Genomic DNA, 143,815 nt, shown 5'->3' with positions numbered 1-143,815 from the left:
AGCAGGAAAAAACCAGGCACAGTTGCCTCTTCCCAGATGGCCTGGCCTTCTCTTCACTGAGAAGGGAGACCAAAGGCTAAGGACATTTTTTCTGGGAGAAGATGGTGTTCCAGTCCCTTTAAATGCCTTTTCATCCTCAGTCACCACTCCTTTAGTGTTTTCCTTGCCCACCTCTTCCCTGAAAGGCCTGAGGAGCAGCTATTCCAGAGGCTTGTGGGGAAGCATGAGGCGGAGGGGTGCCTGGGAGGATGCTGCAGAGGCTGAGGCCTGTGAGGCTAGGGGACCTCTCAGCCAGGACTAGGTTCTCTCTGCCCAAGAATTTGTGGCTGGACTTCTCTGGTGATCCAGTGGTTAAAAACACGCTTGCCAGTGCGGGGGACATGGGTTCCATCCCTGATCCAGGAAGATTCTACCTGCCGTGGAGCAACTGAGCCCATGAGCCACAACTACTGAAGCCTGAGCACCCTACAGCCCATTCTCTGCAACAAGAGAAGCCACCGCAATGAGACACCTCACACTGCAACTAGAGAGTAGCCCCTGATCACTGCAACAAGAGAAAGGCTTACGCACAGCAACGAAGACTCAGGGGAGCCAAAAATATAAATAAAAAGCTTAAAAAAAATTTGTGGCCCTTCTGTGGACTGCAGCTCAGGATGCAGTGCCTTCATCCCGAAAATCCCCTCTGAGCAACCCCCTCCCCACGTCGGATCTCTGCAGAGCAGATGCCAGGGGTGGGAGGACGATACAATGGCTCTCTTTGTGGGGGGATCTGGGCCAGCAGGCAGGGGAGGAAATTAGACAGCGCTCCTGACAGCGGGCTCTGTCTGGGGTGTCTGTGAAATATGGGCCAGAGGGGCTCCTTCCCCGAGGCCAGTTCAAGGCTGCCGACCACCCCACCCCCACTTCGGGCAGAGGACACTGCCTGCTCAGAGAGAAAAGATATACGACACCCAGCTTCCTTCCCTCCGCCCCTGAGGGGTTTAAGGGAGCCCCGCGGTCTCTCCTGGGAGGTGTGGATGTGCATGTGTGTACACACGTGTATGCGTGTATATGTGTGCACGTGTGTAGGGGTGCATAAGTGTGTGCATTGTTTGTATGTTTTCTCTATATGTGTGTGTGTCTACTCACTCCATGGCCAGGGGAAAAAGAGTTCAAAATGCTGCCACCCATCCCCACCTCCAGGCCAAAAAAAACTAGCCAACCAAAATGCTGGCCAAGATGGCACCCTAATTTAGCATGCCTGCCTTTGCCAGAGGCCAGAATGAGAGCCCTTAGGAACAAGCTTTTTTCTTTTGGCTGAGCTGCAAGTCATGTGGGATTTTAGTTCCCCTACCAGGGATTGAACCTGTGACCCCTGCGAGGGGAAGGGCAGGCAGCTGGGCCCCTGCCCTCTGAGTTCATCCTCCAAGTAGCCACCTCACATATAGGAACTCTTTTCAGGATAAGCACAGTGCCCACCTCACGGGGGCTCCGGGGAGGCTCCCAAGGCAGCCATAGCTGACAGGGCCTCCATGGCCCCTGAGCCATTTGTCTTCACGGGGAGGAAATGGGAGGGTGTCCCCACCCACACACCTTCTTTGTGGCCAGCCAGGCCTCCACATCTGGGCCACAGCTGGCTGCCCTTACAGGTCCACTCTCCAGATGACAAGAAGACAGAGCGCTGTCAGCAGAGGGCTCTGAATGTCACTGCAACCCCTCAGCCAGCTGGGAGCCATAGAAGGGCAGCCCCGGTTTCCCCACCTGTAAACTGGGGCCAAGGGCAAAGGCAGCCCTGCCCTCTGAAAGGTCGGTTGGGAAAATTAAAGAAGTTAAGGTGTGGGGACTTCCCTGGCAGTCCAGAGATTAAGCCTCCGCACTCCCAATGCAGCGGGCATGGGTTTTGGGGAACTCATATCCCACGTGATGCATGGCATGGCCAAAAAATAAGTAAAATAAAGAATATAAGGTGTGGAAATATTCAGCAAACTCCAAACATTTTCCAAACAATGGTGACTCATTTCCACCCAAAAGATAACCTGCCAGGCTTGGGCTACAGGTGTCCTTGTGATGGGGGTTGTGAGAGAGGAAGAAAGATGGTATATTTTACATCAGAGCCACTGAGGTGGCTCTTTTCGTGATGCTGCCGGTGGAGGTGGGTGGGGGATCTTATGCCCACTATGCAGATGAGGAAACCAAAGTTCTGATTGTTGGAAGAATTCACCCCAGGTCGCATAGCTACTTTGTTGGGAAAGATGGTACCTGGCCTTGTGTCATTTGGGGTTGTTGTGTGGCACTCATTCTAGAGCCTTCTCTGGCAAGCCAAATTGGTCAGTGAAGCTGGCCATGACCTGAGATGGGGAATGAAACAGGTGTAAAGTCACATGTAGAGAGCCCGAGGCTCAAGTTCACCACTGTCACAGTCCCAGCTGTTTCTGAGACTTGAGCACATCCCTTCCCCTTCAACTGTGTGCCAGGGACTTAGGTCTTCAGAGCAAGGTGCCATGTCTGCCTGCTCTGCCATTCTGCCTCACTGTCCTCAAGGCACCTGGAACCTCACCCAGGAAGGACCCAGATGGCTAAGTGACACAAGGAGGTGTCATATGGGACTTCTCTGGTGGTCTAGTGGTTAAAAATCTGTCTGCCAATGCAGGGAACATGGGTTCTACTGCTGGTCCAGGAAGATTCCACATGCCCCGGGGCAACAGAGCTCGTACAGCCCTAGAGCCCATTCTCCCAGCAAGAGAAGCCACCACAATGAGAGACCCATGTACCTCAACAAAGAGTAGCTCCCACTCACCTCAGCTGGAGAAAGCCTGCATGCAGCAATAAAGACCCAGCACAGCCGAAAATAAATACATCTTTTAAAAAGAGAAAGAGTTGTATGGTGCAGTGGAGAGAATCTGGCCTTTTGCATCAAACACACCTGGTCTGAATCCTGGCTCCACCTCTTTCTGGGTGGGAGCTTGCCAAGTCATGGTTTCTTTTTTTTTTTTTTAATAGTTATTTTTGTTTATTTATTTGTCTGTGCCAGGTCTTGGTTGCAGTGCGCAGGATCTTCAATCTTCATTGCAGCATGTGGGATCTAGTTCCCTAACCAAGGATCAAACTCAGTCCCCCTGCAGTGGGAGCACTTAGTCTTAGCCACTGCATGACCAGGGAAATCCCCCAAGTCATAGTTTCTAAGCCTCGGTTTCCTCATCTGAAATGAGACTCATCCATGGCTCTGAGCTGCTGTGAAAATTAAATGAACTAATGTGTGAAAGAGCCCAGCCCAGCTTAGTCAGTGCTTAGGAAGAATGGATAGTGCTCTCTTTCCCCAGGGAAAAAGTGGCAAAAGAGAGACAAGACTCCTGAGTTCAGGGGAGGAGACAGGTGAGGCCTCATTAGTTCTGCTAAACAGAGGGAGAGGGCTAGAGAAAGGAAGAGGAGTGATGCTTCAGTGAAAAGGTGGCAGAGAAGGCTTCTGACTGACGGCGTGAGCCACTGGGAGAAACAGGGCGTGTGTTTCCTCTCTGTTGGAGGAATCATATGAACAAACAGCACCATATGGCAGGGTCGACAAGGACTCGGAGACTAGTTCTTCCAGCTCCTTTGATCCACAAGGAAACTGAGGTCCAGAGAGAAAGGACTAGTTCAGGGTCATGAGAACTTTTTGTAACAGACTCTGGACTCCCTCCGGTGCTCAGCTCACTTTCCAGGAGACCTGGGTGAGACCTGGGGAGAAACCTGCTGTTGTGAGTTGTCAGTCAAGAAGGATAGGAGGAAGCGTTAGACCAGAGACAAGAGCCAAAGCCTGGGCTCCTGCCTCTCTGTCCAGGGCCTGATGTCCTCTCCACGGGTCGGATCTGCCCATGGAACCTGGCTGGCCAACCCTGGAGGTCCCTATCTGTCTAGACTGCCTGCTGGCCCATCCTACTGAGAAACTTGACTCAAGGCAGGCTGGAGCGGGTGGGATGGCCTTGGAGGTCCCCGACAGCTCCGGAAGTCTGCACACAGAGTCTCTGGAAGACTGAGAGGTGTTGTCTCTGCAGAAAAGCCGTCGGACATTTCTGTGTGACGGTGACACAAACCATTCCTTCCTCCGTAATCACGCTCACTGCAGTGCTGGCTCAGGGCAGACAGCCTGCCGTGCACGGGCTTTATTTTCAAATCCCTCTTGCTTTTTTTTAAATCCCTGTGAATGCCTGAACGCCCAGGCAGAGGAAAGCACTCAAATCTGTCCTTGAGTGTGCTGGTGGTGATGTGATGGTTCAGACGGGACCCTCCGAGCTCTGCGGCAGGAACAAACCCCCTGCTGATGTAATTTAAAAGAATAACCTCCCAATTTTCTCATCTCCCTTGGCTGGATACACCTTATCAAATGACAAGAGAAGCCAATGTTTGGTTAAATGGTTCAGAGGTTAATACTCAACAGATGGAAGACTTTTTTTTTTCCTTTCTTTTCCCCCCTTCCAGGAGATCTGGTCTGCTCCTCTTGCTGGATATATGAGGCTGGGAGGGACCCAGGGGCATTCCTCCCATCATGCCCTTCAAGGGACCCCATCTCCTCCCAGCTGCTGCTTGTCCTCTGAGCATCAGTCTGTGTCCACAGCCTCCACAGGGTCTCACCCAGAGGCAGGGCCAGCCCGAAGCTGAACTGTCTACACTGAGAGGCAGCAAGATGGGACACAGGACAAGAAATAAACCCAGATCCCCACCATCATGGGAACACTGTTCTCCTTGTTTAACATAGATAAATAAAAAAGTCCAGGGTGGGTTGAAGCAGGCAGGGGAGAACATTTATCTCCTGCACTAGGTTCTGCTCTGGGCCTGCTGGGGGACTGTCGGCAAGCCTCAGGCCAGCTTTGCACCCCAACATCCCTTCTATGGAATGGGAAGAAAAGCACCTCCTTTCCTTCCTGGCTTCGCTAAAGTGGAGAATGAAAGAAGCCCCTGTCTGGGGCCTTGTCCTGCCAGAACCAGACCCTAGAACAAGGCTTTAAGGGCAAATGGTTTATTTGGGAAGTAAGGCCAGGAAGTACCAGTAGGGGAGAGAAGACTGAGCTAGGGAAGAGAAAGGGGTCCCTGAAGGATGTGTCACACACAATATGTTGCCCACTGGGGGCAACTGAGATCCACTCATACAAGGGACACAGGGAGGCTTGTTTAGATCATAGCAACAAAGTGGTGTAAAATGTGTTAGTCGCTCAGTCGTGTCCGATTCTTTGTGACCCCATAGACTGTAGCCCGCCAGGCTCCTCTGTCTGTGGAATTTTCCAGGCAAGAATAGTGGAGTGGGGTGTCATTCCCTTCTCCAGGGGGATCTCCCCTACCCAAGGATTAAATCCGGGTCTTCCGCATTGCAGGCAGATTCTTTACTTCTGAGCCACCAGGGAATCCCAGCAACAAAGCCATTCCTTTGGCCATTGTGACTACTGGGGACCTGAAACGTGGCTAGTCTGAATCAGGAGGTGCTGCATCAAATACACACCAATTCAGAGGCTAAGGAGAGAGAAAGGATACCTAATATCTTATTAATAATTTATTTTTTTGTTTACACATTGAAATAATAATACTTTAAATCTATTGGGTTCAATAAAATATCTTATTCAAATTAATTTCACCAGTTTAGTCTTACTTTTTTCATGTGGCTACTATAAAACTTACAATAGCCATTTGGCAAGCTGCTATTTCCCTGTCGGTTAGCACAGAAACAGTGATGGCTGAGTTGGGGGGGGGGGGTGGGCATTAGATAATAGGAAGTTTGTGATGCACTGGAGGTTTAGATGCCAAAAGCCTTACTTTCTAGAAAATTACCCATGCATAAGTGCTATCCTTTATCAGCTGAATCCTGAAAATGTGAGGGGCTTCCCTGGTGGCTCAGTCAGTAAAGAATCTGCCTGCAAGGCAGGAGACCTGGATTCAGCCCACTCCAGCATTCTTGACCTGGAGAATTCCCATGAACGGAGCAGCCTGGCGGGCTGCAGTCCATGGGGTTGCAAAGAGTTGGACATGACCAAGCGACTAATCACTACTTCTCTTGGTCAGAGCTGGTGCAGAACAGGCCTCAGAACATAACCTCAGAACAGGTTATCTCCCATGGACTCCAACTCAGAGCTCTGATTCTAAAAATAGTGATAAATCTAAAAATAAGAGTATGAAAATGTACCAGTTTATAACTAGAGTTAATACTGCTGTGTGATATTTTTGAATATTGCTGAGAGAACAGAGCCTAAAAGTTCTCATCACAAGGATTAAACAATTTTTCTTTTTTGTGGGGTGGGATATCTATACGAGATATGTGCTTGTGTTCAGTCACTTCAGTAGTGTCCAACTCTTTGCAACCCTATGGACCATAGCCCACCAGGCTCCTCTGTCCATGGGACTTCCCCAGACAAGAATACTGGAGTAGGTTGCCATGCCCTTCTCCATGGCCTGGATCTTCTTGACCCAGGGATGGAACCCACATCTCCTGCATGTCCTGCCTTGCAGGTGGCTTTTTTACCACTGAGCTACCTGGGAGGCCCAAAGTTAAACATACACTTACCATATGATCAGTCTGACAACTGCACCCTAGCTTCTACTCTAGGTTTCTACCCTAGAGAAAGGAAATCTTTCGTTCACAAGTAAACCTTTACAAGATGTTTCTAGCAGCTCCATTCCTGATTGCCAAACCCTAGAAACAACCCAAATATCCTTCAAGAGGTGAATGAATAAACAAAGTGTGGTACATCCATACAATGGAGGACTATTTAGCAATAAAAAGGAAAAAGCTATTGATATACTCAAACACTTGGATAAGCTCAAAGATATTATGCTGAGTGCCAGGAGCCAGTTTCAAAAAGTCACATAGTGCATGTTTCCATTGACACAATATTCTCAAAAAGACAAAACTGTATGGATGAATCAGTGACTGCCAGAGGTTATCAATGGAAGAAGGGGATATCTATTCAGGGGTAATGTGGGGGGGGGGGTGTTGAGGTGATGAAACTGTTGTGTATCCTGATTGCAATGTGGTTGCACAAATCAATATATGTGCTAAAACTCATAGAACTGTACACCAAAATTATTTAAAAATCTATCTAGCTATCTAGAGATGGGTTTCCCTGGTGGCTCAGTGGGAAAGAATCAGCCTCAATGCAGGAGACTCAGGTTCAATCCCTGCATCAGGAAGATCACCTGGAGAAGGAAATGGCAACCCAGTTCAGTATTCTTGCCTGGAGAATCCCAAAGACAGAGGAGCCTGGGAGATAACAGTCCATGGGGTCACAAAAGAGTTGGATACAACTTGGCAGCTCAAGAACAACAAGCCATCTAGAGAGAGAGAGAAAAAAGACAGTGAATGTGGCAAAATGCTGACTGCTGTCAGGTCCAAGTGGTGGGATACTAGTTGTATTGTACGAGTCTTTCCATTTTTCTGTACATTTGTTATTTTTGATGAAGCAGAGGAAGAAGAGGTGGAAAGTTCTCTCTGAAGAGCCAGGTTGGCTGGATCTGGCTCTCTGAAGCACTGTTTTCCTCTCCCCCTGGAACACAGGGGAGGCAGCCACTCTGCCCAGGACATGAGGTCTCACCCTCACCTCCCTAACCCCGACTCAGGGCATAGCCCACATTCGAGGTGAGAAAGCAAGCTTTTCTATCAAGGGCCAGATAGTAAATACTGTAGGCTTATGAGCCACAGAGTCTTTGGTGCAACTGCTCTGCCCTCCTAGCACAGAAAGCAGCTCTAGACAATTATATAAACAAATGACTGGTTGTGTGCCAGTAAAACTTTATTGATGAACATTAAAATTTGAATCCATGTAATTTTCGCATGTCAGGAAATCTTTTTTGACTTAAAGAAAAAACACTTTAAAATGTAAAAACCATTCTTAATAGGGACAGAAAGTAGACTAGTGATAGCTTAGGACTCGGGAAATGGGAGAGTTGGGGGGAAGGGAGTGACAGTCAAAGAGTATAAGGTTTCTTTTTATAATGACGCAAATATTCCAAAATCAACCGTGGTGATGGCTGCAAGTATCTGTGACTATACATACACTTCAAATTTGGTGAATTATATGGTATATGAATGATACCCCAATAAAGCTGCTAAAGTGTTAGTTGTTCAGTCTTGTTGGACTCTTTGCGACCCCACAAACTGTAGCCCATGAGGCTCCTCAGTCCATGGAATTCTCCAGGCAAGAATACTGGAGTAGGTAGCAATTCCCTTCTCCAACGGATCTTCCTGACCCAGGGAATGAACCCAGGTCTCCTGTATTGCAGGCAGATTATTTACTGTCTGAGCCACCCAGAAAGCCCCCTCCCCAAAAAAGCTGTTAAAATACACATCTATTTTTAGCTCCTAGACTGTACAGTAACAGACAGCAGGTTAGATTTGTCTCCTGATGTAGCTTGCTGATAGATAGGAAAAATTGAACCTAACAAGATTTAAATGCTGTGAATAATAAGAAAACACTTCAGGATGGGGTCCTGGGGGTAGGTGGAGAGGAGACGGGAGGAAAGGTCTGGAAGAGACAACTTGAAGACAGACCAATGTCTGCACCTGGAAGTAGTGAGGGAGGCAGGGAATGCTGATGTATGTCTAGGCCAGGGTCACAACCTGTGGTCCCTGAGCCAAACCTCACCTACCATCTGTATTTGTAAGGCTTGTGAGCTAAAACTGTTTTTCACGGATGCTCATTTGCAGTCAATTTGATGATAAGGAACGCTAACTTTGAACCAACTAAGCAAAATGTTATAGCTCCCAAAATAATTCCATTTGTTTCCTTGTGTGCGTGCGTGCTAAGTCGCTTCAGTCATGTCCCTTTGAGACCCTATGGACTGTAGTCCGCCAGGCTCCTTGGTCCATGGGATTCTCCATGGGCAAAAATACTGGAGTAGATTGCCATGCCCTCCTCTAGGTGATCTTCCTGACCCAGGGATCAAACCTGCATCTCTTTAAGTCTCCTGCATTGGCAGGCGGATGTTTTTACCACCAGCACCACCTGGGAAGCCCCTCTGTCTCCTTAGTAAAGCTGTATTACAAAGAAATGTATTCTATTATTACTACACTTTGAATTTCATTAGTGAAAAATTTATGGAACTTTGTTTCCTCTGTTGTTAATATAAGCATATATATAAAATATGCTTGAGTTTGCTTGTTGGTCCACAAGCCTCAAATATTTATTATTTGGCCCTTAACAGAGAAAGTTTGTTGACACCTGGTCTAGCAATAGATAATTTTCAATTTCAAGTGGCTACCTGTCTGGAAACCCCATGTTAACTAAAACCTGGAGTGAAAATCTGTAAAACACACACAAGCCTACATTAGGGGAGCTCTGATGACCGGCAACAAGTTGTACAAGGCTCCAAGTTCATGGAGGGCAAGTTCATGGAGGTAGAGCCAGGTAAAAGCTGAGACGGAAAGTACACAGAGAACTAAATGACCCAGGACCCAAAGGAGACAGCACTCTCTCCCTGAATATTCTAGAATATTCTAGAGGAAGGTGGTTCTGGAGAGAGGAGAGGAAAGGAAAGGGCTAGATCCTTCTGTTACCTGAATGAAAAAAGACAGTTAATTACTTTCCTACCAGGAGGTCAGTCCCCTGAGGGTAAGAACTGTGTCTTACTCATCTTTATTTCTACCCTACACCCAGACTAGCATTTAATAAACATTTGATAAATAAATGAATGATCAGACTTAGTTGGCCTGAGTAAAGAGGTTGCTTGAAGGGTGACTTGCACTAACCTCTGATATGCGCTCCTATCACCAACCAGTGGCACTCCATGACCTTCCTCAATCAATAGAAACTGGCTAGAGGCCAGACAGGAAATTCAAGCAAGGCTTTATGGGAGGCCCTGCTGCAGCAGGGGAGGAATGAAAACTGGCAACAAGACCTCTTGCTCACTCCCAGAAGGGATGTGGGGAGCTGGTTCCTTATATGGGGTGAGAGTAGGGTTGTATCAGCCTAGAGTGTGAAGTCAAGTGGGCCTTAGGAAGCATTCTTTACTATGAACAAAACTAATGGAGATGATGAAATTGCAGCTAAGCTATTTCAAATCCTAAAAGATGATGTTGATAAAGTGCTGCACTCAACATGCCAGCAAATTTGGGAAATTCAGCAGTGACCACAAGACTGAAAAATGTCCATTTTCATTCCAATCCCCAAAAAAGCAGTGCTGAAGAATGTTCAAACTACCGTACAATTGCACTCATTTCACATGCTAGCAAGGTAATGCTCAAAATCCTTCAAGATAGTTTTAGCAGTATGTGAATCAAGTACGTCTAGATGCACAAGCTGAATTTAGAAAAGGCAGAGGAACGAGGTATCAAATTGCCAATATCCATTGGATCATAGAGAAAAGCAAGAGAATTCCAGAAAAACATCTATTTCCGCTTCATTGACTATGCTAAAGCCTTTCACTCACAACAAACTGGAAAATTCTTAAAGAGATGGGAATACCAGACCACCTTACCTGCCTCCTGAGAAACCTGTGAGCAGGACAAGAAGCAAAAGTTAGAACTGGACATGGAACAACTGACTGGTTCAAAATTGGGAACGGAATATGACAAGACTGTGTATTGTCACCTTGCTTATTTAACTTATATGCAGAGTACCTCACGCAAAATGCTGGGCTGGAAGCACAGCTGGAATCAAGATTGCTGGGAGAAATTTCAACAACCTTAGATATGCAGATGATACCACTCTAATGGCAGAAAGTGAAAAGGAACTAAAAAGCCTCTTGTTGAGGGTGGAAGAGGAGAATAAAAAAGCTGGCTTAAAACTCAACATTCAAAAAACTAATATCATGGCATCTGGTCCCATCACTTCATGGCAAACAGATGGGGGAAAAGTGGAAACAGTGACAGATTTTCTTTTCTTGGGCTCCAAAATCACTGCAAATGGTGACTGCAGCCATGAAATCAAAAGATGCTTGCTCCTTGAAAGAAAAGCTGTGGCAAACCTAGACAGCATGTTAAAATGCAGAGACATCATTTTGCTGACAAAGATCCATATAAAAGCTATGGTTTTTCCAGTAGTCATGTACAGATGTGAAAGTTGGACCATAAAGAAGGCTGAGTGCCCAAGAATTGATGCTTTTGAACTGTATTGCTGGAGAAGACTCTTCAGAGTCCCTTAGATGGCAAGGAGATCAAACCCGTCAATTATAAAGGAAATCAGTCCTGAATATTTATTGGAAGGACTGATGCTGAAGCTGAAGCTCCAATACTTTGGCTACTTGATGCAAACAGCCAACACATTGGAAAAGACCCTGATACTGGGGAAGATTGAGGGCAGGAGGAGAAGGGGGTGACAGAGGATGAGATGGTTCGATGGCATTACTGACTCAACAGACATGAGTTTGAGCAAACTCCAGGAAATGGTGAAGGACAGGAAAGCCTGGCATGCCACAGTGCTAGGGTCATAAAGAGCGAGACATGACTTACTGACTGAACGACAACAAAAGTTGATATGTGTGTATTAATTTGCCTTTTTTTTTTCCTTTTCCCACATAGCCCAGCTTGAGGGATCTTAATTCCCTGACCAGGGGTCAAACTTGGGTCCTGATAATGAAAGCACCAAGTCCTAACCACTGGATCACCATGGAATTTCCTTGTTTGCCATCTTCAAAGAGAAGAAGAGAAGGGCTCTGCTGTAGGGTCATGTCAGGCAGCAAGAAAAGACAGTTCAGTTCAGTTCAGTCGCTCAGTCGTGTCCGACTCTTTGCAATCCCATGAATCGCAGCACGCCAGGCCTCCTTGTCCATCACCAACTCCCGGAGTTTACCCAAACTCACGTCCATCCAGTCGGTGATGCCATCCAGCCCTCTCATCCTCTGTCGTCTCCTTCTCCTGCCCCCAATCCCTCCCAGCCTCAGAGTCTTTTCCAATGAGACAACTCTTCGCATGAGGTGGCCAAAGTATTGGAGTTTCAGCTTCAGCATCACTCCCTCCAAAGAAATCCCAGGGCTGATCTCCTTCAGAATGGACTGGTTGGATCTCCTTGCAGTCCAAGGGACTCTCAAGAGTCTTCTCCAACACCACAGTTCAAAAGCATCAATTCTTCGGCGCTCAGCTTTCTTCACAGTCCAACTCTCACATCCATACGTGACTACTGGAAAAACCATAGCCTTGACTAGACAGACCTTTGTTGGCAAAGTAATGTCTCTGCTTTTGAATATGCTATCTAGGTTGGTCGCAGGTAAATGAGAGACAGGGTTTGGGAGTAGAGAACTTGCCTGGCTTCCTTGAATGAGAGGATAAGGCTGACTGGCCAAGGGCTTTGCTAGGGTCTGGGAAAGCAAAAACTTAAAAATACAGAGAAGATCCTTTCTTCAAGAGACTTAGTGAGTGAGAGGTAAGTAGATGACTTAAAAAAAGAAAAAGGTGGTAAGACACTGTGACAGCTGAGGCTGGAGAAGATTCAGGGGACAGGAGGTCTCTTTGTTAGTATCACTTGAGAGCTTGGGCTTTATCCTGGGAGTTATATGGAGCCTCTGAGGCTCACTTGGGCAGCTGACTGGAGGATGGACCCAAGGCAGACGGCACTGGAATCTGGGAGGCTACTCAAGCAGCTGTTGCAAAATCTAGTAAGGAAGGATGAGGCTCGTGCTCAGGCAGGGAGCAAGTTCGTGATGGATCGCTGGGGACAGAGTCAAGGAGGTGAACTCAGTGGCTCATGCGCTGGGGCGGAGGGAAGGGGAGGGTGACCTCCTGGAAGTCTCCCAGGTTTCCAGCTTTTGTTGGCAGCTGGGGGAGGGGATGAACTATCCCTTCCAGCTTCCCTCCCTCCTGCCCAAAGCCCAGAATGTTCCCCCCAGACCATGAAAAAAGTGTTGGCTCCCCTCCCTGCCCCACCTTCCCTCCCCCAACTGTTTGCCTGGAGTCCCCAGGGAGGAGAGAAAGAGAGGGAGATGAAATCATGGAACAAAGAGGATTAGAGACGCATTTCTTCCCTTCTCCACAATGGAAAACTCTCGGTGAGTTGGGAGAGGGGAGACTTTAGGGGGGCGGAGGGGGAGCCTGATGAGGTTATGGTTTTGAAATAGGAGCTGCCGGGGACCTGCCAATCTGACAGACAACAAGGTTCTCATTTTTCTTTCTTCTAAGTAGGCACTCCAGTTGCTTGACCCCAGTTTACAGCTTCCTCTGCTGGGGTGAGCCTGGAGCCTCCAAGTGCCCCCTTCCACCTGGCTCACCACGGCCTGGGCACCCACTGAGGAGCAAGACACAACCTCCTAAAGGAGAAGAGGCTCCCCATGGCAGGAAGGGGGTTCAGGGAGTAGGAAGAGCCAGACATGGGGTTGAGGGGTTTGATTTCATGTCTAGGTTCTGCCGCTTTCCAGCTATGCAGACTCAAGCCGGTGTCTTAGCTTCCTTGAGCCTCAGAGTCTTCATTTGGAAGTGAAAATGATCAGCCCCAGCTCACAGGCTAGGAGGGGACCAGAGGTGCTTTGGGAACCGGCCCCCCCACAGCTATGGTGGGGCCTGGGGCCACAGTACTGATGCTGGCTCATCTGCGTGTGTCTAAATCCTTGAGTTAAAAATCAAGTCTAACAAACTCTTAAAGGAAATATGTTTTATTGTCCAACCTTGACAAATATTTCATCCTAACATTTAATATAATATCGTAACCTGGAAAGCTGGGTCTGCATTCAAAGTTCTTGGACTCCTTGGAGTAGAACTTGGAACACCACAGCATGGGGAAGCCAGCCACAGTCCACAGCCCGCAGCCCCTTTCCTTTCCCACCAAGGCTCCATCCTCGGTGAAGCACAGTGAGAGCTTCATGAAGATGCTTGAGGACAGCCTAGTGCCAACCTCTAACCTACACACATACACAAACACACAAACACACACACACACAGACACACACACACACACACACACACACACAGCAAATAGCTAGGAACATAGAGGTTCACACTGAGAGAGTCTGGGGAGAATGGATTTGAGGAAGAAGCCTGTGCAGATCCTGGGAGAGTACCTTGGACTCAGGTCCCAGGTACACCCACCGTGGTGTAGAAGGGGAGCATTGACACCAATGGGCACATCCCCTTGGCCCTGCCCACTGCTCGCCCCCATGGAAAAGGGTGTGGCTGGAGGAAGCTGAGCACACAGATCAGGGGCCCCTTTTGCCTGATCTAAGGTGCTAGGTGCTTCTCTAAACTCTAAAGCAATCACAAGTTAGGAGAAATGATCTTTCCCCCAGGTCTTCCTCTGTCTCTGTCTGATTCCCAATACCTTGCTTTTCTATTGTCCTTGGGAAGAACTGGGGGATAATTTACACACCAGCTGGTCAGAGAAGTGGGAGAGTAGATGCCTTAGGCGACAGGTGAACCAGGATGCCAGGAACTCTTGGGTAAGGTCCAAAGCTTCCTCTGGCCTCGGTGTTGCTGAGTTTCTCCCTTCCCACATCTCTGGACGACTTAGACGCTTGTAATTTATTGTCTGAAAACAGAGAATCTTTAGAGCCTTAGAAAAGAGTATGGCCAAAAACCTGGGGGAGAAAAACTGCTCCAAGCACTCACCAAGCACCATAAAATATGGAGTGTTGAATGAGGACATTTGGAGAGACTCTCTGACGCCCACCTGGACAGGAGATCCAGCGGGGAGGCTGAAGCTCAAAGCCTTCCTGTCTCTGTTCTCACATTGGGTGAGCCGGTGCACCCAGGCCCTGGGGAGCCTGGAGAGGAAAAAGCCACAGGGAGCAACACAGGAAGAACTGGAATCTGGAACTAGAGTCAAGAGCCAGGTGCTGGGACTTGATGAAGGGTTGATAGGTGTTCTAGGGAAGAAGAACACGGACCCCCAAGACCCTAGACCTATAGCAGCCCTGCTAATCCCAATGACCAGCAAAGTCTCTTCCCTCTTTGAACCTCAAGTTCCTCATCTGTAAAATGGGGTTAAGGGTGTTTTCATCACAGAGTAGTAATGAGGATTTAATTAAAGCCTGAGATATGCTTAGCTCTGTGCTGGGAATGGAGAAAGGATCAGCACATGATAACCATGTGGTTGTTACTATGATCACGGTGCCTGGAAAACATCATTCAAAATGCTAGTTGAGAACTTCCCTGGTGGTTCAGGGGCTAAGACTCTGTGCTCCCAATGCAGGGGCCCCAGGTTCAAACTCTAGTCAAGGAAATAGATCAGACCCCACTTGTTGCAACTGGGATCCAATGCGGTCAAATAAATGAATATACACATTTTTCAAAAAATGCTAGTTGAACTGATGTGACTTTCAGCAGATCATGTCCCGTTTACAGGCCACAGTTTCCTCAACTGAAGAATTTCTTTTCTTCTCTAGAATCATTTCACTGTTAAAGCCCAGAGCCCCGTTGACACCAAGAATAGCTACACTTGCAGAGCACTTGCTGAGGGCCTGGCACTGTCTAAAGCTCTTCACACGTGTGACATCATTTCATTCCCACAATCCCCTTTGAGAGGGGTCTTCCATTATTTTCCATTTGGCAAATGAGGAATCCAGGACATAGGAGGGTTGGGGAATTTCACCCAGTAAGATCCAGGCTGACTGGCCATACGGTCAATCCTCTGGATGGCTCCCTGGCCAGATGGGGGCCGTGCCCCTGCTGGAGCCGTCAGACGGCGCATTTTGACTGATCCTGCCAGTCAATCCAGCCAGCTCACTGGTTTGGCTGGTCTTCCCCACACCGCGCTATGTATGAGGCCAAATTAGTCATGTTGGCCCTTGAGTCAGTGATCATGCTTCAGTGTGTTTAGACTTTCTGAGAGTGACATGGACCTCTGCCTCTGGGTTTAAGAGAAGCAGTGGAAGGAAATACAGATTTTGACTAAAAATGGGAAGATGGCCATAGGATCATTTACAGCCTATCCAAAGATAATGAGCCATTGTCTCTTGGGGGACTCCCATCATTTGGTGAGATACACAGGTTGGGACTGTCACCCCATCGCACTGGTGAGAAAACCCAGCTGGGGCAGAGGGGTGCAGTTGCCTGGTGCACAGCCTGCTGGCAGTGGAGGCAGATATGGGATTTGAACCCATGTCTCCTGATGCACCATCCAGCATATACCCTGCTGTCTGGACATTCCACTGGTAACACTCTCTGCAGGCTCCAGTGCCCCCAGCCATTTGCGGCATCACCCTGAAGGGTGGGAATGACCGCAGACCATTTGGCCGGGCCTCTCCCATTTGCTCTACCTTTTGGCAGTGATCTGTAGGGCTACATTAAGCATTCTTTTCTGAGTTGTTTGTGGGCAGGAGAAGCCTGGAAATTACAAGAAACGAAGGCACCTGGCTCTCTGGGGACGATTTTGGAGTCCATCTCCTCACCTTGTTTATTTGTAAAATGGGAATGCAGACACAACGGGTGTATGTTTTACATTAAACCTAAGAGGAGCTTGTGGCACTCCTCTCTGCACTTGAGACATGTTTATACTGCTGGGTCCATTATGAATCTGTTTAATATCCTCCAAATTCTCCGAGTCCTTCCATCCCTGCAGCCAGGAAGTGGGTATAATGTGCACATAGAGAAGAAATTTCCAGGTGCTCAGGCCTTTAGGTAAGGACTCTCTCTCTCTCTCTTTTTAAGGAGGAAAAGCCTGGTACAGAAGAATTAAATTCTTCCTGTTCAAAATGATTTTTCCAATGATCCTTTCCTTGTAGGAAATCACTGAGGTCCTGAAGACATGCCAGGGGAGCCACCGACTAGGGGAGTCTATGGCCCACGCTGGTTAGAGCAGCATGCTTTTGCCCTGGAGAGCCAGGGATGGGGACCCAGAGATAAACGACCTCCCCCAGGACCGAGAAAGATAGCAGGGATTTGCACCCAGAAGCTCAAGGTCGCCTGAGGGCTGCCTTACCTGCTGGGGGGCTCCTAGGACGCCAGCATCAGACTAATCCTGCCGGACTGGGAACAGGCTTCCCACAGGACTGCTGGCAGGAGCAGTTCCCTGCTTGCTGGCAGAACAGAGAGGTATTATTTTAGGGAGAAAAATGAGAATCCTGTTATTGCTTTATTCCTCCTGAAGAAATGTTGGTGTGGCTCATCCAGGGCCAACATGGGATGCAAGTCGGTGCCAACAAAAAGGTGAGCTCATCGCATGCGGGGATGCGAGGTGTTTCCAGCAAGGCACAGTGTGGAAAAAAAGGCTCCCTGCCTAGAATCCCAAGTCCCTTGTCAAAGCAGAACCCTTTGACCCTCCCATCACCTCCCTCCTCCATCATTAGCCTGTCACCTTCCCTCTCCATCAACTCCCTCCTCCACTGAGTCCACTCCCATTCTATTCCTCTATCTTTCTGCATATGTGATCGCATACCCCTCAACAGCCTTGAGCATCTGTGCACACTCTTGTTTGCTCCATGAGGGAAGAGCCCAGGCTTTGGAATCTGAGAGACCTCAGCTCAAATCCCATGGTGATGTGGTGCTGGACAAGGGCCTGTCTGGGCCTCCGTGATCTCATCTGTTACCATGCTACATGGGAACGTACCTAGCACACAGTAGGTGTTCATTTATTTCTTTCCTCCCTCCTTCCTGTGGATGCAAAGGATATTGTATAATTAAAGTAAGACTCTGGGGTTTACAAATGTCAAATTTCCACAACTCTGGGAAATAAGGGGTCACCAGCTATTTGTCATTTTCATCACCAGTCCTGGCATAGCCTAGGGTTGACACAAGTCACTCTGAACAAAACCAAGAATTAAGAAGAGGGGTTTCAAATGTTCAGAGCAGCACTATTTACAATAACCAAAACACTGAAGCAACTAAGTGTTCATTGACAGATGAGTGGATAAAAAAGATATGCTGAATATATAAAAGGGAATATTGCTCAGCCCTGAAAAAGAATGAAATAATGATATTTGCAATAGCATGGATGAATCTAGAGTTAACCATATTAGGTGAAGTAAGTCAGACCAAGGAAGTAAAATCTTTTGCGATATCACTTACATGTGGAATCTTAAAAAGACATATAAATGAACTAACAAACAGAAATAGACTCACAGACATAGAAAACAAAACTATCATTACCAAAGGGGATGGTAGGGAGGAATGAATTAGGAGTTTGGGATTAACATATACACACTACTATGTATAAAATAGATCATCTGGGGCGTCTCTGGTGGTCCAGTGGTTAAGAATCTGCCTTGCAATGCAGGGGACACGGGTTCAACCTCCGGTCCAGGAAAATCCCACATGCTGCAGGACAACTAAGCCTGTGTACCATAGCTACTTAGCCCATGCTCTAGAGCCCAAGAGCTGTAACTACTGAAGACCGGGAGCCCTAGAGCTTTGCTCCACAACAAGAGAAGCCACCACCATGAGAAGTCTGCACACCACAACTAGAGGGTAGCCCCCACTCGCCACAAGTAGAGGAAGCCTGAATGTAGCCACAAAGACCCAGCACACTCAAAAATAAAAATAAACAATTAAATAATTTTTACAAAAATAGATCATCAACAAGGACCCACTGCATAGCACAGGGAACTCTACTCAATATTCTGTGATAAACTTTTTTGGAAAAGAACCTGAAAAAGAATGGGGATATGTATATGTATAACTGAATCACTTTGCCATAGACCTGAAACTAACACAACATTATTAATTAACTATCCTTCCTTTTTTTTTAATGGTTAAGAGAAGAGAAGAAGAACAAGGATTTCAAGGGGCTAGAGGGAACTTTCCTGGTCTTAGACAAGAAAGAAACGATGTGGCCAGAAGCCAAGGCCAGAGAAGGCAGGAAAGATGATGCTGGCTGGATATAAGCAAACTGAAGGTTAGGGAATAATAGACTCCATAAAGTGGCCACAAAATTGTACTAGGTGGAAACTCTGAAAGGCAAGAGTGAAAAGGTACAGGGCCCATGGAGTGAGTCACCTCTGGTAGGACACAGAGCTCTAACTGGCATTTTGGCTGCTTCAGGCTAGGCCTAAAACACATAGTCAAGCCAGCTTTTATTTTCCATCTATGAATCACGAAGGGGGTGTCGTTAATAATGGGCCTCTAGAAGCTTCCTATTAAGAGTCAGATCCCTTTGTTTCTGTGTCACTGAAGAAGCACATGTGCTATCAGTATGTATATTTCACAACATTTAAAATTTTATCACCTTCTGGAACTATGGTGTTAAATTTCACATCCTCTAAATTTCCAGCCCCACAGGCAAAAACCTCAGTCACCCTGCCCTGGTCATGGCTGTGGTTGGGTCAGGTATCTCTTGTGATAGAAACTAGATTGGTTTATGCTTCGCTTCCTGGATTTTGTTTCTCCTTTAACTTCTCTTTATTTCATGAAATCCCTTTAAAAAAAAAAATCCATCCTGTCTCAGTTTGCCAAGGAAAATTAAGAAAAGGGATATGAGTTCATATTTTGGTGAATGAAGGACAAAGAGTAGACCAGAGGCCTTTAGAGGCCAAGTTGGGGGGTAGGGGGGAATTGATGGCAAGCAAGTGACCTTGCAGGGATTAAGGTACAGGCTGAGATTCTGGAGAAAACAAAAATATGGCATTTCATTCTTCTCCCTGCTGTGGACTCATAGTGGATTGGCTCAGATGGTAAACAATCTGCCCGCCAATGCAGAAGACCCAGGTTCAGGAGACCCAGGCAATGGAAACCCACTCCAGCATTCTTGCCTGGAGAATTCCATGGATAGAGGAGCCTGGCAGCTTACAGACCACAGGGTCGCAAAGACATGCTGTGGACCAGGGCTAGGCAGACAGACAGGGTCAACTCCTAAAGCTTACCTGGACATCCAGATTCCTTCTCTTGCGTTGCCCTGTCATTCCCTAGGGTGTTGTCATCCAGGTGAGCCTACCTTCCAGCCCAAGGCAGTGGGGAGACAGAAGGAGAGAGCAAGTAACATTCTCATACAGAAGATGCTTGTAGCCTTTCTGCTTCGTCACATTGGCCGTAGCTTAGTCACGCGACCATGTCTAGTTGCAAAGGAGGCTGGGAAATGTGGCCTCCTGTGGGTGCCATGTGTCCAACTAAAACCTGGGGCATCCTATTACTAAAAAAGAAGAAAGGGGCCGTGAATAATAGAGATAATTGTCACTTTCTGCCATAAGCCCCAAGGAAAGTGGTATCAGGGATACAGGTGGAACTCTGGGACCAGCAGGAACTCTTCTAGAGATTCTCTCCAAGGAATAAAGAAAGTTCAGGGCTTTGTTTTAAGCAAGGCTATGGTAGATTGTCCTTCAGCTCCTCATTCCCACCTACCTTGTGACCTTGGGTCAGGAGAATGGGCAAAATATATTTCTCCACCCTAATAGCATTGAGCTTGGCTATTTGACCAGTTTTAGCCAATGGGATGTGAGCAGAAATGGCAGTGTGCCAATTTCAAGCCAAAGTCTAAAGGGCACCATACATTTCTGCTCCTGCCATTTCACCATAGGGACATGTCCCAAACAGCAAGTTGCCCAGCAAAGTGAAGAAACACGTGGAGAGTACCTGAGTATAAGCCTGAAGCCAGAACAGCTGAGCCCAGCAGAGCCAGGCAACCCCAGGACTCGTGAGTAGGGAAACAGATGAACACTGGTTATTGGAAGCCAGTGTTTGGAGATACCCCATCATGGAGAGTTATTGCAACAAAACTGACCAACACAGAGGGCTATGGCACCTCTAATCCCTGGTTCTGTCCTTGTCCATCCGTCTCTACACTCTCACTTTTCCAGCTCATTAGCTAGCTTAGTCAACAGTCATTTATAAGTTGCCTGTGTTGTGCCAGGCACTGGTCCAAGTGCTGCGGCTACAGAAATCTTCAGGTACTTCCAGGCTAAGGAGAGGGACAGATGTATAAATAAATGATGACACTCTAACACAGTATGATAGTGTGATTTATAATTTAAAATATATATATATATATATATATATATATATGTATATTTGGTCTTTATCCGCTTCTTGGCATGGAGATCTTAAAACCCTTGGAATTTCCTAAGTGAGGAGAGTGGTCAATGTGTTTTTTGTTACATTAATGAAGTGATTTTTGAAAAGCCCCTGGGTCACCTAAGGATGAGGGCTGGTCCCCAGAGGAAGCAGTCTTTTGATTGGAGGACTGGAGCTTTCATCCCACTTCCCCTGACCTTTGGAAAGGGGAGAGGGGCTGGAGATTGAGTTCAATCACCAATGGCCAATGATGTAACCAATCATGCCCATGTAATAAAGCAGCCATAAAACATTAAAAAAGGACAGAATTTGGAGAGTTTCTGGGTTGGTGAACATGTAGAGATGCAGGGAGAGTGGGGCACACTCAACACCGAAGTTCCGCGCCCTTTCCCCACGCCTTGCCCTAGGCATCTCTTTCATCTGGCTGTTCTTGAGTTACATCCTCTTATGACAAACCAGTCATTGAGTAAGTGAAATGTTTCTGAGTTCTGTGAGCCACCCTGGCAAATTAATCAAACCCAAGGACAGGGTCGTTGAAACCTCTGATCTACGGCAAGTCCGTTGTCTACCTGTGACAACCAGGACTTTCAATCGGCATCTGGAGGTGGAGGGGTTGGCAGCCTTGTTGGACTGGGATCTGAACCTGTCTCCAGGTAGATAGCTTCAGAATCTAGTCAAATGTCCTCAGCAAATTATTTAACAGTTCGGGGTGGGGGGGGGGGGGGTGGTGGCGGGAAACATGTATTTCATAATGGTAAGTGCCATGGTCAGGGTTTCTGCAAGCTGCTGGGTGAGGGCGAAGCTCTGAGAATGGGAAAGCCAGATCCACCCTGCTTTGCTGCCTTTTGCTCCCAGCCCCAGCCCACAGCACTCCTGGCCATCCAGAAACTTGATGGTCCACAGCAAGTGCAAGACTCCAGGACGCGCTACAGAAACAGCTGTGAGTCACAGATGGTTATTGTCCTTTCACTACGGCCAATATTTATTGGGTACTCACTAGGTGCTTCAGTGCCAGAGGAGTCACGTACCCTGCTGTCAGATTCATCCGTTCCCCTGATGATGACCCTCAGCTGACAACTGGTCATAATCAGACACAACCTGAAAGTACATCTGTGGCTCGGGGGATAACTTACCTGCTCTGAGCTTCAGTTTCCTCATCTGTAAAAGAACATCCAACATCACAGGGCGTGGTGAAGATTTGGGAGCACAAATATAGGCTTGTCTGGCACAGATTCCAGCACAAAGCAAACCAGCAATCAACAGAAGGCATTCTTATTTACTGACTTACTTCGCTTAGTATGATAGTCTCCAGGCCCATCCATGTTGCTACAAATGGCATTCTTTCATTCTTTTTTATGGCTGAGTTATATGCCACTGGGGCCTCCCAGGCAGTGCTAGTGGTAAAGAACCTGCCTGCCAATGCAGGAGATGTGAGAGAGTTGAGTTTGATCCTGGAGTTCTGTCCTTGGGTAGAGAAGATCCCCTGGAGGAGGGCATGGCAACCCACTCCAGTATTCTTGCCTGGAGAATCCCATGGACACAGGAGCCTGGCAGGCTACAATCCACAGGGTTGCAAAGAGTCAGACACAACTAAAGTGACTTAGCACGCAATATTCCATTGTATATAATATGTATCACATCTTCTTTATCCATTCCTCTGTCAATGGACATGTAGGTTTAAGTAAGTCAGACAGAACAGGATAAATATCATATGATATCACTTATATGTGGAACCTAAAAAGATGATACAAATGAACTTATTTACAAAACAGAAACAGACTGACAGACTTAGAAAATAAATTTATGGTTACCAAAAGGGAAAGGTGGGGAGGAGGAGGGACAAATTAGGAGTTTGAAGCTAACACATACACACTACTATATATAAAATAGATTATCAACAAGGACCTACTGTATAGCACAGGAAACTCTACTCAGTATTCTGTAATAACCTATGTGGGAAAAGAATCTCAAAAAGAATGGATATATGCATAACTGAATCACTTTGCTATACACTTGAAACCAACACGACATTGTAAATGAACTCTTCTGCTTAGTCGCTTTAGTCATGTCCAGCTCTTTGCAACCCCATGGACCACAGCCCACCAAGTCCTCTGTCCATGGGATTCTTCAGGCAAGAATACTAGAGTGGGTTTCCATGCCCTCCTCCACAACATAAAATAAAAGTTCAATTTAAAAAGTAAATAAAATAAATTGGAAAAAAAGAAGGTATCCTTAGCTAACTATAGCGTAAGGCAAGTGGTAAGATGAGGCACCTACCTCACACATTGGGCTTCCTAGGTGGCTCAATGGTAAAGAATCCACCTGCCAATGCAGGAGACTCAGGCTTGATTCCTGGGTTGGGAAGAGCTCCTGGGGAAGGCAATGGCAACCCACTCCAGTATTCTTGCCTGGAAAATCCCAAGGACAGAGGACCCTGGCAGGCTAAAGTTAGACATGACTGAGCAACTGAACCACCGCACACAAGCATCTCACACACGAGGTAACCCTAAGGGATGCGCAGGGCACATGTTGACTATTCTCATCACTGGACTCTTGCAATACTGCTTCTTGATGTCACTACCATACCAATGAACACCTTCCTGACTGCAGTGTTTTTCTTCTTCTAAATTATTTCCTTGGGACAAATTCAAAATTCTTTCTCCAACTCTTTCTGCATTCGTCAGATCCAAAAGAAGCAGGTAGCAGTAAATCCTGCAGCAGCTGAGGCCTGGGACCAAGTCACGGCGGCTCCCCTGCTAGGAGCTGCCAGGAGCTCATGGCGGCTCCCCTGCTAGGAGCTGCCAGGAGCTCACGGCGGCTCCCCTGCTAGGAGCTGCCAGGAGCGGGTGACCCACGGCTGCTCATTCTCGATGAGGCTCCTGTGCCAGAGATGACGTCATCAAGGAAGAAGGGTTCTTCACGTGGGGGACGGAAGGGGTGAGGGGTTTTTTTGTCTCCTGGGATTGCTACCTCTTCCTGAGGGGGGAAGAAAACTGGTGCCAATGCAGGACACAGGCTTGCCCAGTAGTCCTTTGGGCATAGTCCAGAAAATTCCCATGGACGTGTAAGTGTCACGTCGGAGCGGAGTTACACGGAGCTGAGTGTTGGGGTTGGAGCCTCAGCTTTGGAATCTGCTGCACCAGAGGAAATCCATGAGTAAGTGTGGAGGAAAGAAATAAAATCCAGAAGAAGAGGCTGGGTCCAAGATGAGGGGGGATCTCTACTGGATGGGTTTCAGGGGAGCCTGCATCTTCAGAATTGTATGTGATATTGTGTGTGTGTGTGGTCCAGATGTCAGCTAAAACATGGGATCCTTTGAGTTCCAATAAAATCAGTACTGGACTTCCCCAGCAGTCCAGTGGTTAAGACTCTGCCTTCCAATACAGGGAATGTGGGTTCCATCCCTGGTCTGGAAACTAAGATCCCATATGCTGCAAGATGTGGCAAAAAAAAAAAAAAAGACAAAATATTTTTAAAAATAAATAAATAAATAAGGAAGAAAGAAATAATAAAATAAAATCAGTGCCTACCTTGTCCCACATACACCCCTCCCAGCCCCTCCAAGAATTCTGTAATCTGGATAATGACTTTTCTGTTTATCACTGGCTTTATGGTCTTCCAATTTAGTTCAGTCTGTGGAGTATCTCACCACCCTGCAGGCATTGCCCTTTTTGTACTCTGGATTGACGTGGACAGAGAAACCAGCCCCTCTCTGTGACTTTAGTACACACACAAAAGTCCCTCATACACAAGTATGGCATCATTTTGCTTTGATGGTGTTTGTGCATGTGTTGTGTGTTTTTTATCTGCCCAGTGTCTCTTTTACCATCTGGTAAAAACAGATAACTGCTTTTCCCCAATTCTTTGTTTCTGGTTGGTGATGGTTTGTTTAGGCGCTAAATCGCATCTGACTCTTTACAACACTGTGGACTGTAGCCTGCCGGGCTCCTCTGTCCATGGCATCTCCCCGGCAAGAACACTGGTGTGGGTTCCCATCTCCTTCTCCAGGGGATCTTCCCGGACCAGGCATCGAACCCGGGTCTCCTGCTTGGGAGGTGGATTCTTTACCACTGAGCTACCTGGGGAGCCCCCTGTATTTCCAGAGGTGTAGAAAATAGACAATATTCCAGCCCAACAGCCCCCAAACTGAGCACATGACCCAGGCCTTGCCCAATCCAATTAAGGGACCCCATCCCCAAGGTGACTGAGCTGGTTCAAGTGGGCCTGGGGCTTCTGGGGCCATTTTCCCAACTCTAAGGAAGAAGCTTCTCTACAGGAAAGAGAAGGAAGCCAAGACCAAAAGATGCCATGCCAAGAGAGACAGGGGGACAAGAAGGGAGGTGTCCTTTGAGTCCCTGGATTCACTTGAGCTGCCGCAACGTGAACAGTGCACCCTTGAGGTGTACCACTCAGTGGGGCCATGGCTCCACCCATCAACTTCCCAGCTAGGGAAGCCAACACATTTCATTTTTCTTGTTTTTTTTTCCTTAAGAAATTTGAGTTGAGGTTTAATCACTTGCTACCAAAAGTCTGAATATAGAAAGGGTTTCCATCTACCCTACCTTGCTGGTCCTCAAAACTTTGGCCAAGTCTACAATGCATTTTTTTGTATTGAAGTCATAGGGAGGGACTGATTTCCAGTCTGGGTCAACCCAGAGCAGTACCTTCAGGGCAGTGAGACTCTCTGCAAACAGAACCATTTTCTTATACAGCACAGTTAGTCATTCCTTTGTTAAGGGCACCCTTTTCATGCCCCTCTCTGGGATCTGTAGCACCATCAAGTCATTTTCCCAAAGAAAGACATTTTCTTTCCCCAAAGGCATCTGAATGCTTAAACAGTTATATTTTCATAGTGTACATGTATTTTTTTTCTATTTATATTTTTCCGGAGAGAAGTTTGGTCATTGTCATCCCATTCAGAGTTCCGTGACTCAGAAAATAAGATAGAAGAAAATAAAATGATGAGAGAGGGCATAGGGAGGGGTCCTCACACACTAGAGCACGACAGAGGAACTCGATGCCAGATGGATGCTGGAGTCAGACATCACCGTACAGATTGCACTCTTGAGATCAGAAGAGTCCTGAGAGGTTTTCAAACATTTTCAGCCTCAGCACCCTTTTTCCAAACAAAATCTTATCAGAAAACCCAGTCTGCAAAACAGACAAAAGGAGGTAAGGAAAAGGGGCGAAGGGAAGGGGCAGCCTTGACTGTCAAACACATGAAAGAGGCTCTGAGAAAGGTTCTGTGAGATCTTTAAATCTCCTCAATGGACAGTTTGGAAAATCCCTGAATCCAATCGACTCATTTTACAGATGGGGAAACTGAGGCCCGCTGGAAAAAGAATTGCTAGAGCATTCCAGCTCATTGTGACATTATTGGGACCAGAATCTAAGACTCTGAGGCTCTGGTGGCCAGGTCTGTGCTCTTCTCACTGCCTGGGAAAATGTGGAGAAGGCGCCTTCTGCCCCCGCAGCCCATGGTGCTCAGTCTTTCCCGAAACCCACACATGGGGCGTGCCTCTAGTCCTGTAAAGCACCCCCAATCCAGCCCCGTGGCCCTCCCAGCCTTTCTGGAAGGACAATGGAGACCTCCTTCATCCAGATGAGAGCTATGGGGCCCAGAAGACGACTCCTTGCTCAGCTGGCAACGCATGGGTCCAGGCTCTGTGTCATCTATCATGGTCCCCTGAGGAGGAGCCAGTGTGAACCCGGAGGCCTCGGGGAGCAAGATCTGCTTGCAGCAGGGTCCCAAGACATCTCACTTTACAAGGATGGAATTTCATGACTTGTGTATTTTAATTAAATTTTTATTTTTATGGAATTTTAGTTAAAGTTCCCCCACTCCTACAGCTTGCTCATTGTTATTAAAAACCACGACAAGAGAAGGGGATAAAAAAATTTTTTTTAAAAAATCAACACTGTCCAAGCGAAAATGAAGCCACCTTTTAGAAAAGATCTAACGGCGTTGCACATTTGAAACCCACTCCTGGCCTTCCGATGTGGATTCCGCCCCCGTAACTTCACAGATCAGATTTTAAGTCTGTGGCTTATTGCTTTCTGAGCCTCCTGGGGCTTATAGGATTATTCTGGATTTAATCCTTTAATAATTTTTCCTCCCTCCTGTCTAAGGCCTGGTTTTCCAGCTGAAATTGGCCTGGGTGAAACAGCTTGCTTCCAGTTCTGATGGATTCCCCTCTCAAACTGCCGTCCTCTGTCACTGTAAGAAAATGAAGGAGAGGATATGGGACTTACAAAGAGAAAGCTTCAGGGCCTTGTTCTGAAGCTCTGGCAGAGAAAAGGAGGCAGTTGTGCCAATGTCTGTGCCCGAAGCCTGACAGATGTTATCCTCTTTATTCCTTACCACAGCCTGGGAAGAGAGGGTTGTGCTGTGCTTAGCCATTCAGTCATGTCCAACTCTTTGTGACCCCATGAACTGTAGCTCACCAGGCTCCTCTGTCCATGGGGATTCTCCAGGCAAGAATACTGGAGTGGGTCACCATGCCCTCCTCCAGGGGATCTCCCCAACCCAGGGATCAAACCCAGGTCTCACACACTGCAGGCAGATTCTTCACCATCTGAGCCATCAGGGAAGCCCTGGGAAGGGAGGGTTATTATCCCCATTTTACAGAAGAAGAAACTGAGTGAGTGAATGCAAGTTGCTCAGTCGTGTCCGACTCTTTGCAACCTATGGATTATAGAGTCCATGGAATTCTCCAGGCCAGAATACCGGAGTGGGTAACTGTTCCCTTCTCCAGGGGATCTTCCCAATCCAGGAATCAAACTCAGGTTTCCCACTTTGCAGGCGGATTCTTTTCCAGCTGAGCTACCAGAGAAGCTGGAAGAAACTGAGGCTCAATGACAAAAATAACCTGCTTAAGCTGGCACAGGTGGGAAGAAGCAGAACGTCTTCTTTGAACTATCTGCCACTGGACTTGGGGGTTTCTGGGCACTATCCACTCAGTGCCAACCTATTGTTCCTTTCCGCCGAACTTGCGGCTAGACAGGTTCCTCCTTGGAGTGGGGAGTTGAAGGGAGGAGACCCCTTGCTCAGCCAAGCAGCCCTGGCACTTACATGGTCAGTGTTGCCCCAAGCTGGTCCTGCTCACCAGCACATCCTTGGAGATTAGCAAGTGTGACCCAGTTCAAAGATCCCCAACTGAAGTGACTTCCCTGGCAGTCCAGTGGCTAAGAATCCACACTCCCAATGCAGGGGGCCTGGATCCAAATCATGGTCAGGGAACTAGATCCCACATACTGCAGAGTTTACATCCCACAACTAAAGATCTCACGTGCTGCGCTAAGACCTGTCACAACCAAAAAAATAAACAAATATTTTTTAAAAGCAGGGGAGCCAACTGAGCACCCACTGTAAACCAGGAAGGTGCTAGAGGTGGGAGAAGAGAAGAGGAGGAACAAATACCCCATCTGGGGATGGAACCAAACTCACCTGAGCCCATATAACAGGTCATAATGTCACTATCAGGCTTCCCAGGTGGCTCAGTAGTGAAGAATCCACCTGCCAATGCAGGAGATGCAGGAGACGTGGGTTCAATCCCTGGGTGGGGAAGATCCCCTAGAGGAGGAAATGGCAACCAACTCCAGTATTCTTGCCTGGAAAATTCCACGGACAGAGGAGTCTGGAGGGCTACAGCCCATGAGGCGGCAGTGAGACACAACTGAGCATGCACATAATGCAAAAAAAAAATGCACACAAGGTCCCTAAAATAGTCAAATTCATAGGGTCAGAAGTACATTGGTAGATGTCAGGGGTGGGGGTGGGGGATGGGGAGTTAGTGTTTACTGGGTGCAGAGTTCCAGTTTAGGAAGATGAAAAACATCAGGAGATAGATGGTTAGACTAGTACAACAATGTAAATGTACTTAGTGCCACTGAACTGTGCATTTAAATATGGTTAAAATATTATGGTTTATATTATGTGACTTTTACCACAAAAATATAAAAAAAGAGTGAAATACAAATCACAGGTCTTGCTCCAGACCTATTGATTCAGAAACTGGGGGTGGATCTCGAAATCTGTATTGTTACAAATCCTCCAAGTGACTCAGAGGTGGGCTAGTGTTTGAGAATCAAGGAGCTATAGGAATAGAGTGGTGAGTGAGTGAAAGTCGCTCAATTGTGTCCAACTCTTTGCAACTCCATGGACTATGGACTATACAGTCTACAGAATTCTCCAGGCCAGAATACTGGAGTGAATAGCCTTTCCTTTCTCCAGGGGATCTTCCCAACCCAGGGTTCGAACCCAGGTCTCCCATATTGCAGGCGGATTCTTTACCAGCTGAGTCACAAGAGTAGGAATACAGAGGAGAGAATGGTAACTGACCCTGAATGGAGTGATGAGGAAGCCTTCCTGCAGGAAGAAACTCTTCTAGGGAATCTTTAAGAACAAGGAGCCATGGGACTTCCCTGGTGGCTCAGTGGTTAAGACTCCATGTTCCTAATGCTGGGGGCCTGGGGTTTGATCCCTGGTCAGGGAACTTGAGCCCACATGCTGCAACTAAGACTCAGCACAGCCAAATAAATTTTAAAAAAAGAGCAAGGAGCCAGATGAAGGAATAAAAATAAGTCACCAGGTGGATGAAGCTGTGCAAGAAAAAGCATAGACGATGAGCGGCTCTGAGTGTTTTCAAAGAATAGCAGGGACAGTGGGGTTGGTTGTCAATAAGCTGGAGGGGCTGGGGAAAGAGAAAGAAAAAAAACTCAGAGTTTCTGAGAAAAGGAAGGTGAGAAAGAGAGTTCGGGTGTGCAGGTGGACCCTGTGCATAGACAGCCCAGTGTAGCCATGCAGGACAGACATCCCCAGGGACTTGGAAGCCCGCCCACCTCACCCCCGAAACTCCTCCAGTTAACCAAAACGGCATGACCTCATGTGTTATGGCTGCAGAGGTACGGGGGAGGCCAGATCCGGTGTTTGTATTGAAATTAATTGGGGGCTCCGTGGATGATGGAGGCTCTGAGGAATGCGTCGCCCCCCTGAAGTGAGCCCGCGAACAATGGTGTCGCTTTCGACCACCGTGGCCCCCAGCGGTTCACATCTGCACTTCCAAAGCCCTTCTCCGATGAAATCATAATCACAGACAGATATGAATATTTAAAATCCAAAGCGGATACCTACAGGGATTTGGGATGGGGAGGACTCAGGCCCGCACCCCAGAGCTATTTTTAGGCTAGGAAATGAGGCTCCCATTTTACCAGAGTAGCGGCTTGTCAATCAGGAAAATCCCATCACTCACCCCCAGCCCAGATTTATGGTGATTCAGAGGGGAGATGCTGCCAGGAACAGGGCTGGGGCCAGGAAAATTTCATCTGTCTGGAATCCGACAGGAAAAAAGAGGCCTGGAAATTTCAGAGGAAGCTGGGACCGGTGCCGGCACAGCGCCTCTGTTTGTGTTCACTCAGCTGGCTCCTGTTAGCAAGTTAAGGGTCCGCTGAGGAAAAGCGTCAGGCCAGGTTTTTCCATCACTCCAGAACCTTGAGCTTGATCCCCAGGCAGCGGCTGCTCCCGTGACCTCTGACCCCAAACAACAGGAGCCTTCACCAGGTTCCCCCGGGGGCCCCCAGCCCCCGGCCGCATCTTAAATCAACATCTTTGGTTGTTTGGTTTTTTTCTCCTTTCTCTTACCAAAAAAAAAAAAATGTAGCTAAGCGATTCTATCTTTTTTGTTGTTTGTTTAATCAGACTTTTAGCACACTCAAGAAGCAGGGTTCAATACAACCACTAATTAATTCAATTTAGCTTTCATTTCCTCCCCTGGAGTGACCCAGCTCTCCCGAAGTGTCTTCTCATTTGTCCTCCCTGGTACTGAGGCACCAGGAACCCCTGACTTCCAAATCTGATGCTGTGAGCTCTAGAATAAGCCAGGGATCAGGGATATGTGCAAAATCCTGCTGCAAGTATAGCAGATCCTAGACTGTCCTCTCCATTCTTGCATTCGTTCATTCACTCAGAGCCTATCATGTGCCAGGCCCTGTCCTGGGACTGGGGGTCAGAGGGAGAGGGGAGTACAAAATGGGCAAGACCCCACAGTTTGGTGGGGGGAGCACAACCCTAAACAGAGGAGAGTCATAAAGCACATAGGAAAAGACCATTGGGCTGGTTCAGGGGACAAGGCATTCATGGGGAAAGAACCATACATGCAAAGAGAGAGGAGCAGGAGAGAAGGGAGCATACACACAGCCACACCCTGAGGGGTCTCGTGAGCCCGGAGCACAGATGGGATTCGAGGGCCGGCCTGGCTCAGGAACGGGACTTGTTTAGGGTATTGGGTCTTAGGCCTAGGGCACTGGAAAGTTTAACTGGGGAACGCTGAAGTCAGATGGGCACTTTGTCCCAATGACCCTGGTAGTACTGTGGAAGCAGGGGTGCAAAGGGGTGAGTCTAGAGGCAGAGGGACCAGTCAGAAGAGAGAACAGGGATGGATAAGGCAGGGCAGAGGGACTGGAGAGAAGGGCAGGGTCTAGAAGGCATTTAGAATCCCAATTCTGTTATCTATCGGTAGTTGGCAGATGGGAGCTGTTCAATAATCAAACATCGGTGGGCCAGGGGAGACCTAACTTCCTAAGGAATGAGAAGTTAAACCTCATGTCACAATCTGTGAAAGACAGCAAGCATCCAGGCCCATAGCTCCTTCATACAGCTGGGGCTGTGGTCAACCAGGCACCCAGGGGAGTGAAGCCTGGGGGCCTGGTGGTGACCTACATCTGCCAGTCTTGGGACCCAGGGTCTCCAGGACAGTGAAGGAAACTTTAGGAGATCAGTGAGGCACTTGCCTGGAGCACAGAAGGTAAGGGGGTGCCCAAAACCTCAAAAATCAAGATAGATAATGTTTTAAACATTTATTTATTTGGTTACACCTGGGTCTTGGTTGCAGCACACAGGATCTTCAGTTAAGGCATACAAACTCTTAGTTGTGGTATGTGGGATCTAGTACCCTGACCAGGGATCGAACCCAGGGCCCCTGCAGTGGGAGCGTGGAGTCTTAGCCACTGGACCACCAGGGAAGTCTCAAGAGAGATAATATTTTACTGCAGTATTTTAATCAAAATTAATGCCAAAATTCATAATGAACAAAATAAAAATTTTTCAACAAAGATAAGCTCCAACCTTGCTCTCAGTCCCCTGCCTCATCCACCTCACCCTAATCCCAACCTGGTTCCAATAAAAATTCATTTTAGAAAGCATGGGCTGTACTGTACTGGATTTTTTAAAATATTGTGTTAAATTGTATTTCTCCTGACTATTGAGTTTTGGGTGCCTCATTATATTTTGGGCCTGTAGTAAATGCCCACACCCTTCATCCTAGATCTGGGCCTGACACACAGGACCACTTTCTGGAGTACAGGAACCCCTAGGAGAAGAGGTCTGGCCTACAGAGAACAGCATGCCCATGCCTACGCAAATTCGGCTGGAGATCACTCTGATCCTGCGTGTGCTGAAGGCTCCGTGCTGGTCAGAAACTCGGAACCAAGGGGTCCCACGGATCCTTGTTCCCTGTCCCTTGGAAAGCTGATTGCTACTGTGTACCTGGAAAGAGTTTAGCAAAGTTTCTAAGCTCAGTTGCCTCATCTGTAAAATGGAAAGAATGCTTATTTGTTGTTTTTCATTTCAAAGAAATCTAAGTCAGGCCAAACCTAAGACCTCTAGACATCTGATCCACCAACCAGGCACTGTCCTGAGGAAGTAGAGATAAATAGCATGTGAGAAACATATTTCCAACCCCCTGTCCCCCACTGCAGCTGATACCCACAGATTAGATAGAACTAGGCCCAAATCATTCTTTGTTTTGTTCATTCCTTCCTTCCTTCAATAACAGACACAGTCTGAGCACCTGTATATGCCAGCTGCTGCTGGGCATTGGTTGAATCCTTCGTGATCCTTGGCCTCAAGATCCAGTAGAGTCAGACAGACAGAAAAATAACTGCAAAATGAAGTGCCATGTGCTCTTTAGAGACAAAAGAATGTGGGAATTTAGAGAGGACAACTCCTGAGCTGACAGTGGTGGTGGTGGGAGGAGGGGCATTGCAGAGCAGGGCCTTGAATTCCATCGAAGTAGAATCATGCCAGAAGACCGGCAGACTAGCGCTTTTTGGACAAGGACCTGGTCTTAGTTTGTTCAGCCTACTATATCGAGAACCACAGCAGGTGCGTGGTTTTATAAAAGAAGTGTATTTCTCACAACTCTGGAGGCTGAAAAGTCCAACATCAAAGTGCTGGCAGATTTGGTGTCTGGTGAAGACCCACTTCCTGGTTCATGTTCTTTCATGGCAGAAGGGGCAAAGGAGCTCTCTGGGGTCTCATCTTTATAAGATGTGCCCCTATAGGGCACTAATCTGATCATGCTTCATTCTTTCTGGAGCAATTAGTAATTGCCCTCTGCTCTTCCCCAGTAGCATATTGGACACTTTTCAACCCTAGGGGTCATCTTCTGGTACTATCTCTTTTTGCCTTTTCCTACTGTTCATGGGGTTCTCTTGGCAAGAATATCGGAGTGAATCTCCATTTCCTCCTCCAGTGGACCACCTTTTCTCAAAACACTTCACTATGACATCTGTCTTTGGTGGCCCTGAATGGCATGGCTCATAGCTTCACTGAGTTACACAAGCCCCTTCACCATGACAAGGCTGTGATCCATGAAGAGGGATGTGAAGAGATACTTCTCCAAAGAAGAAATAAATGAGCAATTAGAATATCACCAGGACTTTCCAGGTGGCTCAGTACATTCCACCTGCAATGAAAGAGACTCAGAAGGCAGGTTCAATCCCCAGGTCAGGAAGATCCCCTGGACGACGGCATGGCAACCCACTCCAGTATTCTTGCCTGGAGAATCCCAGGGATGGAGGAGCCTGGAGGGACAATCCATGGGGTCGCAAAGAGTCAGACACAACTGAAGTGACTGAGCATGCATAAGCAATGTGATCATGAAGGCTCAGACCTTATGACCTAATCGCTTCCCAGTGGCTCCATCTCTAAACATCATCAGCCTGGGGATCTAGATTTCAACATGGATTTCGAGGGAACGCAAGCATTCCATCCCTAGCATACCTATACAAACGAGGGTAGAGTGTAAAAAAAGACAGCATGATGGAGATGGGAAGAGGCTTGGATGGTGGGGCAAAGTGTGTGGGAGGGACAATGACGGGAGAAGAAGGTGGTAAGATAAACTTGGTGTGGACCACGAAAGGCCCTATGTGTGACACTTCCCTGGTGGTCCAGGAACTAAGACTCGGTATTTCCAGTGCAGGGGGCCACGGTTCAACCCCTGGCTGAGGAACTAGATCCCTAGATCCCACATTCCACAACTTGAGTTCATGTGCTGCAACTAAAGACTCTAAGTGCTGCAACTAAAGACTCTAAGTGCTGCAACTAAGATCTAGAGCAGCCAAATAAATAATAAAAAATTAAATTAAAATTAAGAAAAAGAAAGGCCCTGTGTGCTACGATAAAAATTTGGATCTTATTTTCCTGGCAATGGGAAACTATTTAAAGTTTTTAGACAGAAAATGGCATTTTTGGATCTGTTTTTAGAAAGAGAATGCTGGCACCCGTGGAGAGGGGGGACTGAAGCTGGAAGTATGTGGAGGCAGAAAAGTCAGTCGGGATATTGAGAAATAATCTAAGGGAGAAAAAATGAAGTCATGGACCAAGACGGTCCATGGAGATGGAGGTGGTGGTGGAGATGGAGAGCCGGGATGGAGTTAAAGAGATTTCTGTAAGAAGCTACACACCTTGGTGACTAAGTAGGCACGAAGGGTGAGGGAGAAGGAAAAGTCTACCTCGATTTCCAGGTTTCTGATTTAGGTGATTGTGCACATAAGAGACATGTGTTCGATCCCTGGGTCAGGAAGATCCCCTGGAGGAGGGCATCGCAACCCACTCTAGTAATCACGCCTGGAGAATCCCAAGGACAGAGGAGCCTGGCAGGCTATGGTCCACAGGGACACACAGAGTCATACTCAACTGAAGCAGCAACACAGCACGCACATAGCACTTACACGCACGGAGGCGACAGCAAACCAAAAAGAGAAACAGGAGAGGAGGGGCCGGGGGGAACAGCGGCTGCACTCCATTTTCGACTTGTTGACTCTGGGTGAATGGAAGATGCTCAGATGAAATAACCAAAAGGAGATACGATGGGTTCAGGACAAAGTTGAGGCTGGAGATATTACCATGTGAGCTAAAGACAGATGGGCTCAAGTGAGTCAAGCCAGAGGGAGGGTATAGGGAGAAGAGAGCTGAAGAAGAGAGGCCAGCAGAGGAAGAGTGGAAAAAGATGAGAGACCAGGGGCCAGCGAGGAGATCCGGGAGGAATAAGAGCAGGGAAGAGTGCTATCCAGGGGACCAGGATTGCTGATAGACAAAAGGAGGAGAAAGGGTTCCGTATAGCAGAGCGATGAGGACATGAGGATGAGAACCAAATTGTATTTGAAGCCAAGGAGGTCATTGGTGACTCTAGTAAGATCAACTTCAAAATCCACCAAAGTCCGCCTCTCGACTCAATCCATGGACTCCCACATCTGTCTTCATGGGATGGTGGGAAGAAGGTTGAGGAATCCATGGGAGGTGAGGAAGTACATGATGCCTTCAAAAAGCTCTGGGATGCCAAATGACTTGAGCAGGATGTTTAACTCCAGTAGGGGTTCATATGGATGACAGGTCCTCAAAGTCTCCATCATCAGGGTCTGGGTCCCCAGAGTGAACCACATTTACCCTGTGCCTCCCAAGAAGACCCTCCAAGACCAGCAGGACCACATTATGTAGTACCAATAGGTGACCAAAAGAATTTTGCCTTTTTGGTCAACAAGAAACCCAAATCCTGTTATTCCAGCAAGACATCCTCCATTGTTACAGAGATTAACTTGTTAAAAACAAGAAGAGGATTATGAACAGCTTTTGGTTTTAACTATTTAGCATGAGAAACCAGATTGAGAACAGAAAACAAAACTATTACAATAAGAAGAAGATAAGAAAATACAGTTAGCCTAGCTGGAGGAATCTCTTTTAGAGACGCTTGCTACATCTCAAGGCAAGATTTTGGAAAATAAAGGCTCTGAATCAGACAAAAGCAACCAGTGCACTTACTCAAGTCACTTGAAGAATTTTACAAATTCCAAATTTCTCTTAATCAAATAAATATTTCCTTCTTGGTGATTTTCTATTGCTTTCTTAAAGGTTCATATTAATATGATAAACAATACAGTATCAGGACATCAGGAGAATGATGATTGCAAAAAAAGAATGCTATCCAAACACACACAAGAAAAAGTTCCAGGGACTTCCCTGATGGTTCAGTGGCTAAGACTCAACTCTCCCAATGTAGAGGACCTGGGTTCGATCCCTGGTCACGAACTAGATCCCACATACTGCAATTAGAAAAAGGAAAAAAAAGGATCCTGAATGAGAAGACTAAGACCTGGCACAGCCAAATAAATAAATGGGTTTTTGGTTTTGTTTTGCTTTTAAGAAAGGAAGTTCTGGGATGAAGAGATGATGTTTGTAGGATAGACAGAGTTCCAAGACAGTGAGACAGAAGGTCTTATAAGAGAGAGAGACTTGAGTAGGGCTTTAGGATCAAGAGGAAAGGCATTGAAAAGAGAAGTGAGATCCCAATTAAGCTGCACAAGAACACCAAGCTCAGGCCCCAACCTCCGAGGCCCTTGTTCAACTGGTTATTTCAAGTTCAACCCTCATTTTCCCAGAGAGCACTTAGTTCCCCAGCCATACTTCCAAAACCTATGTCACCCCTAATTCACCACAAGCATAAGACAAAACAATGCGTGAGAAACACATTCCTTAGTTCTGCTCAGAGTCCTGGAGAAGATCTCACCATCTCAAAGATGCTGGAAGGCAGGCCCTGGGCTCTCGGAAATGGGCAAGATGGACCTCTACTCTGATCTGGCTCAGGTACCTCCAAGGAACAGAGACCACTTAAGTCACCCCAAGGAAAGGGGAGTGGGTGACAAGGATATATGTGGTCAGGGGTCTAGAGCCTGAATGCACATGGGAAAGCCACAGAGAAGGTCGCAGCATTTGGCCCCTGTCTTGAAGCTGCTCTGTTCCCCTCTGGGTATCTGTACCATTGTCCTCTCTCTGCCAACCATTTCCTCCACTCTGTTTCTTCAGCTCCCTTCTGACTGTGGTTTGCAGGAGGCTTTGACTTTTCATCCTCAGCTTCACAGATTCCCCACCAGCTACTATCCGAGTTGCCACCAGATCCAGCTTCTGTTACCCAGTGAAGATTCAAGACAGGGATCCAATTGGCCCAGTTCTAGCTCAGGCAGGCCTTGGGTCACTAGCCAGTCTATAGTTGCCTGTCTTTAGGTCAGGTGCCCACCCTTGCTCCAATTATTGAGAGCAGTAAGGAGGGACCCGGGGACCCAGGACACCTCCACTTTGTTTTGTTTGTTTGTTTGTTTGTTTGTTTGTTTGTTTTTAGTATTTATTTATCTATTTGGCTGTGTCGGGTCTTAGTTGTGGCACGTGGATCTTCGATGCATGGCTCCCTAGTTGTGATACATGGGCTCCACAGTTGCGGCACACAGGCTTGGTTGCCCTGTGGCATGTGGGATCTTAGTTCCTCAACCAGGCATCAAACCCGCATCTCCTGCATTGCAAGGTGGATTCTTAACCACTGGACCACCAGGGAAGTCCCACCTCCACTTTTAAATCCAGCACTTCCTACAGAGGCTGGAATGAGGGATGGGAAGGCAAGTACCCCAAAACCCATCCAGCACAATAAACTTATTTATTTTCTAAACCAGCTGACATGGTCTGAATTGGGAGAATGACTCGGGGAGGGAAATGAGGAGGTTTCAAACCACCATTCAAGTCTCCTTCAGGCACTGAGCACCTACTGTGGACCTTTGAGACAGCCACATTTGGACCAGGCAGTGGATGCGTAGCAGAGAATAATGGAGACAGTGGGAAACGCTCCTTGCTCCCACGACACACATCCTGGCTCCCTCCACCCAGAGATGGCAAGAGTTGCCCACTTAATGCACTGTGTCCAGGGCTCTCCTATCTGCTGACTTGGTGCTGGCCTTCTGCGGCCTCCTCCTTCCAAAAAGTATGAGAACTTGAGAGCCGTGGGTAGAAGCCTGAGGGTGTGGGCTGGCCCTTTGGCCTCAGGCCCTCCCACCCAAGGCAGTGCTCTCCATCCTCAGCCTTCTCCTCCCCCTCCTCCTGCCTCTGCCCAGGCCCTGACCAGAGCTGCCAATCTGCAGAGGGCTCTTCCAGAAGTCACTGCTATCCTTTCAAAGGTAGCAAGAGTTCCAAAACCAAACTCCAGATGCCCTCCCTCCCACATCCTCCCTCAGCCCCACCAGCCTGTCCACCTCGTGAAACAAAGAGACTTAGAAATCACAAGTGTGGAAATGACATCAATGGACATTGGACAGAGACTTGTACCAGCAGGGGAGCGGGTCTGGGGAGGGGGCCGAAGAGCAGTGGCCTTAACTGACCCATCGCCCTGCCTGCATTCTGCTTCTTTCTCCCCCAGCCTTTCAGCCCTCTAAAGCTTTCAGTGCACAGGAAGAGTCTGTCTTCCTTAAAGCAGGAGTAATGTTCGTGTCTGCTCTTAACAGAACATCCGGTAACACTTTAATTGAAATTTTAACTCTGATTATTCCAGCTGACCAGGAATGCAAGCAAAATCAAAGCTGTGAGGGTGCCAATAGATACACACGTGAAAAGATAGTGAAAGATTACTGCTGCAAGCTGTGTGCTACCCTGGGATTCATGACCTCTGGAGGGGAAGATTTTGATACAGGGCCAGAGACCAGGCAAGGCCACTCAGAGCATGTTGTGTACCAGAATTTTATTAAAGTATAAAAGAGATAGGGGAAGCTTCTGACATAGTCATCAGAAGGGGACAGAATGAATGCCCCCTTGCTAGTTTTTAGCAAGGCATTTTATGTCTGTCTGTTAGCAAGCTGTTCATCAGATAAGAGAGATACCTTAAGGGTGAGGGAGTTTCACCAGGCCCCTCTCCCACAATATGCATTTTTGAGATAGAATGGCACAAGATGTGCCATCTCTGGCCATAAAACAACTGACATGAGTACTGGTTTGTCACGCCATTGTCAGTCCAAGGTTTGAGAAAAGAAAAACAGTTAGTCTTAGGCAGAACCATCTTGAAGAAAGGCAGATTCCAAAGCAAATACATAGTTTCATTAACACAGCTTAAAAAAACACATTTTCATAAGAAAAACGCATTGGTTAGCTCAAGGTTTGAGAAAAGTTCAGACAGAACCAGGTGTCCTCAACATAGAACTAAAAGAAACCTCTTTTAATTTTGTGTAGAGAAGGGGGGAAAAAAAGTCTGGCACTTGCAATTCATTTCCTCCTACTGCTTGGGGACCTCTGGCCTTCCTACCTGTTAACCCTCTCAAAAGAAAAGAGAGAGGGCTTCCCTGGCAGCTTCCCTGGTGGCTCAGATGGTAAGGAATCCACCTGCAATGCGGGAGACCTGGGTTCAGTCCCTGAGTTGGGAAGATCCCCTGGAGGAGTGCATGGCAACCCACTCCAGTATTCTTACCTGGAGAATCCCCATGGACAGAGGAGCTTGGTGGGCTACAGTCCATGGGGTCGCAAAGAGCTGGACACGACTGAGCGACTAAGCACAGCACAGAAAAGAGAAAGAGAGAGACAAAGGCTGAGGACCAAAGAACCAGGGGAACCCAACACGGCTCAACCATCACGTCCCTGCCTCTCAGGAGACCCCAGGCTACCGCCCTAAGAGCCCTGTTCTCCCTAAACCTCCCCAAAGCACAATCACATCCATCCTTTCTCATCCAGCCCTCTGCCACCCTCAGGCCTAGACTGACCCAATGAACCCTGTTTCTTGTTCACATCAGACCAGCGGTCAGCAGATTTTAATATTGTGAATCCAGAATATGCCCTGAGATTGTCGTCTTGGGACCCTGCTTCACTCTCCGGAGAGCCACAGCAGGGTGCAGGAGAGCCAGAGAAGCTGCGAGAAACAAACACGGTGACAATCGCTTACTGGAACATTTGGCTGGAAAAAGCTTTGTTCCCACATAAAATCAACCCAGATGGATTATGAAACAGAAAGTGACACGCACGATTTTTTAAATAAAACATCATTTTCCAAATCATGTGGGCTAAATACTATGTGAGATCCAGGATGAGAGCGTGGAACAGAAAAAGCACACGGATGGAAAAACTGATGAAATACAAACAAAGACAGGAGTTTAATTACTAGTAAAGTACCCATGTTAATCTCTCAGTTTTGACTAAAGTACCTTGGTTATAGAAGAGGTTAACATGAGGGGAAACTGGGCTCAAGGGTATACAGGACTCTGTACAACTCTGTTCCAACTCTTCTTTTAATTAATCTAAAATTATTTCAAAATTTAAAGTTTATTTTTAAAAAAATCATACGACTGTTTCTAGTTTCCTGATCCCCCCTACCCCGTCCTCACTACTCCTCCTCCTTCCCCCACCCCACCCCCCCCCCCCCCCCCCCACCAGCACAGATTCACAATCTGCTGCTCCATCAGAGTTCCTGGGGTGGCGACCACTGAGTCCCATGAGGATGAGCTGGGGCCAGAGGCAGGATGTGTGGTCATGGGCGGGTTTGAACCAGCAGGAACACAAGGGAGTCGGGCTGCAGAACCACAAACAGACCGAAGCCCTGGAATTTCAGATCATTCCAGATCTACAGGTCATTCGTTCATTCAATAAGTATTTATCCTCACCCATGCCAAGCGTCATGCTAGGCTGCTGTGAGAGTGAGGATGGCGGGGGAAGAGCGTTGCAGGTACAAAATGAATGAGACCCAGAGAAACACAGTCTCCTCCCTTAAGGAAGCAGGGGGGGAAACAGATGTGTTCCCCAGGCAGTGACAATACCCAGCAGTGACTAGGGGATGAGGGTGTACACAGAATCTGCCAGGGTGATCAAAGAAGCCTTCCCAGGGGCTTCCCTGGTGTCTCAGTTGTAAAGAATCTGCCAGCCAATGTAGATTTGATCCCTGGTCCGGGAAGATCCCACATGCAAGATCCCACTAAGCCCATGCTCCAGAACAACTGAGCTCTCACTCTAGAGCCGGGGAGCTGTAACTACTGAGCCCACGTGCCACAACTACTGAAGCCCCCTCACCTAGGGCCCATGCTCTGCAACAAGAGAAGCCACCGCAGTGAGAAGCCCGCACACTGCAACTAGAGAGCAGTCCCCACTTGCCACAGCTAAAGAAAGCCCACGCAGCAGTGAAGACCCAACACAGCCAAAAATAATAATCATTTAAAAAAAGAAGAAGAAAACTTCACAGAGGAGGTGGCATAAGCTCTGGCAACTATAGTTCAGTTGCTCCCTGTGACCCAAAGAGAGTCACACACAAGCCTCTGGCTCTGGCAGTTGGAAGAAGGAGCTGAGGAAAAGGAAGGCCATGCCCTCTACAAATATCAGGTGCTATTGGCATCATAAAATCATCATCACCATCATCACCATTAGCATCATCATCACCCTCAGGACTCTGATGACCCAGTAGGAGGCCCAAAGCCCTAAAGGGAGCCCCTGGTGAGGGAAAAACAGGCATAAAGGAGACCTGGGGCTGCTTCCCATACCTGCAGCTAAGGGGCCACTTCCAGGCGGCCTGGGGAGTGTTGACACAGCTGGGGAAGAAAGGCTTGTTGCCTCATTAATCACTTCTGCACAGGAGCTCCAAGCGAGGGGTGCCCCAGGGGCCTGGGCTCTTTCTCCTGGGGCTCCTGACAGTGGAGGGGGGGGTGCCTGGCCTCAAGCCTGGAGACAGGGATGGGTCTGTAGAAACCAGGATGGCAAGGAGGGAGGCTGCCAGGCCACAGGGACCCCCACCTACCCCCGGGCCAGGGGGATTTCCCAGGCAGGATGTTTGTCTAAAGAGCGCGGCCTTCCTGCCCAGAGGTTAAAACCACTTCCAGCCTGTGGCTGGTAACCCCCTAACAGACAGGTCCCAGGAGAGGCATATACTTTTTTCTTTCTCTTGTGGCCAAGCCAGTGTCAGCTGCTTGCCACGCGGTTCCTGACCCTCCATAAACCCCGTGTGTGTGTGTGTGTGTGTGTGTGTGTGTGTGTGTGTGTGTGTGTCTCAGAGGATAATCTGAAGGCCTCAAGATCACTCGCCTTTGCTGAGAACAGAGAAAAGATCCATTAGAATCGGAAGGCTGTTTTAAACTCAACAAGGGAGAGGATAAGAAACTGGTAGAATTATTTCTTCATCCATACTTCATTATTTATCCCACAAACACCTAGTGAACACCTACTATACATGTGGCATTGCTCAAGGAGCCCAGGAGAAGCCAAGAGTGGAGAGAAAGCCCAGCTTTTTAAAAAAATTTCATTATTCATTTATTTGGTTTTTCCAGTGGTCATGTATGGATGTGAGAGTTGGACTGTGAAGAAGGCTGAGCGCCGAAGAATTGATGCTTTTGAACTGTGGTATTGGAGAAGACTCCTGAGAGTCCCTTGGACTGCAAGGAGATCCAACCAGTCCATTCTAAAGGAGATCAGCCCTGGGATTTCTTTGGAAGGAGTGATGCTAAAGCTGAAACTCCAGTACTTTGGCCACCTCATGCAAAGAGTTGACTCATTGGAAAAGACTCTGATGCTGGGAAGGATTGGGGGCAGGAGGAAAAGGGGACAACAGAGGATGAGATGGCTGGATGGCATCACCAACTCGATGGACGTGAGTTTTAGTGAACTCCAGGAGTTGGTGATAGACAGGGAGGCCTGGCATGCTGCGATTCATGGGGTTGCAAAGAGTCAGACACGACTGAGCAACTGAACTGAACTGAACTGATTTATTTATTGGTCACGCCTCACAACATGTGGGATCTTAGTTGCCTGACCAGGGATGGATCCCATGGCCCCTGCGGTGAAAGTGCAGAGTTTTAACCACTGGACCACCAAGGAAATCCCAATCCTGCTTCTCTGAAGCCTACCTTCTACAGACAAGGGCAGAGGACAGGAGAACATTGTGTTCACTGAAGTCATCAGGACAGCCAAGGCCCTGAATCCAGACCCAGTTTCCAGAACTGCCCTCCCGGGGCCTCCTCAGCCTCTCTCCTTCACACAACCCCCACGCCTCAAGTCTGAACCCAGAGGCCTGAGGTGGGACTGGCAGCAGGAGGACAGGAAGGGTCTGCTCCAAAGGGTGAAAGAAGGAAGGGTCGGCATGTCCCCTCCAGGTTAATTTTCAAGGCTCTGGACTAGCAGGTGGGCCAGAGGCCAGGGTCTCTGCCCTCTCCCCACACTTCAGGGAGCAAAGGGTGAGCATGCCCTTGCGTGTGTGTGTGTGTGTGTGTGTGTGACTCCTCACTCCTGCCTTAATTCACTCTTTCTCCTCCTTTCTTCCTTCTCCTCCCCCTCCCCATCTCCAGTTCTCTCTCCCCTTCCTGCCTCCCCTTCTTCCTGTCTCACATTTTCCTGCCCAGCAGTCAGACCCCAGACAGTACCTAGGAAGTCTGCGGCCTTGCCTAATAGAACCGTAATAGTCCTCGGGGAGGCGTGATAATGACATCCTCCTTAAATAAAAGGACTTAATGGAGATTTCCCAAATTTGAAAACCACATTTCCACTAGCAACCTGTTCAGCCAGTGACTGCTCTGGAAAGGAACCCATGGGAAGTTGTAAGGGGAGGGGGCGAGAGAGTCGGCTCACAGAACCTGCCGCTCAGGGACTTTCTGAGGCAGGACAAAGCGCCTGGTCTGAGGACACAAATCCTAAAGGTGGGCCGTCTCCATCTACCACCATGACCACTCCCTCACCCTACCGGGCCAGCCTAGAAAAAACAAGCTCAGAATCTGGAAAAGCCTACGTGACCCTGGGTGAGTTACTTCACCTCTCTGTGCCTTGGCCGCCTCAGCTCTGAGTTGGATGTAACCATTATTTCCCAGCATCACCCAGTGAGGGTGGGGCCATCAGGACTTACCCGGTTCCTAGCATAGAGCAGAAGCCAAATCAACAGCAAAGCCTCAACAAATGCAGCTAGATTGGAGTCCTTTTTAAAAAACATATTTATTTATTTATTGGAGTCCTTTAACTCCTGTGAGAGAGCAAGCAAACCAGAACTGGGCCACCCATTCACCCTGGACCTAAGAAAATACCAGACTATTGCAGGGAGGAGGAGAGGAAAAATGGTTTTCTTATTGCCTCTGTCAACAGGATACTAATTAACGGTAAGTGAGGCGAGGGATATACAATTAAAATCTTGGGGCCTCTGGGATCTCTCTGTTTACTTCCAGTAATCATATAAACCTTTTGGGGGGCTCCTGTTGGTGCCTCTGAAAACAGAGATGCTAAGACTGAACCAAGGGCTCTCAAGCTCTAGTAATTTCCCTTACCTCCCACCCTGAGGCAAGGAATGTGATGGAACGAGCAGGGTGACAACGATCCATTGGGAACCCAGCTCTGCCATTGACTTGCTCTGGGATCTTAGGGACAGCTCTTCCCCTCTCTAGGCCTCCATTTCCCGAGGTGTCCAATCGTGGGAGTAGGTGATCTCCAAGAACATTCCCATTCTAAAAATAATTTAAATTGGTGGTAAAATTTCTTGAGCCTCTCTGTGGCGCATGGGATGTGGTGTGTTTGCCAACACTGCCACCTTGTGTTAGAAACATACAACTCCCGGCTGAGGCCTCCATTTGGCTCCTTTGTGGTCAAAGCCTTGGAGGCCAGTAGGGTCCTCTAACCCCACCCCACTCTTCTCTTATAACACAGATGCTTTCTTATCAATGTCATCTCCTGTTTCCAAAAATGTCTCTCTTATAGTCTGTAACATAAGACACTCGTTGGCAATATAATCCTGTCTTAGAAAAGGAAAGGAATTATAATTTCCAAGCTCATACTATGTGCCAGTTAAGATGGTAAATACTCTGGGAAAGATTGAAGGCAGGAAGAGAAGGGGGCGACAGAGGATGAGATGGCTGGATGGCATCACCGACTCTATGGACATGAGTCTGAGCAAACTTCGGGAGTTGGTGAAGAACAGGGAAGCCTGGCATGCTGCAGTCCACGGGGTCACAAAGAGTCAGACACGACTGAGCGACTGAACAAAACAACTATGTTCTACAAACATCATCTTGTTTGATCCTGAAAATAACACAGTGAGGAAGATATAATTGGCCTTCATTTTACAGATGAGACTGGGCCTCAAAGAGGTGAAGTGAATTGACCAGAGATAACGCTAAAAGGCAAAGATCACCAGACTCCAAAGCTCAGGCAATGGGTAGTTCATTTTTCTCAAGTATTTCAGACTTGTATTCATGGGCCTCTTAAGCTGGGGAGTCACTGAGTTGAAAGGGATGAGGGAGAAAGCTCTCAAAGGAACAGACCTGGGCCCGCTCCTGGAATGGGAATAGATGAAACCTCACCCAAGGCTCTCAATCCACCAGGCAAAGGGAAGCTTCTGAAATGTCCCCTTAAACATCAAAGAAAACCTCCAGGTCCTAACAAAGGCATAAACCCATGACTCAGAGGAACCAGAAACTCAAATCATGTCTCTGCAGCATGTCTGTCAATTTATTCTGTCACCACTAGTGGAAACCTTGCTGTCATCTCCTGGAGGCCGTGACCAACCTGAGATGGCAGATGAAGACAGAGTCCAATTTGGTTCTCATATTCTCGGGAAAAGTGACTCTCTTCCTGACACATTCCTGCACCCTAGGAGCAAGACAGGCCCAGCTCCAAAAGCTATATCCTCACGGAGTGCTTATCAGTTACATCCTCAGACACATTAGGACATCTTTCACAATCCCCACCAAATGTAACCCCATAATACCTGACACCTCTCAAGCAATGTGGTTATCATCAGAAAGGATGGAAGGAAAGAGCTGCTTGGCAACGCTCCAATTAAACTTTATTCACAAAACAACCAGCCACATTTGGCCTAAAAGTTGTTGTTTGTTGACTCCTGTTTTAATTATCTTAAAAAAAAAAAAATCCTCTAGGGATTTCCCTGGTAGTCTAGTGGTTAAGACTCCACTCTTCCACTGCAGGAGTCAAGGGTTCAATCCCTGGTCAGGGAACTAAGATCCTGCATGCTGCATGGCATTGCCAAAATAATAATAATTATTATTATCATAAAAAACCTTCAGATCCTTTTTTTTTTTTTTTTTTTTTTTGCAATATGTGCTTTATTGTAGTGGTCTGGAACTAAACTTGCAATGTATCTGAGGTGTGCCCATAATCTTAATGTGGCTCTGTGTGTGCATGGTGGTGGTCCAGTTCAGTTCAGTTGGTCAGTCGTGTCCGACTCTTTGCGACCCCATGAATCACAGCATGCCAGGCCCCCCTGTCCATCACCATCTCCTGGAGTTCACTCAGACTCACATCCATCGAGTCCATGATGCCATCCAGCCATCTCATCCTCTGTCGCTAAGTTTAGTCGCTAAGTTGTATGCAGCTCTTTTGTGATCGCATGGACTGTAGCCCTCCAGGCTACTCTGTTCATGGGATTTTCCAGGCAAGAATACTGGAGTGGGTTGCCGTTTCCTTCTCCAGGGGATCTTCCCAGCCCAGGGGTCAAAACTGCATCTCCTGTGTCTCCTGCATTGGCAGGTGGATTCTTTACCACTGAGCCACCAGGGAAGCCTGGTGTGTGTACCCATACACATGCGCTAACTCTGCCCACTTAGAGATCTGGGAACAGTGACACCCAACAAGCACTCCAAACACCCAGGTCATGGCTTCTAAACACTATGTTTAACACAGTAGATAACCAGCAAAGATCTCCTGTATAGCACAAGGAACTATACTCAGTATCCTGTAATAATCTAGAAAAGAAAAGAATCTGAAAAGAATGTATGTGTATATATATATACACACATCAGTTATAATGTAATTGTTTTTTTTAAAAAAAAAACTATATTTAGGATGACCTTTAACCCTAGTCTGGAGATATTTGTCTGTAATTGTCTCATCCAGTAATCTTATTTTTGTGGGCTTCTGGCCCCTTAGGGCATAAACACCTACCCATGAGCCATGGAAATGTCCCAGATAAGCCAAGCCATTGCCAATATCTCCCCTTAGACCCCACTAACACTGAGATGGCATAAATACTAAAGCTTTATGATTCTACTTCTTCCAAAATAAGACTTGGCAGTCCAGTGGTTAAGACCCCATGCTTCCCCTGCAGGGGATGAGTGTTTGATCCCTGGAGGGGGAACTAAGATCCCCATGCCTCTCAATATGGCCAAAACAAAAGACTGTAAAACTCAAAGATTAAACAATATCAATAACAATAATAATAAATTAAAGGATGATAACCTAATAACCTAAAGTTGGATACGACTGATGCGACTTAGCATGCACACACGACCGGAAAAATGTGTGTGGTGACTCGACACAGTTAACCAACAAAATCTGTCTAAAGGCAAAGGAAAGGAGGAAGAGCACAGCCAAGGTCTTACTCCCTACAATGCTCTGCCTGCAAGCTGGCCCCCATCTAGATTACCCCAATTCCACATCACCAAGTCCCCCATTAAACTTACTCTAACCTTCACAGTTCTTCACAGTACAGCAGCACATCTAAATGTCCTTCATCTTAGGCATTGTCACTGTCTGTTGAACCTGATGCAATGGTGACTTTTCTTAACAGCAGCCCTCATTCCAAAAGACCCAAGTGGCAGCTGCACGCACAGACATAATCCGTGCAGCTCAGGGCTGGTGGTCATGAGGGGCATGGGACAAGGGCCTGGGGTGGACTGTCTAGCCATCCCACAACCTGTACATGCCATTCTGAGAGCTACTCTCCTGTTCATGTGTTTCCCACATCTTTCTTTTTTTAATTAATTTGTTTTTAATTGAAGGATAATTGCTTTACAATATTGCATTGGTTTCTGCCATACATCAACATGAATCAGTCATGGGTACACATATGTCCCCTCCCTCTTGAACCTCCTTCCCATCTCCCACCCCTTCCTACTCCTCTAGGTTGTTACAGAGCCCCTGGTTGAGTTCCCTGAGTCAAACAGCAAATTCCCATTGACTCTCTATTTTATATATGGTAGTGTATATGCTCCCATGCTACTCTCTCCATTCGTCCCACCCTCTCCTCCCTCCCCCTCTCCCATGTCTGTAAGTCTCTTCTCTATGTCTGTGTTTCCCTTGTTGCCCTGCCTATAGGTTCATCAGTACCATCTTTCTAGATTCCATATATATGCATTCATATATATTTGTTTTTCTCTTTCCAACTTAACTTCACTCTGTATAATAGGCTCTAGGTTCATCCACCTCATTAGAACTGATTTGAATGTGTTCCTTTTTATGACTGAGTAATATTCCATTGTATATCCCGCATCTTTCTTGATTCAACAGTTTTACCGTCATCATCTGCCCTACTCAATCACGGCGAGTATGAAGGGTCACTGACGCCACAGGCAGGCCAGGAAAACACTTGACTTTATTGCAGAACAGATTCTCGGGGACAGCTTTTGTCTCCTTGTAAATTCCAGAGGCGAGAGGCCTTGTTGATTGGCAGGGTGGGGGCCGCAGGCCCAGCTCAGGTGAGGCATCTGGCTCCACACAACCAGATCAGAGCAGCTCTTACAACTGAGGACACAGAGACCCCCAGCTCCTTTCCCTGTGAGCTAGAGAGGTGTCATCTCTAAGGAAGCCCCCCAGACAGAGCCTCAGACCAGTCCCACCTGCCAATCATCTAGGAGGGAACATTGAATGGGCAAGCAGCCCAAAGCACTCAGCACACCATGGGCTTCTCCCTACCATTTGGGGAGACATGCTGTTCTTTAGACACTAAGTCGTGCCTGACTCGTTTACGACCCCATGGACTGTAGCCCACCAGGCTCCTCTGTCCATGGGATTCTCCAGGCAAGAATACTGGAGTGGGTTGCCATTTCCTTCTCCGGGGGATCTTCCTGACCCAGGCACTGAACCCACGTCTCCTGCATCTCCTGTGTCTCCTTCATTGGCAGGCATATTCTTACCCCTGAGCCACCAGGGAAGCCCTTGGGGAGACGTAGGACTGAGCAAAGCACAGAAGCTGCAGAAGCTGCCGAGTTGGGGCAGAAGTGACTCTGGCCTCGAGAGGGTTAAAAACCCACTCTCTGTCCGTGGCTCCGTTCCAAAGGGTCTCCGTTAACACCAGAGGTCTCCTGATATCTCACTCGCTTTAATAGATTTTTTCCATTGACGTCTCAGTTTATTGACTATCATTTCCTTTTCTGCAGGGGAGCTATTTTCTGGGTCACTGATCCAACCAACTTAAAAGGGGTTGCATTGATTAGGTTTTATTGGTGGTGACTTGCACAGAGACTTGCTCCTACCTGCTAAGGGCTCCTTTGTTTCCCCCACCCCACCCCTACCCCCACCGCTTCTGTTGACTTATGGGAGGAACAAAGGTGGATCGCTTAGGTGCTGGGCTTTATGGGGTGATGGAGAACTTCTGGTCACACTGCTTTAAGCTCCCGGCAGCATTGGGATGAAGGCCCTTAAACACACACACACAGAGGAATTAACGTTAGCCAAGCCTGAGCAAAGGTATTTATAGAAGAAAATCCAGAAACTCCTTCACTTTGTTTACTGAGAGTTTACTGAGCTCCCACTGTGTGGAATCATCGTAAAGAACACCGTCCTAGTAACACTGACAGGTTGCAAAACCTTTTTGAGTGTATTATCTCACTTCATGCTGACATCTCTAAAGGATCAGGACAACCAGGTTCTAAAAGAACCTGCCCTGGGACTTCCCTGGTGGTCCAGCAGTTAAGACTGAGCTTCCACTGCAGAGGACTCAAGTTCAATCCCTGGTCAGGGAACTAAGACCCCACGTGCCATGCAGTGTAACCAAAAAGTAAAAAATAAAGATGAAAGAATCTGCCCTACATCACACAATTAGTTTAGTGGCAAGCTCAAACATGGACACCATCCCTTGTCTGCCTCCAGAGTCTCCATTCTCCTATGCTGAGAGCCCAAGAGGATACCAAGAGGGAGAAGGCAAAATTAATATTGAGTGTTGGTATAGGATTATTTATGTCTGGGCAGCGCACATGCCACTAATCAACACAGAGGGAAGCCGGGCAGGAGCAGGAGCAGAAAGGCTTCCACACCCTCAACTTCCAGGTGAGAAAACATGAGTCCCAAGGATATAAAATCACGTGCTCAATTCAGACAATGAATTCTTTCATCCTTTCTTTCATGCATTTTCCACACCAAGCGCTTGTATGTGTTCTCACTAGAACTTCCGTGGCGAGCAAGCGCTTAAGTGCAGAGGAGTAGTCAATGCCTATGGGGACATTCATCCATGGAGAGATAGCATCTCTCTGGGCAGCCTTTGATCCTTCTCTCTTCTGGATCACCGATCTAACCCTTTTCCCTACAAGCCTTCCCACCCCTGTGAAGCCTGTGACTGTGTGCAGAGCGGCCTAATTCCGGCCAGTCTCCCAAATCACCAAGTCCCCCCGACCTGGTCTTGGTCGAACATCAGAATGTCCCTTCTGTCCCACGTCTGTCACCCTCATCTTGGGCCATTTGAGATGCAAGTTGACCTTGTCTGAAAGGACAGTCACTGCCACCCAGAATCCTTCTGAAAAGCAAGTGCCAAGGGGTGTAAAACAAGAATTGACTGACACAATTCAACCCAGTGAGTGAGGGGCCGGGAACTTGTACTTGCCCGGGTGAATATTCTTTATTTATTTATTTATTTATTTTTATTTCTTGACCATGCTGCCCACCGTGTGGGAGCTTGGTTCCCCAACCAGGGATGGAACCCACGTCCCCTGCAGTGGAAGTGCACAGTCCTAACCACTAGACCACCAGGGAAGTCCCTGGCTGGGGTGAATACTCTTTAGTATAGGAGGGGTGGCATGGTGAGGAGCCATGTACACATCTGTGTGTTTGCATTTGAGGTCTATGGATTTTGTCCCACTGCCACCCCCCCCCCAGCCGCCAACAGCACCCCACCCCATCCCCACCTGTGTGCTCATTCAGGAAGCTTCTATTCACCCAGCATCTCCTCTGCGGCCACCATTGCCCTGAGATCCGGTGATTCAGAGATGAACAAGACACACAGTCTCTACCCAGGAGAAACTCGTGGCCAAATGTGGGAGAAAAACACATGTGCAAAGAATTATAGCTGTGTGTGGTAAGCACCAGAATCGACATATTTGCAAGGGAGGGGAGATGGAAAAACCTCTCATAAAACACCACGTCTGAACTGAGTTAAGAACAAATCAGGGTTCACCCAGTGGGCTGAGAGTGAAGGAGGATGTTCCAGGCAATAGAGAAACATGCCGGGGCATGGCGTGCTCTTAGAACTAGAAGAGTCAAACTCAAGGGAGGCAGAGATGTAAGCAGGGGCGGAGCTCAGTGGGCGGGGTCTGCTGCTAAAGGCTGAAACTAGGGGACCTCAGTCTAAGGTCTGAAAAGACCAATCTTTCAGGTCCAAGTGTGGGAAACTCCTTCCAAGGGAGGTAGGTTCTTTTCTAGCTCTAGCTGGAATCACCATGTTTCAATCTTCTCCATCCTACCCTCTCTCCTTCAGGGTCCTGCAATGCAAAAATCGGAGTTTGCTCTCTGTGAATGAGAGAATGTAATCATCTGAATTAAATAAGTCAAATCAATTTCTTTTCCTAGGCAGGAAGCTTGGCACACTTCAGAGAGAATTCCAGCAAACCCTCCAGAAACAAATAGAGGGCCCAAGATCCACCCAAATGAGCAGTGGCTACAAAGGGTCAGCCAGTTACCAGAAGCCATTTTCTCTGCATAAATCTGCAGCATTACCATATCTGTGCATTACAAAAACACATAAAGGCTATTTATAGGAGGAATAGCAGTGGGTGTGTGCCAAGTACTCGCACCAGGGAGAGGAGTCCCAGAACCTCCACGTGTGGCACACGCTACACATGTGTGTATGCATGCCCCTGCTAGGTCCCACATCCAAACTCAAAAGGGAGAGGGAAGTTTCTGGGGCCTGTTTTAAGGTGATGGTCACACATACACAGATACTTCTCACATACAAGCACAATCACACCCATCCACACTTGCACACACACTACACACTTTCACATATATACTCACACATTTTCTGTGCTCCAGAGAAACAAGACTAGCTTATATGTTAAGGTGCATATGGGCTGGTGAACTCCAGGTCTCATCCAAAACTGGGTCCTTCGCTGCCCAGCAGAGCAATAAGGCTTGGGTGACATCAGCAATGCCGTCCTGTTCCCACAACTAGACTCATGAAAAGTTCACTCTTTTTCCCAGGATGCTTTTGGAGCTATTTTTTGTGCAGTTTATCCGAGTAAAACATCTGCCCAGAAACATGCCCAGATCATAAGTGTAGGTTCGATGCCTTTTCACAAAGACCCTTCTCAGATCAAGAGGTGGAGCATTTCCTGAACCCCAGATGCTCCCACATGTCTTCTGCCCCAGGAACCACTCTCCTAGGTTCTAATAGCACAAATTAGTGTTGCCTGGTTTGGGACTTTTTGTTATACATACGACTACTCTTTTTTAGATCCTACTCCTATATAGGTCATTACAGAGGATTGAGTAGAGTTTCCTGTGCTATACAATAGGTTCTTATCAGTTATCTATTTTATATATAGTAGTGTGTATATCAGAGAAGGCAATGGCAACCCACTCCAGTGTTCTTGCCTGGAGAATCCCAGGGATGGGGGAGCCTGGTGGGCTGCCGTCTATGGGGTTGCACAGAGTCAGACACAACTGGAGGAACTTAGCAGCAGCAGCAGCAGCAGCAGCAGCGTGTATATGTCAATCCTAATCTCCCAATTTATCCCTCTTCCCAACACCACTGGTTTTTAACCTTATATAAATGGAATCAGAAGTTCACTCTGATGCCCATAATGGCATCCACAGAATGAAAAAATTCATCACATTGATGCCATAGGACAGAAAAAAAAAAAGATTAGGAATCAGAAGTGTGAAGTAGCATTTGTCACGCATTTTAGATAAAGGATGACCAAGGGCTTTGAAGGGTAAAAATGCACTCCATGGATGCAAGGAGTCCTCTGATTCATCAGGTGAAACTAGCCACCCAGACTGACGCCAGACTTCTTGCTGCAAGAGGTGGGCCCTGGGCTTTCCTGGTGGTCCAGTGGTTCAGAATCCACCTGCCAATGCAGAGGATACAAGCTTGATCCCTGGTCTGGAGAGATTCCACATGTCACGGGGCAATTAAACACATGTACCACAACTACTGAGCCTGTGCACCTAGAACCCATGCTCTGCAACAGGAAAAGCCACCACAACAGGAAAAAGCCCAAGCACAGTGCCTAGAGAGTTGCTCGTGGAAACTAGAGGAAGTCCTCGAGTAATATCAAAGACCCAGCACAGCCAAAAACAAACAAATACTATTTTTAAGCAAAAACAAGTGGGCCCTGGAAAAGATACCAGCAGACTCTTCCTTCCTTGAACATTTTTCAAAGTGGATTTAAGACCATCCCTTTGAATGTGAACTCAGATCTGGGTCAGAGTTTCAGCTCTGCCACTAACTCCCCAATGACTCTGGGAAGCCACTTCACTTCTCCACACCTCTGCTATCTCACTGTACAGTGGGGGTGAGAGCAGCAATAGCTGAACTTTCTTGAGCACTTGCTATGTGCCAGGCCCTGCTCCAACTCACTCCCTCCTCTAGACAAGGGCTCAGCAAACTACAGCCTGGCCAAACCCAGTACCCACTCCCACCTGTCTGTGTATAACTCACAAGCTAAGAATTATCCTCACATTTTTAAGTGGTTAAGCAAAAAAATATTTTGTGGCACACAAAAATCATATGATATTTAAATTTCAGTGTTGCTAAGTAAAGTTTTATTGGAACACAGACATACACATTCATTTAGATCTATGACTGCTTCCAGAGTAGCTGTGACACAGACCTTACGGTCCACGAAGCTTGAAGTATTTACTATCTGCCTTTCTCAGAGAAGGCAATGGCACCCCACTCCAGTACTCTTGCCTGGAAAATCCCATGGACGGAGGAGCCTGGTAGGCTGCAGTCCATGGGGTCTCGGAGTCGGACACAACTGAGCGACTTCACTTTCACTTTTCACTTTCATGCATTGGAGAAGGAAATGGCAACCCACTCCAGTGTTCCTGCCTGGCTTTTCTACAAGGGCTTCCCTTGTGGTTCAGACGGTAAAGCATCTGCCCGCAATGTGGGAGACCCGGGTTTGATTCCTGGGTTGGGAAGATCCCCTGAAGAAGGAAATGGCAACTCACTCCAGTATTCTTCCCTGAAAAATTCCATGGACCGAGGAGCCTGGTAGGCTACAGTCCATGGGATCGCAAAGAGTCGGATGCGACTTTACTTTTCTTTTCTACATAAAACCTTTGCTAAGGGACCCAGTGGCTAAGACTGCACAATGCAGGGGGTCCCGGGTGGGTTCAATTCCTGTTTAGGGAACTAGATCCCACATGCTGCAACTAAAAAAAAATTTTGCTGAGGGAATTCCCTGGTAGACCAGTGGTTAGGACTCAGTGCTTTCGCTGTCAAGGCCAGGGTTCAGTCCCTGATTGGAGAACGAAGATCCCGCAAGCTGTACTTGCTCATGCTCGTGCTCGGTCACGTCTGATTCTTTGTGACCCCATGGACTGTAGTCCACCAACCTCCTCTGTCCATGGGATTTTCCAGGCAAGAAAACTAGGATGGGTTGCCATTTCCTCCTCCTGGGGATATTCCCAACCCAGGGATCGAACGCACATCTCCCCTCTCTCCTGTATTGGCAGGCGGGTTCTTTATTCCTGAGCCACCTGGGAAGTCCACAAGCTGCACAGCCCAGCCAAATAAAAAAGCGTTATCTTTTGATCTAGGTGTTATCTTTCATTTGATCTAGCAAACACCTGCTCAACACCCTCACCTAAGACACTCTTTATCATCCATGTAACAGATAAGCTGAAATCCAGAGAGATGAAGAAAACTGCTAGGGGAACTCAGCTGGGAGTGGGAGGTCTGAGCTAAGTGCTGCTGCTGCTGCTGCTGCTGCTAAGTCACTTCAGTTGTGTCTGACTCTGTGCGACCCCATAGACAGTAGGCCACCAGGCTCCCCCGTCCCTGGGATTTTCCAGGCAAGATTGCTGGAGTGGGTTGCCATTTCCTTCTCCAATGCATGAAAGTGCAGGCCCCAGTAAATTCACCCCAGGGATCTGCGTACCATATGTGAGGTCCTCTAAGGCAGTGGGCATGGTGGTGTCATTTGGCGGACAGTAGAGAAGGATAGAACATGAGATAGGTGCCTCCTTGGCCCCTTGGTAGGCATTGGTAACTGATTCTACACTCACCCCTCAGATCAAAATGTCCCAATACCCCATACAGATCACATTCAGCCCTAAGATCTCCTGATTAATTAACTAATGATTTTCTGCAAACTTCTACCTCAAAGGCAGAGTTAAGTTAACTATACTCTCCATTCATAGCCTGTTATTATAATTAGTCTTTGCCAGGCCCTATTCTTGGTTTCATTCATTCATACATTCATTCATTCATTTCCTTTTATTACCATAAGTATGTCAGTCACTTAGTCATGTCCAGCTCTTTGTGACCCATGGACTGTAACCCACCAGACTCTTCTGTCTGTGGAATTCTCAAGGCAAGCGTACTGGAGTGGGTTGCCATTTCCTACTCTAGGGGATCTTCCCTCAGGGATCGAACCTGGATCTCCTGAGTTGCAGTCAGCTTCTTTACTGTCTGAGCCATCCCCATAGCCTACGTCCAAATGATAGTGTCTATCTTTCCATTTGCTGAGTTCTTAGAGGATGGGCAGTGTTGTTTCACATGCCTGTGGGTTTACATTTGCATAAATGGTGTTGTGTCATACCTCCATGTTTCCTATTTTTCCCTTGGGCAAAATTTTTTGCTTTGTACTCCCTTATTGAAGGATAACATGCATACAGCAAAGTGTGGTCTCAAGTATAAAACTCAGTTTTTCATCTATGTGTACAACCTGTGTAACCACCACCTAGCTCAAAAGATAATACATTTGCAGCAGCCTAGAAAGGTTCCACTGTGCCCCATCCCAGTCAATAAACTCTTCCCTTCCCCCTTCTGGTGCCAGAAGTAACTGCTATTCCAGCTTCTGTCACCACCTGCTAGTTCAGCCTGTTCTTGAACTTCATCTAAATGGAACCACACAGTGGGGGCCTCTTTCATGTCTTGCTTCTTTCCCTCAACTTTTCTGGGAGACTGCTCCATGTGGTACAGGTAGCAGTCATGTGCTGTTTTTCATTGCTGTGTGACACAAAGTTTTTAAGATGTAACCACGTGGTTCTATGGGCATGCCGTCTGTAGCTTCTTGCTGCTGCTGCTGCTGCTTGGCACATCCATCTCATTTCACCTTTCTACTCTCCCAGAGAGGGCCACTCTGGGTGCCTCAGGATCATCCTTGTCCATGTCCCTTTTGGAGCCATGTGAACGTTTCTCTGGGGTGAATAAGTAGGAGCGGAATTGCTGGCACAGGGTCTGGGCAGGCTGAAACTGACAAGGTCTACCAGAGCAGAAGGAGCCAGAAGAAGCAAGAATTGCTCTAGGGATCCTCCTCTGACCCTAGTCTCCCCTCCCCCATCCCCCTTCAAGAAAACCTTTCAGCTCCTCCTCTACATCTTCTTGCAGGACCCAGCTAAGCATCTCACTTCCTGAGTATCGCTGCCTCCGTGGCAGCCCGCACCATCCTGCTGCATTATAACAAGACGATAATCAATGAACTGCTAACTCTATTGCAATAAAGGAGCGAGCCCAACCTTATATAATTCTTTTTAATTGTTTTCTCACATTACAAGGGGTTTTTTTTTTTTGCTAAACTTATTCTGCCATAAGTTATGTCGTTTAATTTCTCAAAGTGCTAATAATTTAATTGCTTCCTTCCTGCGCACAAAGTGCCTATACTGTCCTCCCTCCCCGGCGTGGAGATTATAAAACGGAGTTGGCAGGAATACCTAAGAGGGGAGTCTTTTTGGCGGCAGGATTTGATGGGAAGCAGCTTTCTCAGAAGTCAGTGTGTGGGACTGGGAACCTGGCTGCGGACTTCAAAGGGGCATGGGGCGCAGCCAAGCCCGCCTGCTAGCTCCAGTGGGTTGATGATAATCACAGGGGAGGGGAGAAGGGGAAGGAGCTGAGATTAGAGGGTCGGCATGAGGTGGCCGTGTGCGTCCCTGTCCTGGAAGGCTGTCAGGGAAGCTGGGGTCCACCTATGGTAGGAGGGACTGATTCACTGATTTTTTTAAGATTTTTTTTTATATGTACCTTTCTTAAAGCCTTTATTGAATTTGTTACAACATTGCTTCTGTATTTTATGTCTTTTTGGCTGTGAGGCAGGTATGATCTTAGTTCCCACGACAGGCAGATTCTTTTGTGGGCAGATTCTTTACTGTCTGAGCCACCAGGGATGCCCCCTTTAGTTCCTGACCAGGGATCAAACCCACACCCCCCTACCTTGGAAGGCAAAGTCTTAAGCACTGGACCACCAGGGAAGTCCCAGCAAGTGGGATTTAGATCAGACGCAGGGGTGGTCCTAACAGTCAGGTCTCAAGATGCTGCCTGGACCCAAGGAAGGGTCCCAGTGTGACATCAGATGATAAGAACTAGCATTTGTGGAGTGCTTAAGGACAATCTGACAATGTGCTCCCCTATAGCATCTCATTTTATCATCACACCAGCTCCCTGACGTCAGTACTCATTACTGTTGACTTACAGATGAGAAAATCGAGCGAAAGACAATCTCACTTGCTCAAGACCCTATAGATGGGTCATTTGTGGCAGAGCAAAAAGGGGCAGCCTCCTGAGCCTGTGGTTTCATCTGCCATGCAGTAATGCCTCTGCCCTCTGTCTGACTGAATGGCATCACATCTTATGTGGCAAGACATGGGAGGTATGAGCCTCAGGACAGGATCACAAATGAGCTACTCTTGGTTTCTTTTGGCTGTGCTGAGTCTTCATTGCTTTGCACAGGTTTCCTCTAGTTGTGGCAAGTGGGGGCTACTCTCAGTTGCTGTACAGGGGCTTCTCATTGCAGAGACTTCTCTTGTTGCACAGGCTCTAGGCATGAGGACTTCAGTAACTGGAGCACATGAACAGTTATGGCTCTCAGGCACTACAGCCCAGGCTCAGTAGTTATGGCTCTGGGGCCCAGCTGCTCCTCAGTCCAAATAATCTTCTCAGACTAGGGATTGAACCTGCGTCTTCTACACTGGCAGGTGGATTCTTATCCAATGGGGATAAGGGTAGTCCAGATGAGCTACTCTTGGGGGTCCCTCCCTCCCTCTGCCCAAGTCAGAACTGCTTTAAGACTCAGAGTCCCCTCTAAACAACTCTAAGCTGGGGCTTCCCTGGTGGTCCAGTGGTTGAGAATCCACCTGCCAGTGCAGAAGACACAGGTTCAACTGTTGGTCTGAGAAGATCCCACTTACCTCAGAGCAATGAAGCCCACGTGCCACAACTACTGATCCTGTACCCTAGAGCCCGGGCTCCATAACAAGAGAAACCACAGCAATGAGAAGCCCTTGAACCACAGTGAAGACCCAGCACAGCCAAAAATAAAATAAATTTTTTAAAAATAAAAGAAACTCTAAGGTTGTGCCCAAAACAGCTGGCACATTCTTTAGGTAATGTTTTTCTGGGGTCTGGAGAACTGGATAAAATAGAGGGAACAACCCAATCTATTGGGCCCAATTTCTAGCAGAAATCTTTTTCATCCTCCACCTCCTAATCCCAACTTCAGTTTAGTCTTAGCAAGGGACTTCCCTGGTAACTCAAACGGTAAAGAATCTGCCTGCAAAGAAACAGACCTGGCTTTGATCCCTGGATCAGGAAGATCCCCTGGAGAAGGGAATGGCTACCCACTCCAGTATTCTTGCCTGGGAAATCCCATGGACAGAGGACCCTGGTGGGCTACAGTCTCTGGGGTTGCAGAGTCGGACATGACTGAGCGACTTAACACTAATACCAAAATAAACAGTGCCAAAAAACATGTTCTTGAGAGTTCAGAGGCTAGGAAATGAGACAAGCCCCTGCCCCTGCACCTGGCCTGAGGAGCCCACCACCAAAGGATGGCTTATAGGGGAGGAGAGTGGGGTAGTATATGTGCTCAATGCTTTTATGCAGAAGTCAGAAGGCTCCCTTTCACTGGAGTGAGACGAGGGTGAAGATCAGTCCTAGAGGTCTGATTTCTTCAAGTTAGTCTCTAATGCCATTTCCTCCATGAAATCTTTCATGCCACATTTATTCTCCCAGGGAGCCCAATACTCTCCCTCAATCCTCTCAACTCAAGTTGCAGAGAACTTTTATTAGAGTATAGTTGATTTACAATGTTGTGTTAGTTTCAGGTGGGCAGCAAAGTGATTCAGTTATACATATACATATAACTATTCTCTTTCAGAGTCTTTTCCCATATAGGTTATTACAGAGTATTGAGTAGAGTTCCCTGTACTATACAGTAGGTCCTTATTGATGATCTATTCTATATAAAGTAGTATGTATATGTTAATCCCAACCTCCTAATTTACACCCCCCACCTTTCTCCATTTATTTTCTAAGTCTGTGAGTCTGTTTCTGTTTTGTAAATAAGTTCATTTGCATCATTTTTTAGATTCCACATATAATGATATCATATATGTGTTTGTCTGGCTTACTTTACTTGGTATGACAATCTCTAGGTCCATCCATGTGGCTGCAAATGGCATTATTTCATTCTTTTTTATGACTGAGTAATAGTCTATTGTGCTTCCCTGGTGGCTCAGTGGTAAAAAATCTGCCTGCCAATGCAGGAGACATGTGTTTGATCCCTGGGTCGGGAAGATCCCCTGGAGGAGGAAATGGCAACCTACTCCAGTATTCTTGACTGGGAAATCTCATGGACAGAGGAATCTGGCAGGCTACAGTCCATGGGATCTTTAAGAGTCAGACACAAATGAGCTACTAACACACACACACACACACACACACACACACACACACACACACACCCCACATCTTCTTTATCCATTCATCTGGTGGAGTTGGACACTTAGGTTGCTTCCACATCTTGGCTGTTATAAATAATGCTGCATTGAACATTGGAGTTAATGTATCTTTTAAAATTATGGTTTTCTATGAATATATGCCCAGGACTGGGATTGCTGGATTATGTGGCTAATCTATTTTTAGTTTTTAAATATTTCTTTATTTTTGGCTGCATTAGATCTTATTTGCAGCATGTGGGCTCTTCATTGTGGCATGCCCTCAGGCTCCAGAATGCACAGGCTCAGTAGCTCCAGGCAGCATGTGAGATCTTAGTTCCCTGACCAGGGTCTGAACCTTCATCCCCCGCAGAGCAAGGCAGATCAACCACTGGACCACCAGGGAAGCTCCTATTTTTAGTTTTTTAAGGAAACTCCATACTGTTCTCCATAGTGGCTACACCAATTTACATTCCACAGAGAATTTTTTATTCAATGGACAAGACAAGGTCTCTCTCACAATGCCAGCCTTCCTTGATTTTGTATCAGAATCTTCCTTGGACTTGTCTTGGATCCACCCTCCATTGGATGAGAAGTTCCTTGAGGGCAGGCTGGGTGCCTCACTCGTTTTCTGGGCCCCTGTGATTCTCAGTCCAGCCCCTGGAACAGTTTGCTCAGACTGAATGGAAGATAGCTGCTTTGTGCATCCCTGGAACTGAGTTTGCAGCCAGAGGATGCTCTCCTGAGAGGCATGGAAGGACCAGAGCTTTGAAAACCATGGCCCATGGGCCAAGTTGAACCCAATGCTTGTTTTTATAAGGCCCATAAGCTCCAGAGGGTTCTTACTTTTTCAACGATTGGAAAAAATCAAAAGAAAAACCAATATTTTGTATCATATGAAAACATAGGAAATTTAAATTTTAGTGTAAGTTTGATGAATAACTTGATTGGGACATGCGTGTGTTTAGTCGCTAAGTCTTGTCCATCTCCTGCACTGGCAGGCAGATTCTTCACCACTGAGCCACCTGGGAACGCTTATTTGTTTAGCTGTTGTCTATGGCTGTGCTGTCTATGTTGTCTATGGTTTTCTGCTGTGGTGGCAAGAGCTGTGAAGTTCCAAGTGAGATGGTGTGACTCAGAAAGCTTACAATATTTACTCTCTGATCTTTTATAGTCTGCCAAGCTGTGCTCTAAAGTGTAAATACGAGATCTAATTCACCAATAGTAGGAGTACATGTGGCAAGTTGGGTTGCCAGGGAGGGAACCAAGTAGTTCTGGGCAAGTCAGGAGAAAAGGCAAACCACAACCTGTTTTCCCAGCTGGAACCCTGCCCAGGAGACTGAGAGGACCTTTGGGCTGTATCTTTCTGGCATCAGGAGAGCCAGGAGGTAGAGCAGAGAGTTAGATGACAAAGAGGCAGAGGCTTTGGGGTTTCCTTCCATGTGGCATAGCCATCTGGCTCCAGTTCCCTCTGCCTCCCAGAGCTGGATCCACACAAGAAGAAGAGGGGCTCCAAACACAACCTGCTCTCACTGTCCTGAAGGCTGGGTAAGAAAAGACAGCTTCTCCCAGGGCAGAACTCAGCTGCAGTGCCACTGAGGTCAGCCCTTGTCTGCCCTCTACCACCTATGAAGAAAGGGTTCAACCAGCACGCTCTGTGCCCCCACCTTCCTTCTCCACCCCCATGGAGGAGGCCAGGCAACCTGAGACACTTGGGAAACTTGCCCCAAGGAACAGCCAAGAATCAGATGGGCAGAAGACCCTGTGTTTGGGTGGCATTTCCTTCAGACCAAGGTGGAAAGGGTCACTGTTGGGATCAACCCCAGGAGACCATCTTGAACAGCATCAACAGCAGCTCTTTTGAAAGCTCACACCTGCAGTGCTGGTCCAGTCCGTCCTGGTTCATTCAATCATTCATTCATTCATTCATTCAACACATATTCATGGGATTCCTTCTATGGGTTGAGTTTACCCTCTGGTAGAGAAGATTCTCTGCTATGGGGAGGATGTTATAAATCAAGGGAAAACACTTACTAGGTACCAGGCACTAGTCTAAGCCTGTGTAAAAACAATTAATCCTCTCAAAAACGATGTGGGATAGGAGAGGTACTGTCATTAGCCCCCTACGCATGAATTCTGTTCCGAGAGCACGTTCATAAGTCCAGTTTGCTCCTAAGTCCGACAAAGTTAGCCTAGGTACCCAAATAGCATAATTGGCTATCCAGTACTGTATTGCCATAAGTTTATACTTTTCCCACAAATAACACATAAAAAATAAACACACAATAATAAAGAAAACGTTTTAAATCTTAGAGTACAGTACCTCAAAAGGTACAGTAGGACAGTACAGCAGCTGGCATACAGGTGCTGGCGTCAGGTGAACAGGCGAGAAGAGTTACTGACTGGAGAGGAGGTGAGGGAGTTGGTAGACCTGAAGGATCGTCAGCAATAGGAGACGGAGGGCAAGTTGCAATTTCACTCACAACTTATGTGATGGGACGTGCAAATGCGCGTTCGCATCTTTGAAAGTTCTCAACTTGAAGCTTCGTATGTAGGGCACTTATAGTACTATAGATGGGAACACACAGGCACAGTGAGAAGAGAGAACTTCTCGGGGAAGGGGCAGAGCCAGTCTATGAATCAGTCTTGTCTGATTTTGAAAGCCAAAGTCCTAACCACAGCCTGAACTTGGGTGTTCCAGTGAGAGAGAGAGAGAGAGAGATGCATTCTCCCTGGGAGGATCAAGGGAGACTTCTTGGAGGAGGTGGCATTGGATCTGGCATTGGAGGAGGTAGGATTCGGGTATGGGGTTGGGAAAAGGGTATTCCAGGCTTTGGGGATATCAAGACCAATGGCAGGAGCCTGGGAAGCAAGAGGCTAAGTTAGAAGATTCTAGGATGGTGTGAAAGGGATCATGGAAAGCTTGAAAGCAGGGAAACTAAAACTCCTGAGATATTTGCCCTGGAATTTTTCTTTGGAATCTTAGCTCTACAATCCCAGGCCAGGTGTCTAAACTGGCTGTCCCCAGAGCTAAGTGAGAAATTCTAAGCCAGTGTGAGGGAAAGAGAGGCTCCCATTGGCCCTGACCTTGCCCATGACTGCACATGCCAGTGACCTTGGACATGTTTCCCAGGGCTCAGGCGGGGTCTGGGCCACAGGGATTCTTCTGAAGGGAGCCTGAGCTTGCTTCCCCACTGAGATTCCAGATACTACATGTGAATTTTCCTTGGGAGACTCTCCTGGTGGTCCAATGGTTGAGAATCCGCCTGACAATGCAGAGGACACGGGTTCTGTCCCTGATCCGGGAAGATTCTACATGCTGTGGAGCAACTAAGCCCGTGCACCAAAACTTCTGAGCCTGGGTCCCTTGAGCCAGGACTACTGAAGCAACAGGAGAAGCCTCCCAGATGAGAAGCCCACGCACTGCAGTTAGAGAGGAACCACCATTCACCACAACTAGAGAAAGCCCGAGTGCAGCAGCAAAGACCCAGCACAGCCAAAAATAAATAATTAAAAGTTTTCCATAGGAACATCACCCCTGGTACTATGGGAAGGAAGAACGCAGAAAATGGTTTTCATTGCAAGCACACCACTCGTGGCGTCTCCTTACCAGGCTGGATCCACTGTCCTCTTCTGGGATGGAGTAGGGGAATTTTTTCCTTGGGGAACCTGGGAGACCAAACGGGGAGATTTAGCAGCTGACACCCCGAAAGGATGAGCCTCAGGCATTCAAGTCGGGTCCCTGGCACCTACATCAATGCTCAGTAAGTATCTGTGAAGGAAGGAAGCAGGTGAGTGGGTGCTGGGGGAAGGGGTTTGTTGCAGAACAGGCCTCTACCTGCCAGAGGCTTCCTGTCTAGTCGGGGAGGTGGGAGGGAGTTGGCCATGAAATATTATAATAACAACATTTTTCATAACTCAAGTTTGAGGCACCAAAGGCAACCTGGGGGAAGTATATGTCAACACAAAGTTGGGGGAGCTGGCTTCCCCAGCTCCGATCTGAAGAGGCTCTGCTCAGCAGCGGTTTTCCCTGCAAGTCCTTCTAAGCGGGATCCCTCTCACCCAGTCTGGCATCTCAGTTCCTCACTTGGTCTCTGCTGCTCTCTGCCAAGGATAGAGACTCCAGAATCACACTGATATATGTGTGTGTCCTCCCTGGGGCAGAGAGAGGGGGCCTGGGTGACTTTGCGACCTTCCCACTCAGGAGTTGTGAAGCTTTCTTTCTCTGTTCAGACAGTGGGGAGGGACTTGGGCTTTTTTTTTTTAAGACATTATTCTAATTGCTTTCAAAGTGGTTTTTAAAAAATATATTTGTTGTTCATTTGCTGAGTAGTGTGCAAATTCTTGTGACCCCATGGACTGCAGCACGCCAGGCTTTACTATCTCCTGGGGTTTGCTCAAACTCATGTCCATTGAGTTGGCGATGCCATCTGACCATCTCATCCTCTGTCACCCCTTTCTTCTCCCGCCCTCAATCTTTCCCAGCATCAGAGTCTTTTCCAACAAATCAGGTCTTTTCCCCTGGAGAAGGGAACTGTTACTTACTCCATTGTTCTTGCCTAGAGAATCCCACAGATCAGAGGAACCTAGTGGGCTACTGTCCATAGGGTCACAGAGTTGGACAGTACTGAGCAACTAACACTTCATGTATGTATGTGAAATGTTTCTGTACATTTTCATGCCACAATCAGGGGATTCAGAGAGGTTAAGTAACTTGCCCAAGGTCACACAGCCAGGAACAGTAGTTGGAGCCTGAATCCCTCCGATTCTGTGTCTCATGCTATTTCACTGGACAAATGTTCACACCTTGGTTCGCTGACTGCCACTTCAGGACATCCTCTGTTATATATATATATGGTTGCATATATATATAATTCAGTATATATATAATATATATGCATACATATATGGTTGCACTGGGTCTTAGTTGTGGCACATGGATTCTTTAGTCTTCATTGCAGCATGCAAGATCTTTAGTTGCAGCATGTGGGATCTAGTTCCCAGAGCAGGGATCAAACCTAAGTCGCCTCCATCAGGAGCATGGAGTTTTAGCCACTGGACCATCAGGGAAGTCTTGGGAGTTGTGCTTTGGGCTCAAAACCCAGTTGCTGCAACTGCATGTGAAGGGAGAAACATGGCAGCCCTGAGCCACAGTCATGGTGCCTTTTCCCGGGGGCCCTGGTAGGAGGGTATCTGCCCATGCCCTCCAAGTCACCTGTGTTTCTGTGGCTAGGGTAACAGTGGTGGCTCTGGTCTACCCCTCTTTCCTGGTCCCTTCAGAATTTCAAACTCTGGAAACCCTAAGCTCTGACCCTGCCATATCAGTCTTCCAAGGCAGGGAAGGAGGACCATGAGAATAATCTCTGTGCAACTTTATACTACTGAGTCTCACCCATCTCTACATTTTCATGCCACAATCGGGGGATTCAGAGAGGTTAAGTAACTTGCCCAAGGTCACATAGCCAGGAACAGTAGCTGGAGCCTGAATCCCTCCGATTCTGTGTCGCATGCTATTTCATTGGACAAATGTTCACACCTTGGTTTGCCGACTGTCACTTCAGGACATCCTCTGCTATCTGATATCTGGAACGGAGTCAGGGTGGGGACAGGTGTCAATTTGTGTGGAGCCCCAAAGGCCCTGCCTTCCAGAGGAAACACCAGACTAAAGAAAACAGCAAACAGATGCTACATCTGAGGTTCAAATTTGGAGAAATTACAGCATCTCTGGGGTTGAGGTGGGAGGGTGTGGTGGAATGCAATTGATTAATGAATGAACCCATTTTTTTCATTTATTGAGCAACTGCTACATGCCAGGAGCTATGCTAGGAGATGGGAGTACATCGTAAATGACAGCCCAAAATAACAGCAAACCTTTCTCTCAGCCCTCACCATGTCCAGGTCAACCATTTAACATGTGTTACTCAGTTATTTCATATCACACACTTGTGGGGCTCAGAGGAGTTAAGTAACTTTTCCAAAGTCATAGAGCTAGAAAGTTCCAAGGGGAGAGAGCTGAGCAAACTCATGCCAGCAATGCAGGAGACCAGGTATCCCTCCAGGAGAGGCCTACTCTCAATGTCCTGTCCAACTTGAGAGAAGGGGCTCTGCTGGGTTAAGTGTTGTTCAGTCAATAAGTTGTGTCCGACTTTTTGCGACTCCATGAACTGCAGCTTACCAGGCTTCCCTGTCCTTCACTATCTCCCACGGTTTGCTCAAACTCATGTCCACTGAGACAGTGATGCCACCCAACCATTTCATCATCTGTTGCCCCCTTTTCCTCCTGCCCTCAATCTTCCCCAGCATCTAGGTCTTTTCCAGTGAGTCAGCTCTTTCCATCAGGTGGCCAAAGTATTAGAGCTCCAGCTTCAGCATCAGTAGTCCTTCCAGTGGATATTCAAGGTTGATTTCCTTCCTTTAGTATTGACTGGTTGGATCTCCTTGCAGTCCAAGGGACTCTCAAGAGTCTTCTCCAGCACCACAATTGAAAAGCATCAATTCTTCGGTGCTCAGGCTTCTTTATGGTCCAACTCTCACAAGTGTACATGACTACTGAAAAAAAACCATAGCTTTGACTATATGGACTTTGTCAGCAAGTGATCTCTGCTTTTTAATATGCTGTTTAGGTTTGTCATAGCTTTCCTTCCAAGGATCAAGCATCTTTTAACTTCATGGCTGCAGTCATTATCCGCAGTGATTTTGGATCCCAAGAAAATAGTCTGTCATTGTTTCCATTGTTTTCCATCTATTTGCCATGAAGTGATGGGACCGGCAACGCCAAAGAATGCTCAAACTATTGCACAATTGCACTCATCTCACACGCTAGTAAAGTAATGCTCAAAATTCTCCAAGCCAGGCTTCAACAATACGTGAACCGTGAAATTCGATGTTCAAGCTGGTTTTAGGAAAGGCAGAGGAACCAGAGATCAAATTGCCAACATTCATTGGATCATCGAAAAAGCAAGAGAGTTCTAGAAAAACATCTATTTCTGCTTTATTAATTATGCCAAAGCCTTTGACTGTATGGATCACAATAAACCGTGGAAAATTCTGAAAGAGATGGGAATACCAGATCACCTGACCTGCCTCTTGAGAAATCTGTATGCAGGTCAGGAAGCAACAGTTAGAACTGGACATGGAACAGACTGGTTCCAAATAGAAAAAGGAGTACGTCAAGGCTGTATATTGTCACCCTGCTTATTCAACTTATACGTGGAGTACATCATGAGAAATGCTGGGTTGGATGAAGCACAAGCTGGAATCAAGGCTGCCAGGAGAAATATCAATAACCTCAGATTTGCAGATGACACCACCCTCATAGCAGAAAGTGAAGAACTAAAGAGCCTCTTGATGAAAGTGAAAGAGGAGAGTAAAAAAGTTGGCTTAAAGCTCAACATTCAGAAAACGAAGATCATGGCATCTGGTCCCATCACTTCATGGCAAATAGATGGGGAAACAGTGGAAAGAGTGGCAGACTTTATTTTGGGGGGCTCGAAAATCACTGCAGATAATGACTGCAGCCATGAAATTAAAAGACGCTGACTTCTTGGAAGGAAAGTTATGACCAATCTAGACAGCATATTAAAAAGCAGAGACATTACTTTGCCAACAAAGGTCTGTCTAGTCAAGGTTATGGTTTTTCCAGTAGTCATGTATGGATGTGAGAGTTGGACTATAAAGAAAGCTGAGCACCGAAGAATTGATGCTTTTGAACTGTGGTGTTGGAGAAGACTCTTGAGAGTCCCTTGGACTACAAGGAGATCCAACCAGTCCATTCTAAAGGAAATCAGTTCTGAATATTCATTGGAGGGACTGATGTTGAAGCTGAAACTCCAGTACTTTGGCCACCTGATGCAAAGAACTGACTCATTTGAAAAGACCCTGATGCTGGGAAAGATTGAAGGCGGGAGGAGAAGGGGACGACAGAGGATGAGGTAGTTGGATGGCATCACCGACTCAACGGACCTGAGTTTGAGTAAACTCCGGGAATTGATGATGAACAGGGATGGCTTGCATGCTGCAGTCCATGGGGTCACAAAGAGTCGGAAACGACTGAGCAACTGAACTGAACTGAACTGAACTGATGGGACCGGATGCTATGATCTTAGTTTTTTGAATGTTGAGTTTTAAGCCAGCTTTTTCTCTGTCCTCTTTCACCTTCATCAAAAGGCTCTTTAGTTCCTTTTCAATTTCTGCCATTAGAGAAGGATTATTTGCATATCTGAGGTTGTTGATATCTCTCCCGCCTGGCAATCTTAATTCCAGCTTGTGAGTCATCCAGTCCAGCATTTCACATGATGTACTCTGCATATAAGTTAAATAAGCAGGGCGACAATATGCAGTCTTGACATACTCCTTTCTCAATTTTGAACCAGTCCGTTGTTTCATTCCCTGGTCAACTGTTTCTTCTTGTTCTGCACACAGGTTTCTCAGGAGACAGGTAATGTAGTCTGGTATTCCCATTTCTTTAAGAATTTTCCACAGTTTGTTGTGATCTACACAGTCAAAGGGTTTAACATGGTCAATGAAGGAGAAGTAGATGCTTATTTTTTAATTCCCTTGCTTTTTCTATGATCCAGCAGATGTTGGTAATCTGTTGGGAAAATGAGGAGGAAACACTTCATCTGGGCCTTGTGAGATTTCACCTGTAGATGAACAAATTTCATCTGTAGATGAACATCTATAGATGAACATCTGTTGATGAACATCTGTTGATGAATATCTGTGGAAGTACAGATGAATCTGTGCTTCTTTCAGGCTGAAGAAGTAACATTTGAAAAGGGGCAGAAACCCAACAGGAAACATGTGCCTCAGAATGGTGATGAGCTTGGTATTAAGTAAGGGACTGGAGGCTTCCCTGGTGGCTCAGTGGTAAAGAATCTGCCTGCCAGTGCAGGAGACATGGGTCCAATCCCTGGCCCGGGAAGATCCCACACGCTGCAGAGCACTAAGCAGGCACATCACCGTTGGTGGGCTTGTGCTCTAGAGCCTGCGAGCTTCAACTACTGAGCCCACGTGCCCTAGAGCCCATGCTCTGCAATAAGAGAAGGCACCACAATGAGAAGCCCATACACTGCAGTGAAGAATAGCCCCTGCTTGTCCCACCTAGAGAAAAGCCCAATAGCAAGAAGACCCAAAACAGCCTAAGTAAATAAACAAAAATTTTTAAAACAGCATCTTCTTAAAAAAAAAAAAGCATGGGGCTGAGGAGTGTGAACACTTTGGAGACCATGTTTGGGAGCTGGAATTGTATCCTGCAGACAATGGGGAGTCATAGGGTAGGGGTGGGATGGAGGGACTCCTCATTCTGAAGAAATTACTGCAGCTTTCTGATTTCTTGGAAGTGAGAAATTAAGCAATGACTTAAGTACCTACACACACATGGACCCATAATCCCCCTTCCTGCCTCTTAATTAGATCCCCACTTTTCTGTCAAATAAGGCAGAACACCTTGTCCCCAGAAGCATAGCATCTCAACAGCCACTGCAGACTAGACCCATGCCATGCCATGCTCAGTGGCATCCAACTCTGTAACACTGTAGCCCACCAGGCTCCTCTGTCCAAGGGAGTCTCCAGACAAGAATACTGGAGTGGGTTGCCATACCCTCCTCCAGGGGATCTGCCCGACCCAGGGACCAAAGTCTAGACCCTGGGGACCGCAAATCCTCTCTCCGTAGACTTGAAATGAGCCTGGCCACCAATATCCAGTAAATGAGAAAGGTCAGTGTGCCTGTGAGCAGGCAAATCCAAATCCATGGCCAACCAGCTATGGAGGCTTCCCCAGGACAGCAGCCTGGAAGAGATGGAGGGAAGGTGAAGGAGTAGTCAGGAGGACTGAAAAGAGCGGCAGCCCATCCTCACCTCACCTGGTTTCTCCTTTTCACCCTGGCAGCGCCCCTGCCTGATCTCCCTAAGAGGAGTTTTCAGGTTACTGGGACTCAGCCTCCTCCCTTCCATGGGGGGGCCACTGACCCCATAGCTAGCCCAACTCTGCCTAGAAAATCTGATGCCCCCATCCAAACATCAGCCCAGACACCGAGAGCTAGAGAGGCCTAAGTGGAGGAGGCTGTAAAGTCCGGATACACTGGGGAAAGGAGGCAGCCAGAGACACCTTGCACATACATTTACAGAGAGACTGAAATGGGGCTTGTCCCTGTTAACTTGGCATTTTCTACCCATTATCTTTAGTCCTGAGCCAAAAGTGAAAGTTGTGTCTCAGTTGTGTCTCACTCTTTGCAAGTCCACAGACTGTAGCCCACCAGGCTCCTCTGTCCATGGAATTCTCCAGACAAGAACACTGGAGTGAGTAGCCATTCCCTTCTCTAGGGGATCTTCCTGACCCAGGGATCTAACTCGGGTCTCCTACATTTCAGGCGGATTCTTTACCATTTGAACCATCAGTGAAGCCCCCTCAATTTGTTCTACAGTTTGTTAACTGTATGGGAGGTGGGCGAGAGGGACACAATCATCTTAATAGTACATAGAACAAACTCTAGGAGTCCTGGTTAGCAGCAGCAGCAGGAGTTCTAGTCCAGCTTACTGAATTACTTGCTCTCTGGTTAGTCCTGGCTCTGTCAGGATGAAGTTTCTTTGGCTCTTGATATTAGTCATGTCCAGTTTGTGTGAACAAAGGAGAGGAGATTCAGCATGTGTGCAGGCTCTGCAACTGCTGTGTATATGTGTACTGTTTGTCTCACCAAGAATGCCCAAGAAATTGAACATCTCAGCTGCCTCTAGTAATACAAAATGGGTTGCCAGAGGAGAGATGATAAAATTTTGCCAGAGCCTTATACGACTTTTGAATTTTGTACCAAATGCATGTCTTACCTATTCAGATCAATAATGGTTTGGAACATTTACCAACCTTGTTTTAAGCCAGTATTAAGTATTAGTATTAGTCGCTCAGTCGTGTCCAACTTTTTGCGACCCCAGGGACTGTAGCCCGCCAGGCTCCTCCGTCCATGGGATTCTCTAGGCAAAAATACTGGAGTGGGTTGCCATTTCCTCCTCCAGGGGACCTTCCCAACTGTACATAAAGGAGACTTCATTAATGTGCATTAGAGGATACCCCAGGTTAACCGTCATAGAAAACTGTCTCTTGAGCCTTTATATTCTATACCAATTCTACACCTCTGGTTGGCCAACTTGTTTTAAGCAAAATCAACATAAAAAGTCAATTCAATAGCTTCTGCTTTCAACTCTGCAGACACAGTTGGGACCAAAAAAAAAAAAAAAAGGTCTGGTTACTACCTTCAAGAAGCAGAGAGAAAATTACAGAGAACCAAACACAATTTAAAGTCACTCCAAATGATTCTGAGAATAAGGATCCAGCCTGGGAAGCCAGGAAAGTCAGAGATCAGAACTGGGTAGAAAAGTGATCTGTACCATCTGGGAAGGCATGGGAGGAGTTCCAGAGGCCAAGCCCCACCCAGCAGGAGTTTGCAAGGGGTAGGGCGGGGCGGGGGAGGAGGGTTGCGGACAGAAAATTTTAAAGAGAGAGAAGCACAGCTAGAAGAGTCCTGCCCTTGAGATACACCAGTCAGTTAAGTAGGGAAAGAAGGTGGGACCGTGAAGAACCAGCCCTTCACATATCACTGGAACTTCAGGGGTCCCTTCCCCATTCAAGACTCAGTTTCTTTGTCTATAAAATGAAAGGTTTGGCCCAGAAAGATCTCCAGGTGCCTCCCAGCTCTAATATTCTCTGATTTGATGGCTGCAGCCTTCTGCAAATGTGCATAAAATAGATTAGTTTTAGCAGTAGTAAAAACAAAACTGAAAATCAGATTTATCATTTTAATTAAATATACTTTACATTCTCAATTTCTAGGGAGCAAAATGCTTCCCCCCACCATGAGTTTTCCCTTTGTGGGAGACATTCGTGTCTGATGTGCAATTTAAGAAAATACTGAACCACCCCCTAAGAAGATACACAATTTAAAAGACCCTAACAGGTAATAACAAGAAAATGGGACTTGTAGGGGGAAAAAAGAACATAAGAAAAAAACGACAGGGAAGGAAGGGTCAGCTGGGTCAGGATATCAGAGGACTGGGGATCAGGGTGGTAAGAACAATATGCTTTTGTCTCTACCTGGCTCTCAGATGAGGATGCTTCTAGAGCTGAATGGAGCGCTAACAGGGAATCAGGAAGCGGGAGTCTGGTCCATTCTCCCATCCCCCCCACCTCCACCCTCAGGTGACAGAAGGCAGATTGATGTCTCAACTTTAGAGTACTCAACTATAAAATGGAACTAAAAAGACTTACTTCGAAGAATACTGGGGAAAAGGAATTAGATAACCTATCTGAAAAGGCTTAGGAAAACAATAAAATGCAAAGCACACAAGCACACGTGAAAACTCCACATTTTGGAAACTCAAACTGGGATCCAGAACACCTGGGTCCCATCCAGAATACCTGGGAGAGGTATTGTGTCCTCTCAGCATGCATTCCCCTAACATCCTTCTTTTCTGCCATCCTCTCTCCACCCAGGTGTTTGGTCCCCACGGAGTGAAAAGAAGGCAGCGCCTTTGCCAGAACGAAGCATCATTTCCTGGGTTATGGGTTCCGGGTTCCATGGCCCCAGATGGTAAATCAACCAACCATGGCTGCAAATTACCAGCTAAATCTTGGCTGGGGTCGCCAGCCAGGACAGCTGAGAATCAACAGGAGAAACAAATCTATAGCAGCAGTCCCCCGAGTTGCAGAGAAGCCCTTACGATGCCTCAGGGGGACTCAGGGGCGTGGGGTAACAAAAGAGTTTCTAATTTGGGGGGAAAAAACACTCGGAAATAAAATCATGAATTCCCTCCCCCACCACCACCACTCTTTCCTCCAAACAGAGTCCAGGGGAAGCCAAGCATCCAGGCTTCAGCCCACTGTGAGTTCCCTGCCACTGCCTTAGTGAGCTGGGGCATCCACTCAGTGGTCCATTATTCGAGATGACAAGAGCAAATATAGACACTCTCAGAGAACTGAGGAGAGACTAAGTGGAATAAATGGCATTTAATCTGTAAAGAGAGAAATTGCCTCCCCTTGGCAGCGCCCCGCCCAGCGGGAGCTATGGCCCCTCATAATTCATATCCTCACTTAATTAAAAAGGGAAAAGAATCATCATGGATTCTGCCCAACTGGCACCTACTCCTCTCTCATCCTTCAGGCTGCTGACATTTGTCCGTTTGTCTATCTTTGACAGAAAGGGAAAAATTTCAGAAGGGGAAGAAAAAAAAAGATACTGTTAGATCCTGCAGTTTTCAGAGATGGCTCCTTCCTGAGCAGGGCTGCCTTGTCTAAATACCAAGGGTTGAAACCTAAACTAATAGGGGAGGGACTTCCCTGGCCGTCCAGTGATTAAGACTCTGTGCTTCCACTGCACGGGGGCTGAGTTTGATCCCTGGGAACTAAGGTCTCGCATGCTACACAGGGCAGCCAATAAATAAATAAATAAACTAATTTTATTAGCGGAAGAGACAGAGCAAGACAAGGAAGACTTGGCTTTTACGTAGGAGAGTCCTGAGTGGCTGTAGCAGCAAAGAGGAAAAGCTGAAGTCAACAGCACCTTCTGAAAAGAAAAATGACTTTCCTCAGGGACACCCTTTGACCTCCTAGACTCTTCCCACCACTAGGCTCAAATTTTCTCCCCAGACAATATTACAGATGAAAGGAGGACAGATTTATTTAGCCTTGTTTACAAATATTGAAATGTTCCTCATAGGGTATCTGACCAGTTCTTACATAGCTCTCCAAAAGGTGACTTCCCGCGGGCGGGGGCAGTCCTAAAAATCAACCCTTTCCAGGGACTAGCTTGGCCCCATGGAGGTCACTGTGTCCGTCCCTCTACTCCTGAGAATCACTCTGGGTGGGTTGAGGCGGGGGGCAGATGGGGGAGAAGAACCTCCCATCTCAGATTCCTGACTGTGGACTCTAGCTGCTGCACAAGATCTCACGAGAGTCAGGCTGTGGTTACCACCTCCTCCTTTTTCTCCCAAGGTTCCCAAGTACATTCCGTCCCTGCAACATCCAAGAGAAAGAGAGGTCCGTTTCTGCCCACAGCTTCATCTTTAGGACTTTTCTCCTGGGACAGCTCTCCTCTACCAGGGCGCCCTCTGGGGTTGCTCAAGAGATCCGCTTTACCTCTACCTTTCTCTAGCCAGCCCACGTGCTCCCAGCCAGCTGTCTGCAGGGAGAGCCTCTCCCTTTCCTGCGGGGTCGGGGGAGTGGCAGGTGGGGGGTAGGGGGGTGTGTCATCTCAAGAGGGTTCTCCAGCTAAGTGGAAGATAGAAAGGAACAAGGGAAGCAAATTGCCTCACTCCCTCCCAAGCAGAGTTTCCAAAAGCGCTGCCTTTTCAACCACTTTTAAGATCACATAAATTGACAAGATGTTTGTGAAGATAAGGGCTTCCTGGTGGCTCAGAGGTTAAAGCGTCTGCCTGAAATGCGGGAGACCCGGGTTCAATCTCCGAGTCAGGAAGATTCCCCTGGAGAAGGAAATGGCAACCCCCTCAAGTATTCTTGCCTGGAGAATTCTCCCCATGGACGGAGCAGCCTGGTAGGCTACAGTCCATGGGGTTGCAAAGAGTCGGACATGACTGAGCGACTTCACTTTCACTTTGTGAAGATATCTAGGATGAAAGCCATTAGGGCAGTGGTTCTTAACCTGGGGGAGGTGAGGGATCACACACTCATCTGTGATGGCTCTGATAAAACCTCTGGACCTCTCAACAGCAAAACACACAGCTGCAGTTAGTTTCAGGGTGTAGTGTATCCATGGACACTAGGCTCAGAACCCCTGCAGTATAGAGGAAGTATTATGAGAAAGTCAGACTGTGAGACAAGGACAGTCCAAGAGTCCAAAGTGAAGTCCAAAAGTGGCATTTTCTTTTTTCTGACCCATCAGCCCATAGTGCTCATGCTAAGTCACTTTAGTTGTAGTGAACTCTTTGCAACCCCATGGACTGTATAGCTCGCCAGGCTCCTCTAGCCAGCCCACTTGCTGGGAATCCATGGGATTCTCCAGGCAAGAAATGGAGTGGATAGCCATTCCCTTTTCCAGGGGAACTTCCCAGCCCAGGGATCAAATCCACATCTCATGTCTCTTGCACTGGAGGCAGATTCTTTACCACTAGGGCCACCTGGAAAGCCACCAGCCCATGGGAAAGACCCCATGCTCCCCCAACTCCAGAGCCAGACCCTATTCTCTGATTCATTCCCTTTGGTAAGGGCTTCCCTGGTGGCACAGATGATAAAGAATCTGCCTTCAATGCAGGAGACCCAGGCTCAATCTCTGGATTGGGAAGATCCCCTGGAGAAGAGAATGGCTACCCTCTCCAGTATTCTTGCCTAGAAAATTCCATGGACAGAGGAGTCTGGCCAGCTACAGCTCATGGAGTCTTAAAGAGGCGGACATCACTGAGCGACTAACACACACACATACATAAAGGAACAATAGGTTACCACTTGACCCTGTTTATCTCATCCATCTGGCCTTACTGTTAAGCTGGGTTACCCTCTCAGCTCCCTGCTTTAAGCCCTTGAAACTCTCAGCTCTCACACAGCAAGAAAGCCAGGGCTCTGGAGAAATTTCTGTCCCCCAATCAGTTAGACTGGGTAGGTCACTCAGCATCCTATACTCTGAAAGGCCATCTGGCGGACCCTGCTTCTCTGATGGCTCCTGGGCCTCCTGGTCTAATCTAAGTGTCTCTCACTCCTCATCCCAGTGCTCCAAACTTTCAGCTCTCAGGTAAGTACCAGGTTGCCTTTGTTGAATATCTGCATATCTAAAATCCTCATTTACATTTTATATCTTATATTCCTGGGAAACAAGTCAGAGTCCAGCCCCATTATTCTAGAGAAGGAAGCATTTACCTGCACAGCCCCCACCAAAGGTATAATGGGGGGTGTAAGGAGGTTTGTTGTGTGTTGTTGTTCAGTCACTCACTTGTGTCTCACTCTTTGCAACCCCATGAACTGTAGCACACCAGACTTCCCTGTCCTTCACTGTCTCCTGGATGTTGTGTGTGTCCTCCATGAAGCTGTGTGTCCAGGAGGGGACTGTGAGCTTCCTTCATTTAGGTATGTCCATGTATACTCTGTGGCTCAGGCATGTCCTCCACCTGTTTCGTTGTGTGTTCACTCAAAATGTAGTCTTTGGGCCAATGAGTCTGTTTGGAATGTCCTCAAGCCTGTTGAGCAGATCCTTGAGGGTAGATGTGCTTCTAAGGCCTCAGTTTCCCTATTTGTAAAATGAAGGTGCCCCTTCACAGGACTGCTGCGAAGGTTTCAGGAGTAAATACAGGTCAAGTGTTTGCAGCAGGTCATGGCATATGGATGTGCTCAGTACATGTTATTGCTGTTGTTCAGTCGCTCAGTCATGTCTGAATCTTTGCAACCCCATAGACTGCAACAAGCCAGGCTTCCCTGTTCTTCACCGTCTTCCAGGGTTTGCTCAGACTCATGTCCATTGAGTCAGTGATGTCATCCTACCATCTCGGCCTCTGTCAACCCCTTCTCCTCCTGCCTTCAATCTTTCCCAGCATCAGGGTCTTTTCTAATGAGTCAGCTCTTCACAATTAGCCAAAGTATTGGAGCTTAAGCTTCAGCATCAGTTCTTCCAATAAATATTCAGGATTGATTTTCTTTAGGATTGACTGGTTGGTCTCCTCGCTGTCCAAGGGATTCTCAAAAAAGTATCCTCCAACACCATAGTTTATTTATTTATTTTTTTTCAACACCATAGTTTAAAAGCATCAATTCTTCAGTGTTCAGTCTTCTTTATAATCCAGCTCTCACATCCATACATAACTACTGCAAAAACCAAATACGTATAGCTTTGACTATATGGACCTTTGTTAGCAAAGTGATGTCTCTACTTTTTAATACACTGTCTTGGTTTGTCATAGCTTTTCTTCCAAGGAGCAAGCATCTTTTAATTTTGTGGCTACAGTCACCATCTGCAGTGATTCTGGAGCCCAAGAAAATAAAGTCTGTCCCTGTTTCCATTGTTTCCCTATCTATTTGCCATGAAGTGATGGGACCAGATGCTATGATCTTCATTTTTTGAATGCTGAGTTTCAAGCCAGCTTTTTCACCCTCCTCTTTCACCTTAAGAAGCTCTTTAGTTCCTCTTTGCTTTCTGCCATCAGGGTGGTATCACCTGCATATCTGAGGTTATTGATATTTCTCCCAGCAATCTTGATTCCCGCCTATGGTTCATCCAGGCCAGCATTTCACATGATGTACTCTGCATGTAAGTTAAATAAGCAGGGTGACAATAAACAGCCTTGATGTATTCCTTTCCCAATTTTGAACAAGTCTGTTGTTCCATGTCCTATTCTAACTGTTGCTTCTTGACTTGCAAACAGGTTTCTCAGGAGGCAGGTAAGGTGGTCTGGTATTCCCATCTCTTTAAGAATTTTCCACAGTGTATTGTAGAAATGTTAATAAAAATATTATTATTATTATTTGGCTGAACCTCATGGCACATGGGATCTTATTTTCCTGACCAGAGATCGAACATATGTGCCCTACTTTGAAAGCAGGGTCTTTAACCACTGGACTGCCAGGGAAGTCTTTAAATGTTGGTTATTGTGATAAGACTTCCAACAGAAACTTCCAGCCCCTCTATTCCTTCCTCTCCCCAACTATCTCAAGCTCTGGAAGAGGCTCAAATGTTTCCCCTGGAGGTGTCACTGCTCTGAGCCTGGATGTTGAATCAGAGGCCATTGGAAACAGCAGCAGTATCTTCTTCCATTCAGCCAGCACTCTGAGCCAGAGCCAGTGAGGGAGGGCCCCTCAGCCATAACCCTGGATGAGGAACGGAGAGGAGGCACTTACTGTCCAGGGAGACTGGGGCCCTCCAGAGAAATGGAAAAACTCAGAAACATTGGGCATCCTTAAGAGATCCTGGGACTGGAGAGTTCTGTCCAGGATCTGACAGAATCTTCTTCATTGTCATGGAAACTACATCACAGCTGCCTTCCTGGAAGAACCCTCCGTCCTCCTCCCCCACTTCTCTTGACTCAGCGGCATAAGCTCCTCCCTAAACTGGTCCCATCCAGCTTAAAGTTGGGATTTGCTTGGGCTTGTCCCTCCTTTCTTGGGCAGGGTTTCTGCTAAGCTCGATTAGTTTGGTCTTTATTGTGTTAATACTACCTACTCACTGAACAAGTATTTCCTGGGACCCTTCTAAGCACGAAGTAGGCTTATGGGGAAAGATTTAAAGGGGCAAATCAAATGAGATCTTCTCCAGGCCCTGGAGAACTCTCCATACAGTTGATGACTATGTAGCAGAAAAAGATTTCAACAATAGAGATATAGGCAGGAACGTTGTAGTGTCTTTAAGGAACTGATTAGGGCTCTCTGGAAGGCTTCCTGGAGAAGGGAGGCAGTAGGCATGAGACTTAAACGTTTCAGCTGAAAAGAGAGAGAAGTGAGGACTTCGCCAGTGGTCCAGTGGCTAAGACTCCATGCTCCCAATGCAGGGCACCTTGGTTGGATCCCTGGTCAGGGAACTAGATCTCCAACTAAAAATCCCACATGCCTGCAACTAAGATCCGAGACAGCCAAATAAAGAAATAATTTTTTTTAAAAAGAGAGAAGGAAGTTTATTTTCATTTGCCCGGGACGATCTCCTGAAATGAGCCCTAAACAGGTGCTAGAGGTTCGGTGTTCTAGTCCCAGTTCTGACCCTGACAACAGCTTTCATGTATCATTTCCTTCTTTGAAGTTCCACAGCCACATCTTGAAAGTGGGGGGGGGGGGGGGGTGTTAGATTAGATGAATTTTGAAACCAAGCCTGAGGTTTGATCAGTCTCTAGAGTTTATCACAAACAGGTAGGTAACAAAATCAGTATCTCCTCAAAGGAACGCATCGACTCTAGACTCAGATTGTCACAGGAAAAAAAAAAAAAAGACCTGGGGCACTTCAAGTTCTATGTGCCCCCGTGGCTCCAGCCTAAGCAGCCCAGCTCCCATCAAGTGTTTGTCTTGGTCACAGCTTCCTGTGTGGCACCCAGCACTGTGTCTGGCACAATAAGTGTTTATCAAATGAATTACTAAATGAATGAGGTGACAAACACAGTGAGAAGCTTGTTGGCTAGAACGGAACGCAGTCCTGCTCTCAGATCATCAGCTCTCTGGGTTTTTGCTCCCTAATACCCTGTGTTTGCTTTCAGGATAAGAGGAATGATAGCAGAGAGAGAAATGCACTTTCAGAGGTCCAAGCCGGGCCTCTAGTTTCTGCTTCAATCAATAGAAAGTGGGTCACAGAACAGCTTTGAGAGAACAGACCCTTGAGGAAAAGCCTGGATTCCGTGCCAGCTTACATTTATTGAGCACCTACTGTGTATCAGTTGTCACATAACTTTAATTCACTTAATTGTGGCCTCAAAGGGCTATACCGGAAAATGTAGATGGTCGGGGGCTGCAAACTCCAGACGCCCCGAGTGGCCAAGCCACCGCCCCTCTCTGAGTTTTCATTTTCAGTCTCTGTAAAATGGAAACAATAGAACCCCTTCGCCAGCTTATGGGAATGAAATGAGCACGTGGAAGCAGAGAGCTTCATAAATGCTCATTATTATTGTTCCTCTGGGCATGCAAGTCCGCTCGCCTCCCCCCAGGGCGCACACACAGATACATTCACACTCCCACGTACACGCGGATGCACAGAGACGTGTGCAGACGCCAGCCGGAGGAGTTAGCAGAGCGTCAGGGTCACCACCGAGTCCCACAGAGAAGCCGTCGGGTCCTTGGCTTCCCCGGTTTTCTCTCAGCTCTTTATGAATGAACTCCGGCCGCAAGGAGTTTATTTTTTTATGAATGGGAGCCCAAGCGGTGAATGAAACCGGGAGCCAACCCCTGAGTTCTCATTGGCCCCCGCTGCTGGGAAACTCCGCCCCCCCGGCTCGGCTGGGCGAGTCTCGGGATTGGCGGGCGTGCCGGGCCCTGGGGTTTCATTCACAAAAGTCAATGAAACAAAGGGAGCGGGGTGGGGGGTGGATAAAGCCAAGGCAGAGGCGAAGGAAATGCACCAATCAGAGGCTCCCCCGGGCTCACAACTGTCGGCGGCGCCCGGAAAACAAGCCGGTGCGCTAGGGACCCGGGGCCGGGGCCGCCTAGCTCCGGCCTAGCCCCGCGGCCCTCGGTGCAACCCGGGAGGGGATGCTCGGGACCCCTCGCGGCTCCAGTACAGACGCCCGGGCCTCAGGTGAGGCTACGGGAGGGAGAGGGAGGGAGAGTTGTGATTCCCAGCCTCGCATCCAACACTCACCACACTCTCACCACCGCCTCCGCAGATTCCAGGGCAGGGGGTGGGAGGCGCTGGGATTCAGGGTTGGAGGGGGCGCCCGAGTTGTGGGCGTGCGAAATGGTGCGCGCCTCGCCTGCTGCTCCTCCGCGCGCGAGCGCACACTCGCGCGCGCGCACACAGACACACAGACACAGAGACACACACACACACACACACACACACACACGTCTTATGTAACCAAGTCTGGGCAAAGCAGGGCTGCAGAAAGCAGCCGAAACGGCGACCCCGGTTCCCAGGAGCAGGTGGGACCTCCTTTGGCGGGAGGGCAGTGTGGCGGCACTAAGCTCTGCAGGCGGAAACCTCCGCATCGCCTGAGTGAGTCGGAGAAGTTTTGCCGTCGGACCCGGAGCCTCGGGACTGCCCCTCCCCGCCGCCCTTACCCACCCCCACCTCGCTGCCTTCCCCAGACGGTGTGCGAACGCAGCCCCCCCGCCCCCAGGTCTCTGCCCCCGCGCGGGGCCCGGGCCGTGCGGCCGGAGGGAGCGGCCGGATGGAGCGGAGGATGAAAGGCGGATACTTGGACCAGCAAGTGCCCTACACCTTCTGCAGCGTGAGCGCCGCGCCGGCCTCCACGCCCGCCCCCTCCCTGCACCCGCCCCAACCCACCCCGCGGCCCTAGCGGGGTCCAGGGCTGCCCGCCCCTGAGTCACCCCGGGACCCCAGCCCCGCCCCCCAGACAAGGCGGCCTCAGGGTGACTCGGGGGCATTCTTCCCCTTCCCCGCAGAAATCGCCCGGAAATGGGAGCTTGCGCGAAGCTCTGACGGTCCCACAGGGGAAGCTCATGGACCCGGGCTCCCTGCCGCCCCCCGACTCCGAAGGTAAAGAGACAGCGAGACAAAACGCGACCCTCCCCACCTCACACACCCTGAGGGCTGAACCTGGAACCCTCGCCCTTTTCCCCCCAAAAAATTGCCCTCCAAGGGACTCTGTTCATTCTCCCCCAGCCCCCAAGGGGGGAGGTCACTGGGCTCCTTACGGTTCCCCACTCTCCCACCGCCATCTCCACCTCACCTTCTCCATTCCATTATTCACCCCCTCAGATCTCTTCCAGGATTTAAGTCACTTCCAGGAGACGTGGCTCGCTGAAGGTGAGTAGTTTTGTGACCTTTTCTATTATTGGGGTGGCCGATGCTGTCTACCCCTAGTATTCCAACCTAGCTCACTTCCTCTCTTGCTGGCCTCCAGGGCCTCTGCAAGGCCCCTTCCCCAAGTCTCCTGCCTTTCCACTCTTTCCAGCGCCCTGTGTGGATACTTATATTGATATTTATTTTCTCTGCCCAGAGCCAGGCTTGTGTAACTAGGCCTGGGGATGAATCAGACCATTGTGTGGGGTATTTGCTTATTTGAATGGAACTTGGCCCCAGGCCCGTTTTCCTGGTTGAAATTTTCATTTGCAAAGTTTGTTTGGCACCAGCCCCCAGGCTGAGGTGTGTGTTAGGGTTTTGGGGCGGGGGAATGAGTGTAAGAAACAGGAGAAAGAGAAGGAGCAATTCGTTTGTTACCTGTCTTCTGGAATTGCCGAAACATTCATTTTTACCCCCTTGGTTTCTCTTCTTCCCAAACCCTAGCGCCAAACGATTTACCGTCTGAGCCAGAGAACAACAAAAGTTTAAATAATTCTTTTTTTGCATTACTTTGGCAAAGCAGCCCAGGGCTTCTCCCCCACATCGCCTTGATTGTAATTCTAATGGCAGCCGATCCTCCCTCCTCCTTCCCTAGGCAAATTGCTCCTCCAGTTTGCTGGGGGCAGGAGTCGGGAGTGATGGTGGAGGGGGTGAGCTGCAAGCTGGCTGGAGTGGGGTCAGTAGCTGGGCCTCTGTATAGGGAGATGTGTTCTAGGAGGTCTCCTAGTGGGATCCCTTGGTGTATTTGGGTAGAGCCCAAGGGTGTCACTAGCAGGACTGCAGGTAGGTGGCTTTTGGTGTTGAGACAGTCTCTGAGAGGGAACGGTTAATACCCCCATCTGAGGGTCCCTTCACTGTAACACTGAAACCCAAGAAAGCACAGCACAAGGAACCCCTTCTTAAGGGCTTTTTTTTGAGCTCTCCCCATCCCTCCACCTGTGTCTCTTGGATGACTTCTTAAAACTCAAACCCAGCTCCTCTAGAACCATCTTTAAAAGCCTGGAGTAAAAGGGAAAGACCCCTGACTAGACAGACTAGATCTATTGTGACTGCTGTGGTATCCCCCTAAACATATACGTTAACAAAATGACTAGCATGGAGCAAGCACTCAAGACATTTTGGAATTCAAGGCTCAACGTCCTCATGGGTGCTGGAGAGATCTGGGGGCTCTAGGGAGATTGTGGCTGTCTTTCCTGATTCTGCAAGCCCTGTGTGCCCAGCTGTGAATTACAAGCAGAGCTATGCCCAATCTGCCCATCCTGCCCATCCTCCGCTCAAGGTTCCGGAGCTGAGCTGGAGCTAAAAGAACGCAGTGGTGTCAGTTTCCAGGGTCTCTCAAAGACTTCCTTTCCTAACGCCTGATTTCTGTCTGGCTTGCCAGGCTCCTGTCTGTCCAGCTGAGGGTCCCTAGGCTCCCCCAAGTGGGCAGCTCCTGGGGCTTGTGATCTAGGGGTAGGCTCATGTTGGCGTTTCGGAAGCAGCAGGGTTTGGAATGGGAAGGGAAGGAAAATGTTCTCATCTTCTGTCAACCTTGGAAGCCCCACCCCTTGGCTGTGGGGATCTAGAAATTGTACTTGTGTCTATCTGCATGTGTCAGTGTGACAGCCAGTGTGTGTTTCACGCTGCTGCTGCCCTGGAAGTCCCTGTACATTTAAATCCAGTGGGTGGGGAGGTGGGGGTGGGGATCGCAAGACGCAGGTTGGGTGGGGGGAGGCGCTGGGATCTCCTTGGTTCCCTCTCCTTCCTTCTGAGGGAGCAGCTCAGGTTCCCAGCTGGCGATGGATGGCCAGGCCTGAGGGGGGGATGCTGTGGCCGATTGCTCCTTCTCGCTCTCTCTGCGGAGACAGATGCAGCTGCCGGGGCCCTGTCCCCCTGCACCATCCCAGCACCACCCCAGCCTCCTCTCCTGCCTCTTCCCACCAGGTCAGTGACCCCTGCAGCCCAGAGGGAGCTTTGGGGTGGCAGGGAGGGACTAGTTCCTTTGGAAACTTGCCAGTGGTGGGGTGTGTAGGACTGGGGGCTGGAGCTTGATTTCTCCCTAAAGCCCCAATTTGGATTGAAGCCGTGGGTCCTTGAAGTGTGGGTGGGGCTGTGAAGAATTAGGGGGACACCAGGTTGGATTCTGGTGGAGGTGGTTGTGGGTTCAGCATCTGGTGTCCAGGCAACATAGAGGGTGAGGGTGAGTGGGGGTCTGTGGAGGCAGCTCAGACATCTTTGGATTGGGGGTTTTCTAGATGGATAGAGGGGTGGAGTGATGTGAGACTAAGAAGGTGTGTCTGTTTTCGGGGTGCCTGGGAATCTGCTGAATTGCTGGAGAAAGAACCAGGCTACTGCAGGGAAACCCCGGGCTCAGACCGGCTGAGCCCAAGCTGCGTCTGGTTATTGTCAAAGATGTGCTTCTGGTCAAGGGTTCCTTTCCGGGTTTGTGGGGAGCCCTCTGGAACCCTCAGAGGCAATGACTTTGGTCTCTTGGTGATAAGGAACGTTGACTCTGGGTCATGTATGTTTTTTATATGAGGCAGGAGTCCATACAGGGTCTATGGATTCCCGCAAGCTCTGTGGATAGGTTGTAGGGGTCCTTGAGTCCTCTGATATGTGTATAAAATCGTTGGGGGTGCAACATACACAAAGGAATGTGAATATTTCTAAGAGAAGGATCCATAGCTCCTATGAGATCTTAAAAGGGGTGGGTCTGTGCTCCCCTTTGCATAAGAACCATCAGTCCCAAGTCTTCCTCTGAGGTCTGCAGCCCCCTCGTCCTTTGGTTTTCCCTGTTCGTATTTGTAAATCCAAAAAGAGATCCCATGTGGATGTGTTTCACCTGTGTAAAGCCGTGAAGTAAAAGGCAGTTGGGTGTGTGTGAATCCATGCGTGTGCACGCTGGGGCTCAGCCTGACTGTGAGAAGAGATGGGGTTAATTCCCTCCTCTGGTCTTCCCTAGCTACAATGCCTCCTTCTATATCTGTCTCCTCCCTTTCCAGAAGGTTCTTGGGGACAAACGTCCCCTCCATAGATAGAGAACTGGTTCCTTCCAGTATACTGCCAGGGTGGGGCTGGGGTAAGAGGGAGAGGCCAGTGGTGACAAAATGGAGGAGAAGCTCTGGGGGATGCCTCCCCCCATTTCCACTGGGGCTCCTTAAGAGGCCCCTCTGCCATGTAATTGGACCCTTAGAGAGGGAGAAGGTGATGGAGTATATATTGTATAGGTGGGTGGTTTACTTGGGATGGGCTTCGCTACTTGGCTGTTTGCACCTACCTGTTCTCCTGGAGCCCAGGTGGGAAGCCCCTAAGCCCCTTTTCTACTGACTCCCCTCCCATTGGAGGGATGTTCCCTGAAATTCTCTTTCTGGGCATTATGCTGGCTTGGCACCTTTCTTAATCCTCTGCCATGTCCCCAGGCAGATAAACTCCACCTTGGTGCCAGGATGGAGTTGGGGGCAGACCCTGGCACACTGGCTTGGCAGCCTAAGCTCAGCCAAGTCAACAAATATATAGAGAGTGGCTGACACTCGAGACCAAACATGGTCATTAGAAATTCTCCTGCTCTCCAGGAACGCGAGGCTTTGTGTTCCTGTTTCCATCCTTGACAGTCTCTGAGCCACAGAGGCCCTGTCCTGCCCTTCTGGGAGGAGCTGGCACTCTGGGGAGGGGCCAGGCAGGCACTAGGGTTCACACCACAGCCCATTCTTGCCTTGGCTGATCTCTCCTGGCCTGGGATGAGGACAGCACCACCTCTTTTGAGGTATTACCAGGGTGCTGGGGGTGGTCTCCTGGACTGCTTGGGAACTGGGGATTCTGGTCAGACCTTAAGGCCTGAGGCAAGAGGAAAGTCAAGATGACCCCAGGGTTCGCTACCATGATGTGACCTGGCTTGTGACGCCAGCAGGAGATGCCCCCAGCCCATTACTTCAGTGGAAACTGGCAGTTAATGAAGCCCCAGAGGGGGCCTAGAGTGCGTCAGCCTCCCCCATGTGCTGACCTCTTCCACCCTGGGGACCCTTCTTGCCCAGGTAGCAGGGAGGGAAATAGTGTTCATTTTGCTCCTGTCACCCCCATTCTGTCCGTCTGGGGGGCTCTCACCTATGGTTGTGCCAAAGGGCACAGCATGGATGTGCTTGGGTCTTACCCTCCTGGGCAGTTGAGGTTTTGCATCCTTCCCTTTATCCAGTTTTCCAAACCTGCCTATTCTTAGGGGCTACCAGGGGCGTGTGTTAAAATACAGGTGCCTGGGACTTCCCTGGTAGTCCAGTGGTTGACTGAGTTTCTAATACAGGAGGCGAGGGTTTGATCCCTGGTTGGGAAACTAAGATCCCATATGCCTGCCACACAGTGTGGCAAAAAAAAAAAAAAGATAGATAGATAGATAGATGCCCCCACCCTGGGCCTTTGGAATGACTCTCCAAGGGTGGGGCCTGGGAATCTGTTTCTAAGAGTGTCCCAGGCTTCTTGATTGGGGCCAGTTTGGGAATGGTTGCCTTTGTGCCCTAGTTGCGCTCCTAAAAAGATGTAATGTGTTGGTTTTTTGTTTGTTGTTTTTGCCAAGGGATTTCATGCCCTACTGATCTATTTGATCACTTCAGAATTGTTCTGTGCTGATTTTTCTTCCATAAGTTCTTTAGGGGCTGGGGGTTTCCTGATCCTTAAACCCTTTAGCTGTTGGGTTCCCTCTGTCAAGAAGTCACCAATCTATAAATAAATGTGTATTTTATTTCATTGTTTCTTATTGAAGTATAGTTGCTTTACAATATTGTGTTAGGTTTCAGGTGTACAGCAAAATGACTGGGTTATACATATATACATGTGTGTCTATACCTATATTCTTTTTTAAATTTTTCCCCTTCTAGATTATTACAAGATATTGAATAGACTTCCCTGTGGTACCCAGTAAATCCTTGCTGTTTATTTTATAAATGATAGTGTGCATCTGTTAATCTTATATTCCCAACTTATCCCTCTCCTCGATAAATGTGTATTTTAAAGCACTTGACACCTCTGATGTCTTAAAGCAAGTTAATAAAGAATCCACCTGCCAAGCAATTGATCACAGCCTTAAGCATCCTTTGTGAGATGTGTTTTCCCTGGAGGACCTGCCTCTAATATTTACCTGGTGGTGGAGAGGGGGCCCTCAAGGGGAAGGAAGGGCTGGTTGGTTAGGATCTCCTTAGTTCTTGCTCCCAGGCCCCTGTTGCCCACTCCCACTGGCCTGAGGACAGGGGTCATTGTATGTTTATTCATATAGTCTACAAATAATGTATTGAGTGTCTATTCTGAATGGGACCCTGTTTCAGGGGTGCTTGGGAGTCAGACAAAGACAGATAAATCATCTGCCCTCAGCAAGCTTAACTTCTTTGTAGAACAGATGGATGATAAAGTACACATAAATTACATATGCATAAATTAAATGAATACTTTCAAGAAGTCATATGTGCTTGGGAAAAAATAAAACAGGGATGTGATCAAGAGCCAGGAGGGACCAGTTCAGTGTGGGTGGTCAGAGAAGGCCTCTGAAAGGGCAAAGTGAGCTAAGACTTCAGAGGCGAGAAGACAACAGGCCAGGATGTGGGGAAGAGGGGTCAAGCTGATCAGGACCCAAAAGGAGATCAGAGCTCTGGAGGGTAACAGGCAAGGAGAGGCAGGTCGGAGAGACAAGTAAGGGCCAGAACCTTTGGGGCCATGGAGGCCAAGGGCAAAGAGTTTGGGGTTCATGCTTTAAGCAAGGGAGAGAAGTGATTGGATTTCTGTTATAAAAGATTCCTCTGACAGCCATGTGGAGAGTAGGAGGAGGGAGTTCTGATCTGAGGTCATGGCTGAAATCCAAGGAAGACAGTGGAGCCTTGTCCCAGGAGGGAAGCCATAGAGATTGGGGTGTGTCCTGTATAGACTGGGACAAGTGACAGTGTTCTCAGCCATCTCCTTGTATCCCTCACCCTTACCAGCCATTTCCAACTCTCCCATCATTTTATCCATGAGCTTTCCCATTGCCCACTGAGAGCAGCCTACAGGGGACGAAAGACCTGTTTCTGTGGGTACCATCGCCTTACTTTCAAGCCCCTCTCTTCCCAGACTATCAGGAAGTCCTTCTAGGTGTCTACCCTTTCCCTTCCTGCTGTGATCTATTTATTCCTGAGAAAGAGGCAAAAAGTGGGCAAAGATTCTCGGGTCAGCAGAGGTACTCAGCTGGATCCCACCTGAAGGAGTTGGCGAGGCCAGAATAAGAACTAGAAATCAGAGCCCGGATATCCAGTCTGGGGGCCACGGATGAGCTGTTGTGCTATTTTAGTTTTCCTGCCTAATCCCCAAACCCAGCTCCACCCACACTGGCACCCTGAGAGTGCTCCTCAGAACTCCAGGTTAGGAAGCCCTTCTCTCTCCTAGTTGCACATCAAAGGGATAAAGCACCATGACTGCCAGTGACCCCAGCCGCCTCCTCTTCCATTGTCATACTCTTATCACCTCCTTGAACCAGTCTTTTCCTTTTATTCCATCTCCTTTCCCAGGCTCTAGATTTCTACCTTTCACCTGGGAAGTTCTGGGCCCAGCCCAGATTAAGAATCTTCCCATGTGATTATAAGTCCACAGACTCTCATTCCTTGTCATGCCTGCCCATCCCAGATGTGACGCTGCTTTGAGGGAACTCTGTAAACTCTGAGGGGCTGGGTTATCTTCACTTGAGAAAAATGGAGGGAAAAAAGACAAAGCATCTAAGACACAACTCTGGAATCTGCTCAGACGGGTTCTGAGAACTGCAGCCTTCCCTCCAGGGTGTTAAGGGAGCTGCGAGAGGGAGGGTGCTAGGACGTGGTTGGAGTTACTTTCGGTCCTAGGAAAACTGTTTGCCCCTTCTGGCTGGTGCTAATCTGCAGGGCTGCAATAATGGAGTCTGCCAGGGGCTGCCATCCAGGGCCTCCAGCCCAGACTCACCTCTGACCTCTCTCTGCAGCTCAGGTACCGGACAGTGATGAGCAGTTTGTTCCTGATTTCCATTCGGAAAACTGTGAGTAGAGGGCCCTGGGTAGAGGGGATGGGGAGTAGGGGAGGACAGGAAATGAGTCATAGGGATAGAGGATCACAGAAGATCAACTTGTTCTGTCCTCTGAAAAAAGGGTGAAGGGCATGCTCCCCATTCTTGGGTTTGGACTCAAAAGGCTCAGCAGTAATTGGGATGAAAACTTTGGTGCACGTCGGGGCTTGCCCATTCTAGCTGTGTGACCTTGGAGCAGACGCTTCACCTCTCTGATCCTTTCCTTATTTCTGAAACGAGGGGCTTGGACCAGTGCAGTGGGGGCCAATTCTACCATTCTAAGTTACTTCTGGACAACTAGGGATAATTGGCACCTCAGGAGACCAATGTCTGTTGACATTTGGGGTTGTTAACAGCTGAGGGTGGAGTGCTGTTGGCATCTAATGAATAGAACCAGGGAGGCTGCTAACATCCTTTGATGCTCAGGACAGCCCCCAGGACAATGAATTATGTGGCCCAAATGTCACTGGTGCTACTGTTGAGAAACCCTGCTTTAATGTCTGATACTTAGCTTTCAACCGCCTTGACCAATGAGATGAAGCAGAGCACAAATAATTGACAACAGAGCAGTCGATTGTGGGTTTTTGACTCACACTTGCAGTCTTGAAACCAACGCTTTGCTGCTCAGCCTGGTGGCTGGAGTTGGCGGATCCAGCAGGGGCCACAGGAAAGGCCAGTGTTCTTCATGGATAATTAGGAGTGTGTGTATGATGCTAGTCAGCTGACATGCAAGTGGGCTAATATCCAACCTTAACCAGAAAAAGAAAGATGCTTTATAGCCCCAAATAAGAAAACATTTCTCTCCCTTGGAATTTTCCAGGACGGTCAGGAAAACCACAGGCCTTTGGTTGGATGTGCTTGCTCCTACAAAGGTGTTTTGGGCAGGGTGGGGGTGGGTTGGGGTTGCACTAAATGTTGAACTTTAGAGTTTCTTTGGTTCATACTGGACATGAGCCACAAGTATAAAACTAGACATAATATAAGTAGCCAGACTGTTCTTAGAAGTGTCTATGATTCTTCTGACAATTGTGACCCAGAGAAGGGGGATGAGGCTATACCAGCATCCAACTGATGGTTAACAAGCGGATGTCAGAAGGCATCAGAAGCTCTTCCTGCCTCTCCTGTGACATTCTCTGGCCTTGCTCTGCCTCCCCCAACCCCCACAGTAGCTTTCCACAGCCCCACCACCAGGATCAAGAAGGAGCCCCAGAGTCCTCGCACAGACCCGGCCCTGTCCTGCAGCAGGAAGCCCCCCCTCCCCTATCACCATGGCGAGCAGTGCCTTTATTCCAGGTGAGCCCTAGCCATGCCCTGGGGAAGGAAGGGTGAGATGGAGGCTTGGGGGTGGGCACCTGGTGAGCAGTGGCAGCATTTCAGATGCAGATTAGATAACAGAAAGGATTTCTGAGCTCCTGTAATAGGGTAATATAGCTCAGGATTTCCTGAGTAGTTAGGACGCAAAAACAGGGGTTCAAGGGATGTATATGAAGACCAGGGCAGGGGCTTCCCTGGTGGTCCAGTGGTTAAGGCTGCATTTCCAGTGCAGGTGGTGCAGATTCCACCCCTGGTTGGAGAACTAAGACCCCCCACCCACATGCCTCACGTTGTGGCCAAAATATTAAAAAGAGCAGAGTATTTCCACTGGAGAAGCCACTGTCTGACCCTACCCAGTTGCTGTGGGCTGGGGAGAGGTGTTTTCAAGATTACACCTGGCTTTAGGATTAAGAAAGAAAAAAAGGTTGATTTGGGGCAGAGTCTGGCACCCTGGCACCCTCTTTTCTCCCATAATCCCTGTGACCTGACTTCCCAGGGAATGAAGGGTTCAAAGATGCTTGCCCAGCTTCTCTGCCCTCACCCCTGTCTCCCTCCCCCTCACCTCCAGTGCCTATGACCCCCCTAGACAAATCGCCATCAAGTCCCCTGCCCCTGGTGCCCCCGGACAGTCGCCCCTGCAGCCCTTTCCCCGGGCAGAACAACGGAATTTCCTGAGATCCTCCAGCGCCTCCCAGCCCCACCCTGGCCATGGGTACCTCGGGGAGCACAGGTAAGGAGACGAGGAGAGCTGCTTCTCACCAGTTTTACTCGAGTGTTCTTCACTGGCCCTTAAGAGACCTGGCATGGGGAAAGGTGAGGATTTTGACCTCTCCCTGCCCCTTCCTTCACCCCCGCCCCCCACACTCTGTAAGCTCTGAGAGCAGCAGGCACAAGGAGGCCTACTTTTATTTTTTAATTATTTTAATTGGAGGCTAATTACTTTACAATATTGTAGTGGTTTTTGCCATACATTGACATGAATTAGCGATGAGTGTACATGTGTCCCCCATCCTGAACCCCCCTCCCACCTCCCTCCCCATCCCATCCCTCAAGGTTGGAGGACTACTTTTAATATTCTCTTCTGTTCTTTCTCCATCCAACCACATGCAGCTCCATCTTCCAGCAGCCCCTGGATGTCTGCCACTCCTTCACACCCTCTCAGGGAGCGGGCCGGGAACCCCTCCCTGCCCCCTACCAACACCAGCTGTCGGAGCCCTGCCCACCCTACCCTCAGCAGAGCTTCAAGCAGGAATACCTTGACCCCCTGTATGAACAGGCCGGCCAGCCAGCAGTGGGCCAGGGTGGAGTCAGTGGGCACAGGTACCCAGGGGCGGGGGTGGTGATCAAACAGGAGCAGACGGACTTCTCCTACGACTCAGGTAAGAGACACTCCCAGGAAGGGGATGGAGGAGGATTGTTCAAGGGGACTGTTGGGTGGGGTGGCATGTGATTGAGTGGACAGTGCCGTTAAACACATGTCTCCCCTTCCTATCCTTTTACTAGTTAATATGTTCAACCCACGCACCTACCACTTCTTTTCTTAGGTTCAAAAAGGACTGTCCCTTTTCAGTCAGCAGACTTATATTCAGATAAGAGATAAGTGAGATGTGCAGGTCCTTGCCTTTGGATAGCTTGTAACTTGATAGGAAAGTTAAGGCATTTCTTCCCATTTCTATTTAACGGGTGTTTGGGGGCTTACATACCTACTGGGACAGAAGTACTATGCCAGGAGCATGAGTGTGTGCAGTTGGTGGACACGGATGAATACGACGTGTCATTGGTCTCTGTCCCCACAGAAGCTTAAGAAATACAAAGGGATTTGAATGAGGAGAAACATGAACTTGAACTAGCCAGGCTCACACTTCCCAATTGGAAGGCAGGGTTCAGGTGCGGTTTCCACATCCTGTTGGAGCCTCCTGGTTCAAACAACCCACCATCCTGGCCAGAGCTGGGGACTGGAAGTAGCAACTACTTTAAATTCTAGTTCCACCTGGCTGTTGATGCAAATGAGATGCACTCAGCCACGGTGTTCATAAACAACAGCGACTGCTCAAAAGCCCAAGGAGCCAGGGAAAGGCCCAGGAAATCTTGTCTCCTGTTAACACTGTCGTGTGTGTCAGTCGTGTCCAACTCTGTGATCCCATGGATTATAACCCACCAGGCTCCTCTGTCCATGGGATTTCCCAAGGCAAGAATACTGGAGTGGGTTGCCATGTCCTTCAGGGGATCTTCGGACCCAGGTGTGGGTTCGAACCCAGGTCTCCTGCATTGTGGGCAGTTTCTTTAAAATCTGAGCCACCAGGGAAGTCCCAAGTTAATTAACATTGTTACCAGCTCCAAATTTGAGTTTATCTGCCATGTGCATTAGAAAAAAATAAATTTCAGAGTCTAGATTAGGCTCAGACCTGCCTAGAGTGTTTTGAATTTCCCTTTTCCTGGTGTCAGTCTTTTAGGGGTAGGGACATGAGCCCCAAATCCCCCAGGCTGCCTGAATCAGAACCAGAAGGGAGCCCCTCTCCTCCAGCCCAGGGCCCTACGCCTGAGCCCTGTCCCACAGTGAGGAGGAAGTAGCAGGGAGACGCTGTTGTCCGCTGACCTTCAAAGGAGGCAGACCGGAGGAGCTCCAGTTACATGCCCTTGAACTCCTGCCCCTCCCCCTTCAGCTTCCTCTGAATGGAGTCAGGAATTCCATTCACAAAATGGAGGCACGAATGAGCCCACCCTCCCGCCTCCTCCCGGAGGTGTCGGGTTTCACCATCTCATTCATAAGTGGGAGTGAAGGGGGTAGGGCAGGAAGGGGCTGGCACTTGACAAGCTGGCTGCACCACCGCGTCCTCCAGGTGGGGTGTCAATCTTGTGGAATGGAATGAAATAGAGTGGACTGTCTTACTGTCAGAGCTGGAAACAGGGCCCGGCCCGGCCGGGTGTGCCCACTGCCGTTTCCACAAATAGATACATGTGTTTCTTCTCCCTGCCCCCACACCCGTTTCCTCCCTCCCTCACACCCGCACTCGGCTGGAACCTGCCCTGCTGACCGGACGTCAGCCCATTCCAGGGGAATCTTAGCCTGGGACACCGAACCCTTTCCCCGGAGGTTCATCTCTACCCTCCCCCTCCCCTCTAAACTCACAGGAAACAGCTGCTCCTGGAATCCGGGGCCTTGTGGAGCAGCTTTGCCCGGCCTCAGCTGCTGCCATCCAGGCCGTCTGGCCCAGCCCTCAAGCTGAGGGCTTCGAGCCTGACACTCCCTCTGGGTGAACTTCCCCCGGGACCTGGGGGTAGGCGGGCCTCTGGGGAAAGAACCGGAAGGCAGGCTGGCATGTTCTTGAATGTGTGGGGGACTGCCGCCCCCACCCCAGCCACCTCCAACATCTCCCTTCTTTCTCCTCCCCCCAGATGTCCCTGGGTATGCCTCAATGTACCTTCACACAGAGGGTTTCTCCGGGCCCTCTCCAGGTGACAGAACCGTGGGTAAGGCAGCCCCCTCTTCCTCCCCTGCCAAGCCCTCCCAAGTTGGAGAGAGTCCTGCTGTGGGGGAGGGGCTCCTGGCCAGGAGTCCCTCTGGACTCTGGGGTCTCGTACCAGTGAACCCCCAGATCTGAATGACCGCCACACTTCCTCCTCAAGGCTACGGCTATGAGAAACCTCTGCGACCATTCCCAGATGATGTCTGCGTCGTCCCTGAGAAGTTTGAAGGTCAGAGAAGTGACTGCTCGAGCCCTCTGTGTCCTCCCCCAGGAATCACATTTCATGGGAAAGGGCCTGGGGAGAGGGAACAGGGTTGCTTGGGCCACCAGAGGCACAAGCCCTCCACCTCTTGTTTCCTATGTTCCTCAGGAGACATCAAGCAGGAAGGGATGGGAGCCTTCCGAGAGGGACCACCCTACCAGCGCCGGGGTGCCTTGCAGCTGTGGCAGTTTCTGGTGGCCCTGCTCGATGACCCGACAAATGCTCACTTCATTGCCTGGACCGGCCGGGGGATGGAGTTCAAACTAATTGAGCCTGAGGAGGTGGGCCTCTCAGATGTCTCCACTCCTCCTCCCAACAGCGTTGGGGACTGGAGATAAGAAACCCTGGGAACTGGTAACATGTGCCTTCACCAGCACTGCTGCTTTATTTAACCTGAATTCCTGCCAAACTAGGGTCTGCAGGCTGGTGCTTAGCTGCAGGGCCAGCTGAGCATGTGCTCCAAGAATCTCAAGTGCTCTTTCTGACCTGCCCCCCATATTTCCTCTGCTGAGCTGCCCTGGCCATCCCCCAACTATCCCCTGTCCCCAGGTCGCCAGGCTCTGGGGTATCCAGAAGAACCGGCCAGCTATGAATTACGACAAACTCAGTCGCTCACTCCGATACTACTACGAGAAAGGCATCATGCAGAAGGTCAGGGGTTAAGGGTCCAAGGACAGGGTGGGTGCGGGCTTCCCTGGTGGTCCAGCGGCTAAGACTCTGCACTTCCACTGTAGGGGAGGTGGGTTTGATCCCTGGTTGGGGAAGTTCTGTATGCTGTGAGGTGCAGCCAAAAAGAAAAAAAAAAAACACGGGAGTTGGGGCAGTGGCTGTGGAAAGGTGCTGAGGGTAGGAGAGCATCTCTCAGCAAGTTTGAAGGAGCACATAATGAACCAGTCAGAGAAGTCCAGAAATTATGGACAACCCTAAGATTTTCCTCTCTCAAAAAAGTGATGAGCAGTAATGGAAAAGAATTGTGAAGGGAGGCATCTTCTTAAACGAAGCAGCAGGAGGAACCCACACATCTGCCTGGGCCTGAAGGAGGGCTGCTTTTCCACCCCCACATTGACTCAGCCCTCTCCCCCTACAGGTGGCCGGCGAGCGTTATGTGTACAAGTTTGTGTGCGAGCCCGAGGCCCTCTTCTCTCTGGCCTTCCCGGACAATCAGCGTCCAGCTCTCAAGGCTGAGTTTGACCGGCCGGTCAGTGAGGAGGATACAGTCCCTTTGTCCCATTTGGACGAGAGCCCCGCCTACCTCCCAGAGCTGGCTGGCCCTGCCCAGCCCTTTGGCCCCAAGGGTGGCTACTCTTACTAGCCCTTTGCAGCTGCTCCCCTGCCGCTGGGGCTGCTGCCTGTGTACATAGTTGAGTTTGGTGTCGGGGAAACCCCAACTCTGAAACCCACAGATGTCTTTGGAGTAGATCTCCTCTGCCCATCAGTCACTCCGGCCCAGACTCTGAGCTGCTCCCCAGAACCGATGGGAAGGGAAAGGGGAGACTTCAAGCGTGAAGGTAGCGTCTGGGAAATTCCGTTGGGGGCCTCACCTCTGGCCTCTTTCTAGGTAGGTCCTGCTTAGAGGTCAAGCCCTCTCCCCTCTCCCCACTACAGAGAACACGTTTGTTCTCTTCTGGGGGACAGAGGAGCTTCCCCACTTCATCCCGTTGGAGGGCAGGTACATTGAGCTTTCCTGACCTCTCGTGGTAGGGAGACAGCCGCCTGGATCCTGTGCTTCCCTCCAAGCTGTGGCCCTAGAGGGTCCTTCTTGGCAGTTCTTGGTGCTCTGTGTTCCCAGAGGCAGGGGGAGGCTGGAGTGAGGAACTTGGGGTAGGGGAGGGCTTGCCAGGTAGAGGTGTGTGTGGGGGGCTAGCCTCTGCTCCAGTGGCCTCTGCCTCTTCTCTGCCTTTTCCTAGGCCCAGGCCTGGGGTTTCACCTCCACTGTATCTGCCAGACCCTAATAAAGGCCCCTGCTTCTCCTGAGTTCTGTGTCCTCTTTGCTGCCATGGGAGGATCTGGGGTTTCAAAGACATATAACCAGAGTTTGGGCTCTGGCCCTGACACTTAACCTCCCATATGGGTTTAGGAAAAACAAATGACCTTTTTCCTCTGGAAAATGGGCTCAGTGATAGATAGCTGCTCAGACTTCTCCCTCCCAGAATTATCAAGAGGATTGTCTGAAATATCTCATGTATTGATGGGCAGCCATCTCCCCGTTCAGGTTAGTGGAAGGGAGACTGATGAGAGCCTTGAAGCCCTCCTGGGGCTTCCTTAGGCAGGGTTTGGTCTGTGGTTTTTGTGATCACAGGTAAACTCCCATGACCATGCTACCGATGTATACAAACCCCAGTGGTGGGTCCCCTCGCCTGCTGTGGCTCCAGGTCGCTGTTTTGCTGAAGGTGGGGACAGTTTGTATGGAGGGGAGCGGGAAAAGGCAGCACCCAGGCAAGAGGGTACAGGGAGGCTGGAGCAGCCCCGAGCCCTGGGTCCTGGCCAGTGAGGAAGAACATGCCAGACTTTCGCAGGAAATGGGAAGGGAAAGAGCATGGACTCTCCTTGCTCAAATCTTGGGGGAGAACAGAACCCTAGGCCACGTTTTCAGGGTTGGGAGGTGGGAGCCAAGGCTGAAAAAGTGGTGACATCTAGAAAGGAAATATGATAATATGACAGGGCCTGTGGAGGAGGGAGGGGCAGGATGGGCAGTCCCTGTGTAAACAGCTTCGTAGGAGCCAGATTCAGGTGAAAACAGGTGCTCTCCATCCAATTACATCAGAACCACAGCAAACGTCTGCGCTGGGGCGGGGCCAGCCTAACCACAGCTGATGCTTCATCCACAGCCCCTGTCCAGTACTCAGGCCAAGACTACAGGAAGAGATGCCTCTTGACCACTACCCACAGAAAAAAAGCAATGTTATTTTTTTCCGCCCAGAAACAGAAAACATTGTGCTAACTTTATAGCAATAGACAAGATTTTTTAAAAAGCAAGTTTTTACAAATACATAATTGTACATGAGTGTTAGTCACTCAGTCACGTCCAACTCTTTGTGATTCCATGGACTATAGCCCTCCAGGGTCCTTTGTCCATGGGATATCCCAAGGCAAGAATGCTGGAATGGGTTGCCATTTCCTCCTCCAGGGGATCTTCCCGACCCAGGGATCAAACCTGGGTCTCCTGCATTGCTGGCAGATTCTTTACTGTCTGAGCCACCAGGGAAGCCTGTAATTGTACATGAAATCTAGGCTATCATGGTAAGAAGAGGTGTAAAGGTCAAGTGTAAACCCTGAGGTCTCAGTAGGTGCATTATGAGGACAGACAGGGTCCTGGAAAGGTCTCCACAGGCTGAGACATGTGACCTCTGTCCTCTGGAATGCTAACAACCCACTCCTCACAACTCTGTTCAAATCCTTGCACGTGGAGGGCACTCCTCTGAGGAGGAGATGGCTACCAGACCACAACCACAACCACAGGAGAGAATTCTCTGGCTGAAGGAAAGACTGCCAAAACTGAACCACACTCTAGACTGGATGAAGGGAAGCCCTGGACCAAGGCACCTGACCCAACAGGAGAGCTGACACATGGCCCATAGGACGGTTCCCTGACACACAGACAGGCACAGACTCAGCCCAAGTGCCGGGGCAGGAAACTCTGGAGCTAGGCTCCTGCAGGGGTGAGATAAACAGCAAGAAGATTCCAGCTCCTTACACGAGACCCACATCCTCTTCGGGCTGTCACTCAATCTCGGGATATACTGCTTCAAGGAAGAGAAACAAGGGCCCCATTGTGTAGGAGCAGCAGGCGGGTCCTCCTGCCCATCTGGCTGGGAGCCCTGTTCCCTCGAGAAAGGCTCAGCACTGCTGCCTACATGCTGTTTGTCACGGACAGTCAAAAGGCCAGACCCCTGCCTTGTTGTCAGAGCAGAGACGGTGACCCCAGCTCTTTGGGGAGATGTTCAAGAAGACCCACAGAGCTTGGGTCCTTTTTGCTCACCTTACCCAGAAAGATGACCACCCGCTCTCAGCCTTGGCCTGCTAAACATCCCCTTTCCAACTTCAGCTTAAAATCCAAACCTTTCTTGGCGGTGATGACTTAAGAGGTGCCAATGCCGTCAATGTTGGTCACCCAGCTGGGACAGGTGGGCTGCCAAACCCAGAGTTTGTTCCTAAACCAGACAGACCTGGCCTGGAATTAAGACTGGGTAGCCAGCCTCTGCTTCTGCTTCAATTTCCTCTGTCTCCCAACAAGGCCTTAAAGGCTCTTTAAATCCTCTGACTTCAGCTGCTGGCCTAGGTTTCCTGAGAGGCACACTGAGTCTCGCAGCTCACTCAGCTAAATGAAGGGGCAGGGCATACCGTCAGCAGACTCTGCTGGGTTGTTTCTGAATTGTATCCTTAGGCTGGTCTGCTGCCCAAAAGCAGCCTATATTCCTTCACATCCTAGTAGGTTGTATAGTCTCCTTCAGTGTCCAACGTACCACTGTAGAGTAGTTCTAGTATTTATATCATTTCAGAACTCTCAAGTGTAGAGAGAATGGAGGCAGTTCGGGCCATAACACAGGATGTGCCCAATCTGCCAGGGGTTTCTCCACCAGACCAACTTCCCGGAAGTTCCACAGCCTGGCCTGGCAGCATCTGCCTGATGGTCTTCCAAGTCCAGAGGCTTCTCAGGAAACGTGAGCAGGGCCCTGGGAGGTGGCCATTCCCCAACCAAATGCTAGGAGGAAACCACCAAGCACGCGGCCAGGAGCACAGGTCCTGGGCAGCACTAACAGGCTCTGAGAGGTGTGACAATGATTTTCACTTTGGGGTGGAGGAAGAGAGGCTTTGACCAGAGAAAACTGTTGAAGAGATCAGGGGGATAAAAATAAAACCAAAAATAAGCTGAAAGTTGTGTCATTACTTGTGTGTTTCAAGAGGAAATAGGGCGCACTGCATGTTGTGAGTTTGGCAGGCAGGAGAGGGAGCCAGGGAGAGCCTTCTGTATGCAGCATCTGTAATCACTCAGGCTCCCAGAGCAGAATGCCTGTGCAGTGGATGTGGTTAATCACGGTGCGGTCCTCGCAGCTCCGGACCAGTGCTGATGCTGAGAGATAAGACTGGAGGTCTGGGTGTGCATCACCCTTCAGCCCAAAGAGCCTCAGGCTCTGGTTTCAGGGGACTCTCCACTGAAGCCTCAGATACTAAATCTCCCCACCTTCAGCCCAGGCCAATAGCCTAACCTTTCAGCTAAAAGCAACAGCCACAGAGAACCATTTTTGTTTCCTTATGAAAATAAATATTTGCAGGAGGTTAAACAAAAGGACAGGGGCTGGACAGGGGCTGGACAGGGGTATGAAGGAGGGGGAGGCCAACACTTTGGGTGAGCTTCACGGCTCCCTCCTCTACAGAGTACCAGCCAGGGCCTCAGGGCCCTCACTGAGTCCACGAAGCACACACTCTTGGCTCCCCTTTGCCATCCGAGAGCTGCAGAAGTTTCCCCTTACTTGGAGATGCTGCAGTGTGTACCTCGTGTCGGGTGTGAGCCCTGGTGGCCCCACCTTGGGGTGGTGGGGCCTGAAGGCTCTGATCACACCAGGCGTAAACCCCTGTTTCTATTTTACCACCAAGGAAGGAAGGAGAGTCAAGTTTAGGAAATGCCCAGTTGAGACATTCAGCCACCAGACAGCTGTATCCCCAGGACCAGCTTCTCATCAATAAGAGCGAGGCTGAGCCCTGGCCCAGGGCTGCAGGTCAGGCCAACAGATTCTTGCCTTTCAGCGCCGCCGGAAGGCTCGGGATATTCTCCAGGCATTGGGCTCCTCATAGCGGTTGTACAAAGGTTCCAGCCGTTGCTGCTTCTTCTGCTTGCTTAGCTTGGTCGGGTCAGAGACCTTGAAGAAGGCCGGTGCAAACTCCACAAGCCACCGGGGGTCGATGGTGGTGACCTCACGCATGTACTCCTTCGTAGTCAGCACCAGCTCATGATACACCACCCTACGGGGGCCAGAGAGAGAGTTCAAGCCTCCAATATAGGACCTGCTCCATGGTCAAGTCACCATGGTCCCTGGCGGGCCTCAGCTGAGCTTGCACTTGACCCTTTTACCTCTCCGACCTGAACCCTGAGGAGACTGGAGTCTCTGTTTATGACAGCCACACCCCAATACTGAAGTGTCTGCACACCTCTCACCACAAGAAAGCTGCCTGTTCCAATGAGTTAAGTGACACGGAGCCAATCACATTCCTTCTCTGGACCTGTTTCCTGCTCTGTGAAGCGTGAGGGTGGTTTTCTGGGCTGTCTCCACAGAACTCCAGGACCCTGAAGAGGACCTGGAGGCTGCCGCACGGGAATGGGGAAAGCCAAGCAGGCCAGGCTCTATGTCTCCAGCTCTCTTCTACCACCATGGTGGCACAGCGGTTTTAAATCAGTTTTATGTTAAGGTGGGTAAGATTTCAATTTTTTAAAAATACTATTTGAAAAAATAAAAATTTAATCACCTCACTAGATCTCGGGCCTGATATCGTATCTAATTCAGGCTTCTGCTGCTCTAGCAACATAAGCAACGTTAGGAAGTCCTGGGTGTGAGTGGGGACACAAACACAAAGGGCCAGTTGATTCCCAAGTTTTCTCTGTCCACCTACCATTCGGGCTGTCTGTTGAAGAGAGCACTGGACGGATGGATGTAGACCACTTGCTGGTCAATCAGTGTCCGGTAACCCTCCTGTGGGTCTTTTTTGGCAGCGTTCCGGAAGAATCCACTGCAGATGGCCTTCTGCACTCGGACTGTGGACTTACCACAGGACACCACATCCAGCTTGTGTCTTGCAGGAGAATAAGTTAAGAGAGGACAAAGATGGGAGACTACTCTGCTTTCTGAGGTTCTACGTTCCAGAATAACAGTACCCAACACCCGCCTCGTGGGGCCCCTGGAGTCGGCACTAGGACCCTCCTTCCAGTCCTAAGTGCACCAGCTCGACACAGTGGGCAAGATGGATGCCACAAGAGCCAGACACTTTGCCTGGGTTATAATTCAACCCAACTAATAATGTCACAGATGCTGTAAACAAAGAGCATTTTCAACAACTAATATATCATCTTCCTCTTAGGAACTTCCTAAAGTGACTCTCAGCCCCATCCTCACCTGGGAAGGAGTACAAGAGATGGAAAAGAGTTTTTTGTGCCGAGCAAGAATACAGGTGCCTGCAGCTTCACAGATACATGCAGAGACACATGTACACGGCACAGCATTCAGGGAAACTCAACTTGAACAGGAGAAGTCACCAGGTGTTACCTGTCCATTATGCCCAACATCTGCTTGCGAATGTCCTGGGCCCGGCGCAGAGAACGAGCCTGGATAAAGTTCTCATAGCACCATGGGTTGGAGAACTTGTTGTTCTTCCAAGAGTTGTACACGGCCAGCAGGGTGAGGTGGTCCCCTTCGGTCTGGTGGAATTTGGCCTTCTTCTGATCTGCAAGGGCTTGTTTATCCTGCAAGCAGTGGGGAGAAGCTCATTCCCACCCAAGCTACTGACTGAACACCCAGCAGTGCCGGGACACCCTCCATGGCCCAATCAAGTGTGCACACTAAGCACTCGGGTGGCAATGGGCTGACTTTACCCAACTCCGCCTGATCCCTACATGAACACAGGCCTGCACTCCTTACTTTGGGCCTGTAGAAGACGTTCTGCACAGACAGCATGGACACAATGGTCAGCATTTCCTCACTGCAGCCCAGATGCACAGACATGATCAGCATTTTGCACAGCATTGGCTCCAGAGGGAACTCTGCCATCTAGAGGGAGAAGAAGAAACTACAATTATGACCCTGGGGAAGACCCACCTGGAGTCCTGGGTCAGAGTGGGTAACAGACCGCAGGAAGTTTACCCAAGCATGATGATGGGGGATGCCTCGCTCTATCGGAAAAAAAATTTTTTTTAATTTCCCAAATAAATTTCAACAAAATGTATATGACCAAGATTATAACTACTGTTGGGGCAGGTGGGAATTTTATAGACATCTTTTCAAAGGCTAAACTCAATTACATATCATGAGGTAAGATTAGTTGGATAGAATTTCTTTTTCTGTAAAGAAGAAATAGTTTCAAGTAATAGTGGAAAATCCAGGTTAAACACAGGCATGCAGAATTCTAGTCAAAGCTTATCCAGGGCCTCAGAGCTTAATTTTTTATACAGAACAGAAAGAATGGAAGGCTAGCCGGGGAATCTTCCCCAAAGCACCAGAGGCTTAGGGCTGTCCCCTACCCTGCGGCCCAGGCGAGTAAGCAGGCCCTCGTCGTCCAGGGCCCCCAGCGTGTACAGCTGCTCCATGGCTGTGATCAAGGTTTCCATTGGCGGGGCATCCATGAAGTCAAAGGACAGCAGGTCATTGATGCCCATGGCCTAGAATAGAAGGGAACAATGTGTAGATGGCAGGGTCAGCCTCACCAGTGCTCACATGGAGGGAGACTACTTGTCACCTTCTTATTTCTTCAACTGCAATTAGGAAGCTACCAGAGCGATTAGCAGGAGGGCTGGGTCACACAAACCTCAAGACTGTTAGAAAACACATACTTTCTTGGAAAACATTTTAAAAAATTCTCTCAGAATATACAGCTCAAGAACCAAAAGACAAAAATTTTTAAATGGGCAAAGGTAGACATGTCTCCAAAGATATATAAAAATGGGAACAAACACAAGAAAAGATGCTCAATATAACTAGTAATCAGGGAAATGCAAATCAAAACCACATGAAATACCACTTCATACCCACTAGGATGGCGACAGCTATAATTTAAGAAAGAAAATAATAAGTGTTGGCAAAATATGGAGAAACAGGAATCCTCATACATTGCTGATGGGAATAAAATGGTGCGGCTGCTTGGTGATTCACCAATAAGTTAAACACAGAGTTACCAGGTGATCCAAGAATTCCACTTCTAGGTATACACTCAAAAGAAATGAAAGAAGGGACTCAGCACAAATACTTGTACATTAATGTTCATAAGAACATTACTCACAATAGCTAAAAGGTAGAAACCACCCAAAAGTCCATCGATGGATGAATGGATAAACAAAACACATTGTATATACATACAATGGAATGTTACTCACCCTTAAAAACAAATGAAATTCTAATACATGCTACAGCATGATGAACCTTGAAAACAACAAGTAAAATAAGCCAGATCAAAAGGACAAATACGTGCAATTCCTTTTATCTGAGGTACCTAGGCTAGGCAGATTCATAGAGACAGAAAGTAATTTGGTTACCAGGGGCAGGAGGGAGGGGGAAGGTGATAGTTTAGCTAAATGAGTACAGAGTTTCAATTTGGGATGATCAAAAAGTTCTGGAAATGGATAGTAGTGACAGCTGCTCAATACTGTGAATGTACTTAGTGCCACTGAACTAAACATTTTAAAAGATTACAATGATAATGTGTTATATATTTTATCATAACAATTAAAAAAAAATCAGCTTGCCCTGTCTCCTGCATACAAAATATCTCCTGTGTATCTAGAAAGTGCCCTGTGTGCCATGTTAGGTGGGAGGGATATAAAGAGGACAAAGATAGGGTCCCTGCTCTCAGAGTTCACCATGGTGACACACAAAACCACATGCAATCGCCTGCCTGCCATGGAGCAGGCATTTGATACATCTGTTAGCTAATCTGATGAATAAAAGAAACAAATGCTGCACTATCCAAATGTGTATAAAGGCAGGACCTAAGCGTTCTGTTTCTTTTCCACAGAAGTGATGGCGACCATAAACCCAGCAGGTGTTCAATAACTGCTTACTGTATGAATAAGAACAACAAGGAATTATGTTAGCAATCAGTAAGTGTTGTGCCAAGTGCCTTTACCTGCACTACCTCATTTATCTTCACAGGAGAGACTATTAACAGCCCCCTGCTTTGAGAGGAGAATACAGAGCAGAGAGCCGAGCAGGTAAATTTACCAAAGACACACAGCTCAGAGCAGACCTTTGAGCCACAGATGCCTCTCTGTTCTCACTTCAGAGACTGGAGCAGGCTTTTTTTTTTTTTCTCTGAAGCTCTGTTTTAGCCTTTCGTACAGGGAATGAATAATAAATTACAACAGAACACTGTGCATTAGTAAAGTGCCAGGGCTCCAGGGCAGCACTGGAGTCGGGGGGCGGCGCTGGGTAGGGGTGCCATCATCTGGGAAATTACTCATGCGGCTCCCCCTGCCAAGAGAGACTGAAGGTTCTCACTGGGGACTGAGAGAGGAAGAGCAGTGATTTAGAATGAAACCCAGCCCCAGGGGGCCAGTCTGAAACCTGTACTAACTGTTGTTCCCTTGCAAAGCTTTTGGATTGGGGGTTTTGCTTCCGTTTTAAAAGAATAGAATTGGATGTGAAAGTTAAAGGGTTGAGGGAAGTGAGTTTGTCCACAGTTTGGCACTGCCTTGATTTGTCTAATATCCTGTTAGAAAGATAATACTCCTAACTAAAATCTTTTATAACCAAATATCCTGCTGGTTATGATGGCAAGAAAAGAAACATCACAGCATACATGCCAATTTAGCCCCAGACCCGCGGTGGAGAGGCTGTTATCACAGCCATTTGCCTTGTACCCAAAGGGACGGGTTCCATAAGGTTACTGAAGTATTTAACAAGATTCATAAAACTGAGATCCATTCACTAAGGCCATAGAATTGGACTGCTCCACCAGCCCATTCTAACAAGACAGTGATTTCTACCTTGAGCGAGAGCACTGTGCTTGCTAAGTTGGTTCTCTGAATTTCTGGCACGTTGGTGGTCAGCATTTCATCTCGGTAGGCACGTTCTGTGTACAGCCTATAACACTTCCCTGGGCCTGTTCTCCCAGCTCTGCCAGCTCGTTGCTTTGCCTGAGCCTAGAGGGGTGGGAATAAAAATATCAGATCTGTTAAACATTCCTTAATGGCTTCACCCAGGAAATCCTAGAAAGGGGGGCACTTTCCAACAGGGCAAAACCTAAAATGGGGTTTATTCACTTCCTCTAGGACTATTTCCAAGAGTTCCTACCACCGCTCTTAATCATCCCCACTCAGGGAACTCTGTTCAAGTGAGGCCAAATATTAATATAAGCAAGTGAATAGAAGAAATACTGTAAAGATCACAGAAATATACCTTCAAACTAGTGTGGCACAACATAAGTAAGAAAGCATAAAACCAAATGACAAAACCCACCTTCCACCATAACCAAAAATATAAGTGAACTGAATAAATATAATTTAATCACACCAGTGAATGACTCTGCAGCTGTTTTAAAAATCAAGTTTTTGAGATGCTCAATGATAGATGAACAGGTTCATTCACAGAGGTGAAAAAGCAAGTTGCCCAACAATACTAATTTTATTTTTTTTAACCTTAATGTAAATATACAAACTATCAGAAATAAAAAACTAGGAAAAAATACCCTATAATGTTAACTTTGGCTAACTCTGATGCTAGGCTTGTAGATGAGTTCTATTTTCTTTAATAAATATCCAATAATGAACATATATTACCTTAATTATCAGGAAAGTTAAATATGAATCAAAACCCACATACTACACTATTAAAATTGCAATCTAAAATAAACATGCAAAAAGATGGACAAGAAAAAACATCATAATGAAGACAGTGGTTGGTGGCAACAGGACTATGGGCAATTTTCAAAATAATGTTATATTACTTCTGTACTCAGGGGAGAGGGGCACTAATTTTTAAAATTAAAAACAATATGTAGGTTAGCCCCAGGTTGCTAGGAAACCAGTGAATAGCAATCTGGAGAGGGCCATTTTCTGACAAAACCATCTGTCTTATAAATAGTATCAGGGTTTACGAGTTTCTATGCCAGCTCCAACCAAAAGATAAGAGTATGAGAGGTCACTACCCACTCAGAGGGAGGCAGCAATCAGATTCCACAACATTCTACAGATGTTTCTCAAATTATGGAGGGCAGATACAAATAATTTCTCCATCACTGCGAGGTGCATGTATCACCCCCAGAAGAACTGGTACAGAACACACATGCTGGGACCACTGCTGCTGCTGCTGCTGCTGCTAAGTCACTTCAGTCGTGTCCGACTCTGTGCGACCCCCCAGACGGCACCCCACCAGGCTCCCCCGTCCCTGGGATTCTCCAGGCAGGAACACTGGAGTGGGTTGCCATTTCCTTCTTCAATGCATCAAAGTGAAAAGTGAAAGTGAAGTCGCTCAGTCAGTCCGATGCTTAGCGACCCCCTGGACTGCAGCCTACCAGGCTCCTCAGTCTATGGGATTTTCCAGGCAAGAGTATTGGAGTGGGGTGCCATTGCCTTCTGCCCAAGTTTAATTTCTTTCTCTTTTTGAGCCACATCCCACAGCAGGCATGGCTTCGCAGGTAGCTCAGTGAGTAATCTGTCTGCAATGCAGGAGACTCAGAAAACATGGGTTCAGGTTGGGAAGATCCCCTTGAGGAGGGCATGGCAACCCACTCTAATATTCTTGCCTGGAGAATCCCTTGGACAAAGGAGCCCGGTAGGCTGCAGTCCATCGGGTCGCAAAGAGTCAGACACGACTGAGCGACTTCACTTTCACTTTTCACTTTCCTGCATTGGAGAAGGAAGAAAATGTGCTTGACCCATCAGCATAGAAACCAGCAGCACCACCACCAAGAAAGAACCTTGTCTAACATTTTGCCTGTACTACGCTTTCAATTGCAGGTACGTTCACATACACTGTGCACAGGCACATACCATCTATTTTTATTTTTATTTTTTTTTACCATCTATTTTTAAACAAAAACTGGATTATACTACTCATGCTATTTTGTAGCTCACTTTTTTCAAATAATATATCATAGTTATGTGCTTATGTCATTAAACATACACACCACTATGTTAATGCCACACAACATTCTATGGCATGAATTTACCATACTTTATTAAACTACTTCCCTTTCAGAACTAATTTATAATTTTCTCAGGTTCCCTCTAGTACAAATAATGCTTCATGAACATCCTTTTCCATTACCTTTGGATATGAGTTCAATCATTTCTAACTTTCAGATTTACTTCCAGAAGCAGAACTGTTAGGTTCAAGAAATGAACTTTTAAATTTCAGATACACTGGGGCCAAACTTCCTTCAAAAAGGATGATCAGGATATTCATTTAAAAATATAATTCAGGCAGGAAACCATTCCATTATTACCAAACAAACACTATCATTTCTTGAATTATTACTATCTCAGATATTTGTGGCCAAGTGCAATATTTTTAAAAATAATACTCTTAAGATAATCAAGGGTGCTAAGATTAAATTTCTTTTTTTAAGTTCCAGTTTTATGGGGTTTTTTTAATGTTGAAACGCTATTCTGAAGATTAAAAACAAACAACACAAAATCTCCTGTATCTCAACAAAGAAGCCAGTATCTTAAAACAATAAAGTTAAAAATACAAAACCATAAAAAATGTCAGAAAAGCCCTAACCAGGATTTTCAGAAAAGCTGCCAGAAGAAGTTGTCCTACCTGAGAAATAGGAGTCACCACGAGCTGGTCAATCCCTGTCTTAGAATTGTACACCTTCTGCTTCACGAATCCAGGGTCTACCACATAGTAAATGCCATCAATAGTCAGCGATGTCTCTGCAATGTTGGTGGCAATCACGACCTGTAGGCAAGAGGGACATAGTTGGATTGAACTGCCCAGTCTCAGTCCTGAGGTGTGAAATAAGACTTCTGAACTCGGACATCTTTCCAAAGAGATTGTGCAGCTCTCTCCCTCTCTCTAGATGGTTAGAGAGCACTTAATCTCTGTTTAGCCCCAAATGGGTGGAAGGGGAGGTGCCTTCATCTTAAGTGTTAGGCTGGGGAGGGAGTGGTACCTGAGAGAAGTGGAATAGGAAAAAGCAATGGCCAATCAAAGCCAATTTCATTTGTGCAAATGGCTACATCCCTCATTTTCTAGATCCAATGCTGATTACTACAATTTTAATTTTCTAGCACCCTGGGAAGGCAGAGATTTCCTGGTATCACATGTGCCAGCGCAAAATGAGATTTTCCTTCCCCCACAGGGACATCTGTACTACAAAATGAGCTGTTTGTGTATGTGGAACAAGAGGGAGACTTTTTTTTTCTGATCATAAAATGAACCACGAGGCAGCAGAGGAATTTCACGATTTGTGTGTAAAAAGCGGCATATGTGATCTAGATGATTGGTCTCAGCCTGGTACTGCCACTCTTCTTCCACCCAGAGGTTCAGATAATAAAACACAATTGCTTGGAAAAAATCATTGCCAGGAGGCACCAGAACATCTCACCTCACGCCAGCATTTTACTGGCCCTGAAAGGCTTCTACCTGCCAGAGAACTCCCCCGTGGAGAGCAGCACAATCACCAGGAATAGAGTAGGAGTCACCGTTTTCCTCTCAAACCTGCTCCTCTTCATTTGCCTCCTCAGCACTATCTTCCACCTAGCAGCCTGAGCCAGAAACCTGGTAGTCATTCCTGACTTCTCCCCACTGCCCTTCCCTAAATCTCCAGGCGCCCACCATGTCTTGACCGTTCTAACTCTTCAATGTTATTCAGATCCATCTGTCTTCCAGATGGTTACTAGATTCATTCTGGTGATCATTTTATAATGTATGCAAATGTCAAATCACTTTGTAGTGCCCCTGAAACTAACATAATGTTGTACATCAACTGTGTTTCAATTAAAAAAGAAAATCCATCTGTCTTCCATTCCTAGGTATGTACTCAAGAGAAAGAAAACATATGTCCACACAAAAACTTGTAAACAAATGTTCACAGCAGCGTTATTCATAACAGCCAAAAGGTGGAAACAATCCAAATGTCCATCAACTGATGAATGGATAAACAAAATGTGGTACATTCTGTTCTACAACAGAGTATTCTTCAACATTAAAAAGAAATGAAGTGCTTATACATGCTACAACATGGATGAATCTTGAAAACACACTAAGTGAAAGAAGGACCACAAATTATAATGACTCCATTTATATGACATGTCCAGAACAGGTGAATCCAGAGACAGAAAGTGGTTCCCAGCAGCTGAGCAGAGGGGTGAATGGGGGATGATTTCAAAAGGGTCTCTTTTGAGGATGATGAGTTTGTTCTAAAAATTAAGTTGTAGTGATTAATGGTTAGTGATGAATGATTAATAATGGTAATTCATGACTGCACAATTCTGTGAATATACTAAAAAAATTCTGTGACTATACTAACATATACTGAATTTTATGCTGTAAAGGGGTAATTGTTCGGTATGTAAATTATATATCTCAATAAAGCTATTAGGTAAAATCCATCTGTCTCCTTTCCCACTGTCTCACACATACTCACACAGTCAATTCCAGCGGCTGGAACTACACATCTCCCTGAAAACCCTCACAGCTCTTGGCTAGGAGGGCCTGTTCTGTTGACTTGGAATGCATGTTGTCCTGCTCGTCTTGTCTAGGTGAACACCCGCACGTTCTTCAGGACTAGCTTAGATCCTAACTTCCAGTAAGAACACTGGGCTGGGTGCTCCCCCTCTGAAGACCCAGCGCACCAGTAGCACTGTCACACTCTATGGTAAAAGCCTGTCTACTGGTGGATGTTCCACAGCAGACAGAAGCCTGTCCTCAGATGGCAGCCCTGTGTCTACCCCGAAGTCTGGGAAATGCTCAAAAAACGACCCGTCAAATGAAAGCAAAGGGAGGAAGAAGAGCAGGGATCATATACAAGACCCTCATTCCTTAACAAACTGTTTGGACTACTTCCTAAAATATAATACACAAGACTCACATACACCATAAGCAATTCCCGTCAGCAACAGTTGCATACACCACATGGTTTCAGAACACAAGTGCCTGTGTTACCTTTCTGCTGCCAGGTGGAGCTGGGTCAAAGATTCTGGTCTGCATCTCACTGGGGAGAGCAGAGTACACTGGGAGGATAATCAGCTCTGGAACATCAGGTCCCAGGGATTTCATTCTTTCATACAGGATCTCGCAAGCAGTATCGATCTCTTCCTGACCAGTCAGGAAGACCAGGATATCACCTAAGAGGAGAACAGGAGCATGAATTGACTTCCTCGGTGTGTGTTCTATACAAAGGCTACACTGACATTCACAGAACTCCAAAAGGTGGAAAACACTCTAATATTCTGTTCTCTAACAAATTAAGAGGTTTTCCTCTATCCATGTTTATTCTGTTTGTTGTTTTGGTTTTTTAAATTTTAAAAAAATTTGTGTCCATGTTTAAATAGATGTATTTATACCCTGCATACTATTATTTATATTTTCATCACCACCACTTCAAACATGCAAACCTGAGACCTATAGACCAACCAATATTTAAAAGGCATTTTTTTTTAAATGAGCAAAAATACCCACATCAGGACTTTTGGCCTAAGAGGAAAAATGCTCTTTTCCCCCTACCTGGTGGTTCTGTTAAGTGGATCTGCATGACTGTGATCAAGCTGGCATCTAGATAATCGGTTTCAGGTTCCTTTGTGTACAATATTTCCACTGGGTATGTTCGACCTGGGATGGTAAAGATGGGAGCTTCATAGAAGTACTGAGAAAACTTCACAGCATCCAAGGTGGCTGAGGTGACAATCAGTTTCATGTCCTGCCGTTTCTGAACCGTCTAAAGGGAAATGCAATGCAGCTTACTAAAACAGACTGCCCAAAAAAGGCACAGGTACTCAAATTCAATTCCCAGGCTTTCCTGGTGGTCTAATGGTTAGGAATCCTCCTGCCAATGCAGAAGAAATGGGTTCAATCCCTGGTCCGGGAAGATCCCACATGCCGCAGAGCAACTAAGCCCACACACCACAACAACTAGAGCCCGTGCTCCACCAAGAGGAGCCACTGCAATGAGAAGCCCCACACCACAACTAGAGAGTAGCCCCTGCTCTCTGCAACTTGAGAAAGCCCACATGCAGCAACAAAGACCCTGCACAGCTAAAAATAAATGATAAAGTAAGCAAATCTTAAAAAATAACATCTATTCCCAGAATTCAGTTCCCAACAGGCAGAAGGGTCACTGAAGAGCATCTAGTTACCTTTTTCAGCAATCCAAAGAGCACATCAGTATGAATTGTCCTCTCGTGCGCCTCGTCCAACATGATGATTGCATACTGAGTGAGGTCGGGGTCGATCAGGCATTCTCGGAGCAACATCCCGTCTGTCATGTACTTGATGACTGTTTCAGGGCTGGTGCAGTCCTCAAATCGAATGGTGTAGCCCACCTAAAGTAGAACAGAAGTGGAAAACCTTAGACACAAACCTCTCCTTTTTGCCATCTTCACTCACGATTTCAGCCCAGACTATTACCCGTAATTTTAATAGATAGAATTTGACCAAGATGTACAGTGATTTCCTCAAAGTAAAATCTGCCTGGGGTTTGATCCTGAACAGATCTGATGACCATGAGAAACCCTCTCTCTCTCAGGAGAAACCTGAAAAAAGGTAGTATTATTTCCAGGACAGCGTCATCACCCACTCACCTCTTGGCCTAAGCAACAACCGAACTCCTCTGACACTCTTTTGGCCACAGACATGGCCGCTACTCTTCTAGGCTGGGTACATCCAATCTTTCCCCTGGAAGTGTAGCCCGCCTCCGCCAGGTACTGGGTGATCTGCGTGGTCTTCCCAGACCCAGTCTCTCCAATAACAATCAGGATCTGGTTGTCATGGACAGCCTGAAGGCAACCAAATGTAAGTAAGGTCATTAAAATCTTCCACACATTACTCAGGAGTAAAATAATTGATTAAGTTCTAACATTAAAGGAGAAAAAGGGGAAACAGTGGTACACATACGTAAGATGACAACCAGGGTTTAAATTTTTAAGTATACATAGAAAAAAATATTAACTGATTTTCTATGGGTGATCTTCTTTTTCAACTTAGTAGGTAAAGAATCTGCCTGCAATGCAGATGTGGGTCAGGAAGATTCCCTGGAGAAGGGAATGGCTACCCACTCCAGTACTCTTGCCTGGAAAATTCCATGGACAGAGGAGCCTGGTAGGCTACAGTCCATGGGGTCACAAAGTGTCGGACATGACTGAGTAACTAACACTTTCACTTTCAACACTTTCCCAGATGGCTCAGTGGTATAGAATCTGCCTGCCAATGCAGCAGATGCGGTTTGATCCCTGAGTCAGGAAGATCCCCTGCAGAAAGGAACGGCAACTGCCTCCAGTATTCTTGCCTGGGAAATCCCACAGACAGTGGAGCCTGGAAGACTGCAGTCCATGAGGTCACAAAAAGAGTCGGACATGACTTAGCAACCGAGCACACACGCACACATAACAAATTTAAAACTTTAAACTTTTAATTTTATTTACATTTTTGGATGCTCCCAGAAGCATGCAGGATCTCAGTTCCCCAACCAGGGATAAAACTTGGGCCCCCTGCAGTGAAAGCATGAAGTCCTAACCACTAAACCACCAGAGAATTCCATGAGTATTTTTTTTCCTTTAAACTGACTCAATTATTTAAAAACATATTGTCTTCCTTAAACTCATAAAAATACAATGATGCCAAAAGCATAAATTATCCAGCTCACCCTGATATTTTATATACATATATGTATGTTTTTTCAAGTATTATATGCACATGATTAAAGAATTCAGTAGCAAATAAAGACAGTTCCTTTCTACTGTCATTCTCAAATCTCCAGTACCTTAGCCCCTAAAGTCACTTGATTTCTATACTGTTTATAACAGCAAAGGACTGCCATCAACCTACATGTCTATTAACACAGGACTAGTTAAATAAGCCACAGTACACCCACATAACAAAGCACTAAAAAAAAAAATAGGGAACAATGCTGAGCTGTGTCACTGAGGGGGAAAAAGCAAAATACAGAACTATATATATAATATGCTGCCATCTAGAAACATACATGGTTCATATAAAACGTACGATACCTCTGTGTGTATGTACATACATATATTTGTACTTGTTTGTATAAGAGATCATTGAAAGGATTTGCTGGAAACTAATAAAGAATGTTGCCTCAGGAAGGTTTCATGATCTTAAATCAGATCGCAAGAAAATAGAAACAAGTACCTGAAATAGAGACTTGCCTCGATGGGAAGTCAAGCATCCCCATTTTTCTTACTCAACACAATACTCTGCCCACTTGTAATTGCTCCAGGGATCCCCAGTTCAAATAGATTTATTTCCTCATAGAAATAATGTAGAATAATATATATGTATTTTTTTTAAGTAGCTGGAAATGTTTTTTTTCCTATTCTCTTCAGAAAAGCCACTTCAAATGCACTGATATCAATTAGGACATGTTATTTTTAGAAAACACCCTGATTTCCGCACCAACACGTCATAAATAGCTTCTCACCTGGACCAGTTGCTCCTTCAGCTTGTAGATGGGAAGGCTCTCCCTTTGTTCAATGATTGACATCTGGGTCTTTTTTCCATATGAAGCTTTGTTGCCCCCAAAGGCATGCTTCTTCCACTCAGGAATGTCATTGGGCATCATCCCAATACCCCTCATGTTGGCAGCAATCTGCCTGCCTTCCGCTGAGAAGGAAAACAGGTGACTTATCAACCTCACTGTCCCTTGCCAACCCTGAACAGATCACATTTCTCCAGTACATTCCTCCTCTCTGCATCCTGTCTTTAAGCCATCATCTCTCCTCTGAACTATTATAAACGCCTCCTAATTCACCACATGTGTTTACTCTTTACCCAGCCAATCCATTCTGCAGGGCACCCTCAATAATCCTTTGGAAATTCCATTCTGATCTTGCCACGCCCCCACTTAGAACTTTGCACCATTTCCCACTGAACACCAGGAATGAGCCTCAATTCCTAATGCTATCTACAAAATCCTTGCAGCCACATCTCACCCCTGCCCCTGTGAACTCCACCCATCACTCTGTTACAGCCACACAGGTTTTCTTTCCGACATCACAGCCTCAGCACAGGCTATTCCTCAGCCTGGAACATACTCCCCAACCCCCATGCATCCCCATGGACAGACTAAATCCTATTTATCCTTCAGGCCTTTGTCTTCCCAGGGAAGTGACCCACAATAGCCAAACACACCTCTACTTCTTATCTAGCACTGGTTCATGATTTTACTAATTAGTTATTTGGTAATTATCTGGTTAATACCCAACTTCCCCACCAAACTGTAAACCTCATAAGAGCAGGAACCATGTCTGTCTTCTTCACAGCTGTATCCCCATGTACTTAACACAAACAGTATTTGTTATGACTTATCCAACAGTCAGTTAATATTTACTACACAAGAATTATATGAAAAGAGACATTTCAGAGCTGTATTATCTTTAGAAATAAAAATTTTTAAGTTATTCAAAAGAAAACAGCCATCTAATGATTTGACCACAGTTACGAAAACTTTTAAAAAACAAAACAAACAAAAACATGCTCTAACTGAAGGGAAAAACTGCATCACCGAAGTCAAGGCTAAATCTTCAGTTACGTGATGGCAGTGTCCTCTCCCTGCATATTTGAAGGTTCAGATTTTGTTTTAAGTCCACATACCCACCCACCCCCAGAGTCCTACCATCAGGCAGCGGATCAACCCAATGTTTGTTGAGTCCCATGGGAATAGAATCCATCTCAGCTTCCCGCTGTGCTTGCTTAAGTTCCCGCCTTTCTTTGGCCAAGGCACTCTGCATCATTGCTGCTTGGGAGAGGGAGCCATCTGGATTCTAGTGCAACAGAGGACAAGGCAACAGCAGAATGGGATCTCAGCATGCATTGAATATCCAGGAAATAAAATGTAGTTGTTAAGCCACTCAAATCTAAAAAAGAGACTCACCCAGAAGAAACTTCATATCAACATACTAGACTTCATGAAAGAAGTGGATCCAACTGTACCATATTCAAAGAACATGAACAAGGACAGTGATAAATCACTGAAAGAATTGGGCATTTTTGGCTTGAAGATGAGAACCCCAAGAGAAAAGCCATATTCTTGTGTATGATCCTGAGAACTAAAATTAAGACCAATGTAGATGCCTCAATAAGACATATTTAGTTCTATCTAAAGAAGTCTACTGATCAGATCCATCTGGGGATGTAATGGGTCTCCTCAAGAGCTGCTGAATTCCCTGTCACCAACACTGTCAAGCAGACATGAGAAGACCACATGAGATGAACTGCAGAGGATATATGGTTGGATTATAAGCAACAGTTGGGCCTTTAAGATACCTTCTTCCAAACCCCAAATTTTATCGTAACGATTTCATGAATTCTCTTCACAGCTCTACCCTACACAACATCTACTGCTATAGCCTTCTACTGGGAACCCCAATTGGTCAAGTGATCCATTAACAATTGCCCTTGAACCTGTAAGGTGATGCCTCAAGCCTTAAAGCCTGGACAAAGGCAGTGATGATAGATCCAGCACTCATATTTATCTCTGCTTCCTCCCAAAACACACTAAAATGAGACTGTGAGAATTTAAAAGGCAAAAACAACAAAGTCAAGTCAATCTTCCTCTATAACAAAAACATTCTAGACCCCAACCAACAGTCACTACTGCCTCCTATGGCCTGAGTTCTGCTTACTCAGATCTAGTAACCTGCTCTGAAAAACTGAATCGTTACTTTAGGAAAAGAAGTTCACTTGACACATCCAGGTTAAGAGTCCCGGTGTTTCTCACCTTAACGATTTTGATAGGACTCATGTCCATGCTCTGCTTGGTGTGCCCTCTCAGGAACGGAGGCTCTTCCTCAACCAGCTCAATCTCAAGGTCCTCATCTGGAAATCCCCCAAAAGAAGAATTAGCCAGAAACAAAAGATATAAATGACCAATCATTCTGACATAAACCATTAATTTCCACAGGCATCAGCAATCTTTATCAAAGATAGCTCCCAAGGTCAAAACTCTAATGTGGGTGACTACCCTGCCCAACAGCCATTTCGAAGGCATTTGTGCTCCAGCCTAAGAATGGATCGGAGCTTCTTTCAAAAGAAGTTAAGCCTGTGGAGAATTGTTGTCTGATATTCTAAATGGTACTAAAGCATTTGCCATTCAACTTCATGTGGAATAACAACTCTTAGCCCACAATAGATGAGGGTGGGGGGCGAGTTTAGTTCGATAACATCAAATGTTGGCAAGGATGTAGAGCAACAGAAACTCACTTACACTTATAGCAGTAGTGTAAATTGGTACAAAAACTTTAGGAAACAATGAGGACTGCCTGGTAAAGTTGAACACACACATGTCCTGCTACCTAGTAATTCTCCTCCTATGTATTCAGGAAAAAGAGACAGTCTTGCACATGTGCATTAAGAGACAAGTACATGAATTTCATAATAGAACTTTTCATAAAGGCAAACAAAAACCCCCCAGAAAACAGCCCATATACCCATCAAAAGTAAAATGGATAAATTATGGCAAATTTATACACAGAAAAACTCTACAGCAGTGAAAACAAATGAAATTTAACTATAAAAATCAACACAGATATATACTGAAAGAATAATGATGACTCAAGAAAAAAAAGGAAGTTCAAAAACAAACTAAACAATACAGTGTTTAGGGATAGACAGGTGGTAAGATGCTAAAAAAAACAGGAAATAAGGTAAAATTCAGGATGGTGATTACCTAGAAGAGGAAGGAGAAAGCTCTAATCAGAGCGAGCATGTAAAGGCTTCAAAGGTACTGATAAAGTTCTACTCTTATGGCAGAAAGTGAAGAAGAACTAAAGAGCCTCTTGATGAAAGTGAAAGAGGAGAGTGAAAAAGTTGGTTTAAAGCTCAACATTAAGAAAACTAAGATCATGGCATCTGGTCCCATCATTTCATGACAAATAGATGGGGAAACAGTGGAAACAGTGGCTGACTTCATTTTCTTGGGGCTCCAAAATCACTGCAGATGGTGATTGCAGCCATGAAATTAAGTGACACTTACTCCCCGGAAGGAAAGTTATGACCAAGCTAGATAGCATATTCAAAAGCAGGGACATTACTTTGTCAACAAAGGTCCATCTAGTCAAGGCTATAGTTTTTCCAGTAGTCATGTAAGGATGTGAGAGTTGGACTATAGAGAAAGCTGAGCACAGCAGAATTAATGCTTTTGAACTGTGGTGTTGGAGAAGACTCTTGAGAGTCCCTTGGACTGCAAGGAGATCCAACCAGTCCATCCTAAAGGAGATCAGTCCTGGGTGTTCATTGAAAGGACTGATGCTGAAGCTGAAACTCCAGTACTTTGGCCACCTGATGAGAAGAGCTGACTCATTTGAAAAGACTGGATACTGGGAAAGATTGAGGGTGGGAGGAGAAGGGGACGACAGAGGATGAGATGGTTGGATGGCATCACCGACTCAATGAACATGAATTTGGGTAAATTCCAGGAGTCGGTGATGGACAGGGAGGCCTGGTGTGCTGCGGTTCATGGGGTTGCAAAGAGTCAGACACGACTGAGCAACTGAACTGAACTGAATTGGGTGGTGGGTACAGAGGTTTTCATTTGTTATTGTTATATAAACCATATATGCTTCATTAAGGAATTTATTTCACAATTTAAAAAAAAACTACCAATAGGCTAAGCTTAAAAATTGTTTCCATGGCAACTCAGAGGTAGTCTAGGTGGATCCAAGGTTTAGAGAACAATTACTAAAAATATGAGATCAAATTCACTCCCCCAAATACTAGAACTTCTTGTATCTTAAAAACTGATTGTAGGCACCTTATATCCTAAAAACTGATCATAAGCAACAAGTACAGCAATATATAAATATTTATCAAAAAAATAAGGGATTTTTGCCTCCATCATGAAAGGACCCTTGTTCTTTGAGAGAAGAGCTGTGAGACCCACGAAACAGATGAGTTTAACCACTGGTTTAAACTACAAATAAACCCTATCTATGGTTGAACTTGCCAACTGTCCTCCCAATCCATCATCCTGGTCCATCTAAGTGGCTGGTTACCTTCTTCATCATCCACTTTAGGGAGAATGCCAGTCTCTTCATCGAAGTCTGGGAACTCTTCCTTGGAAAGGACATTGGCAGCAATCATCTAGCCAAAGGATAAAAGGAAACATTTATTGCCTGCTAGATCAACACTCTTCTTTTGACTTTATACAAAGACTTCATGTAGGAAACCGAGGTTTTTTCCTCTGCTGACCCAAGACTGCAGGGCCTCAAACACCATATATCCCACCCCTGGAGGTACAACATCATGCCCAAAAGCACAGCTCAAGAGTCGCATTCCCAGGACATGTTATCTGCTCCCTGACTCCATAGCACTCTGCACATTCCGTATTATGTAAAAGGTAAACCTTCCCAGTTATATGCTTCAATTTGTCTCCTCCGCTGGACTTGGGAGTTCCTCAAAGGTAGGAACCATGATACATTTATCCTCATAGCCCTAGTTTTCGCACAGTGGCCTGGCACACTGGGGTTTTGATGTTTACTGACAAATGATGAAAACAGGAACAATCGTTCAAACAGCACTTAACCACATACAGATCTAAGAACATCACTTCTACTAACTCATTTAATCCCCACAATACCAACACTGGCCCTGTTTTACAGGTGGGGGCTCTGAGGCACAAACAGGTAGTATAACTTGGCTCAGGATGATAAGCTGAGTGGTCTGAAGTCCAGGGTCCACACTCATAACCATCATGCTACACCCTGAATGACTGCGGCCATAAAAGCAAAGGGCCCCAACCTGCTTGATCTCCCACTTCTCTGGGTCAGAGATGCGGGTAAGGCGCTTGCGCTCTAGTGAGTCATCCTCTACTTCAGGGGCACTGACGAGGGACAGGTGGGTAGGCCTGTCTGGATTCCTCATAGAGGTCTCTTCGTTGGTCTCCCCGACAAGATTCCGCCGTCGATTTGGGTTTAGATCTTCTCCAGTCTCTTGATCCACATCCTAAGGCACAAAAACCAGGGAGAGCGTTTACTTGCCGTTCTCTTCTGCCTCCTTAACCACCAGATGTGGAAATCAGCTGCATATCTTACCTACCTTCATGCTCAAGCTGGTTTTGGTCCCAGTGAAGGACAGCACTTTGACCTTGACCCTCTGGCCTTTGCTCACCACGTCAGCCACATTGGCCACACGGCCTTCCCGCCGGAGCTCAGAGATGTGCACCAGGCCTTCCCACCGCTTCCTAAGGAAGTCAGACACATCAGGAACATGCCTAAAATACCTTTCCCCCAACCATTCTCCACCCTTGTTGGAAATGAACGAATGGAAAGGGGTATTAAACTCAAGAGCAAAGTTCCAAGAAACTAGCCAAACAATAAACCAGAATTACCACCTTCCCAAAGAAAAAGTTGGGGGTTAGGGTGGAGGTGGGGGGCAACAAATTCTTCTGTGTCAACTAGCAAAAGAGTGGATCTCCTGAAGTCAGAGGAAGGAATAAATGGCTCTATGACATTTCAAACAAAAGGTCAACTTCTAACAGCCTGACACAGTCACTTTTTAAAATATGAAAATCCCCAGTGATAAAAGAAATTCTGCCCTTTGCTGGTGTCATTACCTCAGTCCCTCCAGCTGCACAAAACATCCAAACTGCATGATGCTGGTCACCTTGCCGTTGTAAATGTCTCCGATGGCGGGTTCTTCTGGGGGAGGGCGGTCCACGTGTTTATCCCGCCATCTGTCCAGATTCCGCTCCCCATACTTGTCTCGGTCTTTCCGATCTCTGGGGGGACTTTGACTTCTGCTCCTGGACCGGTATCTAGACTTCCCCTTATTCCTGTCCCGGGTCCGGGAACGTGATCGAGAGCGGGACCGGTGTCTCCGCTTATGGTCTCTATCACGTTCTCGCTCGCGGTCACGGTCTCGCTCTCGGCTCCGGCTGCGCTTCTTTTTCTTGGCCTTGTCCCTAGCAACAAATACTTGTTTGAGAAACAAAACCAACCCAATTCCATCCTCACCTTCCCAAGTACCTAACACAGTGCCATGCATATGGAAGGTACCCACTAAATGCTGAACTGGAGTTTCAGTAACTATGACTGACATCCCTGCGGGCTAATAACAGAGGAGACCACAAACGTATTCAGCCTTCTTTCAACCCAGATTTCTATCTTCTGAACATCTCAGCACTTGCTGCCTAAACACTCTCACCAGGGAGGAATGAAAACAGATCCAACAGTATGGTACGTGGCCAGTCTAGATTCTGTAAACTTGCCCAGAGTTTTGGTTGGCTGGTCCACAATTCAACTATCACTATATCCTAAACTTGCAAACAATAGGACACTAGGGACAAACCGGTGCTCGGTGTCTCTGTGCTTCTCCTGGCCTGCTGCACTGGGCATCAAGGCTTCCAGTTCTTTTAGGACATCCACAGCAACTTTCACATCATCCTCATCCAGCATGGTCTACAGAAACAGAGGTAGCCACGTCAGGAGAAAAGGGGACAAGAAAAGTCCACTCTCAAGAATCTGTACTTCAGGGTCATCTGCAAATCTAACAGTCCCTACAGTTCTGACCACTAATGTGAGGGAAGCAGAGGGGGCAGAGATTTCCAACACAATTTGAGACAGAGGGAGAAGAAATGAGCAAAGGCTCCTGGAAGTCATTTCCACACTTGGCAAATCCCCTTTGTCCTTAATACAAGCCTTATGGTGACAATTAGGTACCACCCCTCCCATGAAGAAGGAAATGGTAACCCACTCCAGTATTCTTGCCTGGAGAATCCCATGGACGGAGAAGCCTGGTAGGCTACAGTCCATGGGGTCGCAAAGAGTCAGACACGACTAAGCAACTTTACTTTCCTCTCATGAAAGCATGCAAGTGGTGATTATGAACAGAAAATAGACGTCAAAATTTTTACACAGCACTCGCCCTCTACACTCCCTTCCCTCTTTCACTTCTTTACTTTTCTCCATAGTTCTCATCCCTATCAGCTATATCATCTACTTACTTGGGTACTGCCTGTCTCCTCCCCACTAGAGAAGTTTACATGTTCATTCCCTGCCCCAGTACCAGGATGTAATGTCCAAGAGGGCAGACACTCTAGTCTGTTTGGTTCACCACTCTACCCTGATAGTTATAACAGCTTGGCATATAGTAGGTACTAGTCAAATTAAAAAATCAAAACACTTTGAATCTGCCTGCCAATGCAGGAGATGCGGGTTTGATCCCTGGGTCAGGAAAGATACCCTGGAGTAGGCAAGTTGCTCCAGTATTCTTGCCTGGAAAATTCCATGGATAGAGGAGTCTGGTGGGTTACAGTGCATGGGGTCAAAAAGAGCCAGAGATGACTGAACACATACACACAATATGTAACGAAGAAAAAAATCTAATTTTGCACAACAGGCAGTTGTTTCAGAACTTTAAGTTATTTCATACCTATTCCATATCCCTTAATCATTGCTTCCCACAATTCCCAATCTCATTTCCCTGGAATATCATTCTCTGAACCCTTTAACACTACTCTACACATAGTACGTGCTCAGGGAGTGGCCAGACACTTTTACTTTGAAAAAATACTGATACGCTACAGTGAAGGCAAACTTAAAACTAATAACTAATGAGACAGAGAAAAGGGGTGAGGTGGGGGGACATGCAGCTGCAGTAGACAAGCTCAAAATGGTATCAGTACCCGAACAGAAGGGTTGTCTGGCTGGCAAAGGACTGGGAAGAGCTCCTTCAGCTTTTCTTTTTCAGTCTTGGGCTTAACAACTGGATCTTAATTCATTAAAAGCATGAAAGAGTGAAAAAAGAAAAAAAGACATAATTAATATTCTTAGAGATTAACAAAAGAACTTCAACATTAGATTTGCATCAAACTAAAAACATTTTTCTACATATTACTCTTATACATTATTATAAACATAATTCAACTTCCTAAAAAAAAAATACTGATTACAAAACCTTCAACAACTATACCGGCACTGGGATGGGGAGTATGACTCAGTATGCATTTGATTGGTTATGTCTTATTTCTTTAATCTACTTGTTCAGCAGCTGCAGCAGGGTCAGTTCAGCTCAGTTCAGCCACTCAGTCGTGTCCGACTCTTTGCGATCCCACGAATCGCAGCATGCCAGGCCTCCCTGTCCATCACCAACTCCTGGAGTTCACTAAAACTCACGTCCATCGAGTCGGTGATGCCATCCAGCCATCTCATCCTCTGTCGTCCCCTTCTCCTCCTGCCCTCAATCCCTCCCAGCATCAGAGTCTTTTCCAATGAGTCAACTCTTCATATGAGGTGGCCAAAGTACTGCAGTTTCAGCTTTAGCATCATTTCTTCCAAAGAACACCCAGGGCTGATCTAAATGCAATTTACAGGATGCTCACAACCTAAACCATACTGGAGACGAAGCTTGGCTAGAAGGTCTGCTCACCTTTGCTAGTAGAAGGCTTTGCTGGAGGCCGCATGGTTTGTATGAGACGCAGCAAGTTACTAATGAGTGAATCCTTTGAAAAGAAACAGAACAAAGACTGTCAGCTCCTGGATCAGTGCTTAAAAACACTAAGAAAAGGAGTGTTCTTTAGAAAGAGTGGTAATGCACCTGAACTTAACTAACTGGGACAAATAAAGCAGAGTGGCAACCTGATGTGGCCTGAACCTAGTAACATACCTCAGAGAAAACTGATATTTATGACTCTTTGCAGGCATGTGACTTAGTTCCCTTCAACTATTTTATTTCCCATGGTTTAGAACTACCTTTCACACCTAGACTGTTGTTTTTGACTTCTTGATTTATAGAACAAGAATGTAAGCACCCATAAAGATTTAATAATGGAAATTCTGCCCGATTTTCCTGGAAAGGTGTCACAGGCAATTCAGTTATATCACCACTGCTTAGTGTCATGAAAACATCACATACTTAATGGTTCACTTTACTGGCATGTACTATCAAAATTTAAATCCAACAGTGATATTAAAACAAAACAGGGGTCTCTATGTTCACATACCGTAAATTCTGCACCATTTTTGACCAGTGAAGCCTTGAAAGTATCAAAGGTGGTATTTTTCTCAGCAAGACTGATCACAAATTCAGCTGCAAATGAGAAAACCAGGAGAATGGAGACTTGAGGAAGAAATCCGTTTCAAGTATGTTAAAAATAAAACCAGTTTGGTTATCCAACAGTCTTCAGTCTTCATAAAAACCGAAAAGCACCATTCAGTAAGAGTAGAGAAAGAATTTAGATTACCAAGATTATCCATGTATGGCCTAGTTAATCTTCATAAATAAAAAGAAAACATGGATCACCAGGCCTTTGAGTGCATTTGAGAGAGGAAGACCTCCTTGTCGCAGATCATTGTACTCTTCATGAAACTCCTGCTGCTGCTAAGTCACTTCAGTCGTGTCCGACTCTGTGCAAACCCATAGACGGCAGCCCACCAGGCTCCCCCGTCCCTGGGATTCTCCAGGCAAGAACACTGGAGTGAGTTGCCATTTCCTTCTCCAATGCATGAAAGTGAAAAGTGAAAGTGAAGTTGCTCAGTCAGTCCGACTCTTAGTGACCCCATGGACTGCAACCTACCAGGCTCCTCTGTCCATGGGATTTTCCAGGCAAGAGTACTGGAGTAGGGTGCCACTGCTTTCTCCGCTTCATGAAACTACTAGGTATGTATTCCACCATACAGATTCTAGAGGCAAGCATGTCCAAGGTCATAAGGCGACACACATGTACACAGGCATGCACACATGGACACAATAGGATGCTTTCTACAGTTTCTGAAAAGACTCACATGATCTATAATATATATGAGGTCCAGGCAGCCGCTGGGTGGTACAATATCCAAGCTGGTGAAAGAATCACTTGCTCCCTACCCTCAAACTTCACAAACCTGCCTAGTTCTCAAAATTTCCAATATTAGAACTATTTATTAATTAAGAGACTTGCAGGAGAAAAGTGCATTTTATGATAGATTGAGAAAATTGCCTCAACTTCTAATGATTTCAGTTGGACTTTTTTTTTTTGCTCATGCCATATGGCTTTCAAGATCTTAGTTCCCCAACCAGGGATTGAACCCAGGTCCTAGGCAAGGAAAGTATGGAGCCCTAACCACTGGACCACCAGGCAATTCCCTTCATTTGGATTTTAATCCTAAAAAATAATAATGATAACATGGAAGATCTGGATAACCAACTTATAAACTAGTACCACATACCATTTCCAGTCTGAAATTTGCCTTTACCTTTTTTATGATGTTAAGTGAAAGCCAGATGCCATCAGGTTTTTATTTAATAACAAGTTAATAACAACAGTGCCAATGGTTAAGACTTCTTAAACATCTACGACATTCGAGGCACTATGCTAAGTGCTCCACATGGGTTACCCCTATGGTTCTCACAACAGCCCTTATAGGTAGGTAGTACTATTGTCCCTGTTTCACAGATGAGGAGGCTGAGGGTTTGAGACAATGACCTACCCAAAAATAATTGGTGGAACCAGAACTGGAATCCAGAAATCTGATTTCAGAGCCCAAATTCTTTAGAGAATGTGAACAGAGAACTAAATCACATGGTGCGGGTCATACAATGCTCAAAAGAGGCAATCCTAAAGCAGTCACCAGCATTCACACTGTAGCTGTCATTAATGAGGATTTATTTTTAATTTTCAGAATTATATGAGGGCATCATATAACTGAACTATCAAAAATGAGTCAGTAATTAAAAACTAGTTCATTGTTGAAAACAGGAAAAATAATGACATTGATTTAAATGATAATACATCAAGGTCAAAACAAAAAAATCAAGTCAACAAGTAAAACACACAAGAAATAAATATTTAACTTTCTGTTATTAAAACCAACTCTGGCAGTTTAGCTTTTTTGTTACTAAAACCAACTCTGGCAATCACACTTTTCCAATATTACTATTTTTAATGTTACTGGTTCCATAAATCTGTATTTAACAGTGTGATACTGTGATTTATAAGAAGAAACACATATTTGGTTTCTATCCCTGGTGTGGAGCTCTCCTAAATGCAGAGAATAAGTTATTATTTTTTTTACTTTTCTGAGATAACCTTAGGCAAATCCCTAGGTAACTAGGATGAGGGTAGGTTGTCAAGGAAACCAATCAAGAGATTAGAGGGCTGGAACTTTCAGCCCCACCCTGATCTCTGGAAGGGGAGAGAGGCTGGAGATTGAGTTCAGTCATCAATGGTTGGATGGCATCACTCAACCATGGACATGAGTTTGAGCAAACTCTGGGAGACAGTAAAGGATAGGAAAGCCTGGCGTGCTGCAGTCCATGGGGTCGCAAAGAGTTGGACATGACTTAGCAACTGAACATCATCATCAATGGCCAATGATTTAATCAGCTGTGCCTATACAATGCGAGCTGTGCCTATATAATACATGAGTGCTCATACAATGAGGCCTCCATAAATACCCAGAGAGGGTTTGGAGAGTTTCCAGATTGGTGAATGCACGGAAGTTCAGGGAGAGTGGGGAACTCAGAAAGCATCGGAGCTCCTCTCTCCTTGTTACATATCTTCCATTTAGCTGTTACATCCTTTTATAATAAATCAGTTAGCAAAATGGCAATCCACTCCAGCACTCTTGCCTGGAAAATCCCATGGATGGAGGAGCCTGATAGGCTACGGTCCATGGGGTCGCAAAGAGTCAGACACGACTGAGCGACTTCACTTTCACTTTCTGAGTTCTGTGAGCCGCTCTAATAAATTAATCAAACCCAAGGATGGTGTCATTGAAACCTCCAATCTATAGCAGGTGACAACCTGGACTTGCAAGTGGCCTATGAAGGTGGAGGTGGGACAGTTTTGGTCTCAAGAACTTTTTGTTTCCTCTAAAAAAGCTAACTCGTTAGTACTCTGTAGTTTAAAAGAGAGAGGAAAACAATGTATGCCCACTGAGGGAATCTATCTTGTACTCTACTGTATTCCTAATCCCCCAGCTCAGTGAACATTACCTGAATGAAGGAACATATTACCCAGAGATAGCAACCTGACCAGTCTATCACCTCATTATCAAAAAAAAGAGTAAATTGAGAAAAAATTACACAAGATAGGCACATCTTGATGACAAGCAAGAGAAAAGTGAACTAAAATACAAAGGTGCTACATGGTAACCCTGTGAAGAACACAGTATCATCCCTATTTCACAGATAAGAAAAACAGCTGCAGAGAAACTATGTATCTCACCCTGGATCATACTTCTAACCTCCCTGACTCCTCTTCCTCGTGCATGTGTCTTTTTCTTCCATCTCTCCAATTGATGACTTTATCTTCATTTAGAAAACAGAACTGTCAAATGGGAACTCTCTCCCTCATCTCCCTACCACCTACCCCTAAACCCATCTGCATTTAAAATCACATTCTGCCCTCCTTCCAGTTAAAATGAAGCATCCCTGTGCCTATCAAGTCAATTCCTCCACCCATGCCCTAGACCCTATCCATCCCTCTGCCTCCAGGAGGATTCCACCTGCCTGCAGCCTGAGCTGTGGGGCCCTAGTCTTTTCCATTTCCTCAGTTTGTATTCGCCCCATGTGCAATTTGTCCCAAGACGTCTAATGTTTGAGAGACACTATACATTGGTGCTTCAGAGACAGTATAAGCATGAATGGTTAAGAGCACAGTTAAAGTTACAGACTTGGATTCCAGACCAAGCTCACCTCACATTTTGATACGTGATCTTGAGGGGGGGGTACTTAATTACTCAGAGCCTTGTTTTCGTAATCTATAAACAGAAAATACTATCTCACAGGATGGTATGAGGAGCAAATAAGACAAAGTAAAACACTAAGCATACTATCTGGCACGTAGTGAGAACTCAATAAGTGGCTGCCACGAAAAAAACCATCATCTTCACCATCATCATCATGTAACTCTGCGTTGCTGCTGTTAACGCTGTTTAATTATCTGGGACTGGGGGGGCTGGGGGTGCGGGGGGGGGGTGGGGAAGCAGGGGGTTAGAGGGGGAAGCAAGCAGCGACGGCCGCTTCGGGTTTCACTGACAGTTCTGGGAAAAGCGTTCTAACAGCTCCGCCTGGAGAATTCTCAACAGGCGGCCGCGGCCGCAGGTGCTCTGGGCCAAGTCTCTGTGACAGACACACACACACACTCGGCCCATCAACCCCCCTCTCCTTCCGCTTTCCTCGAGCCCAGACCCAGAGGCCACACGGACCTCCGCAGACTCACCCAAATCCTTGTCGTTGATACCTAAGTGATTGTCCAGCTCGGTGCAAACCTTTGACACCAAAGACAGATACTCGAGTTTGGCGAGTTCTTCCGCGGGGCCTAGCTCTGTCCCGGGTACGGCTCCCGCCATGGCCACAGCCACCGCCATGGCTACGGCTTCCCGGGGACCCTCACCGCGGCCCTTCGGAGCTACTTCCACCTGGCCCCTGCACTGCCGGCCCTCCGAGCTCCGCCCGCACCTGCTCCAGTTTCAACTTCCGGGTCGGCGCACCTCTCTTTTGTTTACGATAAATCGAAAGCTCCAGGAACTTTTCTTGACGTAACCGGATGGATCATAGAGATCAGACAGGAAGTGCTCGAGGAAGGGACCGCTGAATGGGTTACTCAGCACGCTGACGGGCGCCCTCTATAGTTCAGCGATCTTCTTCGCCGGCTTTCAGGCACGAAAACATACACTCTCCACGCGCTTCCGCCCTGTGTCGGCAGAGGGCGACCGTGGCCTGCGCAGGGTGAGCGGAGGAGGAGGGCGCCGCCACCTCCTCCGGTCTCCTCTCCCCCGCCCCCGCCCACGCCCCCGTACACACCCGCCGCGCCTGCGCTTTAGAAGTCTTGGGAAAAAACCCTGAATTCAACTCTGGAACAGGCAAGATTGGCTTAACAGGAGACCCGTATATTCCTGGGGCTTTGCATCTGCTCGGATCATAACGACTACAAGAAATTCTGTAACAAATCAGCAGGCGATGGAGCCTACTTCTATCATTAACTCACTTTACAGATGAAGAAACTGATACTTCCCCTACCTAGCTGAGTGACCTTAATCCCTTGGGCCTTAGTTTTCTTGTCTGTAAACTTTGCTTCTCGGCCTTTTGGCTGAGATTGCAGACGGTAAAGCGTCTGTCTACCATGTGGGAGACTCGGGTTCGATCCCTAGGTCGGGAAGATTCCTTGGAGAAGGAAATGGCAATCCACTCCAGTACTATTGCCTGGAAAATCCCATGAACAGAGGAGCCTGGTAGGCTACAGTCCATGGGGTCGCAAAGAGTCGGACACGACTGAGCGACTTCACGTTCACGTTCAAACTTGGATAATATTGCTCTAACTGGGTTTAGGTGATGACCAAATGAGATAACTATACAAGGATCCTGATTCATAAACACAGTACAATGGTAGTTGCTATAATCCCAAAGCTGAGACAGTGGTCATCATCAAGTCTGTCAAGCATAGATCCCCAAAGTCTGAGACACCAGAGAGCCGCCTAGCTCCTCTCCTATGAAAACCACTTCTCAACCCCCAGTTTTCCAGATACTGATACCCTCAGTCCTCTCAGAACTTGTTCCCTCAAATATCAGCTGTGCTATGAACCCAAAGTCAGAAAGCTCAGGTCTCCCAGCTTCTGCTTCAGGTCCCCTTTTACTTTGTGACAATTCCAAGTGGCTCAGTGGTAAAGAATCTGCCTGTCAGGTAGGAGATGTGGATTCGATCCCTGGGTCTGGAAGATTCCCTGGAGAAGGAAATGGCAACCCTCTCCAGTATTCTTGCCTGGGAAATCCCATGGACAGAGGAGTCTGGGAGGGGTGACTGTCCATGGCGTTGCAAAGAGTTGAACACAACTTAGCAACTAAACAGCAGCAGCAGCAACATGGTGAGGTGAGGATTTTCCCACACCCCGCCACTCTGCACGATGAATGAGGAAACAGGAGGCACCCCCAAGTGCCTTTTGATGGCCTTCTCATCAAAAGGGAGGGAGTCAGACCCTTTTGCTTTTACCTTCAGGGTCCATTACCCTACTGCATCTTTGAACTCTGTTCTTTCATCATCTCACTATGGTTCTCATCACTTCCAAGAGCTCCATGTTTCCAGGATCCTAAGGATCAGCAGTGTGCCCTCTGTGTTCTTCCCACTCCCCTTTCTCTTCCTCTGTTCCCACGTGAATGGGATGGAAAATCTTGTACTTCATTCAACAAGCTCAATTTGCCAGCTTGGAGCAGGGCTACCTGGGGCTTATTCCACTGAATTCTTTTCTTTGTGCTTCTTTGCCTTTCAAAATATATATACGTTCATGTTCTGCTTTCCTCCAATATTTAACTGGATGGGGGGAAGAAAACATGGAGTTTGTTTTGTTTTAAAAGCTCTGAGGGAAAAAAGACTATAGAACCATAATATGTAGTAGTGGTAACAGTACTATAAGAAAACTACAAAAATTTGTTTAATTTGGGGAGGGGGAATTATTGAACACACATCTCAATAGTAAATAGTAACAACAAAACATTGATTTTATTTGTGTATGCCATTAAGTACAAATTTTCAGAAGTCAAAGTTTTTTATGCAATACACATATACCCTATAATACCAAGGGGTGCTTTTTGAAGCCAGAGGAGAACATTAAGTACATAGATACTGATAAATTGATAGCCCAAACACACATGCATGTGGAGTCTTCCTCTCTTTTCCCATGAAAGACACTGATCCAAATGTAGTATAAAAGTGACTTCATGGCAGGGAGGGAAAAATTGGGAGATTGGGATTGACATATACACACTACTATATATAAAAAGAAAACTAATAAGGGCCTACTATATAAGGAAAAGACTCTAAAAATCAGTGGGTATATGTATGACTGATTCACTTTGCTGTACACCTGAAACTAACACAACATAGTAAATGAACTGTATTCCAAAAAAAATTTTTCAAGTGAGTTTATCCTTACAAGGGTATATTGTATAGCACAGGAAACATAGCCAATATTTTATAACTATAAATAGAGTATAACCCTTAAAAATTATGATTGTGAATCACTATGCTGTACATCTGAAACTTACATAATAATGTACATCAACTATACCTCAATAAAAAATAAATAAAATAATTTTTTAAGTGAATTCATTCTGGAAATTCCCTGGCAGTCCAGTGTTAGGACTTCTCGCTTTCAATGCCAAGAACCTGCATTCAATCCCTGGTCCAGGAACAAGGATCCCTCAAGTCACACAGTGTGGCCAAAAAACAAAAGTGAATTAATTCACATTGAATATATTTGGATATATTCTGGATCATCCTTTGAATATATTTCCAAATATTATACCAGATAAGTACTTCCCTGGCAGTCCAATGGTTAAGACTTTGTGCTTCCATTGCAGACGGTGTGGGTTCCATCTGGGAAACTAAGATCCCATGTGCTGCAGGGTGTGGCCAAAAAAAAAACAAAAAGAAAGAAATATTATACCAGGTATGATTAATTGCTCATCAATATTATATTACTTTCCTTGGACAGCCTCCATTTGGCTTCTTTAATACAGCTATTGATGGTTCCCAGTAAATAACCTGCCTTCACAAGACAATATTTAAAATATTGAAACAAATAGCTTAGGCTTAATCACTACCACCACCCATCATGGATAAGAAATTATTTCCCACACTGATCCAATAGTAAAAAGGGCTTTGCTTGTATGCCTATTCCTAGACTGATATATATATTTAACTCTCACCGCAATTCCCACATTATTTCTGTTTTGTCCCAGAGAATGGTCCCAGCTGCTGGCAATGGGTTAAGAACTTGGGGGTTGAGAGAAAGTAGGAAGCAAAGAAGAGAATCTTGAGCTGCTGGGCAATCCTAGACTAGATGGGCGAGGGCAGAAGTGTGGAGTTAATAGATGGCATCCTTGGAGAAGTTGGTGAAAAAAACCATCAGACTTCCTGTCACCATAACAAAATGGTGTTGCTGCAAACAAGACAGCCCTGACTTTTTCTGCTAGGGCCTTAGGGGAAACACCTCTGCTCTGGAAGCCAAAATCGGAATGATTTGCTTGGGGCTGCCCTGGTGGCTCAGATGGCAAAAGCATCCTCCTGCAATGCAGGAGACCTGGGTTCCATCCCTGGGTTGGGAAGATCCCCTGGAGGAGGGTATGGCAACCCACTCCAGTATTCTTGCCTGGAGAATCCCCTTGGGCCAAGGAGCCTGGTGGGCTACAGTCCATGCGGTTGCAAAGAGTCAGACATTACTGAGCGACTAAGCACACACACACATATAACTGCCCCTCAACTGTCATTGTTATTAATGCAGTGAGACTTCAGGAAAAAATGGCACCTGTTTCATGGCTCTGTGACTTCCCTGGTGGCTCAGACAGTAAAGCGTCTGCCTACAACGCTAGAGACCTGGGTTCCATCCCTGGGGTGGGAAGATCCCCTGGAGAAGGAAATGGCAACCCACTCCAGTATTCTTGCCCGGAGAATCCCATGGACAGAGGAGCCTGGTAGGCTGTACAGTCCATGGGGTCGCAAAAAGTCGGACACGACTGGGTGGCTTCACTTTCACTGCTCTACTGTGGCCTGACTTAATCAGAGAGCCTGGGAACCAAATGAAAGACATTGACGCCAATGGCCAGAACCTTTTCATCTGAGGCCTTTGCTGAGAGGGATAGAAGCCCAGAGAGAGTGAAGTAGTGAAATACCCCTCTTTTTTTCACTCTTTTCCCCCAAATTCTTCTCCAAATTTGAATCAATTCATCAATGATGTACTGAACATCTACTTTGTGTCCAGGCGCTGTGATAGGTTCTGGAAAGTATCATTAGGGATTGGAAAGGCAGTGGAAAGCCATCAAGGAAGAACTAGAATATTCTTAATGCCACACTCATGGCTGGTGGCAAAGCTATGTTTATTACTCCGGTCTCTGTGCTGCCTAAACAGGAGGGCAGGTGATTGGGAGACAAAAAAACAAAGCACGTCAGGTCAGCCAAGGGCAGCCGGGGGAGGGAAGGGGGCGGATGGGGCCGGGGCCACCTCACAGGACCATTCCTCCTGTTGCAACCCTTTATTTGTCTGCCTTATCTTCCAATGCCCAAGCACAACCTCTATTTTGCCCCAAATGTCCCTGACCTTAAATTACCCCTCTTTTCAGGCCATCATCCTGCCATCCACATTAATAATGGATGCTTTGAGCTCTAAATTCTCCAAAGTTTTATAGTATTAGGCAAAAAAAAAAAAAATCCTTCTTAACAGGCTTTTTCTTTTTTTGTCACAGTCAAGTCTCCTTCTTTCTCTCCCACTCTAAGGGCTGTCTTTAAAATGTCAGGAAAAAAAAAATCAGACACCCTTAGGATGTGAACTTGTTAAGAGAATTTATTCCCCCATCTCTACCTCCTCACCCTCTGTGGGAGTGGTAAGAAATTTTCACATGTTTATTTAATCATGTGAAATGTTTAAATGCTAATCATCCTTTAAGTGACTGAACTTCAGGATCTAGTGGATATTTTGTAGACTTCATTTAGGTCGATTTTCTTTAAAAAGAAAAATTTTTTAATAATGAATATTACAAGTCTAGGAAACAAAGTGACAAGTTATCACAGAGCTAGTGATATTTAGCCCCCATCTCTGGAGGAGGGTATTTCTTTACCCTCTGGTTTCTGTTTGAGGTAATTCTTTAAAAACTTAAGGCTTTCCTCAGGAGAGATACCAAAGAAAAAAAAAAGCAAACCAAGAAATATATTGATAGGAAAAGAGGAGAGAACAGAGGGGATGGTGTTCTGTTTACAAGTCAGGGATGTAAACAGCTGTCCAGTTAGCTTGAGGCCAAAGGTCTGTGTTAATCTGTATGTTTGCCACTAACTCCAAAGAAACTTCTCCTCCGAAAACTCCGTTTTTTTCACCCAAGAAAAGAAGGATGAATTCCCAGTGTGTCCTCTGTCCCAAGTCTGAGAGGGCTCAGCAGAAAGAGCAGTGTGGGACTCCTCCCCGGGCTCTCCAGGTCCTGAGCCTCAGAGGATCTTTGGTGGCAGCAAGAGCTGCTGCCCTGGTGCCAAAATAGATGCCTCTCTGTCCTGGGATTATAGTCATTATGGTGATTGATGCCTCCAGAGTGAAAATTAGCAATCTGGTGAGGTAACTAAAAATGAATGCATCTCTTCCTAGGGTTCACTCCACCCAGCTGAGCCACCAAATAAAACCAGCATATGGGGCAATTAAGGAGCTGGCTCTGGCTTTCAGGGCGAAGAAGAAAAGAGACAGAGTTCAGGGTCTCTGGTTCCCTGCTTGGTTCAGTAATGATCATGAATCCTAATGAGCATCCCCTTTGCCTCTCAATAGTGTTCCTAGTCTGAGACCTGCAGCCTGTGGTTTCACCTTTCCAATAAGTTCATTTGTTCCACACAGCAACATCTTACCCTCTTTTGTTGCAAATGGGCTGAGGGAGAAGAAAGGGAAAAGTGAGGATAAAGGTTTTTCACATGGGTTTGTGTGCGGCAAATAGTGTTTCTTCTTAGTTATATATATTTTTTTTCTTTTTTTTTTTTTTTTTAACTGTACTGCTCAGCTTGCAGGATCTTGATTCCCCGAGCAGCGATGGAACCTGTGCCTCCTATAGTGGAAGCTCAGAGTCCTAACCACTGACCCACCAGAGAACTACCCCCATAGATTTGCTTTTATACGACCCAGAAAGACTCTATAATCTTCCATTAACTCTCAAATAGCAATGTGGGTAGAACTTATCTGAAAATTTTTGCAGGACGCGGAGATTCCATATTGGTTGGTCAACCTCTCTTATTGAGCATGTCCAGAAATCCCTGTCCTGTTTCATCCCCATGGACTTGGACCTAATGAAACTTCACTTGTGACAAGGACTGATTGGGGTCACACTATCAGCTACTTGCATATTTGGGTTTAAAGGCAATATTCAATCAGGTGTACTTCTGAAGTTTTAGAGTTGGACAAGATTAAGGAGATAATGTCATCAAATCCATTCACTAAAGGCCATCATTATTTGAAATGGTTTTACTCCCCTGACCTCAATACCTGAAACTCCTCTCTCTAACCCAGTGTATCCTTTCCACCACTGGACCATCTCTTAATTTTCATGGTGCCTCTAAATCTTTCATCTATCCTTGCTTGCAATCTATCAGCATTCTCTCAATTTCACTCATATTCTCTCAAACATTTGGAAATATGCTCACAAATGTCAAGGAAGCCCTCCCTCCATTGTTTTTTGCTGTCCTGATCTGCCAACCCCAAGTGGCTCCCTTCACCCTGTTCTTCCCTCCCACACTGCTGGGTATTGCTAGAAACAGTCCCAAGGTCAAGCTGGTTCAACCCAGTATAAATTCATAATCTTGAACTTCACCTGGGCCCCATTAGGGCTCTTCTGGACAGTGGTTTCCCATACAACATGACTAAAGATGTCTAAACTCTCCTGAAGTCCCAGACCCACACCTACCACCATCATTTTCAGAAGACTTCACCTCCTACTTACAGGGAAAAAGAAAGCCAGTCAAGACTTCCCTCCCATCCCTGCCCTCACCTCCATCTCAGAATCAGTCCATACTTTCACCTGATATTTCTTTCTGTCTCTAGGAAAGTATCCTTTCTCCTCCTCAAAGCTCATGCACCCACGACACTCTTCATCTTGTCCCCTCCATTGACAACCTCTCTGATCTCATTCATACCCTTTCTCTCTCCTTGTTTCTTACCTTTTTCCTACAGACATGTTCAAGTCCCCACTGACCTAAAAATAAGAAATCTTTTCTCTATATGCTTTTGCTTATTCTACTGTCTTTCTCTATCCCCTGATACAACCAGAGCTGTAAGAAATATAAACTATATTTGGAGTTCTCTGTTTCCCTTCCTCCTGCCTGCCTCCTTCTCCAACTTATCCCCTCAACTCCTGGCCATTTGCTTTCACCCTCTTGAAATTATTCATTTATGTATTTGTTCATTCAACAGATGTGTACTGAGAACCCACTCTGTGTCAGTCCCTGCTAAAACTCCCTGTTCACAGAATTTACCAGTTACTTCTGTCTGGGTCTCACTCTGAGATACTCTGAGATCATTGCTCTGGGTGTGACCTGGGCATCAGGATTTTTTAAGGCTTCTTGGGTGATTCCTAATGTGTAGCAAAGTTTGGGAAGCACTGCCCTAATCCCCTAATACAAGATTTCTCCATCTTAACGCTACTGACATTTTAGGCAGCAATCATTCTTTGCTGCTGGTGGGATTTTCCTATCAATGAAGAAAACTAATTAGTTGTTATTAACCAGTTTAACTTATTCAAAGCCTCTGTTATTTTATTGCATACTAAACTAGTGAATTAGTTGGAGAAGGCAATGGCACCCCCACTCCAGTACTCTTGCCTGGAAAATCCCATGGACGGAGGAGCCTAGTGGGCTGCAGTCCATGGGGTCGCGAAGAGTCAGACATGACTGAGCGACTTCACTTTGAATTTTCACTTTCATGCATTGGAGAAGGAAATGGCAACCCAATCCAGTATTCTTGCCTAGAGAATCCCAGGGACGGGGGAGCCTGATGGGCTGCCGTCTATGGGGTCGCACAGAGTCGGACACGATTGAAGCGACTTAGCAGCAGCAGCAGCATAGGTTGTTTAGCAGCATCCCTGGTCTCTACCACTAGAAGCCAATAGCATCCTCTGCCCTTAGTCGTGACAACCAAAAATGTCCCCAGAGGTTGCCAAATGTCCCCTGAAGGGCAAAACAAACCCCAGTTGAGGCCCACTGCCCTAATATCTTCATTTTTCATCTTCCTTGACATGTGGATAGCATTGTGAAGTGAAAGTGAAAGTTGCTCGGTCGTGTCTGACTCTCTGCAACCCCATGGACTGTAGTCCATGGAATTCTCCAGGCCAGAATACTGGAGTGGTGAGCCTTTCCCTTCTTCAGGGATCTTCCCAACCCAGGGATCAAACCCAGGTCTCCCTCATTGCAGGCGGATTTTTTTACCAGCTGAGCCGCAAGGGAAGCCCAAGAATACTGGAGTGAGTAGTCTATCCCTTCTCCAGTGGTCTTCCTAACCCAGGAATTGAATCAGGGTCTCCTGAATTGCAGGTGGATTCTTTACCAACTGAGTTATAAGGAAAGCCCTTGTGAAGTGAGTGAGTGAGTGAAGGTCGCTCAGTTGTGTCCAGCTCTTTACAAGCCCACGGCCTATACACTCCATGGAATTCTCCAGGCCAGAATACTGGAGCGGGTAGCCTTTCCCTTCTCCAGGGGATCTTCCCAACCGAGGGATCGAACCCAGGTCTCCTGCATTCCAGGTAGATTCTTTGCCAGCTGAGCCACAGGAAAGCCCTTGTGAAACTCCTCGTTAATTCAGCTTTCACCACTGTGCACTCTCTGATTCATTATGCAAGGACTTATTGACATTTAAAACATGTTTATAGAGCAGACGTTAAAGTGGTTCGTGTGTCTTTTGCTCACCTCTTATTGACTCCTTATTTACAAGAAGGACAAGCAATGTAACCTTTATTGTGAGCAGCCACACATCTAGCTAAGACTGGGATTCTGGTCCTATAGTTTCTGTTTGCTTGGCCACGGCTACATGACTTGCAGGATCTTAGTTCTCAGACCAGGGATTGAACCTGGGCTGTGGCAGTGCAAATGTCAGGTCCTAACCACTAAACCACAGGCGACTCCCCTGATTCTAGTCCTATAGTACTTTCAGGTCCTGTCTTTTCCTCATTATCCCCCCTTCCCTGGAAGTACAGATGTGATAGTGTTAAGTCATCTCAGACAGTGTAAACAAGGTCATGACCCTGGGGTTCCTAGAGCAGAGAGGTAGAGCATCCTAATCTCTGACCTCTCAGAGCCACCGTACCAGCCCTAGGCTCCTCTCTACTGAATTACTATGTGAGGAAGAAATACACTTCTGTTTGTTTGAAATCACCATATTAGGGTGTTGCTATTATATAAGCTGAACCCATGTCCTAATCAACACGGATCCAGTCAAATTCGGCTATCACTTCTGGCAACTCGCAGGTCTCTATCTCCAGCCCCTGCAACTCTCAAACTCTAATCTTCTATTTCAGTTACCTATTGGAAGCTCCAGCTGGATAGCCAAGTAGGCTCTTAAGCTTAGCATGTTTAAAACCAAAAGCATCATGCTTTTCCCTCACACTAACACTTCCTGCCATTTTCCCTAATGCTGCTTAAGACATCCAATGCTCCAAGTCATCCAGGCTCCAAATCTGGGATGCCTGCCTCACTTAGGAGCCCTCTCTCCTATTAATAGCTTCCCAACAACCTTAGTTAGCGCCCCTGCGCATCTACATGTCCATATGCTTCCACCAAACCAAACCACTTGTTAGTTCCCCCTCCTAAATACTCTGCTTCCAGAACTATTGCAGATTCTCTAATTACTTCTACTGAAGATCCCTACCCAGCATGCCTTTCTCATCAAAGGCATGTCTGAGTCATCCCACAGAAGTCCATCCCCAAACCTCACACGTGGTAGGCATGAAAATGTTTTTCAAGTTGAAGAGATCAAATGGTTTGCCCAAAGCCACATGGCTAGATGTTCTGCTATAAGATGGAGACAGCATTTTCAAATGATAAACTATATTTCCTGCTTTTTTTAAAAAATTGGACTGACAATGTCATGAGGACATGGACTTCTTAGGAAAAGGTAGTGATTTGAGAAATTGTAAACTGCAATTTAAATAAGTGTTCTGCTATTCTGAGCCTTTGGCACACCATGCAGTATAATTATATCATGTGGCTGTGTAATACAAGATAAAATATAAGCATTTTACTGCAATATATAGTTTCATGGGCTAAATGTGAATCTTCATCCAAACATGCTCTAATTTGCCTGATTCCTTAGGGGCCAAGAAGCACTTAGAATACTAAGATATTTTTCAAATTGAGCTTGCTTGAATCAAATTGAAAATCACTGTGGGATCCTCTGAAAGTGAAAAGTGAAAGTGAAGTCATTCAGTCGTGTCCGACTCTTTGTGACCCCATGGACTGTAGCCCACCAGGCTCCTCCATCCATGGAATTTTCTAGGCAAGAGTACTGGAGTGGGTTGCCATTTCCTTCTCCAGGGGATCTTCCAACCCAGGGATCAAACCGGGGTCTCCTGCATTGCAGGCAGATGCTTTACCATCTGAGCCACCAGGGAATCACTTTTAAACAAATCAGTGGATACTGTGTGGCCTGCTCTCACAATGAATGTCTATAGCCATCCTTGTTTATGTGCCCATGATTTCCCAAAGTTGTTTTTTTTTTTAACCATAGGAAAAAGAAAGAGATTCAGTAGGTTTTGAGTACCTACTGAATGATATGGTAGGCATATGATGGTGTGATAGGGGTATAATAATACTTTAGTCATTATCATCACAGCCCCAGGAGGTAGGTAGGATCTGCAAGATACAGGGGAGTGGGGAGATGGTCAGCCAGGCCATTTGGCCAGGTCTCAAATGATAGGGCCTCCAATTTCTACTGCTTTTCAGGAATAAATTTGAGCAGGGGTGATTTAAGCCTGAAACTGTATCCTTCAATTCCATCTAAGAGCCATATTGTCCCCAGTTGCCTTGGCTTGGTGCAGTCATTCACAGCTGCCTGTAAATTTCAAGCAGGTTTGTGATCAAGACACTGACTCTCTGGCCACTTCAGAAATGATGCTCTGGTTATTGACATCTCTGCTCAAAGGAGATCTTTCTTTCTCTAGAGCACACAGAAACATGCTCTTTGGGTGTCATTCAGCTATTTCTGTAAATATAAAAGACAGACATACATTGCATATTCTTGTATATTAAAAGTTGTATGTATATGCAGCATGATATATTATCAATGTATTTATTATAATTTGAATTCTTGATTTAAAAAACTATCCATTTAATTTTCTACATTTTACCTTTCCCTTTATTAATTGTAAACCTGGTTTGCATAAAACGGAAAAATTTCCCATTGAATTATGTTCTTTTATGCCTGCACTAGTGTTTTTTTGTCTTTTTGTTAGTTATGTAATATTTATAATACTCTTCAGATCAATTTATATTTTTTAATATTCAGTTTCATTTACCAGTAGTGTTAGTCGCTTAGTCATGTCCAGCTCTTTGCGACCCCATGGACTATAGCCCACCAGACTCCTCTGTCCTCTATACAAGAATTCTCTATACAAGAATACTGGAATGAGTTGCCATTCCCTTCTCCAGGCGATCTTTCCAACTCAGGGATCGAACGCTCCTGAATTTCAGGCAGATTCTTTACTATCTGAGCTACCAGGAAAGACCTGTTTTAAAGATATTGTTTATTTATATTTTTAATTGAAGTACAGTTGATTTCCAATATCGTGTTGGTTTCAGATGTATAGCATAATGATTCATATATATATGTATGTATGTACGTATATTCTTTTACAGGCTTATTTTCCTTTATAGGTTATTACAAAATATTGAAATATTGAGTATAGTTTCCTGTGCTGTACAATAATTCCTTGTTGGTTACCTATTTTATATTCAGTAGTGTGTATATGTTACTCCTCCTGATTCCCCCCAATATGGTTTAATTAGACACTGAATACCAGAATTTAGATCTTGCCTAGGAAACAAATTTGAGTTTAAAAGTAACTGGTTTGGGCTTCCCTGGTGACTCAGTGGGAAAGAATCCACCTGCCAATGCAGGGGACATGGGTTCAATTCCTGGTCCAGGAAGATCCCACATACTGCAGGGCAACTAAGCCCATGCGCCATGATTACTGAGCTCATGCTCTGGAACTCAAGAGCTGCAGATACTGAGCCCATGTGCCGCGACTACTGAAGCTTATGCACTCTAGAGCCTGTGTTCTTCAATAAGAGAAGCCACTGCAATGAGAAGCCCAAACACAGCAACTAGAGAGTAGCCCTCTCTTGACACAACTAGATAAAGCCCAGGGCAAGCAGCAATTAAGAACCAGAGCAGCCAAAAATAAATTAACTTAATTTTTAAAGTAACTGCTTTACATACTTTTGACATGTGAAAGTAAATATTGCATGTCACCAAATTGTTTGTTTTAATACATTAAAGTTTCCCAGTTTGTCTCATTATTTTTCAGCCTCCACTACTAGCTAAATCTAAGAGCAAGATGAAGGTGTCAAAATGTGAGAGCTGTATACCTCACTGTGACATTGGACAGTATTCTTAGTCACACTTACATGTCAGAAAACTAAGACTCAGAGAGAGGAAGTAACTGTATAAAAAAAGTTAGCTGTCAGGCTCACAATCAATTTCCTAATCTCTAGGAATGGTTTTATCTCTGCCACATGACCCTTTCTGCCCCTCCCCTTGCCAAGGTTGATTGGTCTAGGATCAGACACAGGACCCAAGCCAGGCCAGTCAGATTTCTCCAGCATTTTTGACATCAAAATTGAAGGAAGAGACCAGGCCTTCTCTAATAGTAAAGTTATGATCTGTTAGAGGAGCCTGGTAGGCTGCAGTCCATGGGGTCACTGAGTCGAACACGACTGAGCGACTTCACTCTCACTTTTCACTTTCCTGCATTGGAGAAGGAAATGGCAACCCACTCCTGTGCTCTTGCCTGGAGAATCTCAGGGACAGGGGAGCCTGGTGGGCTACTGTCTGTGGGGTTGCACAGAGTCGGACACGACTGAAGCAGCTTAGCAGTAGCAGTAGCAGCAGCTCATATGAACAAGAGCTGCCAGAAGCCATGAGCTCCTCTCTGGAGAAAAGCTGAACTGAAAGAATAAAGGCCACACATAGAAAGGGAAAAAGGAAAAATCCAGAGAGAAAAGAATGTCCTGGAAGCATTTAAGTCCCTGACTTTGGTTATCCCCAATTCTAGATACCAAGGATCAGATTCTATTTTCTTAGTTTCCAAAATCACTATGGACGGTGACTCCAGCCATGAAATTAAAAGACACTTGCTCCTTGGAAGAAAAGCTATGACAAACCTAGACAGTGTATTAAAAAGCAGAGACATCACTTTGCCAACAAAGGTCCATATGGTCAAAGCTATGGTTTTTCCAGTAGTCATGTATGAATGTGAGAGTTGGACCATAAAGAAGGCTGAGCACCAAGGAACTGATGCTTTTGAACTGTGGTGCTATACTCTTGAGAGTCCCTCAGACAGCAAGGACTTAGCAGCAGCAGCAGCAGACAGCAAGGAGATCAAACCAGTCAATCCTAAAGGAAATCAGTCCTAACTATTCATGGGAAGGACTGATGCTGAAGCTGAAACTCCAATACTTTGGCCACCTGACGCAAAGAACTGACTCATTGGAAAAGACCCTGATGCTGGGAAAGATTGAAGGCAGGAGGAGAAGGGGACGACAGAGGATGAGATGGTTGGATGGCATCACCGACTTAGTGGACATGAGTTTGAGCAAACTCCAGGAGATAATGAAGGACCCGGAAGCCTGGCATGCTGCAGTCCACGGGGTCGCAAAGAGCAAGACATGACTTAGTGACTGAACAACAACAAGTATCCTTCCACTGGATTCCCTTCTTTGCCTTAGCTGGGTCAAGCCATCTAAACAATCAGTAACTGGCAGAACAGAGGCCTGGATCAGAGGGTCTGACTCCTGAGCCCATGCTCTTTTTGCTGCAGATCCAGTTCACCTGATCACTCAGATTTTGTCTCTGATGATGTGGGAAAAAACAGTACAAAGCCACAGAACCCAACCCTTCCACTTCACGTGATTCACACACATATTCAAACTTCATCTCCCACAGCGTGTGGGAAGCTGGTGTTCCCACTGATATAGATTCCAAGATGACACGTGTGCCTAAGGGCATGGGTTTAGAAGGAAATGCTACACTCCCAGCTATGTGTCTACACTGGACTTGGGTGGCATGGTGAATAATCAGCCCCGTGAAACCACACCCAGGCAAGCTCGTACAGACTTGGAAGGATGGGAAGGGAAAACAGAGGAAGTGGAAAATCTGGAAGAAAAAAAAAAAAAAAAGGCAAAGGTAACAGGCCTGTACATGGTTATATGGTTTGCTGCTTCCAAAGTATTTTCCCACGTTATCTTGTTTGGGGTCCCACGGCAATCCTGGAGGAACAGAGAGCAGATACAGTATTACCTACATTTTACAGAGAAGAAAACTGGGGAAAGGTACCTACCGCAGTGCCAGGGCATAGTGGGTACTCAGTAAACTCATTCATTGATTCCATGTGCTACTGATGCTCAGTGACCATTTGCAGAATGAACAAATGTGGCTCAGAAGCATGAAGTGACTTGTCCAGGGGCAGAAGTGTTACTCAAACTTGGGCTGTCTTGCTCTGCACTCCACTGCATGATGTTACATCTACAACTGAGCATTTCTAACCCCATCATGAATTCATGTCCTGCAGATTCAGAGACCTTAAATCCCCACTGCCTGAGAGAGGCACTTCTCAGATCTGCCAGCCCTCCAGAAAGTTCTTAAGTCAGCGCTTATTGGCCCTAGAGACAGTTAGATCTCACATTGAGAGGTCTTGCTAGTCAAGTAACCTGTTTCAGAAATCTATGCCTTGGACTTCTCTGGTGGTCCAATAGTTAAGAAACTGCCTGTCAATGCAGGGGACACCGGTACGATTCCTGGTCCGGAAAGATCCCACATGCCTCAGATTAGCTAAGCCCATGTCCCACAACTACCGAGCCCGTGCTCTAGAGTCCATGAGCTGCAACTAGAGAAAACCCACTCACAGCAATGAAGACCCAGCACAAAAAACATAAATAAATAAAACTGTAATATGGAGAAATCTGTGCCTTGAGCATGCACACACACACACACACACAAACTGCTCGAGAAAAAAAATTACTGCAGGATCAATGGAATTATTTATGGACCATACACACAGCACCAATCCCTTTTTGCTACTTTCAATGCCATGTGAAGCTAATTCAAGGAGGCAGGAGGAATTCCATTGCCTAAGTCCTGTGGAGGTGAAAACCCTGCCCTTCTATTAGTAGATAATCTCAGGAGCAGAAAACATGATTTCTTCCAGGGAGCACATGAAGATGATTGAGGCCTGTCATTGCTTTATTCCCTTGTCACCAGAAGAATACAAGTTCAGAAATCACATGCAGAAATTAGATCAAAATGTAAATGGAGGCAGAGGCGTTGCTGTCACTTGGGGAATCTCCAGCTGAAGTTGCAGGAGCTCTTCCTGCTCCCCCTAGGAGGCATCTGTCACTGACTCCAGGCACATGACAGATGCTTCAGTTCCTTTTGGACAGGCAGAATCAGCTAGGTGCGAATCTCTAACTCAGATCTGCCTTGGACAAATGGAGGTCCTGGCTGGATTCCAACCAGACCCAATCTTTAGGAAATAAATAGACTAATTGCCATGGGAAGATAAATGTTCTATAAGGCAGACTCTTCCAGGTCAGCCGAGATCACCCTGGCATCCCCTTGGGCTTTCAGGTTAATGAGAACTCAGCCCTATTCCAGGTCTCAGAGTAGCTCTGAGCATTTGGTCATTCAAGCCAGCAATCCAATAGAGCAACTGGGCAGTAGAGGCTACATGCGTCAGCAGTGCAGCTGTCCTTTGGTTGATCACCTCAAACCCTAAGTGAAAAAGTACATTGCATTGCTCCCCTTAGATGGGTGAGCAGTCTCCAAAGAATTGATTGATATTCACCAAAGTCATCAAGAGGCTGACTTAGAAGGACTTCCCTGGAGGTCCTGTGACTAAGACTCTATACACCCAAAGCAGGGGGTGCAGGTTCAATCCCTGCTCAGGGAACTAGATCCCACATGTGGCAACTAAGACCTGCAGCCAAATAAAAACAAATATGTATTTTATATATATATATATATATATATAATGTGTATAATATACATTGTATATAAATATATATTATATTATAATATAAATATATAATATCTTTTATAGATGTATGTTATATAATATTTTATATATTAAAAAAATATATATGTAAACTATATGACCAAATGCATTAGCGTGTTCAGTGCCACACTGCTTAGTGAAAAACTACAAACAACCCTCATGCCCATCACCAAGAAAATGACATAATGAATCATGGTATGTCCATACAGGGGAACACAGCGCAGTCCTAAAGTGGCAGAGCAATATGAACAATGATATTCTATTGTTATTTTCTTTTAAGGGAGCTTCCCGGTGGTCCTAGTGATAAAGAACCAACCTGCCGATACAGGAGACATAAGAGACTCGGGTTTGATCCCTGAGTTGGGAAGATCCCCTGGAGGAGGGCATGGCAACCCATTCCGGTATTCTTGCCTAGAGAATCCCATGGACAGAGGAGTCTGGAGGGCTACAGTCCATAGGGTCAGACTCGACTGAAGTGACTTAGCACACACACACGTTCCTTTTTAAAGAATAGATGATGCAATAAATGTATTTTTAGAGCTAGGGGAAAAAAACATAAAAGAATAGATAATACAGATGGATATAAACATACTTGAAAACATATGCTTCTCTACACATTTAATCCAGAAAAAAAGCACAAGAAATAGAAGAAATAACTAAGGAGGAACAATTAATGTTCTCTTTATACCCTTTCATACAGTTTAAAATTCTTTACAATTGAGCTCCTTTTATCTTTAAATATTTTGAAAACTTTTTAAAAAAAATTCTATTACCTAATCTTTCCTCAGAATAATGTCAGCCCAGCATGTATTCCATCTGACTATTAACTGGACCATTAATTACCCAGTGAGTTTGCCAGTTGAATCTAAGAGGCCTCAGGGAATTATGACTCCAAGGCCCCTTCCCTGCCCACAATTGTAAAGGGGGAATGTTTACTCATTTGACCCCATTAGAGGCAGATGATCCATGTGGTTGTATAATCATTTCTTCCGAGAAACAGTGATGAGCAGAAAGCTGGGTCAGTTAAGGGAGACCAGTTCATGTCTTTAATGC

General features: G+C 46.8%; 2 protein-coding genes across 4 annotated transcripts; one reads left to right on the top strand and one right to left on the bottom strand.

Moving 5' to 3' along the window:
* The first annotated feature begins 79,771 nt into the window (after positions 1-79,771).
* Positions 79,772-95,153, top strand: ETV4 (ETS variant transcription factor 4). Of its 3 annotated transcripts, XM_052658439.1 has the most exons (13): positions 79,772-79,906; positions 80,416-80,558; positions 80,734-80,827; positions 81,050-81,097; positions 88,074-88,127; positions 89,321-89,447; positions 90,037-90,198; positions 90,579-90,847; positions 92,865-92,939; positions 93,096-93,164; positions 93,306-93,478; positions 93,747-93,848; positions 94,285-95,153. In XM_052658439.1, exons 1-13 carry the CDS (start codon positions 79,861-79,863, stop codon positions 94,507-94,509), a joined length of 1,587 nt encoding a protein of 528 aa, XP_052514399.1. In that variant the 5' UTR covers positions 79,772-79,860; the 3' UTR covers positions 94,510-95,153. The 3 variants fall into 3 exon arrangements, with proteins under 3 accessions (XP_052514399.1, XP_052514401.1, XP_052514400.1); XM_052658441.1 differs by lacking the exons at positions 79,772-79,906; positions 80,416-80,558 and having other exon boundaries at positions 80,740-80,827; positions 90,055-90,198; XM_052658440.1 differs by lacking the exons at positions 79,772-79,906; positions 80,416-80,558; positions 80,734-80,827; positions 81,050-81,097 and adding an exon at positions 82,899-83,056.
* Positions 95,154-96,157: 1,004 nt separating this feature from the next.
* DHX8 (DEAH-box helicase 8) lies at positions 96,158-126,445 on the bottom strand. Its single transcript, XM_052658416.1, has 23 exons — positions 126,213-126,445; positions 122,013-122,098; positions 121,439-121,511; positions 120,696-120,781; positions 119,360-119,469; positions 118,626-118,973; positions 118,109-118,253; positions 117,812-118,015; positions 117,067-117,154; positions 114,795-114,892; positions 113,691-113,838; positions 112,497-112,678; positions 110,641-110,835; positions 110,197-110,382; positions 109,568-109,778; positions 109,007-109,188; positions 106,658-106,798; positions 103,882-104,037; positions 101,425-101,562; positions 100,826-100,954; positions 100,454-100,650; positions 99,804-99,983; positions 96,158-99,158 (listed from the first exon to the last, which is right to left on the bottom strand). The coding sequence occupies exons 1-23, from the start codon at positions 126,358-126,360 to the stop codon at positions 98,939-98,941; spliced, it is 3,651 nt and encodes a 1,216-aa protein (XP_052514376.1). The 5' UTR covers positions 126,361-126,445; the 3' UTR covers positions 96,158-98,938.
* Between the last annotated feature and the right edge of the window lie 17,370 nt (positions 126,446-143,815).

This window comes from Budorcas taxicolor, chromosome 19 (genome assembly GCF_023091745.1).
Source record: "Budorcas taxicolor isolate Tak-1 chromosome 19, Takin1.1, whole genome shotgun sequence".
NCBI classification, from domain to species: Eukaryota; Metazoa; Chordata; class Mammalia; order Artiodactyla; family Bovidae; genus Budorcas; species Budorcas taxicolor.
This window is presented reverse-complemented; position numbering and strand designations above follow the sequence as displayed.

Coding starts and splice junctions, on each gene's coding strand:
- DHX8 (XM_052658416.1), bottom strand. CDS start 126,360: ATGGCGGTGGCTGTGGCCATGGCGGGAGCCGTACCCGGGACAGAGCTA. Junction 120,782..121,438: donor AAAGCCTTCTACTAGCAAAG/GTGAGCAGACCT, acceptor TAATGAATTAAG/ATCCAGTTGTTAAGCCCAAG. Junction 100,651..100,825: donor ACGTCTTCTACAGGCCCAAA/GTAAGGAGTGCA, acceptor CACTGCTTGCAG/GATAAACAAGCCCTTGCAGA.
- ETV4 (XM_052658439.1), top strand. CDS start 79,861: ATGCTCGGGACCCCTCGCGGCTCCAGTACAGACGCCCGGGCCTCAG. Junction 89,448..90,036: donor GAGCAGTGCCTTTATTCCAG/GTGAGCCCTAGC, acceptor CCTCACCTCCAG/TGCCTATGACCCCCCTAGAC. Junction 93,165..93,305: donor CGTCCCTGAGAAGTTTGAAG/GTCAGAGAAGTG, acceptor TATGTTCCTCAG/GAGACATCAAGCAGGAAGGG.